Source organism: Equus asinus, chromosome 21, assembly GCF_041296235.1.
Source record: "Equus asinus isolate D_3611 breed Donkey chromosome 21, EquAss-T2T_v2, whole genome shotgun sequence".
NCBI lineage: Eukaryota > Metazoa > Chordata > Mammalia > Perissodactyla > Equidae > Equus > Equus asinus.
In genome coordinates this window covers 8,767,065-8,911,243 of record NC_091810.1, presented here as the reverse complement: position 1 = coordinate 8,911,243, position 144,179 = coordinate 8,767,065, and the positions used below count along the sequence as shown (strand labels likewise).

Genomic DNA, 144,179 nt, shown 5'->3' with positions numbered 1-144,179 from the left:
CTGTTGTGTGACTCTTATCTTGATAACCCTCTGGAAGAGGCCATGAGGATGAGGTCTGATCTCATCTCTTCTTTTCTTTGTCTGTTTTGCTCATCATCTCTTCTGTTGTCACCAAGTCGAGGTTAAGTTCAGGCTGGACCTGACCAGAACCTGGACCTCCTGTAAATCGAAAACTTGGGTTTGTCTGTGCCTTTGTGATGCAGTTGGACAGGTAGATCAACCTGGAATGTAATTTGAGTTAAAACCCAGTTTCTGAGAAATCAAGAGTTTTGGCATAAAGTAAGTGCTTACATAAATTCTAAATGTAGTAGAAATTAACCCAGTATCTTTCAAAGTTAACATCTTGTGAATTAACCTTTGGTAAATGAAAGCTTGTTTAAGTTTGTTGGTTTGATTGAAAATAGTCTTGTTGTTAGAGTTGTCGGTATTTGCATAACGATGCAGGCATGCAGCCTGGGTTTACTAGTCAAATAAGTTCATGTTGTCTGTTAGAAATTCGTTAGCAAAATAATAGCTTTAAATGAGGACCAGTTTTGTCTCATGTCTTATGAGGTTTTCATAGGTAATCTGAACATAAGTGTTGGAAACAAACGGTTTAAATAGATAAAAGTGGGTACAATAACTGTTTTATGGTCTGTATACTTGGAAAAAAAAAAACACCTTTGAAATTCTTTTTGGTTTTGCCAAGTCAAGTTAAATGATAAAAATCTGAGTATCTGGGTAATTTTTGGATTGGATAGAACAAAAGTTGCTAAACATCTAAGTTTATCTGCTTTTGGTTTTTATTGCAGAGATGCTAAAGTCTATGGGTTTTTAACTGTAAAGTGATGTGTTCCTAGAAATTATGAAGTGTTTAGAATGCTGATATAAAGGACAATTCATAATTGCTTACCTTTTGTCTGTTAATGGTTAAAAGTTCTAATTAACATATGTAATTAAAGCCATTGGAAATTAATAAGGAAAACAGCTCTGCATTCAAGGAAAGTTAAAATGTAAGTTTTCAGTAAAGAAGGTATAAAGAATGGAAATATTTTTGTTTGGTTGGTTAAGAAAGATAAATTTGTCCTAATGTACTAGAAGAGAAGAAAGAAAGCATGGGACAAATTCTGAAGGCAAAAAGAAAGTTGTAGAAGGTTTGTGAAGGAGAAATTCTGAAAGGAGTTTTATGCTTGGTCACATAGACTGAGATTAAAGTAAATCCAATTAAGCAAATGAGTTTTAATGTTAAAAAACAAAACTGCTAACAGATTAAGATCAAGAACCAGTTATACAGGACTGAATGAACTGAGGATGATTATAATTTTTTTTACAACTTTTGTTTGGAATATTGTTTTTGATGTGTTGTTTTGTTTTCTCAGATTTAAGGAAATCTTTTCTCTTATGCTAACCATGTCTTATAGCAATCAGTGAAATTATACCTTTGTGAGCAAAACTGAAACATTTGTCTTTTTCTCCCTACCTGATCCCTCCAGAATTTGGAAACTCTTTGTGAGTGAGTATGGCTATTTCTTGGCAATATAGTTATTTGCATAAGTTCAATAAGAATCTGTTCTCCTTGTAACAGGACACATTTGTTATCTTACCAAAACTTTGACTGGAATGTCATGTTTGAGAGAAAGATACAGACTCAGATATGACAATACTGCCTTTGAGGAATAAGGTTGACTTTCTGGAAATAAAGCCACTTGGAAATATGGGCCTGGTACCTTGCTTTACAGAGAGAGATTCCAGCAATCTTACCTGGTAAGTAAGGAAGCTTGCTTACTGGCAGGTGCAATGAACTTCAAATATTCTGGGGAATCTCAAGAAAGGAGAGAAGTCACCCAAATCTAAGGTATTGCAGGCAAGGCCTCATGGCACAAATCCTTGGCTTGGCTTTTCTGGCCTCAAGAAGTCTTTAAAGTTCAATCTGAGATTCCTCATGAAAAATTCCAGCAAAGCAGATTTAAGAACCTATATGATCAATTGCTATTCTTGCTGCACTTATGTAAATAATTGGGCCAAGTTTCTTGAAACTAAACTTATTTTGGCAAACCAATTAGTCTTAACTTGACTATCTTTGGTAAAAATGAGGGTGATTTTAGAGAGAAGAATTGTTTCAGTGAAAAATTATAATACGCATTTGTGGATATTAGATCCTAGTTCTGTTAATTGTCTTTGAGCCTTTTTCTACCTGTGAACTGAACTGCATCCTGAATTCTTCTACTGAAATATCTGGTTATAAACTTCCAAACTAATGTTTTCAATTTTTCCCTAATTTTCATTTGGAATCATTGAGAATTGATCATGCTCTTTTTCCTGAAACCTTGCAAACTGAAGCTGAACAACTTGATAGAAACTTAAGAGAGATTCCTGTCTGTTGCTGTGTAAGCTGTAAGCCACTCAAAAAGATACCTGAATGCCCGATGACATCATCAGACATTTCAAGCTGCAAAAAGATGCTTTGACTCTGACATCTAGAAGTCTTCTTGACTGCCTGCCCCCTGGACGCAGGAACAAATTTATAATTTGCTCCAACCATTAACCTTGTTACCTTCCAACATCACAAGGGAGAGAAGACCACGACTGCATTCTATTGTTTAATTTGGTTTACAAATGAGTCTTACTTAAGTGTAGGTGAGGATGTTCCACTGTCTAGCCTCAAGAATGCCTGCTACTTTCTGTTAACTCTGCTAACCCATAAAAGATTTCCTTCTACAGGCTCAAGAAATTGCCACAGAACAAGAGAAACAGATGTGGCAGTCAAAAGGGGGAATTTTTGACACCCCCTCGCAGATGTGGTTCGGTCCCAATAAGCAACCCACTCCATGGGTCACAAGGCCACTTTCCCTTCCTAAGGGACCCTTTGAGGTATGACAATTGGACTTTGTCCAAATGCCACCATCTCAAGGATAAACATATCTTGTAATGATCTGTATGTTCTCACATTGTTTTGAGGCCTTTCCTAGCAGAAGAGCGATGGCTTTAGGTAAATTATTATCAAAAAGAATAAATTCCTGTTTGAGGAATTCCTCCCGAGTTACACAGTGACTGGGGAAACTCAAATCTATTTGTAACGTTTGGCCAATATTGCAGCATTTCTACTGTGCCTACCATCCTCAATCCTCAGTATTGGTAAAAGGAACTAATGGCACAACCAAAAGTTAATTGGCAAGCTTTCAGAAACATTTACTCTCTCACGGCCAAAAGCTCTTATGCTAGAGCTCTTTAATCTTAGATCTATACTTTTTGTAAACATCGGCTGTCTCCTTTTTAAATAATACAACAGCCTATGCAATTAAATGAAGAAATATATAAACCAGGTTTGCTTAAGGGATGTATTACATTGTTTTCATGGTCTTATTGTGGTGCTTAAAAGAAATGAAAGATTTGTAGCTGATTCTTTCACAGAGAAGTCCCAGAACTTTAGGATCATGGACTGTAACCTGAAGAATTTATTTATTGAAAGAGACATCAAATAAGACTCTTTGCAGCCCTGTTGAAAAGGACAATACCAGGAGGAGAAGAAGATGACATCTGTTGTAGACAGCTGTCCCAAGACTCCAGACCAGACCTGTATTCCCAACCTTATATCTCCTCATTTAAACCTTTGTTATGCTTAAACTGTATACCTATTTTATAATTGTTTGGAATCCTATCATACTTAAAGTGATTAATTTGGAACAGACTGGTCTTGAAGGCCAGGAATTTATCGAGTGACTCCTAATGGAACTCAATGATTATGTGGAACAAATCTTTGGCCTTGGCTACTGCCTGGATGGCTAAAACATTGCACCCCGAGTTTCCTTTAAAAGCAAGGAAGGAGTCAGGCTGAGTTAAAACCTGTTGCCAATCTCCCTCTCTTTAAGGCCGGATGGGCTTGTTCAGTGCTCCACTGGTATGGCTGTATTTGCAGCCATATTTGCTCCTTTGGAGCTAAAAGATGTCATTATTACATATGGAAGATCTGACTAAATTTACTCAAGAAGCCCTTAACGATAGTCAAGCAGGAATAGTCTCATTAAATACTGAAATGCCTTTAATGAGAAGGGCTGTCATTCAAAACAGAATGGCTTTAGATATTCTTACTGCATCCCAAGGTGGTACATAGACAATCATTCAGACTGAATGCTGTGCTTTTATACGTCATGAATCTTCCAATGTGTCATCTCTGAAGAAGCAAGTGGATGCCTTATGCGATCCAACACCCAGTCTTGAGTTGTTTGGTTAGCTCCCTTCCGGTATCAGTTCCCTTTTCCAATCCAGATTGGAATTCCTATTTCTACTACTTCTTGGAATTCTTGTACTAGCATAATATTCAAACTAATTGTTATTTTCTTTACTCAGTGTTGTAAGAGTAGCATACAAACTAGAGTAATGATTGCTCGACGGCTTGAGATGGTTGATCTGTCTTATAACCCTGGACAAATTGCCTTTTCTGCTAGAGACTATGACTAAGAATGCATTTCAGACTAATCCTTTCAAAAATGCTGTTATTATCGTTACTGTACTTGATCTATAATCATATACAATGTAAATGCAAGGTGTCATAGAAAAGCGCATATGCAATGTTTGTGCAACAATCTAAATTAATTACATAACATATGAAATGCTTCCTCTGTTAATAAATATACTTCCATGCTTGTCCACTATTTCCCCCCAACGTGGACAACTAGGCAAATAAATGAAATAAAAGCCTAGCACCGAGGGACATGATGGACCCAGGGCAGGCAGCAACCACCCTGGCGCCGAGGGACAATATTTTGATCATCAATGCTTTCTATCGAAAGATTAGAGATCAAAAGGGGGAAATGACAAATAAAAATGGCAAGCAATAGGATATATTGGAGTATATGAGGAAGCCATTTGGTATAAACCTAATTTGGCCTGACTTTTTTTTTTTTTCAAAAGGGCCTGACTGTGGCTATTGAGCACGCATTGCATATCTACTTAGACATTTCCTATGGCCAGAACAAAGACCCTTGAGATAAAGGTGCAACTTTCCCCCACATTAGCATTTCCTTAGGGATAAGCATTTTTCCTTAGGCTAGGAACTGATTGCTGCACTCACCTCCCAGCTCACCTGTGACCACCCAGCTGGAGACAACAGATTGCCACCCTGCTGTGTTCACAGAGACAGAAGACCTACCTGCTATTTCCATCAATCGCTGTGGCGACAGAGCAGTCTCGCGACTATTGTAAAAGGGACATTTCAATCCTATGTGAAACATCCTCTTTGAGGGTATATAACCACCCTTATACCCCCACTTCTTTGGAGTGCTCTGTTCCTTTGTGGAAAGACTCTCCCGGGTTATAATCCTCAGATTTAAGCTCAGAATAAACTCACCCAAATTTTCATTTATAGATTGGTTATGGATTATTTTTGTCGACACCACCTATGCTGGTGGAGGGCTGTGACGCTGAGACGACACTCTGCCCCCGAGCCTGGAGGAGTCACAGCACAGGAGGAGCACAACTCGAAAAGCAAATGAAAGCCCAGCAGCGAAGAGCTCCACTGACCACCCACTGCACGTGTTTGTCAAGTAACTTAAACTCCCCAAGCCTCAGTTTCCTCACCTGTAAATTGGAGGTGAGAGCAGGACATACCACTCAGGGACGCCATGATTCACATAAACTCTTCCAAGAGTGTCCACACTAGAGTACACACCTAGGAAACTGGGCCCTTCAAGGGTTCAGAGTGGAGAGACAGTGTATTTCCAGCATCCACAGTCACATGGCTGGTGAGAGAAGTCAGAAAGCCTTCATGGATGCCTGAGCCTTCAGCTGAGTCATTTCCTGGCTCTGGGACTCAGTCTCCTCATGTTTTCGGTGAGGAAGTTGGACTCGAGTTGATCCCACCCAGCTCTTGCTTCCTGTTTGATTTGGGCCAAGAAAAATGAGCCAGATTTGGACTTGCAGAGATAAAGGAAGTAAGGACGTCCCCAGTGGGGACTGGAAGAGAGTGTTCTTTAATGAGGAAAATCACCTTTTCTGAGCACTATCCATAGAACTTCTAATTCAGCAATTGCTTCCAGGGGACCTACTGTGTTCAAAATACTTAACAGCCAGGCTTGGCGTCACACTGACCTACAGGAGTGGATGCTGGCCAAGGGGCTTGGGCAGGGTCCAGAGGCCCCTCTGGGCCAGCATTACCTAAGAGTGGATTTTGGAGAAGTTCTGGGGAGGAGCAGGTATAGGTTGGACGATAAGCAGGGGTGGTCCTTTGGCAGCTCAGGGTAACAGTTGCCAATCAACATGGAGGAATTCCAACGGCCCCTCCTATGGGTCAGAGTTGAAGAAGATCCAGCCCCTGTCCTCAAGGGACTCTGAAGGAAGTAATGCTCCCATGAGCTGGTAAGTTCAGCAGTGGGAATTGTGACCAGGCCCAGTGGAGCCAGCCAGCCCTCAGGAGACAGGGGTCAGCTCTCTCGAAGCTGTCAAGGAAGCGGGATCTGACACGTTCTTCACCTCCAGGTCCACTCCTGACCTAAACACAGTCACTGCTATGATCTGGGGGAAAGGGACAGAAATTTCCCTCTGTGTGGAGCCAAGTGGCAGACTGAGGGTGAGGTCTAGCCTCACAAACACAAATGCAGGATGGCAAATGAAGGCAAGGCCAAGGGTGTGAGCCCGCATGTCTGGGGTGGGGAACGTTCCATGTCAGTATACCCTGTCTCAGTCTGTTTGGGCTCCTGCAACAAAATGTCATAAAGTGGGCAGCTGATCAACAACAGAAATTTATTTCTTACGGTTCTAGAAGCTGGAAGTCAGAGATCGGAGTGCCAGCATGGTCAGGTTCTGACAAGGTCCCACTTCCAGGCTGCAAACTACAGACTTCTCATTGCACTCTCATGTGGTGGAGAGAGAGCAGAGAGAGAAACAAGCTTTCTCCTATCTCTTCTTATAAGGGTACTAATCCCATTCATGAGGGCTCCACTCTCATGACCTAAGTACCTGATTACCTCCGAAAGGCCCCACCTTTAACACCACCACATTGGGGGCTGGGATTTCAGCATATGAATTTTGGGGAGACACAAACACTCAATCAATAGCATACCCCTACCTCTATTAACAGCAATATCAGAAGAGACATTGGCCATAGACAACCAGGACAACAGACCAGCTGAAAATGGGCCCTTACATCCGATGGTGACAACATATCTACTGCGGGCCTGATGCTGTGTCAATGCATTATCCTGCTGGGCTAGCTCGTTTGATCTTCAGAATAACTCTGTGAGGAAGGTACTTGATCATCCTCCAGTTAGAGAGGAGAACTGGGGCCTTAGGGGATTGCGTGCCTCTCCCACGTTCACAAAGCAAGTTAGTAGCCAAGCCAGGCCTTGCACTAAGGCCCGACTGGCCTGAGCCTGGTTCTTCATTTGTTTATTGAAGTATGATTAACATACAGTATATTAGTTTCAGGCGAACTCATAGTGATTGAACACTTGTATACATTGAGAAATGATCATTACAGTAAGGCTGGTTACCGTCTCTCACCTCTCAAAGTTAGTGCAATATTATTGACTATAGTCCGCAAGCTGTACATTACATCTCCATGACTTATTTAATTTATAACTCCAAGTTTGTAACTCTTAATCCCCTTTACTCATTTCACCTCCCCCTCAGGCTCCCCCCCACCTCCCCCTCCACCCACCCGCCCAGCGACCATCGACCTGCTGTCTGTGTCCATGAGTCTGGCTTTGTTTTGTTTTGCTTGTTTGTCTAGCTCTTAACCGCTGTGCTGAGCCAGCTCCGAAAACTTGAAAGGTTACCATGTAAGGCTGCCGTTAGCTGAGAACACATCGCCCGTGTGCCGGCTGACAAGTCCTCAGTCCTGGAGGCATCGTGAACACTTGGCCACTTTGAGATTTGTCTAGACCCTAAAATCAGACAAATGGAAACACCGCTTCTGCTCATGGAAGACGTCATTAGTCTTCCCAATAGGTAACATTACTGAGAGTTTTTCCCACTTTATTGTAGCTCTTGCCTTTCCCCCTTTTCAATCAGTAGGTCCTTTCCTGTCAACTTCCTGAGGGAAAGAATGGTCAGGGGAAGGAGACAGAGCAAGGCTGTGGGGCGGCATCCATGTCCCTTTGGGGCCTTACCATTTTCCCCTCTTGCCATATAGCATTTCTTTACCTGAGAGCTCTCTACCAGTGAAGGCCTGGAGTGCTGGGGAAATGACAACTTCTCACCCAGAAGCTACGGGAGCTGGTGGGCACATGCCCCCTGCCCGTCCTCAGGTGGGATCACTCAGGTCGTCTCCTGCACTCGCTCCAACACTCCCCAGCAGGAGGAAACCCCACTTGTCCACAGTGGTTCCTGGCTTGTGGACTTCCCCATCTTGCTTTTCCACTTCTCCATGGTGCTTCCTACAATCACCTCCCAATTGAGCTACTTGCACTTAAATCTTGGTCTCAGATTCTGGGCCTAGAGGAAGACAGCCCAAGGCAGGAGCCAGTTCTTCATTTTTGAATCTTAAAGTTTAGGCCCCATGGAAGTCAAGGCATAGAATATTAGGCTCAGAAAAGGCAGGTTTTTTACCCCCAGAACTTAGAAAATATCCTTTTATTTTGAAGAAAGAAAACACCAGGAGCTTGGGGAGGCTGAGAAAGTGACGCCCAGCTCCATCACCACCTCCCCACCCCTTGCTCTGATCCAACTAGAGGGAAAAATAGAAACTCCAGAGATGTGGGCGTTCACGAGAGCAAGGGCTCCCTCCTCTGATTAGGAGCAGGGAGGCCCAGGATGCTAGAAAGGAAACACATGTGCCAGGGAGGTCCAGACCGACACACCAAGCAGCCTCAGAGAGCACGCAGGAACACAGCTCTTCCATGACCCAGGGCCCAGAGCAGAGCGTCTGCTGCCCACCATGGGAGAAGGGCAACCAGGTGGCAGGGACTTGGCACAAGACATCTGATACCCTGAGACTGAGGCTCAGACAGGGCACACATGTCATATACACTGAATAGGACACCCTACACACCTGCCTGTCTGTCTCACACCCTCTTGGCCACACCCCTGGTTTCACTGCGGCTGCAAGTGCAGCTTTGACAAACTTCAGGCTGACACTGTCTTGGACCAAGTGCACATGGTACTTCTGTAACTTTCTTTGCTGGGGCTTCTCCAACACTTCCAGCAGGGGGAGGAGGGGGCAGGAAGGAGCCCAGCTCAGCCATGGGAACATGGAACTCCTAGAAGTTTAAAGGAGTTTACCCCCGCCCTTGAGACAAGCCTCAACCAAGGTGGAAAGCAAGCGATGGAGAAATAGTCAGTGCTCAGATGGACAAGTCTGAGATGCTGTCCTCGTATTCCTCAAAGCGTCCTGGTGAGACTGAGTGCCACTACCCACAGTGTGACCGCTCGGTAACACACCATGCTCTGATCATTCCCTGGGTTACTCACTGTGTTGGCTCCCAAATAAACCACCTGCATACAAGTCCTTATCGCAGGTCCACTCCCAGGGGGACTCGGGCTAGGACATATGCTCAGAGAGGCCGAGAGGACAATGACCACACTGAGGGCCTGACCCTTGACACTATGGAAGCCCCTCAGAGCTAGATTAACCCCTGAACGTGCAAAACCCCAACTGATTAGAATTTCCATCCCTGCCAAGAATGGGGACTCACAAACGAAATTAAGTTTAGTTGTAGAAAGAACAGACAGAGTTGCATTTATTGTACACAGGAAAAAAATGATCTGCAGCCCAGAGACGAAATGAGAGGCCAAGGCGCTCCTGTTCATCTGTCCATGCAGGGCCCGGGGGACAGCCAGCCTGCAGTGCAGCCTGGACTGGCCCTAGCTCTTCATCCACAATTGACCGTGATGAGCTGGACAGCCTGTGTCTGCACATGTTCAGTCAAGAGGGCGTTTGAGGACGTTCTCCAGGTAAATCTGGACGGAAGAGATTTTGGAGAAGCAGGCATGTCACAGGGCATCACTGCTTCCACAGCGTGAAAGCTGACCTGGTTTTTCATTTCTCTTTACTTGTGTCCAGAGCCCACACTGGAGCCAGTGTCCAGAAGTCTCCCCTTCCACAGACAAGGGGTTCCAGGGCCTGGGTTTTCCATCTGGCTCTGTCACTAGTTGAAACAGGATCTGTAGACTAATGGGGGCTCTGATGGTTTCCAGGCTCTATCAGTAATGGGGTGGCCTGGCTGTCCTGCATTTCCATGTGAAAAATGGAGGAGATACAGGAAGAAATGACGAATGACAAGTGACTCCTATTATGCATAGCCAAATCTCTAGGTAATTAAACCAAAAATGGGAGGAAAATGTTCTTAAAGATGTTATTAACAGACCAACATTTTGAGTTTCCCAACTTCTGTTGCATTTTTCCTTAATCCTGGAGACAACGGACAGGTCGTGGCAGACGCTGAGGCTGGCCTCCCAACAGCTGTTTCACATTTCTGTCTTTTCTTACAGGATATTGACTTGTTTAGGTGTTGAGCTACAACTCTGTTTAAGAAAGGGGTAAAGTGACTCTGCAGCTCCAGAGGGCTCATTCTGATTGGTCCCAGCCGATCATCATTATTTCATTCACCTCTGCAGGGATTGGCCAGATGCCCACTCTTAAACAAATAAATGATGCAGAAGCACGTGACCCAGCTCTTATAAATAAGTTGTGAGAGTTCTGCTAGGTTGCTTCTAAGGAAAATGTTCTTTTCTGATACAAAGAAGTACATTTAAAAATCCCTCTTTGCAGCTGAAAAGTATTGTGCCTATGTGTGACGCCTGTAACGGTAGCAGCCATCTTGTGTCCATGAGGGGGAAAACCTATGGAATAAGCCAGTATGCTCTGCATGGCATAACAGAAAGATGAAGGAGCCTGTTTCCTTGAAGTCATTGCAAAGCCACTGAATTAACTCTGTCACTGCCGTGTTTTTGACTTGTTAAGATAAGAAGTCTTGTATTGTTTAAAGTATTTTTAGTTGACGTTTCAGTCTCATCTGTGATCAAATAAATTTGAAAAATGGTGGTTTAAATAGAATTGAACAAGTTACGACTACTGGCGTTTCAGAACCTAAGTGTTAAACACAAATGTTCACCATGAATTTTCAAGGAGGAAATCTTGCACATATGTCTGGGATGGAACTGGATCACTGGGGTTTCCAGGCCAGTGGAAATTACTGTATTGATTTCCCAGAACATTTTAATTTCACAGTAACAATTTAAAAAGGAAAGCCTAGAGGCCAGCCAAGTGGCGCAGCAGTTAAGTGCACACGTTCTGCTTTGGCAGCCTGGGGTTTGCAGGTTCGGATCCCAGGTGCGGACATGGCACCTCTTGACACACCATGCTGTGGTAGGCGTCCCACAAATAAAGTAGAGGAAGATGGGCATGGATGTTAGCTCAGGGCCACTCTTCCTCAGCAAAAAGAGGAGGATTGGTGGTAGATGTTAGCTCAGGGCTAATCTTCCTCAGCAAAAAGAGGAGGATTGGTGGTAGATGTTAGCTCAGGGCTAATCTTCCTCAAAAAAAATAAATAAATAAATAAATAAAAATAAAATAAAAAGTCAAACCTACAGCATAACTTAAACAGAAATTCTAAATTTTCATGGAAATTTTTCTATAGTGGAATAATTATAACAAATTGTAATATTTATTTTAAAACTTTAAAAGTTTAATTCACTTTTTTAATGTGAAAAACAATATTATAATATAAAAACACTGAATCACTAAAAAACGTTAATTTAAAATAATTGTCAAGCCTGTGGCTAAACCATTCATTTGAGTTGCTCTTGCTGCACGTCCTCAGCCAAGAGCCAGGATCATTACGGTTGTTGTCAACAAAACCTTGAATCAAGCCTTGTTGCAGGAGAAGCTGAGAGTGAAGCAGTAGGTGATGTTTAGACCACTGGTTTTGGCTCTGCTATTTCTGTGTGGGCGGCCTTAATGTCTCCGAGCCTAGGCCCCCATTTGTAAAATGAGAGTCTCATTAGTACCCACCCCGTACAGCTGCAGAGGACAGAAACCGAGAGAATGCACAGAAAGATGCAAAGTGCTCAGCATGCCAGGCACAAGACTGATACCAGATGGAGTGGGACCCGGGTCCCGAGTCAGACCCGGCCCTTAGTGTGAGTTCTTGACCTAGAGCAGGAAAGAATTCAAGAGCGGGTCAGGAGACAATAGGCAAGTTTATTGAGAGACAAAAGCCAGGCAGATCAGAGAAAAAGTAAACTAATCTACCTAAGGAAGGCGAGCAGGCCAGACTGATGGGGCGGAAACTGACCAGCCAGCCCTGGGTGAGGTCGGGGGTACTCGTTATAGTGGTTGAAGTGGGGAGTGAGGTTGGCAGCTGGGGATGGTCAGTCTCTGGGCAAGGTAGTCACTTCCTGGAGGTCAGGCACTGGGCTCGTGCTCAGGTCACCGGTTGGCCACCTGGAGTCAGGCATCTGTTTGTGTGGTTCAGGCGCCCACCTCATGCATTCTCATAATAGAGGAGGATGTGGTCCCTCTTGTTGGTTCGGGAAATGGCTCAGAGGAAGCTGAATCCACGTAGAGGAACTGTTTCCCCTCCTGTATCACAGGGAGAATGCAATCATGGTAAATGTCATGGCTTTCAACCATCTCTCAGCCCTCCTCGTGGGGTCTTCCTCTGCACCCCGAGTAAACTTGCTTCCTCCCTTCCTTGAACCCGCAGCACCCTTTGCAAACTGCATACTCAATTACCTCTAATGTGTCTCTGATGGTCTCTAGCTTTTTCCTGTGTTGAAGTTTCATCTCTAATAACATTAGAATCCCCCTGGGGCAAGGCCCACTGCTCCCCCACCCATACCATCCCCCAGCCCCTTACTCCATGCCCGGTGTACGTCTGCTGGAATCAGTTTGCCTCGGCCCCTTCTCAGGTGGACAGGGCACTTGGGAGAGGTGTCACGTGAAGGGATTTGTTCCTCCTGAATGCCAGTTACTGGGTCCATATGGATTCTACTAGAAATTATTTCCAGTGTGCACTTCAGCAGATTACAGAATGAATAGTAGAGTTTTAAAAAAAAGCTTTCCTGCAATTCAACATCACAGATGACAGCCTTTCCTCTTCCTCTCATCACAGCTCATAGTTCTGGCTATGTGGCTGCAGCTGCTGCGAGAAGGTCTCCAAAGGCTTTCCTAAAGAACCATGAGCCCTGAGTTCAAGGGGATTAATAGCTAAATTGTCAAGAAGTGCTGTGTGTTAGGCCCCACGCCGAGGCTGCTAGAGTGGCTGTCCATCTTTTCAGAGTTCTGGACTCAAGAAGGAAGGTAGAAGAATACTTTCACCTTCTGTGGTGGACATCCACTGGTTTTGGTCATCCAGCCTGGTTACAGCTCTTCAGTTTTCTTTTGGGGAGCCACCTCTCCCCATAAGAACGGGATCTCCTCCACTCATATGTCCAGGGATAAACACGTAGACCCAGCTAAGCCAAGTAGCACCGAGTGTAAGCAGATGCAGGGCCTCAGTGCCAAGAAGCATGCCCGGTCCTGACGCTGAGACGGCAGAGGCTCCCATGCAGAGGGAAGCTGCCCGCGAAGGAAACACAGGTGAGGTAGAGCCAAGAGCAGCCCTGAGCCCCTGGAGTTTCTGCTTATATGTGCAATCAAATTTCCTTCCACACTTTCTCTTAAATGTTTTTATAGTGTTTTTAAGACAAGTTGAAAATGTTCCCTGCAACTTAAAGAGTGTTAGGGAAGAAAATAATTTTCCCTCTACCTTTCATGATTTTTTGGCTGAGATACCCCCAGTGATAAAGGACAGGTTAACAGGAAAAAAACAAACACAAGTTTGCTAACATGTATACACAGGAGAAACCCAGGAAAACTGAGTATCCAAAACAGCTGAAGCCCTCACCTTAAATACCATCCTCAGCTAAAGACAAAAGAGATGTTGGGCTTGAGGAGAGTCAGCCACTTCAAAGAGGAGGAGGGCAATTCACAGGTAGGTGAAAAAGGACAAATGCTTGGTAAACAAGTGTTTGCTCAGCCACACAGAAGCAAGGAGCACAGAGGGGGCCCCACAGGAAGGCTTCGCATGTTCCCCGTCCACCACTGGCTTCATGTTATGATGGTAGCTCTCTTCCTGAAACAGGTTCTCATCTGAATTAGTCTAGGTAGTTAAGGAGAAGGTAACACGGAAAACTTTCTGAGTATTTTGTTTCTTAAAAATAATCAGCCTAAAATAACCCTCATGTTAGACACTTTTGGAGTGGCGAATTTTATTCTCCTTCAAGAGTCTGAGTAACTAAACTTTCAAACAAACCAAATAGAAATTTCAGCTAGTAACAATTCATTACAAAAGCAGCCTTTCTTTTTTAAAGCAATCTCATATGTGTAGTCTCATTTTGTCCTGAAGCAGTAGGTCAGGAATTAGAGTTTTATCTTACAGATGAGGGAGCTGAGGCCCAGAAGGTGCTATGAATTGCGCCAGATCTGTCGGTGTTGGTAAAGGGCCAGCCCCACTGCAAGGCTGCCTGTACCGGGTGACGCTCTCCTTTGTAACTTCTACAAAGCATCACCTTCAAGCTTTGTAAGGTCAGGATGAATTTATTCCTTATCAGTAACCCAACTCAAAGCGCCATTTTTGTAATATGGCAACTGTGTTGAGATAAAGCACAGGTGAAATCTTTCTGCAAGCCAGCTTCTTTCCCAGCATATTGCTCTCGTAAACCGTGTGTGCTCTGCAATGCTTAACTCACTGATTTCCTGGACTCGCTGGGAGAATAAGAGGATTAGTAAGAGATTAGATTATACATCTTAAATCTGTGGGGGAAAAATACCAGTCATTCTGTCAGCTCCCGAAGATTCCGCGTCTGGGGAGGGCGGAGGGGCGAAGACCTGGCCAAGGCTTTGCTTCACTAACCATCTTGGCTGCAAACATGCAAGAGAAAAGATTTTACAAATCTTGGGTGATGGCTAGATGTGTTTTGAACTGTGCAGTTCAAAACTAATCTTTAGGGAATTATGTTTTCTAGGTTTTCAGGGACTTCTGGGCCTCAGTAACTCTAGAAATGAGGAACAAGTTTCATGGGCAATGTTAACTGTCATCACACACACTGCACTAGTTAGGATAGACTAGGTTTTGCTGTAATAACAGATGACTTTGATAGCTCAGGGCTTAACACAACAAACTTTGGTTTCTTGATTATGCTCCAGGACAGTCTGACTATGCCAGAGTCTCTGCTCGTAGTGGTCCCTCTCAGACCCGAGCGAACCAGGGTCTAATTTTGACATGTGCTTCCATCATCACTGCAGCAAGGGGGAAGGAAGCTGGTGAATTGTGTGTTGGCTCTTACAGCCTCCACCCAGAAATGACACTGGTCACTTCCAGGGGCATCACTAGCTCGTCAATCACATGGCTGTGTCCAGCTTCAAAACAGGCAGGGACATCAGCCCACCAAGTGCTTGGAAAGAGAAAAGGAGAGCACAGACATGGCTTAACATTTTGTGACCCTCACAACAACTCTACAAGTTTGGAGAATCAGAGACAGTTCTTTCCAATTTAGATGGAGAAACTAACAGAGAGGCCATGTGAAATCGGAAGAAGGAGCCCAGGTGTCCTGTCTCTAAACCCAGCTTTCTTTGCACTATATCATGAACCCTTTACCATCAGAAATGGGATTCCCAGAGAGCAGTCACTTGTGGGCGAGTTAGCAAAGTGACATGAAAATAAGTTTAAAATATATCCTGGGAAGTCTGAGTTATTACAGTTGGCAGAATATCAAAGCTACGTGGGGTAGTGGAGCCCTGCTTGAAAACCACTGGGTCATCTCGCAGTGTGTGTGTGAGTCCACTCATCATGCTGTACGCCTTAACCTCACAGTGCCGGCGGTCAATTGCATCTCAATAAACTGGGGGAGAAATCCTTGGATGAGATGATGTCTAAGTGTCTCAGTGAAGCCTTGGAATGTCCTATGGAAAGTCAGAGAGGGAGGAGGGGCCCTCACAGCCAGTCCCCTTGCCAGTCAACTCAGAGGAACTTTGCTTTAGCAGTTTCATATATTAAGTTTCAGCACAAGATTCATTTAAAGAAAATCATCAACTTAATTATATTTTAAAATGAAAACTGCTGATTCCGGTCCACGTGCTTCATTTTGCAGACAGAGAGTGAGGCTCGAGGAAAGGAGAAGACTTCCCCAGGGAGACGGTGGCCGAGCCGGGACTAATCCTCAGACCCGGCCTGGGTGGAGAATCAGAGCCTCGGATCCACACTCAACATGCCACTCACTGGCTGTGTCACCACAGGCAAGACACAACTTCTCTGAACCTGTTTCCTCATTTGTACAATGAGCATAAAAATGTCTGTCCCGTCAAATATAACTGGAAAGTAAACATGGAAAGATGATCAACTTCATAGTAGTAAGACTGAAAATGAGAATATCAATGAAAAATTGTTTTTCACATATTAAATTAGTAATTTAAAAATTCCTATTTCCTATTTCTGGCAAGCATGTAGAGACTTAGTACTTATGAACCAGTATATTTGCTGCTTGCACAACCCTTTGAAAAACAATTTGGTAGTAAAAGTCAATAATGCTATAAATGTTCACGTCCTTTGCCCCAATAATTCTACATCTAGGAATTTAGTCTTAAGGGAAAAAAAATCCTCAATACCAAAAATTATGTGAACTGAAATGTTCCTCTCAGTTTTATTTAGAATAACAAAAAAATTGAAAATGAATGAAATATAGAGTAAAATATGATAAATCCATTAAAAGTCATGACTATAAAGAATATAGAAAAACACAGGCAAATGCTTGGGTGAAGAGATTCAAACTGATTAAGCAATATAATAAGAAAAGGACACCTTTTTAAAGACTAAACAGAAATAATGGAATATTGCTTTATTTTCCCCTCCTTTTCTCTATTTCATAAATTTTGAAGTATGCCAATATATTGCTTTTATAATGAAAAATAAACATACTAAAAATATTCCCAATATCTGTCCTTCTGTAAAGGTTACTGGCAGGAATAAATTATATAATTGGTGTAAAAGTACTTTGTTCTCCTTAAAATATGGTCTGCGGGTAAGAGATCATTATGATCGATGTTAAATTATGTTTGGTTCCAACCCACTCACTTTCAGTTGAACACTGCTGTCTCCTTTTTTCTTATCTGGAATTAAAGTGAAAGCATAAGAGAGCAAAGTCTCACCCATTCCATATTTAATTAAGCTTTTAGGATACATTCTTCTCTTGTAGATTTGATTAACTGCAATTCACCGGAGGCTTATCCTTCTATAGAACAGAATACAGAAGATGATTCTTTATGGCTCCAACATGTGTGATTAAAAGGATTTGAGTAAGTAACCTTTGTACTCACAGAGCCACGAAGAAGCTCCTCCAAGCACTTCCCTAGTCAGGGCCAGCACATAGATCAATGCTGCAAAGTCACTTCCTGAAGCTCAGAACAAGTCAAAATGCTCAGAATGGCTTCCACACCATGGGAGCAAATAGATGGGGACTGGAAGAGCGAGCCCGTTAAAACCCAGCAGGTGCCAGCCCGGGACTGTCCACCTGTCTCCGGAGACTCTCACTCCAGGCACGCGCTTCACTCTCCCCCATTACTCACCAGTCACTCTTCCTTTTGCCTCCCAGCATCTGAACAGCTTTATTTATGTTTCTCATAACAGTTTCACTTTCATATAAATGAGGTCTCTTCAAAAATTATCCAAATATTTAGATTTTATCATAAGAGCAGGTAAATCCAGGAATGAGGAAATACGTTAACCATCGTCCCCTTAACGTTCCCACCCACGTACAGTTCACACTGTTTCAAACATTTCATACCAAACGCAGTCTGTGAAATTGTAGTACTACTTTTTATACATGCATGTAGGATTTTAGAAACAAATAGCATACCGACAAATGACTTAGCTACTGAGTGAGCAAACACGCTCCAAAGTGCACTTCTGGCACTGTGCTGCGTGCTGTGTGGGCTACAAAAGAAGGGTGCATTGGCTTTACCTGCCAAGAGTGTAGTTCAGTAAAAAGAGAAACATTCACATATAGACGAAAGGAGATAATACACCAGGGTTTTGCCCACACAATGTGGCACTGCAGGAAATACCAAAGTGTTAGAAAAGATCAGACTGAGGGAAGAACATTTGAGGCTGAAGGGGTCATGGAAGGCTTTCTGGAAGAGGTGGAAGTGGAGCTGGGCATAGATGGGTGCAGAGGGTTTGGCTGGACAGAGAAGATGAAGAACGGCTGGAACACAAGGACCAGCCTACAGGAACAGGGGTGAGTGGGAGCACGGGGGCTGGGGAAGCTTCCGGGGGAAGTTCAAGAGATTGGACTGAATATGAAACAGAGGCCAAAATACTCCTGAGAATTCTTTTCTTAAGTGAAATCCCTCATCTCAGCTTGCATGTGATGCTAGGAGCAGACTGGCCATCCCAAAGAGTAGTGGGAGGGTAGATGTGGTCCACCTTCCAGGTGAAAGCAACGTGCAAGGGCACCCAAGACAAAGAGAAGCATCGCAGCCACCAGACTGCTGGCAGGTGCAGTGAAAAGCCTGGCCTTCCCCAGAGCTAGCTCTAATTATCTGGAAACAATGAGCAAAGGGAGGGACAACTTTCCGCAGCCTTCATCCTCAGCAGCCTGCCGGACCCCCACCTTCCCGAGAGGAAAGCAAGCTTTCCAGACTCAGTAGCATTAGGGAAGTTTTAGGGAAGTGAGGTCTCTGAACAGAAAGATGCCCTCTATGCTGGAGGCTTTTTCAGATGGAGAGCAAGCAGCATCATACATAAGCTACGGCCAGGGGCCTCCTCTTACACAGAAATTCCCGGGAGTACTTTGGCCTGCATTTCCATTAAGCCCAGTCTCCTTAACTTTTTCATTCAAATCTACACAGCCAGACAAATCCATTGATTTTCCGAGTGATAACCAAGGGATGCTGGAGAAGAAAAATGTCTCCTATAGACATTTTAGAGAGAATTTCTGTAACACGGTTTAAGCAGCAGGGTTAAACCTCAGTTGTCTAGACCTCCAGGAAAGCCCATTTCTTCACCTGACCCTGAGTGGAAAAGTGTGAGCCCTTCGTGCCAAGCGTGGTGTTTGCTGCAAGGAGGAACACGCACAAGCTGCAGAAGCTCAGGGATGAGAGGAGTGTGAGTAATCGTGATAGACAAGAGACAGCTTGACTCCTGTCTTTCTTGTAAGCTACATGGCCAGCAGAAAATAATTTATCATAAATGTCCCCAATGGAAAAATGACTATTTATGGTTAAGAGAAGAAACAAAGGGTGTTGAGGCACCTAGACACTAGAAAGAGCTGGAAGCTGTTCCCAACCCTAGGACTGAAGAGGCAAAGGGGAGACAGTGGTGTCACCTGAGAGCAGGAGTCATGGGGAGAGCTGCCTGGAAGGAGCTGCAGACATGGAGGGACACAGCTGCTGCCAGGTCACAGCAATGAGCCAGGAGGAAGCAGTGCCCTTATATGTCTCCTCTCTCTCTTCTACCCTCTGATTCTTTGCTGGCACCTCCCCTTGGCCAAATTTAACCAGAAGCCAAAGGGAAGGGGAATCCCAGACGATGACGTTGGCAGGGCCAGCCTCCCAGGGCACAGAGCAGGGCAGAGAACGGAGGGGAATCGATCTGGGGATGCTAATGGAGAAGAAGCAGATTATTATTAGGAGAGCCCTTTTCAGATCAGATGCTACTGAGAGTATTATCCTTATCACTAAGGAGGAAGCAAGACAAAACTCCTCCCCTTTCCTCCAGAAACAGAAAGCAGAAGACAAGACACAGGCCCAATGTTCTTGACACAAAGCAAGCACATGCAAACACACACACCATTTCAAGTTGGTTTTCCATAATAGAAACAGGAGAAATACGTAAATGTTAACATTCTAAATATTGAGGATCTTGGTGTTCCTTGTTTACTCTGCCCCCAGAAAAGTGGCTACCAAGATTTATTCCTAGAAGCTAAGAAGAACTTTCTCTGGGGCATCTGACTACCCAAGAGAAGCAGCCTGAAGATCCAGACACAGACCCCAAGTGAAACGGTCCAGCCTTAATTGGAGCCTTTCACTAAAGTCCAAATATGAGGGCATCTGCATCCATATAGGCTTACAGCTTCCAATCACCATTTTAGTCTTCCCGCCATTGAGCATGAGCAGATAGCCAAGGATGACCAGACTTCTAAGGAAACACTCCAGTATTAATGACAGAGGCCAAGAAAAGAAAAAGACAGCTAAGATGAAATAGAGAGTGTGCAAAGAGAAGGAACTTTCAAAAAACTATTATTAACATCATCAGATAAGAGAAGGCAAACACTTAGAGAGCAAAAGAGGTATCTTTGGAAATAGAAAATATGGTAGCAGAAAAAAAGCCCTCAAAAGTCAGGAGGGAGGATAAACTTGAGAAGATATCCCGGGAAATAGAACACAACGAGATGGAAAGCAAACAGAAAAGAAAATGAGAAGACTAGTCCAAGAAGTTCAGATAATGGGAATCCTAGAAAGAGAAAAAAGATAATATTATAGGGAAAAAACATAAAGAAAATCTCACAGATCTAAAGGATGCAAGATTCTAATTTGAAAGGGTCCCACCAAGTGCCAAGCACAAGAGATAAAAATAGACTCACATAGTGCACGTCATTACAACATTTCAGAACAATGGAGTAAAACAGAAGATGCAGAAATTCTCCAGATGAACTGATGACTCAGCAAGGTGGAGGAGCAAGAGCTCCCTGGTTCTGGTTCCCCTCACAAAGATAGTAACTATCCACAGAGCAGAAGGCCTTTGTGAGAATCTCAGAGCCCAGAGACGAGGCAGAAACACCTGCTGGGAGGACAAATTGAGAAAGTTAATTCAAAGGGTAAGCGGAGTAACTTCACTTTGATGGTGTCCCCTCCCCCAGGCCAGCACAGCAGACACTAAGAGGCCCCTGGGCCTGTGGTGTCCCCACTGGAGAAAAGAGAGCCCAAGACAAACATCCAACTCCCCCAGCATTCCAGGGCAATCACTGGGAGGACCACTCTGTCTTGCCTCACAGGGAATACTGGAGGAACTGGCAGGGCTAGATGACCTGGGGTCAGACATATGGAACAAAGAAAGAAAGGAAGGCTCACAGTGACCAGCACATGCAGTACATGACAGCATCGCTACCTGTGACCTTGTCCAACCAGAGAGCCTAACTGGCAGTTCAGCCTACCCATGGAGCCAAAATGGCAGCCCCATCTGGTCAGGGAACACAGTCAGCAGTTCTGTCCAGCTGGGATCTCCAGCCAGTGGTACAGCTCAGCCACAGAATCTAGCCAGCAGCCCTACCCAGCTATGGAGCACAGGCTTCAGCCACACAAACCAGAAGGAACAGCCAGTGAACCTGCCCAAACATGGCGCCCAGCTGGTAAACCCCCAGGGCAGTTGCAGAGCCCAGCCTGAAGCCCTGACCAACAGAATGGTATAGTCTGTGGCCCCACCTACTCTCAGAGTCCAGCCTGTGATCCCACTCAACTGTATAGCACAGCTTGCAGCCTGCCCATCAGCAGAGCCCAGCCTGTGGCCCTGCCTTAACACAAAGTCCAGCCAGCAACACCACCAGGCCATGGCATACAGCCTATGGTTCCACCTGACCAGAGGCAATTGTGGAGCCTAGCCTGTGCCTGCCCCCAGTCAGAGTGTCCAGTCAGCAGCACCACTCACCTGCACCCCGACCTGACCAGAGGTGATTGTGAAACCCAGCCAGTGGACCCACTGAACTACAGAGCCCAGCCTGTGGCTCTACCTGTCTAGAGAGCATAGCCAGCAGCCCCATCAGATCATGGAGCACAGCCTGCAGTCCCATCCAATTCCAGAGTCCAATCAGCAACACTATCAAGCAAGGGAGCCCAGCCAGTGGCCCCACTTGACTGTGGCATCCAGCCAATGACCCCACCTGACCATTAAGTCCAGTTAGTAGCCACACCTAAATGCAGAACCCAGATAATGCACCCTTCCAAGGAGTGAGCTTAGCCAGTGGTGCTAGCAGAACTCAGAGCACAGGCAGTGGCCCCCATCTACTAAGGGACCCTGGCGGCAAGCCCCATCCATGCATGGATGCTACCAGTTGGGCCATCCAGACCCCCAGAGCTGACTGGTTAAGGATTTCCCTGAAGAAGCAAACCTGTAAAGACTGGAAGAGGTGACCATTTCCACAACTGTACAGACACCAGCACAAGGATACAAGGATCATGAAGAATCTGGGAAACACCAAAGGAAACTATCCAAGCTCCAATAACTGACCCTAAAGAAATCTATGAATTGGCTGACAAAGAATACAAAGTAATCCTCTTAAAGAAGTTCAGTGAACTACAAGAATACACAAATAGACAACTAAATGAAATTAAGCAAACACGAACAAAATGAGAAGTTCGACAAAGAAAGAGTAACCAATAAAAGAAACACAACAGGGGCTGGCGTGATGGTGTAGCGGTTATATTTGTGGCTCCGCTATGGCAGCCTGGGGTTCACCTGCTTCGGATCCCAGGTGCAGACCTAGCACTGCTTATGAAGCCATGCTGTGTCAGGTGTCCCACATATAAAGTGGAGGAGGATGGGCACAGATGTTAGCTCAGGGCCAGTCTTCCTCAGCAAAAAGAAGGAGGATTGGCAGTGGATGTTAGCTCAGGGCTAATCTTCCTCAAAAACAAACAAACAAACAACAACCAGAATTCCTAGAGCTGAAGAATACCATGACTAAACTGAAAAATTAAAAACAGAGCTTCAACAGCAGATACAACAAAGCAAGAAAAAAAGAATCAGTGAACTCAAAGACAAGTCATTTGAAAGTATCCATTCGGGGAGAAAACAGAAAGAAGAATGAAAAGGAGTGAAGAAACACAACAAGACTTAAGAGATATGATCAAAAGAAACAACATACACATTATAGGAATCTCAGAAAGAGAAGAGACAAAGAAAGGGGAAGAAAGACTGTTTAAAGAACTTACAGAGGTTCTGGTTCAAGATGGTGACATAAGAGGATCCTGAACTCACCTTCTCTGATGGACACACTGAATCTACAACCACATATGGAACAACTTTCTCTGGAAAAAAAAACAAAAAAAAACCTAAGAACTGGCTGAGCAGCTACAATGCATCAAGCAAATAAGAAAAGGTCCACATTGAAGTGAGAAGAGAGGCTGGGATGTGATGTCACCGTAAGCCACCCCCCAGCGCAGCAAACCACAGTCAGAGGGAGCTCAGAACCTGGAGCTTCTCCCTGAGGATGCAGGATTTGAACCTCACATCTGGAACACCCAACTTTTAAGGCCTGCACCTGAGAGATCAGCCCCCAAAACATCTAGCTTTGAAAACCAATGGGGTTCACATCTGGAAGGCCCACAGGGCTTTAGTGATCTGAGAAATGGCTCTTAAGGGCTTGTGTGCTTGGACTCAGCCTCCCCAGGGCCCAGCAAGGAAGCAGCCAATCAAGGGGCACCCAGACTTTGTGTAGAAAAGGCTCATGTGCTTGTCTTGGAGCATCAGCCTGAAGAGCAGGCATCTGATTTGACACACATTTGGGGGCCTGCTGGGTTGTTCTACGGGGATGAAGACTGGTGGGCACCATCTTTGCACTCTCCTTATGCCTTGCTCTAGCTGGTAGGCGCCATCATTTTTTTAAACTCTAGGCATTTTTTTCTTTCCTGGTGGCCACCATCTCTATGCTGTCCTCCTACCTCATACCCCCTGGTGGACACCATCTTTGTCCTCACCCTCCACCTTGCTCAAGCTGGAAGATGTCATCATTTTTTCTTTTCTCTCTTATTTATTCAAAATTCTTGCTCCATGGATGCCATTTCCACACCCTGCCTCTGCCTCGCTTGAGGCGTTGGATATCAGTTTCATGCTCTCTGCCTTGCTCCAGCTGGCAGCCACCATCTTTTTCTTTTTCCTCTCTCTTTTATTTCTCTTTCACCACTGGCACCATCTCCACACTCTCCCCTTGCCTCCCTCCATCAGGTGGGTGCCATCTTCACACTCTCCTTATTCCATGCTCCAGAGAACTAGTATCTCCAGGAGCGAAGTGTCGTTTTTACCCCAGTTTTATGTTTGGTGCTCTGGTTTTTGTGGTTGTCACTCAGGGGATACCTCTAGATATCCTGGCACTGGTGACCAGCAGGGTACACACTTGCAGTCCCATAGGACTGTATATACTTGCATACTTTAAAAACTATTGCCCTGGGGCCTGGTTTCCAATTAGCCTGAATCCAGGTGCCGACTGAGATCTTCCCCTTTGGGACACTGACGTGTTTTGGCACATGTTCAATTTCTGGAAGCCATAAAAAATAAAATAGGATGTTTGAAAAATCACAAAAGCTTGAGAAACAATCAAGAGCTAGGGCAGGGTTGAGAGATAAGTTTCATGTCCGATGCAAGGCCACTCCTTTAAGACTGGGAGAGGTGGATGTCTTATCTATTACATAGAAACCAACAGAGTCAAGCAAAATGAAGAAACAAAAGAATATCTTCCAAATGAAAGAAAAGATAAAACCTCAGACAAAAACTCTTAATGAAATGAAGATAAGTAATTTACCTGTTGAAATGACCAAAGTAATGATTATAAATATGCTCACCAAACTCAAGAGAAGAATGGATGAACACACTGAGAACTTTAACAAAGAGATAAAAAATATAATAAAGGACCAAATAGAAGTCACAGAGCTGAAGAATACAATAATTGAAGTGAAAAATACACTGGAGGGGTTTAACAGCAGACCAGATGAAACAGAAGGAAGGGTCAGTGAATTCCAAGACAGGGAGTGGAACTGACCCAATCAGAGCAACAAAAAGGAAAAAGAATGAAAAAAAGTGAAGCCAGCTGAAGAACTTATGTGACACCATCAAGCAGACTAACATTCACATTAAAGGGTTCCCAGAAGGAGAAGAGAGAGAGAAAGGAGCAGAAAACTTGCCTGAAGAAATAATGGCTGAAAACTTCTCTAATTTGGGGAAGGAAACAGACATCCACATCCAGGAAGCCCACAGAGTCTCAAATGGGATGAACCCAAAGAGACTCACACCAAGACACATAATTAAATTGTCAATAGTTAAAGACAATGAAAGAATCGTAAAAGTTGCAAAAGAAAAAAAGCCATTACATCAAGGAAAACTCATGAGATAATCAGCAGACTTTTCAGCAAAAAATCTACAGGGTAAAAGGGGATGGCATGATATATTCAAAGTTCTGAAAGAAAAAAACTTTGAACCAATAATACTCTACCCAGCAAGTTACCATTGACAAACAGAAATGGCAAGCAATAGGATATATTGGAGCATTTGAGGAAGCCATTTGGTGTAAACCTAATTCAGCCCGACTTTGTTTTTCCAAAAGGACCTGACATGGCCATTGAGCATGAATTGTACATCTGCTTTAAACATTTCCTAAGGCAAGAACAAAGGCCCTTAAGAGAAGGGTACAACTTCCCCCCACATTGGCATTTCCTTAAGGATAAGCATCTTTCCTTAGGCTAGGAATTGATTGCTGCACTCGCCTTTGACCACCCAGCTCACCTGTGACCACCCAGCTCAAGACAACAGACCTGCCACCCTGCTGTGTCCACCAAGACAGCGACCTACCTGCTGTGTCCATCAATCGCTGTGCCAACAGAGCAGTCTCCCGTCTATTGTAAAAGCGACATTTCAATCCTATGTGAAACGTCCTCTTTGGGGGTATATAATGGCTCTGTACACCCCACTTCTTTGGTGCCCCTTCTTCCTTCGCAAAGAAAGGCCCTGGGCCATAATCCTCACATTTTAGCTCAGAATAAACTCACCTAAATTTTCATTTATAGATTGGCTATGGATTATTTTTGTGGACACCATTCAGAATTGAGGAAAAGATAAAGGATTTTCTGGACAAGCAAAAGCTAAAGACGTTCATCAGCAATAAACTGGCCTTACAAGAAATATTAAAGGAAGTTCCTCAAGCTGAAAAGTAAAAAGTAAAGATAGTAAATGAATCACTTATAAAGCTAGTATGAAGGTTAAATGACAAAAGAGGTATAAATAACTATAACTACAATAATTAAGAGATACACAAGATAAAGAGATGTAAAATGTGATATCAAGAACATAAAATGTGGGAGGGGAGACTAGAAATGTCGAGCTTTAGAATTCATTCACATTTAAGTTGTTATCAACTTAAAATAGACTGCTACAGATACAAGTTGTTATATGCAAGCCTCATGGTAACCACAGAGGAAAAACCTATGGTGGATACACAAAAGACAAAGAGAAAGGAATCTAAGCATACTACTACAGAAAGTCATCAAATCACAAAGGAAGAGAGCAAGAAAAGAAGAAAAGAACAGACATGAACTATAAAAAGACAGAAAACAATTAACAAAATGGCAATAAGTACATACCTATCAATAATTACTTTAAATGTAAATGGATTAAATTCTCCAATCAAAAGACATAAAGTGGCTGAAAAGATAAAAATTAGGACCCATCTGTATGCTATCTACAAGAGTCTCACTTCAGATGTAAGGACACACACAGACTAAAGATGAAGGGATGGGAAAAGATGTGCCAATCAAATGGAAACCAAAAGAAAGCTCAAGTAGCTATACTTAGATCAGTCAAAATAGACCTTACAACAAAGAGTGTAATAAGAGACAAGGAAGGGCATTACATAATAATAAAAGAGTCAACTCAACAAAAAGATATAACATTTGTAAATATTTATGTACCCAACATAGGAGCACCTAAATATATAAAGCAAATATTAATGAACTTAAAGGGAGAAATAGACAATAGTGCAATAGCAGTTGGGGATTTTGATACCACACTTACATCAATGGATAGATCATCCGAACAGAAAATCAATACAGAAACATCAGCCTTAAATGACATGTTAGACCAGATTAACTTAACAGATATATACAGAACATTCCATGCAAAAGCAACAGAATACATCTTCTTCTCAGGTGCACATGAAGTCTTCTCTAAGATAGATATGTTAGGCAAAAATTGTCTTAAGAAATTTAAGAATATTGAAATGATATCAAGCATTTTTTCCACAGACCACAATGATATGAAACTAGAAATCAATTACAAGAAAAAAAACTGGAGAATTCATAAACACATAGAGATTGAACAACATGCTACTGAACAACCAATGGGTCCAAGAGAAAACAAAAGAGAAATCAAAAAACAGCTTGAGACAAATGAAAATGGAAATAGAATGAACCAAAACTTATGGGATGCAGCAAAAGCAGTTCTAAGAGGGAAGTACATAGCAAGAAAGAAGCCCAGAAATGAAGGATGGGGCAGGCAGAATTAGAGGAAGGCAATCCAAAGGTACAAACTTCCAATTATAAGATAAATAAGGTTTTAATGTACAACATGATGACTGTAGCTAACACTGCTGTATGATGTAGAGCAAAGTTGTTAAAAGAGCTAACCCTAGGAGTTCTCATCACAAGGAGAAAACTTTTTACCTTTTTTTTTTATCTCTTTTTGCGTGTGTGTGTGCGAGGAAGATTGACCCTGAGCTAACATCTGTTGCCAATCTTCCTGTTTTTGCTTGAAGGAGATTGCTGCTGAGCTAACATCTGTGCCAATCTTCTTCTATTTTATGTGAGATGCTGCCACAGTGTGCTTGATGAGCAGTGCCCAGGATCCAAACCTGAGAACCCTGGCCCACTGAAGTGGAGTGTGAGAACTGAACCACTACACCACAAGGCCAGCCCCTCTCTTTTCTTTTTATTGCATCCTTTTATTGCATGAGAAGATGGATGCTGGCTGAACTTATTGTGGTGATTATTTAATGATATATGTAAATCAAATCATCATTCTGTACACCTAAACTTATATACAGTGATATACGCCAATTATTTCTTAGTAAAACTGGGGGTGGCACAAGAAAAATCTAAAAGAAACAACCCAAATTTACACGTCAAGAAACTAGGAAAAGACTAACTAAGGAAGCCCAGAGTTAGTAGAAGGAAAGAAATACAAAGATCAGAAGAGAAATAAATGAAATAGAGACTAAAAAGATCAACGAGACCAAGAGCTGGGCCTTTGAAAAGATAAAAAAAAATTGACAGGCTTCTAGCTAGACTCACAAAGAAAAAAGAGAGAGGACTCAAATAAATAAAATTATAAATGAAAGAGGGGGCAATATAACTGATAACACAGAAATTCAAAGGATTATAAGAGACTACTATGAACAATTATACTCCAACAAATTGTAGAACCTAGAGGAAATGGATAAATACCCAGAAATATACAACCTCCAAAGACTGAATCATAAAGAAATAGAAAATCTGAACTGACTAATAATAAGTAAGGAGATTGAATAAGTAATAGAAGTTTTCCAACAGAGAAAAGCCTAAGACCAGATAGCTTCATGGGTGAATTCTACAAAACATTTAAAGAATTAATGCCAGTCCTTCTCAAGCTCTTCCAAAAAACTGAAGAGGAGGGAATGCTTCCAAACTCATTTTACAAGGCCAGCATTACCCAGATACCAAATCCACACAAGGACACTACTAGAAAAGAAAATTATAAGTCAATATCTGTGATGGACAGAAATGAAGAGTCTTCAACAAAGTACTAGCAAACTAAGTTCAACACCACATTAAAAGGATCATACACCACAATCAAGCGGGATTTATCCCTGGGATGCAGGGATGGTTCAACATATGCCAGGGCATGGGGAAAAGGATAGTTGTTAGTGTAAGGGTACAAACTTTCAGTTATAAGATGAATAAGTTATGAGGATCCACACACAGTATGATGACTATAGTTAATAATGCTGTATTGTATACTTGAAATTTGCTAAGAGAATAGATCTGAATTGTTCTCAACACACCAAAAAAAAAGTGAGGCGATCGATGTGTTAAATAATACAATTGTGGTAATCATTTAATGATGTTTATGTATATCAAATAATTACATTTGCACCTTAAATGTATATAATTTTACTTGTCAATTTTACCTCAATAAAACTGGAGGGAGAAATAAAATAAAAAATATTTTTTCCAGAAAGTGGTAAAATACAGGGGTCATAGAAAAATCAATATTCAGAATATTAATGAACTTCTCCAAAGCCACATTGAAAAAAGGAGACAATGGATAAAATGCCTTCAAAATACTGAGTATAAATTGTTCTCAAACTAGAATCCTATATTTAGCGAAATTACTATTCAAGAATAGAACAGGGCTATTTTAATACATGCAAAGTTTCAAAAAGCTTACTTTGATGGGCCCATTCTCAGGACACACTCTGATAAAATGAAGTAAATCCAAACAAAGATATAAACACATGTAAACACAAGACGCAATGCAAAAGTGAACAGGGGAAATCCTCCAGATGTCAGATCCATTACAAGAGAGCACTAGCAATAGAGAGCAACCAATGCAGATCAGAGCAGATCAAAAGCCTCAGGAAGATATTTCTTTAAAAAAAAAAAAAAAAAGGAAATGAGAGGCTGGTGCAGTGGTGTAGTGCTTAAGTTTGCATGCCCCACTTCAGCGGCCTGGTGTTCACGTGTTCAGATCCTAAGTGCAGACCTACACACTACCCATTAAGCCATGCTGTGGCAGCATCCCACATACAAAATAGAGGAAGATGGGCACAGATGTTAGCTCAGGGCCAATCTTCCTCACCAATAAATAAATAAAGGAATTGGTAGACTATCTGTTGCGCTTAAATATAACAAGTAGAGATTACACAACTAGGGCGACCTTAGGGATAACTTGGTGATAACTACACAGAAAGCTAAGAAACTGGGAGGGAAAGGAATAAATCCAGAAAATACAAAAAGTTATGTACAAAAAGAAAAATGAGATGCCACACAGCTCAGCTGTGAATAGTGCTTAATAGTCCTAGTAATGTAAACATTGAATATTGATGCAACCAAAATTATCTCCATATTGACACAATGAAAGATGACATGCATGCAAATCCATGATGATAGCAAGGGGACAGGTAAAAGAGAGCCAAATCTTCATCTTTGATAGTGAGAATTAAATAGATAACAGAAAATCTGGGAAATAAATATATACGTGTTATTTAGAGATATGGAGTTAAATGTTCAAAGAGTCCATGGAAAGAGTTAACAGAGGTCACCTCCAAGGGACAGGAATAAAAATAGGGGTCTGGGGCTGCTTTTTGTCTTCCTAAAAATTCTTTTAGAACTGTTTGACTTTAAACGTTATGTAGGAACATCTTGGATAAAAATTTAATCTAAATTTTTAAAAGATTAAGGAAATAATTAGACGAACCCAAATTAAGGGATAGTTTACAAAAAACTTAGTTTCAACTCTTCAAGAGCATCAATTAATAAAAATCAAATAAAGGCTGAGGAACCGCCCCAGAGTAAAGTAGACTAAAGAGATTTGGCAACTAAATGTATTAAATGACCTGGGACTAGATTCTGGAATAGAAAAAAAGGTGATTTAAAAGACATAATTGAGATAATTCAATTGTAAATTTTATGAATTTGATAGCTGTATAAGGATTAGGTAAAAGATAGTTCTCTCTTAAAAAATGCACACTAAATTATTTAGAATGAAAAGTAATGCTATGCTATTTGAATTTAGTCTCCAATGGTGCATCAAAAATATATGGTATATGTCAGGCACTATATTGTTTATATTCCATCCATTGTCTTATTAAATACTTATAGTAACTGAATCAAATAAGTTGTACAGCCACTTCTATTTCATGGTTAAAGCAAACGAATCCCAGAGAGGCTCATATATCCAGTAAGTGGCAGAGCCAAGAATTGAATGCAAGTCTGTTCATTTTCCCACTTTCTCATTTTCTCCATTGTTCATTTTCTTTCTTTAATAGACTTTTATTTTGAGAACAATTTTAGATTTACAGAAAAACTTGAGAAGATATTGCAGAGAATTTCCATGTACTCTTCACCCGTTTTTCTTTATTATTAACATCTTACATCACCATGGTACATATATTACAATTAATGAACCAAGACATTAAGTAAACTCCATACTTTATTCACATTTCCTTAATTTTTACCTAAGGTCCCTTTTCTGGTGCATGACACGATCCAGGATACCGTATTACATTTCGTCATCATGTCTCTTAGTCACCTCTTCACTGCACAGCTTTCAAGATTTTCCTTGTTTTTGATGACCCTGACATTTCTGAGGGCTACTGATGAGACATTTTGTAGGATACTCCTCTGTCTTCTGATGTTCTTCTCATAAATAAACTGGGGTTATGGAGTTGGGGAGGAAGGCCACAGAGATAAAGTGCCATTTTATAAAATTATGTCAAAGTTAGATACTATCAGCATGGTTTATCTGTTGATGCTGACTTTAATCACCTGGTTGAGGTAATGTTTGCCAGGTTATACACTATATAGTTATTCTTTTCTCCTTTCCTTTTCATACTGTACTATTTCAAAGGAATCTACTATTTGCGATCCATGTTAAGCAATGAGGAGTTATGCTTCCTTACCTTGAGAGTGGAATATCTACATAAACTGTTTGGAATTCTTCAGTCTCTTATTCCCCATTTACTTATTCAATCATTCACTCATGTCACTGTAGACTGGTGGATATTTATTTATATTTTTGGTTATAATCCAATATGATTTTGTTGCTTATGTTGTCCAGTTTTGACCATTGGGAGTTTCACCTACTCAACCCTTCTTTCTCCTTCCAAACACCTGGCAATTTTTTTTACTGTTTCTATAGCTTTGTGTTCTTTACAGAATGTCATATAATTGGAACCATACAATATGTAGTCGTATCAGACTGGCTTCTTTCACTTAGAAATATGCAATTGAGGTTCACCCATGTCTTTTCGTGTTTTGCTAGTTAATTTATTTTTGTCACTGAAAAATACTCCACTGTATAGATGTATCATAGTTTGTCTATCCATCTCCTATTGAAGAATAGCTTGGTAGTTTCCAGTTTGGGTGCTCATGAATAAAGCTGCTATAAACACTCATATGTGAGTTTTTGTATGTATATAACTTTTTAACTCATTTGGATAAATACCTATTAGCATGCTTCCTGGATTGCATGGTAAAACTGTTTATTGTTGTAAGAAACTATCTTACTGTATTGCATAGCGGCTGTACCATTTTGCATTCCCACCAGCAATGAACGAAGTTCCTGTTACTCTGCATCTCTGCCAGCATTTAGTATTGTCAGTTTTTTGGATATTAGCCATTCTAATAGGTGTTACTCATATCTCATTGTTGTTTTAATTTGCAGTCCCCTAACAACAAATTGTGTTCAGTATATTTTATGTTATTAATTGCAAGTATGCATTTACATATGCAAATTTAAAAATTATTTAGGAGGTTTGGGGAACCCAGGAAGCAATCCTCTTTTATGAGATGTCTTTTTCCCATTTTTTAATTGGCTTCTCTATTATAGTTGAGTTTTAAGATTTCTTTGTATATTTTGGGTAAAAGTCCTTTATCAATAGGTTTCCTCTCTATAATGATACTACTTCTCTACCAAAAATTGAGAGAAAACAAGTAACAGGTTCCAGTCCAGGCAGCCATAGAATTAGAGTCAACACAAGACTGAGAAGTTAAAAAGCAATTATCAGGATGACATCAGAAAAAGTGATGGATTAGGCACCTCCAGAAAGCCTGTCTCTCCAGAAAAGCAGTGAATAAACTGGTAAAACCTGTCAGAATGAACTTTATCAGAACATTGAAAACAAATCATAATTTTATAGCAAACAGGTAAACACTTAAGGAAAAAACACCTGAATCCCAGTAAGAGAGCTTCGTGCCATTGTAACTCAACCCAGCCCATTCACTGCCCCCTGGTTGGTGGAAGACTTGGAGACAATAGCCTGCATTCTCAATGTAGATTCCCAGATTCCTAGCAGCAGAGGGAGAAGAATGGACTTCAGTTTCAAAGAATTGTGGTTGTTTCTTGTGACTTGCTTGGTGGTTCCCAGAAAGACCAAATCAAAGAGTTTGCTTTTATTTAATCTACTTCAGACTCTCCCAGAGATGAGACAGCTACCCAGGGGCATTTATTAAAAATATTTGAAGGCAAATGTATTAGCTTCCACTGCCAGGGACAAGGGATAACAGTTGAGGAAAACAATAGACAAATCAAAAAGCTTAGAAGGAAAGCCTGGAGCATGAGACACTTTGGAAAATAAGGGCTTTGAAAAGCACTCACTTACTCCTGGGAATTGAGGAGGCCATACACATGCCATGGGCTGGCATATTCTCAGAAAAAACTTGAGAAAGACCTAAGTTCTCCCCTCTGGATGACTTTCAGGCTCTGGAAGGAAGTGAAGGCTATAGTCGAGGTGTAAATGGCCAGGCTCACTGTTAACAGCATCAGCATAACACAAACAGAGCTGTAATAAATGACAAGGGATTTATTTCACCCCGTTTCTAGGGTTTAAGGACATCTCCGTTGAATTGGTAGCTGCCTTCAGTTGCTACACATGACAAAGAATACAGACTTTACAAAATTAGGTCCAAAATTAACTAAACAAACAACAACTACAACAGGGAGCAAAAGCAAACCCTGGGGAGGGGAGATAACCTCATTTTCAGACTTGCAACTTTATAGTATCCACAAGGTCCAGTTTGCAACAAAGTAAGTTATGAGGCATGCAAAGAAACAAGAGATGATTGCCCACACCATGGAAAAAATCAAATTGACAGAAATTATCACTGATGAAGCTAAACTGTTGCTTTTATTACACTAAGACTTCAAATCAACATTTTTAAATATGTTCAAACTGTTAAAGAAAATCAAGTACAAAAAACTAAAGGAAACCATGAGAATTATGTCTCACCAAATAGAGAATATTAAAAAAAGAAAGTAACTATACAAATGAACCACATAAACAGTCTGGGGTTGAAAATTACAATAATGGAAATGCAAACTTTACTAGATGTGTTCAACAGAATATTCGAGTAGGCATAAGAAAGAACCAGATAGGTCAATTGAAATTACCCAATTTAAGGCACACAATGAAAAAAATGAACAGAGCCCAAGAGAGCTGAAGTCCAACATCAAGCATACCAACTTATGCATAGTGGAAGTTACACAAAGAGAGGAGAGAGAAAAATGGCAGAGATAATATTTGAAGAGATAATTTCTAAGCTTTTTGATTTGTCTATTGTTTTCCTCAACTGTTATCCCTTGTCCCTGGTAGTGGAAGCTAGTACATTTGCCTTCAAATATTTTTGATAAATGCCCCTGGGTAGCTGTCTCATCTCTGGGAGAGTCTGAAGTAGATTAAATAAAAGCAAACTCTTTGATTTGGTCTTTCTGGGAACCACCAAGAAAAATTTTCCCAAATTTGATGAAAAACATTAACCCTCATTTCCAAGAAGCTCAATGAATCCCAGGTAAGACTAACTCAAAGAGATCCACAGCAAAATCTTAAAACTCAAAGACGAAGGGAGAACTGTGAAAGCAGCAGAAGAGATGTGACGTCCACACAAGTGATTCTCAATAAGACTGACTGCCGCTTTCTCATCAGAAACCATAAAGGCCAGAAGGCAGTAGGATGACACATTCAAAGTGCTGAAAGAAAGACTGTCAGTCAAAAATTCTATATCTGGCAAAACTATCATTCAAAAACAAAGAAGAAATTAAGGCTTTCCAGTAAACAAAAACAGAGAGTTTGTATGTAGCAGATCTATCCTATAAAAAATGCTAAAAGGAGTCTTCAGGATGAAAAAAAGGACATTAGACAATAACTGAATATGCTGAAATATACATGAAGAAATAAAGAACACTAATAAAGTCAATTATACAGATAATTATAAAAGTCAATATGAATTTTTGTTTTATTTGTAACTTATTTTTTCTATATAATTTAAAAGACAACTAGATAAAACAGTAATTATAAATCCATGTTCATGGGCACATAATGTACAAATGTATAAAGATGAAATTTGTGACAACATAAAGAGGGGAATGAAGCTATATAGCAAAATTTTACATATTATTGAAACTAAGTTGGTATTAATTAGAAGAAGAGTGTTATAAATTAATTGTTACAAATGTTACCTGCGATTCCCAGGGTAACCACTAAGAAAATAACTTAAGAGAAGAGAATCAAAATGGTACACTAAAAATTATCTAACAGAAAAGGCATTAATAGAAGAAATGATGGCCCCCCAAAAAAATATATGAAACATACAGAAAATAAATAGCAAAATAGAAGCAAGTCTTTCTTATAAGTAATTACATTACATGTAAATAGATTAAATCCTCCAGTTAAAAGGCAGACATTGGCAGGATGAATAAACAAAAATGATCCAATTAGATGCTATCTACAAGAAACTCACTTTAGATCCAAAGACACAAGTAACTTGAAAGTGAAAGGATCCAAAAGATATTTCACAAAAACAGTAAACTAAGAAAGCTTGAGTGTCTATATTAATATCAGAAGACAAAAACTTTGTTACAAGAGAAAAAGAAGGACATTATATAATGATAAAAGGGTCAACCATCAGGAAGAAACAATTATGAACATATATGCACCTAACAACAGAGCCCCACATACATGAAGCAGAAAGTGGCAGAATTGAAAGGGGAAATACACAGTTCAACAATAACAATTGAAGATATCAGTTCCCCATTACTTTTAATAATTGACAGAACAATACACAGAAGATCACAAGCATATAGACAACTTGAACAATATATATGCCAACTACATCCAACAGACAAACCATGCAAAAATAGAAGAACACACATTTTTCTCAAGTGCACATGGAATATTCTCCAGGATAGACCATATGTTAGCCTATTTAAAAAGTCTGAAATTTAAAATGATTGAAATCAAACAAAGTATCTTCTCTAACTACAATGGAATAATATTAGAAATAAATAACAGAAGGAAATCTGGAAAATTCACAAATATGTGGAAATTAAACAACATTCTCTTAAACAACAAAGTCGGAAAAACTCACAAGGGAAATTGGAAAATACTTTCAGTCAAATGACAATTAAAATACAACATACCAAAATTTAGGGGATGCAGCAATAGCAGTGCTCAGGGGAACATTTATAACTATAAAAGCCTACATTTAAAGACAAAAGAATCTCAAATAAATAAGCAAACATTCTACCTTAAAGAACTAGAAAAAGAAGATAAAACTAAACTCAAAGCAAATAGAAGAAGGAAATAATAAGGATTATAATGGAGATAAGTGAAAATAGAGAATTAAAAAACAATAGAGAGAAGCAACGAAACCAAAAGTTGATTCACAAAGAACAGTAAAATTAATATACCTTTAGCTAGACTGACAAAGAATAAAAGAGAGAAAACTCAAATTGCTAAAATCGAGTGAAAATGAGGACATTACAACTGACTGACTCTACAGAAATGAAAAGGATTAAAATAGAATTTGATGAACAACTGTAGGCAACAGACAGAAAGGGCAAGTTTCCAGTAATATACAAACTATCCAAATGTACTCAAATAGAAATACAAAATCTAAAGAGACCTATAGAAATAAAGAGATTAAATTAGTAATCAGGAAAACTTTCCACAAAGCCCTGTTTCAGATAGCTGCACTGCTGAATTCTACCAAACACTTAAAGAAATATTAATACAAATTCTTCACAAACCCTCCCAAAAAATAGTAGAGTGGGAAACATTTCCCAACTCATTCTATGAAGCCAGTATTACCCTGAAATCAAAGACAGACAAAGAAATCACAAGAAAATAAAACTACAGAGCAATATGCATTATAAATATAGAAACAAAAATCCCCCCAAAATACTAGCAAACCAAACCCAGCAGCATATTAAAAGGTTAGACACAATGAGCAAGTGAGATTTATCCCAGGAAAGCAAAGGTAGTTGAAAATATGAAAATCTCAATATAATACATTGTATTAATAGGGTGAAAGAACAAAACCACATGATCGTTACAACTGATGCATGTCTTCATCTGCTCCGGCTGCCATAACTGAGTACCACAGACTGGGGGGCTTAAACAGCAGAAATTTACTTCCTCACAGTTCTGGAGGCTGGAAGCTCAAGATCAAGGTACCAGTGGAGTTGGGTTCCTCTGAGACCTTTTTCCTGCCTGGCAGATGGTCACCTTCTCACTGTGTCTTCAGATGGCCTTATACCTCTGTGTGCACACTTTTCGTGTTGCTTCCTCTTCTTATAAACACGTCAGCACTACTGGATCAGGGCCCAATCCTGAAGACCTCAGTTAACTTCAATCACCTCCTAAAGGCTTTCTCCAAATACTGTCACATCATGGGTTAGGGCTGCAACATAGGAATTTGGTGGGGACATATTTTAGTCCATAACAATGCAGACAAATAGTTGACAAAATCCAATACTATTCATGATAAAAATATTCAAACTAGAAACAAAAGTGAACTTCTTCAATCCTGAAAAATGTATCTATGCAAAACCCACAATTAACATCATACTTAATGGTGAAAGACTTAAAGATTTCTCACTTAAAATCAGGAATAAGAACAGGATGTCTGCTCTCATCACTTCTATTCAACATTGTACTGGAAGTTCTAGCCAAGGCAAGCAGGAAAGAAAAAGAAAGGAAAGGTATCCAAATTGGAAAGAATGAAGTAAACTCTCTCTATCCACAGATTACATGATCTTATATATAGAAAATCCTAAAGAAACCACACAAAAAAATATTAAAGTTAATAAACAAGTTTGTCAATCCATAACAATACAGAAAAGTGGCAAAATACAAAGTCAATATACTAAATTCAGTTGCATTTCCATACACTAGCAATGAATAATCCAAAATTGGAATTAAAAAACAATTCTATTTACAATAGCATCTGAAAGAGTAAAAACTAGGAATAAATTTGACCAAGGAGGTGCAAAACTTGTACAATGAAAAATACAAGACATCAGTGAATGAATTAGGATGAATCTTAAACAAAGGAAATCCATGGATTGGAAGAATTAATATTAGGATGGCAATATTACCCAAGGTCGTCTACAGATTCAACGACATCTGTATCAAAATTTCAGCTACCTTGTTGCAAAAACGGACAAGCTGATCCTAAAATTCATATGGAATTGCCAGTGATCCTGAATAGCCAAAATAATGTTAGAAAAGGAAGAACAAAGTTGGAGGACTCACATTCCCAATTTCAGAACTGACTACAAAGCTACTGTAATCAAAAAGTGTGGTACTGGCCTAAGGATAGACATATGGGTCAATAGGATAGAATTGGCAGTCCAGAAACAAACCCTTATATCCCCGGCCAAGTGATTTTCAAAAGACTGCCAAAGCCATTCAATGGGGAAAGAATAGTCTATTCAACAAATAGTGCTGGCACAACAGGATATCCACATGCAAAAGAATGAAGTCGTACCCCTACCACATACCACACGCAAAAATTACCTCAAAACAGATCAAAGACCTAAATGTAGGAGCTAAAGCTATAAAACTTAGAATAAAACATTGCAGTAAATCTTCATGACTTTGGATTGGTCAATGGATTCTTAGATATGATACCAAAAGTAAAAGCAACAAAAGAAAAATAGATAAATTAGACTTCATCAAAATTTAAAACTTTGGTTCATCAAAGGACAACATCGAGATAGGGAAAAAAGTACCTACAGAATTGAATAAAATATTTACAAATCATTTATTTGACAAGTTATTAATATCCAAAGTAGATAAAGAACTCTTACAATTCAACAACAAAGAGGAAAACAACCTTACTTTTTCAATGGGCAATGAGAGTGATGTCAGCATCACAGAAGAATGAGTTGTTCCCTTTGTTTCTCTCCTCTAAGTTACAACCAATCAGACATCCATTGACCAACAGAAGGTTCCCTACATAGCACAACAGGACACCTAAGAGATCCACACTTCTATGCATCTGAAAGTAAATGGACTGGACCTGCAGGAGGCAGTAGAACTAGAGGAGGAGCTCCCCTCCCTGTCCTCCAACAGCAGAGATCCAGGGTGAAGAGACTTATACTGGCGAACATGCCTGCAAGTGGCCACAGTGGGGGCAGAAAACAAAGAGAAAAAAAGCAGGCAAGGCTTTCTCCCTGCCCATCTCCTAGCAGATCCTGACCCCACAACTGCAAACAGTTGTGGCAGGGGTGGAGAAAATGGATGCAGCTTGCTCTCTGCCCACATCTCAGTAGATTCAGCCCATGCAACTATGAGCAGCTGTGGTGGGGGCAGAGAAAGTGGGCATGGCTTGCTCTTGCCCATCTTCCAGTGGATCCAGAAAACATGTCCCCTCAGCCTCCCATAGGAGCAGCCGGGTCTTCCAATACTAAGGAATATATACAAAACTCAGATTTTCCCAGGTGAAGCAGGGCCCCCTGACCTGACTTCTCAAAACAGAACAGCTAGCACCAGAGACCAGAGGCAGCACAGAAAGCAGTAACCAAAATGTCTACCTGCTTAGTCCCTAATACACTGTAGCAGTGGCAAGTGGAACCTGTGTCAGAGGCTTCAGGAACCACAGAAGAACCAGTGACCCAGCCCCCAGTGCTGGGATCCCTGACACCAGCTCCACCAGCAGCAGGGGCTGCAAACAAGTCCCTGGATCCCTGGGATCCCAGCAGCAACAGCAACACCCATGAACCCAGCACCCCTAGAAGTAGTACAAACAGCACCCACGGACAACCCAGGATCAGAAGCACAGGCAGTGCACAGGGCAGCAGCACCCAAGCCAGCAGAGAGCCCACAGAGAGCCAGCAGAGGAACATGAAACCCAGGTGACCCTGGAAGCAGAAGTGCTCAATGCCTGGTGACCCCGGTGGCATCACCTGAGATTGCAGCAACATCAGAAGCAGCAAGACACCAACAACGTCAGAGTCACAAGTAGCACAAGGAGGGTACTGACAATACCTCTAGTAGAGGCAGTGGAGGGTGGGAAGTGCAGGCTCTCAGGTACAACCAGAAGAAGCTCAGAACAAATGTAACCAAAGCCTTACCCAAATAAGAAAGGTGTTTACTACCACAAAGGTGCCAGCAGAGGATCAATTCATCAAACACCATGAGGAACTACAGTAACACAGCAGAACAGAAGGAGAATGACAACTCTCTAGAAATCAAACATGAAGTCACAGAAGATTACATTCTGACAGCAAATTCAAAATAGCTGTCATGAAGGAACTCAATAAGTTACAAGAAAATCCAGAAAGATAGTTCAATGAGCTCAGGAATAAAATTAATGAACAGAAGGAGTATGTCACCAAAGAGACTGAAACTCTAAAAGAAAAAAAAACAAACAATTTCTGGAGATGAGGAACACAATTAATGAGATTAAAAATAATGTAGAAAGTATTAAAAATAGAGCAGACCACACAGAGGAGAGAATTAGTGAGCTCAGAGATAGAAAGAAACCTAGAAATGATTCAAGTGGGGAAGGAGAGAGAACTAAGACCTAAAAAATTTAAGAAATTCTTCAAAAAATATCCAACTCAATTAGGAAAAGTAATACAAGGATTATAGGTATTCCACAAAGAGAAGAGAGGGAGCAAAGAGCAGAGAGCTTGTTCAAAGAAATAAGAGCTGAGAACTTCCAAAACCTGGAGAAGAAACTAGACATAGCAGTATAAGAAGCTAATAGAACTCCTAATTACCTCAACGCAAAAAGACCTTCTCCAAGGCATGTAATATCAAAACTGTCAAAAGTCAAGGACAAAGAAAAAATATTAAGGGTAGCAAGATGGAAGAAAAGAATCTACAAAGGAAACTCCATAAGGCTTTCGGTAGACTTCTCAGCAGAAACCATAAAGGCTAGGAGAGAGTGGAGTGACATATTCAAAATACTGAAGGACAAAAACTATCAGCCAAGAATACTCTATCCAGGAATTGGAAACTCTATCCAGCCAAGAAAACTCTATCCAGAAAAATTGACAGCAATCCAGTGAAACTGTCCTTCAGAAATGATGGAGAAATAAAACCTTTCCCAGAGAAACCAAAGCTGAGGGAGTTCACTACCACTAGGCCTGCCTTACAAGAAGTGTTGAAAGGAGCCCTCCTACCTAAAGCAAGAAAACAAAAGTTTACAAAACTTTGAGCAAAGAGATAAATGGACAGGCAAAATCAGAAAATTACTGCTCTATATCAGAATAGCTTAGTAAACAACAAAGGTTATAGGTTCTAAATGACAAAGGGAAACAAAGTGTCAAAAATAAATATAACCACTTCAACTTTGCCACAAACTCACAACACGAAAAAGAATGATTTGTGACAACAAACACATAGAAGGTGAAGAGGAAAGAGATGAAAGCTGCTTAGGCTGATGGAGATAAGAGGCTATCAGAAAAAGGACTATCTCATCTATGAGATCTTTTATACAAACTCCATGGTAACCACGAAACAAAAAATCAGAGCAGAGTCACCTATCATAAATAAAGAGGAAACTGAGAAAACAATCACACAAAGCCACCTAACTGAAATGACAGACAGAAACACCAGGGAAGGAAAACAATGGAAACATAGATCAACCGGAAAACAAAAGATAAAATAGCAGTATTAAACCCTCACATATCAAGAATCACTCTAAATGTAAATGGATTAAATTAATCAATCAAAAGACACAGGGTGGCTGGATGGATTAAAAAACAAGACCCAACAATATTCTGCCTCCAGGAAACACATGTCAGCTCTAAAGACAAATGTAGGCTCAGAGTGAAGGGATGGAGGATGATACTCCAAGAAAATGGCATCCAAAAGGAAGTGGATGTAGTGATACCTGTTTCAGACAAAACAGACTTCAAGATCAGAAAGATAACTAGATACAAAGATGGGTATTAGATAATGACAAAAGGGACATTCCACTAAGAAGACATAACATTAATATATATGCACCTAACACAGGAGCAGGAAAGTATATGAACCAACCATTAACAGTCTTAAAGGGAGAAATTGACAGCAACACAATAATAGTAGGGCACCTTAACACCCCACTTACATCAATGAATAGATCATCCAGATAGAAAGTCAACAAGGAAAGAGTGGCCCTAAATGAAGCACTAGAGCAGATAGACTTAGTAGATATATATAGAACTTTCCATCCAAAAGCAGTAGAATATACATTCTTCTCAAGTGCTCAGTCAACATTCTTAAAGATAGACCATGTGTTGGAAAACAAAGCACAACTAAAAAAATTTAAGAAGATTGAAATCACATCAACCATCTTTTCCATCCATGATGGTATGAAACTAGAAATCAACTACAAGAAAAAAACTGGGAAAGTCATAAATATGTGGAGACTAACTAACATGCTTCTGAACAACTATTGGATCAATGAAGAAATCAAAAAATACCTAGAGACAAATGAAAATGGAAATACAAAATACCAAAACTTATGGGATGCATCCAAAGCAGTACTAAGAGGGAAATTTACAGCAATACAGAACTACCTCAAAAAACAAGAACAATTTCAAACAAACAATCTTACACTATACCTAAATAACTAGAAAAAGAAGAGCAAACAAAGCCAAATGTCAGTAGAAGAAAGGGAACAATAAAAATCAGAGCAGAGATAAATGAAATAGAGATTGAAACACAATAGAAAGATCAATGAAACTAAGAGCTGATTCTTTGAGAAGATAATAAAAATGACAAACTCTTGGCAAGATTCACTAAGAAAAAAAGAGAAAATTCAAATAAATAGAATGAAAAACAAAGTAAGAGAAATTACAATGGACACCACAGAAATAAAAAAGATTATAAAAGAATACTTTGAAAAGCTATCCACCAAGCAATTGGATAGTCTAGAAGAAATGGATAAATTCTTAGAATCATACAACCTCCCAAAAATTAATCAAGAATAAATAGAGAACCTGAATAGATCAAGCACAAATAACAAGATTGAAACAGTAATCAAAAACCTCCCAAAAAACAAAAGTTCAGGACCAGATGGCCTCCCCAGTAAATTCTAACATTCAAAGATTTAATACCTATCCTTCTTAAACTATTCCAAAATAGAGAAGCGGACAGAATGCTTCCTAACTCCTTTTATGAGGTCAACATTACCCTGGTACCAAACCAGACAAGAACAACACAAAAAAGGAAAATTACAGGCTGATACCACTGATGAACAATGATGCAGAAATCCTCAACAAAACATTAGCAAATCAGATAAAACTATACATTAAAATGATTATACACTACAATCAAGTGGAATTTATTCCAGGGATGCAAGGATGGTTCAACATCCACAAGTCAATCAATGATTAATTAACAAAATTCATTATTAACAAAATTCATTAACAAAATGAAGAATAAAAATCACATGATCATTTCAACAGATGCAGAGAAAGGATTTGACAAGATTAATATCCATTTATGATTAAAAACTCTGAATAAAATGGGTATAGTAGGAAAGTACCTCAACATATTAAAGGTCATATATGACAAACCCACAGCGAATATCATACTCAATGGTGAAAAAGTGGAAAGTTGTTCCTCTGAGAATAGGAACAGGACAAGGATTGCCACTCTCACCACTTTTAATCAATATGGTGCTGGAAGTTTTAGCCAGAGCAATTAGGCAAGAAAAAGCAATAAAAGGGATTCAAATTGGAAAGGAAGAAGTAAAACTGTCACTATTTGCAGATGACATGATTCTATACATAGAAAACCCTAAAGAATCCACAAAAATCTGTTAGAAATAATCAATGAATACAGTACATTTGAAGAGTACAAAATAAACATACAAAAATCAGTTGCATTTCTATACGCTAACAACAAACTAGCAGAAAGAGAAATCAAGAATACAATCCCATTTACAACTGTAACAAAAAAAAAAATGAAATACCTAGGAATAAATTTAACCAAGGAGGTGAAAGACCTATACACTGAAAACTATAAGACGTTATTGAAAGAAATTGAAGAAGACATAAAGAAATTGAAAGACATTCCATGCTCCTGGATTAGAATAAACGTAGTTAAAATGCTCATATTATCTAAAGCAATCTACAGATTCGATGCAATCCCAATCAGAATCCCAATGACATTCTACACAGAAATAGAACAAAGAATCCTGAAATATACATGGAACAACAAAAGACTCTGAATATACAAAACAATCCTGAGGAAAAATGAACAAATGTGGAGGTATCACACTCCTTGAATTCAAAATATCCTACAAAGTTATAGTCATCAAAACAGTATGGTACTGGCACAAAAACAGACACACAGATCAATGGAACATAATCAAGAGTCCAGAAATAATTCCACACATCTGTGGACAGGTAGTCTTCCACAAGGGAGACAAAGAACATACAATGGAGAAAGGAAAGTCTCTTCAATAAATCGTGTTGGGAAAACTGGAGAGCCACATGCAAAAAAATGAAAGTAGGCTGTTATCTTACACCATACACAAAAATTAACTCAAAATGGATTAAAGACTTGAATGTAAGACCTGAAACCATAAAACTTCTAGATGAAAATATAGGCAATGCACTCTCTGACATTAGTTTTAACAGCAACTTTCTGAATACCATATCTACTCAGGCAAGGGAACCAAGAGGAAAAATAAATAAATGAGACTACATCAGACTAAAAAGCTTCTGCAAGGCAAAGAAAACCATCAACAAAATGAGAAAACAATCCACCAACTCTGAGAATATATTTGCAAATCATATATCTGACAAAGGGGGTTGATTTCCAAAATATATAAAGAACCCGTGCAACTCAACAACAAAACGGTGAACAACCTGATCAAAAAAAATGGGCAGAGGATATGAGCAGACATTTTTCCAAAGAACATATACAGAGGGCCAACAGGCACATGAAAAGATGTTCAACATCACTAATTGCTAGGGAAATGCAAATCAAAACTACAATGAGATATCTCACACCCATCAGAATGGCTATAATTAACAAGACAAGAAAAGACAAGTGCTGGAGATGACATGGAGAAAAGGCAACCCTTGTACAATGCTGGTGGGAATGTAAACTGGTGCAGGTGCTATGGAAAACAGTATGGAATTTTCTCAAAAATACAAATGATTCAGCTACTCACTACTGGGGGTATTTATCCAAAGAACATGAAATCAATAATCCAAAAAGATATATGCACCACTATGTTCACTGCAGCATTATTCACAATAGCCAAGATGTGGAAGCAACTCAAGCGCCCATCAATGGATGCATGGATAAAGAAGATGTGGTGTATATATATATGATGGAATCCTATGCAGCCATAAAAAGGGACAACATCATCTCATTCGCAACAACATGGATGAACCTTGAGGGTATTATGCTAAGTAAAATGTCAGCCAGAGAAAGACAAATACTGTATGATTTCATTCATATGTGGAAGATCAACAAGCGAACACATAGATAAGGAGAACAGAATAGCAGTTACCAGAGGACAAGGGAGTAGAGGGAGGGTGAAAAGGGGTAAAGGGACAAATATACATGGTGATGGATAAAAACTGGACTCTCGGTGATGCAACAGGGCAATCTATGCAGAAACTGAAATACAATAATGTACACCTGAAATATACACAATGTCATAAGAGAATATGACCTCAATAAAATAATTTTTTTAAATAATAAATAAATTAAATGGACAATGAACTTAAATATACATTTCTGTAAAAAAGATATACAAACGGCCGATAAACACCTGAAAAGATACCTAATTTAACGTCGTTAGTCGTTAAGGAATTGCAAATCAAAACCACAATGAGCTACTACTTCACATCCAGCAGGATAACTCTAATCCAAAAAAAAAGCAGAAAATAATAATTGTTGGTGCGAATGTGGAGAAACAAGAATCCTCATACACTGATAAGGGGAATGTAGAATGGTGCAGCTACTGTGGGAAACGGTTTGTCAATTTCTCACAAAGTTGAATTTAGAGTTACCACTGGGCTCAACAATTTCACTCTTAGATATATACCCAAGAGAACTGAAAGCGTATGTTTACACAATAACTTGTACACCAAGTTCATGTTAACATTATTCATATTATAAGGAAGAAGTGGAAGCAACCCAAATGTCCACTGATTGATGAATGGATAAACAAAATGTGGTATACTTATACAATGGAATATTATTCAGCCATAACATGGAATTAAATTTTGATGCATATTACATCATGAATGAACCTTGAAAACATTATACTAGGTGAAAGAAGCCAGATATAAAAAGCCACATATTTATGATTCCATATATTTGAAAGACCTAGAATGGGCAAATTCACAGAAACAGAATGAAGAGCAGTGTTCGCCAGGGCACGAGGGAGAGAGAAATGAGGAAGGACTGCTTAATGGGTCTGTGGTTTCTTATTGGAGTGATGAAAATATTGTAGAATTAGATAGTTGGGATGGTATCACAACATTGTGAGTGTTTTAAAAAGCATTGAACTTTATACTTAAAAATCATTAAAGTGGTGATTGGTTAAAATGGTTATGTGAATTTTAACTATTTTTTTAAAAAAGCAATAGTCATACAAGACATTCTCCCTTCCCGTTCACATCTCTTTAATTCTGACACTTACTTTCATGGAACATGACCGTGGGAGAAGAGACTAAGTCTTACACATTGTGATATGTCTCCTTTCCCATCAAGAACTAAATTTCTTTCTTATTACTTGCTAAGAAATCCAGAAGAAGGCATAAACTTGACAGGAAATCACATCTCAGCCTCTTGTCAATGTTTAAACAATTTCCTTGCTAATGAAACTAGAGGTCAAGTGTCCACAGGGTCAACAGCAGCCCAAGTGAGTGTCTGTGCCTCAATCCCCTACCCTTTCTCATAAATATTTCTTGACTCTTTGTTGTTTGAATAAATGACTACAAGGCAAATGCTCCTGAAAGGTTGCTGATCAAAGTGCGCTTTATTGTTACAGACATAATTAAGTAATGCTTCTATGTATCCTTTCTTTGGGGAGATGGAACACAAAAGATACTAGAATCTCAAACAACTTAGTCAGAAAGGCATCCAATTACTAATACTTTTTAATTATCACGGCTAGCTGCTCTGCAGTCACATCTGCAAGGTTTAGCTGTATTTACAGAAATTAAACCGCAAATCAAGTTGTGAAACTCTCCCCTCTTATGAGTTGTCCAAAGACTATTAAACAAAATAGAATTTAAAAACAGCATGGAGTTATAAATAGCCTGCTGTTTGGTATAGCTTGTCAATCTGTTACCACTTACGCATATTCTCTAACAGCTCTCTAATTAGCACTCACTTTTGATACTACTGCTCCTAAAATGTTTACGTTGGAAGTTACAAATTACTGTCTAATTATACTGGCTACTTTGTTTTGCATAAAGTTTTAAAAAAATCCCATTCGTGCTATAAAAAAAGTGTGCTGTCATCACTTTTTCTATAGAATGACTAATAAAGTTTGCCAGTTTTAAGCTGGATATCAGCAATGAGCAACTTTAATTAAATTTGGCAGTGTAAGAATTCAAGACTTTACTTCCTTTAGGAGCGAACCCCTTGCAAGCATGAAACGTTTGCATAAATGAAGTCAAAAGATATAATGCCAGTAGAGTGGCAAACTCAGCATTTGACTCGCAAATTCCAGGAAAAACTTTTCTTTCGAAAGTTTCCAGCTTCCCAAAGGTTGCTGTGCGCAAGGAACTTGAAACATTTGTGCTTCTACAAACCCAGTCTGGGAGAACCTTGGAAATCAGTGCTGCGAGGGGTCAAAGCAAGAGAAAAACTACTGTTTTGGCAGAAAAATATCAGGGCGATGTTCTTAATAAAACTGAACTTTGCCAGATCCATTTAAGTTCTTCACATTCTGTGAAGTCTCCCTGCTGTGAAACGAGCCAAACCATTCATCAAAACCAATCATCCTGTCACTGGGAACTCTTTATCCAGAGTCTCCTGGTGGTTACACTGATGTAAATTGTATCATTTGTTCAAAATATTCCTGCTTCTACTACCAGGGAGAGGGGATTCCAGAAGGACTGTAATCTCACTCCACTGACACCAGGGGGCGTTGTGACTTACTTTGACCAATGATGTGCGAGTGAGTGCTTCTGAACAGAGATTTGAGGGCCATCATGTTGTCCATCACAGCTCATGAAGCCAGCATGTATCAGATAAAGGCTGCTCCTTCTGCCTTGGTCCTGGAACGCAGATAACCTGGATGAGCCACAGCCAACCCATGATGGGCATGAATTTACAATGAACGGAACATGTAGCGGCCATTTGGTACTGCAGCATCACTCAGCCTATGCTGATTGCTACATACACTTAACTGCCATGTGCTATTTCAGTATTTAGTAAATATCCAATAAATATTGAAAAAAATGAATGAACTAATGGATGAAGGGAATAAAAACTGCAAAAATTGTTGTTATTATTATTATTATTAAGATTAAATCTGCATATTCAAATGCAAGTTGTCTGTGTTAAGAGGAAATTGTGTTACACTGTATTGAGACCAGCTTTATTTTCTAGGCACAAGGCCCACACCTCTCCATTTTACCCAAAAAGTCAGACGTGATCAACACACCACATGTTCTCTGATTACCAGGAAGTGTAGACCATGTGAGAGGCCAGCTTTCCTTCAGAACCTGATCAGTAGGGGCAGGCCTTCCTCATCACTGCGTTCCTGCCCATGCAACGTATCTCTAACACAACAGCACTGGTCCATCCCTTCAGTGTGTTTCACAAGCTCTTTTATGATGGAGACAGGGTCAAGTGGCAGCTCCAACGCATCTGCACAAGGGACATTTGGATTTGGAAAATAATCAGGGCACGACACAGGGTGAGCTGCCTTCCACATAAGCAATCTCCTGGCTAAGCCTCAACACACAGGATTTTGGATTGGCTTGTACGCTAATTATCAGCTGTTCTTGTCGGTATATAAATTATCAACACTCCATATAAAACCCCAGATTGAACTGCCCATAGTGATCCCCATTACGTGTCATACACTGTGGAAATTATTCTTCCTGGTCTGTAAGTGCTGGCCACCATAGCTTTCTGGTAGAGTTCTACTGGAAGATTATCTTCAGAACTGATACTGTTTCACATACTCCAAGTCCTCCACACAGCCATAATGAAGACCCACTTCTTGTGAAACCAAAAGCCCTGAGCAAAGCGAAGCATTTGTGGAACTGCTTTTCTGGTGGGAACAGTGTCACTTGGCACTCCCTGCCGCACTGGGCCTGGAACATTGTAAAAATGGAATTCCTTCTCGCTGGTGGCAGAACGGACTGAGACTGCTGCTCCCTGCCATTCCCCCCAAACAGCTTTCAACATTTCACAAGCTGAGTTTGAGACGCCCATAAAATATTTGAACAGCCAAATTACCCCTTGGGAAGAAAGGAAACTTCCCCTTCTCCTGTACAATGAGCTCCTGCGATGTTCCAGGCCTATGTCTGCTTTGCTCCTTGCTCAAGCTGGGTAAGAGTTAAGAGGCACATAAAAACCTTCATACTAGAGTACTCAGTGTGGTGGTAGAGAAATCACAGCGTGCTGTGGGAGTAAAAAGAGCAGCTCTCAGCCTTGTCCATAGGGCGGGGTCAGGAAAGAAAGATCTCCTTGAGGAGGGAATACTAAGCTGAGGCAAAAAAGATGCCAACAAGGCAGCCAGGTAAAGGGTGAGGAGAAAGGAAGCTCCCAGCAGGAGACACGGCAAGTGCAAAGGCCTGCAGGGGAGGGTGAACATGGCGCCAGGAGAAACTGGAAAAGACTGACTGTCAGAGTCCAGAGTCCAGAGAGAGAAACGTGGGAGATGAGGCTGGAGAGCTTCAGTCAGTCAAAAAGATCTTTGACCAAGTGTTTGGAACTTTGGGCTTTATCATGAGTCAATAGGAAATCAGATTTACATGTTAGTAAATGTGCAAATTTGGCTACAGTGTAGTTTAGCAACAGTGGGTATGGGAAGTCCCGTTAGGATGCTGTATTTAGTTATCTACTGCTATTTAACAAATTATTCCAAAACTTAGGGGTTTAAAACAACACTTATTATCTCGCAATTGCTGTGAATCAAGAATCTGGGTACAACTTAACTGGATATTTAGGTTCACAGTTGCTTCCAAAGCTGCAATCAAAATGCCATCCAGGATTGCAGTCATCTCAAGGCTCAGCTGGAAAAGGACTTTCTTCTAAGTTCAGTCATGGTGGTTTGCAGCTGTTAGACTGAGGGCCTCGATATCTCACTGTCTGCTGATCAGAAGCCCACAGGGAGACTCACAACATAGCCGTATGCCTCATCACAGCCAGCAAGTGCGACGAGCCAGAGAGAGAGCAGGCAAGCAAAGCTGAGGTCGCAGTCTTTGATAATCTAGTCTCAGAAGTGGCGTCCCATCACTTTTGCCATATTCCTCTCACTAGAAACAAGTCACTACACCCAAACCCACTCTCAAGGGGAAGATATTACACAGGGTCATGAACACCAGGACACCGGGATCAAAGGGAGCCATCTTAGATTCTACCTGCCACAAAAGCTGTTGCAATGATTCACGTTTGAGATGCTGGTAGACGTAGTAGAAACGAAGAAAAGTAGACAGATGCGATGACTATTTAGACAGTAGAATCAACAGGATTTAGGCATTGCAGTGAGGAAGAGGTAGAAGGCAAGAATGACTCTCAGGTTCTGGCTTCAGCAAAGGGGAGAATGATGATGCTACTTGCTGAAATGTAAACACTTAAGGAGAAATTAGATTTCTAGGCAGAAATTTTATGAGTTTTGTTTTGTACATGTTGAGCTTGAAGTGCGTGTGAAACATCAGAGCAGAGTTGTCCTTCCAGGTCTGATCTGGAACAAGAGATTTTTGGGTCCTCCCTCAGAGGCCCAACTTCTGGTGAGTTTTTTATGAACACGTATATTAAATTGGATTCTACCCACCTGTTAATCTGGTTATGCGAAGCCATGGATGGATGGCCCTTCTGGTCCGAATATGGAAAGAAGACCCTAGTAGTCACTACTCTAACTGAATAATTATCCTTCAGGAAAAATATAGACTAGTCCAGCAAAAGCCTTCTCTAGTTGCAGTATATTGAGACTGTACAAATCCTTCTATCTTCACATTGGATATAAAACAGAGTCGTCCAGCTGGTGATCAAGTCAAATTTTAAGTTGTAAAGAATCATCAGGCACCTGAAATGCAAAGGACTTGAAAGACAAAACTTCCATTTTCTGACGTCTCTAGGTAGTGGGAGGGAACAGAGGGGCCTCAGTGGATCAGAGATGCAGAAGCAGAGGCGTCTCCCTGCAGAGATCCACAGACACCCCGTGAGGCAAATCAATTTGGGGGTGAGAAGTCTGATGCTCATTAAGAAAATGCAAGCACATGGTGGGAATCAGTGAACTGTTTTAGTTTCCTTGTTCAATAACATCTCTTTATTATAGCCTTCCCTGAAACACGAGATAGCTCTGAAACTTTATTGTGTGCAAAGACAAAAGATGGCAAAGCTTTTCAGAAAAGTCTCATGAGAAAACAGGTAGAATTATCTTGATCACATAAATTAGACCCAAAAAATCCAGGTCTTACTCAAATTGATGATGAAAAAGGAAGGGGAATACAGTACTGAAAACAAATGTTCCTGTGTATTACTCCACTGGCTTATACATGGACCGAGATCCTGAGGTCCATCAGTGTTCAAGATGGTAACCGGAGAGGCAGGTTCTTTGACCGCACTGCTGCTTTTCAGGAGTGCTAGAAAGCAAGCCACGTCCTTGTATTCCACTCAGTAATACCAAGTCAACCACTTCCTTTTGTTTTTGCATTTCAAGGATGCCTACAAATCTTTGCTAAGGAGAATTCTGGCAAAACTGCCAACAAAGACACAACAGAAAATTACGATAATTAGTTCAATTAGTTAGTTAGGGAAAATCAGTTAGTAATGATGGAGTAACTACTAACTAACCCAGAATTTTGCTAAGTGCAATTATAAATCACAAGAAGCTATCATATGTGCTGAATGTCTCCTTGAATATATAAGAACCAGGTATTCTATAAATAATAGTACTATATTAATTATCATTAATAATTAGCTGATTTATAATTAATCTAATTAGCCCGCTGGTTATTAATAAATGTTAAATATTTATTGCATACTTACTATGTGCCAGGCATGGCTCTAAGCAGTTTATGTTGAACCTCACAGCCACCTCATGAGGTGGGTACTTTGTGCACGAGGAAGCAGATGCACCAAGGGATGAAGCAGCTTTCCCAAGGTCACTCAGCAGGGAGATGGTGAATTTACTATGAGATGCGGAGTCTCTGAATTCAGAGCGCTGCATTATGACCTTTAAGTTCATCACAAAACTCAGGCTATACAATTGCCCTAGGAGGCAGGCACTCGAATCAGGCCATTTTATAAATGCGAGACTGATACTCAGAGAGAAGATATAACTTTATACTTTATACTGCATGAAGGCCAAGATATTTGCTCTCCAATAAAAAGATATACATTCTGTATAAGGAGGATTCCACACATTCCACACACCTCAGCAGGACAGAATTAGTGAGACACAGGAAAGCCGAAGTCACTCCACATGAAGAAGAACTCCACCACCACCAAAGCCTCCTAGAAAGGTCACAGCAGTGCGAGGGCCCCTTCACTGATACATCAGGTCAAGGCTGACGGGGCTGATGAAGAGGGGATTTTTGCATCAGGAAAAGGTTCTACCACTGACCTCTGAGGTCCTCTCCAACCTCAGGATGCTATGATTCACATGACTAAAGCACCGGTTCCTTTCATTCCTGGGAACCTTGTTCTTTGTATTCTGCACTCCTTACCATAAAATCGAGAAACAATGCAGGCTGGCAGCATAAAACTAATTTTGTTTTTTTTTCTTTTTTTTCTATTTTTTCTATTTATAGAAACATAATTAGAGATCAGGTTAGGTGATCTGAAAAATATAAGAAACTAACTTCAGTGTTTGACTCTCCAAGGAATAAGACCAGTCTTAATATTAGTTGGAGTCATTTTCTAATTTAGCAGGGACATTTCATTTTTCAACTGCCAGTGAGGTGATTGGTGTGGCAGAGACAGACAGATCGAGCTGTGAGCAGCATGGATGGATGGTCCAGTGGGGACTGCATATGCTTGCCTTGGGTATTAGGTTTCGTACTTTCTATAGACGCATTCCTTTAAAGAGTTTTGCAAATTTGATGCAAGGTTAGAAACCTACCTCACTGCTTCTGACAAACAATGCAAACATCCCAAGTGCTGTCAGCCTGTTCAGCCCTATGACACGAGCATACTATTCTTCGAGCATCATGCTTCTTTCTTTGTCAAGAACAAGCTTCTTTTGTCTGCAAAACTCATGGAGAGGATTATTTCCAGCAAAGGACAAAAGCAGAGAATAAGAGTAGTGGCCAATTTGCGTGTGTTCAGCTCAGAGTCTCCCTCTGTTACCCTACACAGGCTGAAATCAATCCTTCCAGATATGTGGGCCCAGGAGAAATAACAGTGGACTCTAGAGAAATACGTAGTTGTCAGAAAAAATAGAAGCCAGTAGATGGAAATTCTCTTATCTTCCATCTACCAAATCTCTAAACTTTGCTGCATCGGTACCTCTCCTCTTTCTCTCCCCTTGCAGTTGAGGAAGAAGTCCTTTCCCACATATGTGGAAGCCTCCTTCCCCTGCTTGTGCTGTGAACCTCAACCCTTCCATCCGTCTAAGGAACCCCACTGACTCTGTTGTTCTCTGCCCCTCCTGTAACTTCATCACCCCCTTATTCTTCAGATACATCCCATAAACATTCAAAAATGTTCTACTCTCTCCCATCTTTAAAAAAGGAAACTATTTACACCCCACATGCCTCTTTAGCATGTCTTATTCCTGTCTTATTCCTCTCCTCCTCGTTATAGTCAGTCTTCAAAAGAATTTGAGTTGTCTGTATACACTGTCGCCACATCTTCTCACTTCCATTCGTTCTCTCTTAGATCCACTCTAAGCTGGCCTCATCATCATGACTCCACCAAAAGTGCTCTCACCAAAGGTACTAGGGGCCTCCATGTTTCTAAATCCAATGGCTACATTTTAATCCCCACTTCACATAGCCTTTTGGGAGGATGTGTCATTTCTCTTGAAATGTCCTCTGGTTTCTGTGACTGCATGCTCTGCTGGCTTTCCTATATCTCTCAATCCCTGTCTCTTGGGTGTACCACCTCCTCCACTCAGTTTCACATATCAAAGTTCCTCAGGGTTTAGCCCTAACTGTTCGCCTCTTCAAATTTCTTCCTAGGGATTTCTCTCATTCTCAAGGCATCAAACACAATCCATCTGCAGAATCATGTCTGTCTTGTTCAGCAGAATTTCTCAATGCCCAGGACAGTACCTCACACATGTAGTCTCTCCATTATCTTTGCTTTATTAATTGACTTGAAGCCAGAAATTCCAGGTTAATCATGGAGAAAGGCACAGCAAGTGACAGGGAGTTAAACACAAGGGTTAAAAGTGACTTTGAAGTCAGATCTTGGTTCATAGCCCAGGTCTTCTTCTTACTAGCTTTGTGATTTTGGACAAATTACTTATGCTTTCCCCTTATTTCTAAAATAGGGTTCAGACTAGATTGGGTGTATTCAGGGTGGTCTGGCCGTTAACCATATGACTTCACTCCTATGTGGAAGATAAACAAACAAACACAGGGTTATAGAGAACAGATTGGTGGTTACCAGAAGGGAAGGGGATGAGGGGAGGGCAAAAGGGGTAAAGGGATACATATGTATGGTGATTGATGGCAACTAGACTTTTGGTGGTGAACACGAGGCAGTCTACACAGAAGTCAAAATATAATGACATACACCTCAAATTTATATAATGTTATAAACCAATGTGACCTCAATAAAAAATTAGCATGCTAAATAAATAAATAATAGAATAAAATAAGGTTAAATATGGTATCTATGTTGGATTTCTCTGAGAATTAAATGTACACTAGAGTTAAAATTTCATAAGGTCAGATATTTTCACCTATTCTGTTCAGTGAATAATCCATTTCACCTAGAGTCCAGCTATGCTCAGTAAACTCTTCCTGCACACCAAATGCAGCCCACCACCTGTCCATATGGCCCAAGAGCTAAGAAGGGTCTTTACATTCTTTAAATATTTGAGGAAAAGGAACAAGAATATGTGATAGAGACAGTATGTGGCTTACAAAGTGTAAATTATTTACTATCTCATTACAGAAAAAATTTTCTGACCCCTAGAATAATGCCTGACACAGATTAGGTGTCCAAAATAAACTTTTATTAAATGACTAAATGAATGAGTGAAAGTATGCACGCATCTAAAGTGCCGAGAGGCTAATGCGTACTGAGTGCTACGTGAAGCACTGTGCTGCCATCGTCATCACTGTCTTGTGTGTGAAACCTCTCTAACAGAAGGCAATGTCAGGGCTCCCACCACCCGTCAAAATAACCTGCTGAAAAATGAAGCATTCAAAATGCCCCCATTTATCTACCATCACACTCTTCATTTGATGATGCTTTAAAACTACTTTATTAAATTGAAAAGTTGTTTTAATAATTTTATATCTATTATGAATGATTTATTCCATTGCTAGTGATGCCGGCATTGTGATCCCCTCACCCTTAAGGACAGTGTTTTCTAAGAACTGACAGTCTTCTGATGAGTTTTTCTAGGCAAAAAAACCATATTTACTGCAAGGACACACATTGTTTTGATACACAACATCCGTACAACAGACAGTCTCCCTTCTTTGGGTAATTCTGCCATTTCTTATAGGAAATCACCCCTCACTACTCTCAGTCCATGAACATCAGGCAGAATTGACATCCCCTTGGCTGAGGAGAGGGCATGACACACAGGACTGACCAGCCAATGCATCACAGTCCCCTGGCCATGGCAGGTAATTAAAGGACAGGTGCATGGCCCAGCCAGAACTCTCTTTTTCACCAGCTTTTAACCCGAAACATTAAGGAGTTTGAACCACTAGCAGCCATCTTGCTCTTAGTAGAGTTTGATCTTGCAGCCAAAACAGAAAAGAATAGCCAAGAAATGGAGAGAAACTGAGCTCAGCGACATCTTTCTGAGCCTCTCTCTCAAGAGCTCACTTGACTAGTCTGTTTGGTCACCACGTGGCTTAATAAATCCCCTCTTCCCTGCAAGCCGGATTGAGTTAGAGCTGTTTGGTTTAGAATGAATGGAAAATCGAACTGACACACTTGTCTAGGTCATTCCTTTTCATTCTATGCTTTAAACTAGCTACCTAAGGAAGTGAAATTGTGCCTTTAGATGAAACACTATCAAGAAGCAGTCATTCACTCCAGAAACACGTCATAGAAGCCACTGCATCAGAGATTACAAGCCTGCAAGAGGCCACTATAGGATCTTTAGAGACAGAGTTCCAGAATTTGAAAGACAGATGTGACTTTAGAGAAGACTATATATTAAGGGGGTCACAAATCCAAAAACATACAGAGCCAGAAAGAGAACGTAACTGAGTAGAGGCCAGGAGTGAGAATAGAAATAGCACAAGGACAATGAAAAATGGCCAACATCACTCAGCTGCAGGGACCAGGAGCAGGAAAGAGTGGTGGCCCCCATCTGCACTGGAGGCACCCCCTGCATAAGCAGCCTCCACTTGGCGTCAGTTGACCATTGCATGTGGGAACTAAGGTTCAAGATGCAAGAGTTTAGGTGAAATTTTTCTGTCTTTAAATGATGTCAAATAAATTGCTTTCTTAAAAACTGTGTGACTCAAATATAATATATATTGAGGCCACACTCAGCCCATAAGTTGCCAGAATATCCATTGTGCAGGTGCGGGGGGTGGTCGCAGGGAGTAAACTAAACCCCACAATGGGCAATGTCTTACCCAGTGCCACCAACCTGCTGGCAAGAGGCAAAGACCAGACTCAAATTCCGCTCTCCTGATCTGTGCCCCAACGCTGAACAGACCAAAGATCACACTGTAATAGAGTAATCCTTCATACCTGGACAGCAACGCCGATTTGTATAGCATTCTCCCATAAGGTGAGACTTAATCCTTAGAATAACTCCCTGGAATGTAGATACTATTCCTACTTCTACTTTACAGAGAAGCAAACTGACGTTCCTGTTGCTTGAGTAATTTTCCTGAAGTTGAGTACAAAAGGCAGAACTCATGTACTGCCAGGACTTAACTCATCCTCTTTCCTTCTAACCATAACCTCCTTTTCTTCCTTGGTCTCAGATCTCAGCAAAAGGTAGCACCAGTCCCCCTCCCAGCTCTCAAGCCACACACACACATATACTCACACACACACACATATACACACACACACACACTCACACACACACATGCACTCACACTCACCTCACACACCACACATACTCACACACACACACCACATACACACACTCACACACACACTCACACACTCTCACTCACACACACACCACACACACACACACACAGACAGCTGATTCTGCTCTAAATTTCTCTCTGATCTCTCTTTTTTTCCTCCACCTCCACTGCCAGTTGTCATCACCTCTCACCTGGATCAGGATCCAGACAAAAAGAGCCAAAGTGAGCTTCCTAAAATGCTATCCCCTCCTTGGCTTGTACTATCTTGCCCTTCTTTCACAGCACTTACACTGTGTTGTAATTGTCTTTTTTTATTGAAGTAACGTTGGTTTATAACATCATGCAGATTTCAGGTGTCCATCATTATAATTTGACTTCTGTATTCATTACCTCATTTTCACCACCAGAAGTCTTGTTTCCATCCATCATCAAACAACTGTCCCCCTTTATCCGTTTTACCTTCCCCACCTCTCCTCCCCTCTGGTAATTACTAATCAGTTCTCGGTACCTATGTGTTTATTTGTGTGTTGTGCTGTTGTTCTAACAGTTTTTGCACATAGCTCTCTCTCTCCCCCACTCAACTGAGAAGTCTTACAAAGAAGGGATTTGCCACTGTATTCCTAGGACCGAGTACCTGGCTCAGAGTAGATGCTCAGCGGATGAGGAGGAAAAGAGAAGGGAGGAAATGTGGAGGAAGAGAAAGAAGAGATAAAGCTTCCAGATTCTTAGGGGAAGTGAGTTCAGAGATCACCTAGTTTCACCCTAATATTTCACAGATGAAGAACCAAGGCCTAAAGATGAAAGTACTCTTTTAAAGTCTAAACAGGCTATTACTGGGGGAAACAATATCAAGTTTAGGTCTTCTCAAGCCCATTCCATGCACTGTTAAAAAATCATGCATCTGAATGAATGCTTCAACTTTTTAGAAGGTTGGGCATAATTTCCTGCTATTTCCAAAAAAAGCCATTGCAAATTAAGAGCATCTGATGCTAATTTCAAAGGCCTTAGTACTACCCTGGGTAAAAATGATGTTAGCCTTAAGAGAAAAGTTGGACACTCAGTAAACACTTGCTAATTTGCCTCTGATTTCAAAACAAGTCATACAGTATTAATCCAAGTAAGCTGGTATCTGTTCACAGACCAACGGGCATGAATGACCTTGGTCTCTTCAAGCTGCCCTTCCTAGGGGTTAAAACCTCTAATTAACTTTTAGCTGATCATTGTTTATCCAGGAAAAATGCAGAAGTATTCCCTTTATGTCCCTTAAGCCATTCAGTTTAGGGAAACATCTAAAACCAAATCTTTGCTGTCCTGAGATGTCCATGTCCAGAGAGGGATTTATTTTCACTATGAAACATGGCATGCCATTTGGTCCTAATTCTCTGTCACTATAACATTTTAGATGAGCTGTTACCGAATATTTTTGTTGCAAATGGTTATATAATAGCAACATTGGAGCCTGGTGCATAATCAGTCATGAAAAATTGTGTCCAGCTCATGAAATAAAAATCAGCAATCCTTGGAATTGTGGCCAGACACTTTTATTAGCTTCCTTGAAATTTGGAGGCTAGGAATCTGCTCTAAGAGTTAATGAAAAGGCAGGGAGGCAAAAAGGACAATTTCTTCTCTCTTAGAGGTACTCTGGCTCTTCTCCACCTCTTGGAATATGCAGTGGTGCTTTTCCAAAAAATACAACGACAGGAATCCAAGGATGGCAGGCTAGGTTTGCACACAGATGAAGGAAGGCTCTCCTTGGGGTACATCCACATTGTTATTTAATTCTCTCAGACGCAATTAGTTACCTGTTGTTTTCACTCTGCATATTGCCAAAAGAAAATGAGTTTATATGTGGCAAAAGCCTAAGGGGAGAAAAAAGTACAAGTTTCCAACTTAGGGCCCTGGCTTCAAGTCTTGGCTCTCTCTCTGACTGGCAAGTTATTCAATCTCATCAGTTTTAAAAGATCCAATAAGGGTTGGCCCATGGCCAAGTGGTTGAGTTTGCACACTCTGCTTTGGCAGCCCAGGGTTTCACCAGTTCAGATCCTGGGTGCAGACATGGCACCACTTATCAAGCTGTGTTGAGATGGCATCCCACATGCCACAACTAGAAGTACCTACAACTACAATATACAACTATGTACCGGGGGGCTTTGGAGAGAAGAAGAGGAAAAAAAAAGATTGGCAACAGATGTTAGCTCAAGGCTAATCTTAGAAAAAAAAGAAGACCCAATAAACTGCATATGTAAAGCTTTTGTTCAAATAAACCTGACCAAGACAAACCTCTACTAAATGCATCTGTCCTTAAGAAATCTTATCACAGTTGTCATTTTACGGGTTTTTCTGGGTTAATATTTAATTAATCTCTGTATCCATAGGAGATATTGTCAATGCCACACCCATTTCCCTCCAACACTATCATTTTAGGAGGCTCATCCAGTTTCTGTATCTCTGGTCCTGAGAGATTTTCTTGGAACCCTGGAAGGCTATTGTCCAGTGGGCTGAAGTACCAAGGAGTTAACAGCTTGTGGCAGCAGCACTCAAATCATGATCCTCTGGAGTTGGCATAGAAATACCATAACTCCCTTTCCCCTTGGGAGGGACAATTCTGAGGTGTGTATTTTACATGTTTCCTCAGTCTCCCATGGGTTTAAGCTTCAGTCGGTCACTGTGGTATCTGGCATAAACAGGACACCCTTTGCTGACTGCTTTCCCTTGCCTGTATCACTTTCCCCGTCTCACCTATTTCCTGTACCTCCCAAATAAACTACTGGCACTGGAATCTTTGTCTCAGGATCTGCTTCTGAGGCAGCCCAGACTAAGATAATCTCCTTCCTAAGACTGTAAGCCTATGATGACTATAGATGACTTATTTGTCGCTGCGTCTGGTAATAGATGCTCAGTCATTAAGTGAGGGAAAAAAGAGGAAAACATTTATTATCATTTTGTTGGTGTTGTCATTCTGCATAAAACACACAGCCCACCCTCCACTGAGAAGATTCAGCAACATATCTGATTCTTGGAACAAAATCAGGTTCTGGGACCCCTGTATTTCACTTCAGGAAAATGAGGAAAGATTTGGGATTTGGGATCTCTGAGGAAAGGCTGCCAGGTGAGAGGTAATGCCTGCCCTGTTCTTCTGTCTGAGTCATGGTTCCAAAGGCAGAGACTACTAGCTCTTCAGTGTGAAAATCTCCAAGACTGTCAGCTCTGTGATGGACATTTAACAAGACTTCAGAAAGTATTGACCTTAGCCAGCACAGTCTCAAGGAGCTAATTCAGCATTAAAGCCAAGTCGACAAGCCACTTGTATAATTGAGGCTGAAAGCGGGAGAAGTGGGAGATAGAGTTTGTGGCATAAAGGACGGGTATGTCACCTCTGGAAAAAATACGAGTCACGTCAGCATGTCACCTCCCACTGCTGGCTACACGGAGATTTTAATGAAACAGTCTTGGGATTAATCTGCACTAAAGGCCTTCCTCACCCAGCTCCAGACAGAGGGTAATTTATAGCTTTAAGAGATGTCATCAGGTTTAATAGGCTTCAAATCTCACCTGAAAATCACTGACTCCTTACAGGGTCCAGTTTTTCAGTACAGCTCTTACATGCCTACCCATTTCACCTCATTCAGGAATGGGAATGGAGAGCAAAAGAGTCAAAACAGCCTCAAGCTTAGGGCCTGGAGAGGACCTTACTAGCCAGGGAATCACAGAGTCAAATGCCTATCGTAGCCAGCAGGGAGCATGAGGGAATCAAGTGGCTGGTCAGGCTCCCTCAGGGAAAGAGAGGACCTGTAGGAGCAATGACTTTTCAATCACAAGTAATTGTTGCCAGGCAGGAATTCTGATCCATTGTGGCCAGATAGGTTTTTCAAGAGAAGATGTATATTGATGTTTATAAGTGAAAATGTCCCTGTTCTTAAATATTGATAATAAATTTAATATTTAAAAAGTAATAAAACCAAATAATAATATTAATAAAATCACTATACAGGTAAGAAAGATAGCCAGCAGGTACTCACCAGCTTTGCTGCAGGGTTTGTGAAATCGTTCTATTTAAATTGTCAAGTAGACATTATCCCAGGCCCTTCAAATGATCCCCACCATCACCCTGGCAGCCCAGCCTGCCCAGAACCTCTGTCAGACTGTACCATCATCCAGCGACTACAGGGTTAACACCTAACGACAGACCCCAAGGAGCCCGTTTCAGCACCACGGCCAGCGTCTGTGTGGCTTGGTGGGTGCCTGCACTATGCTTGTGAATTATTTTCACTACCATCTCTGTGTACAGTTCAAACAAAACACACGCCAGGAGCATTGGCCCTACAGGAAATCAGTTTGAGGCCTCTGATTTGTTCCAAATCTCCTTATTTATTAGTTATAGAAACAGAGGCCGAGACAGAAGAAGGTACTTGATTGAAGTCAAGATACAAGCCACTGACAGATCCCTGATAGGGACCCAGGACCCCAAGCTCATAGGCTGGGACTCTGTCCTCTTTGTCAGTAGCTACCAAACCTATGGAGGCTGTGGACTGTTAAAAACACATACTTCTTGGGGCTGGCCCCGTGGCTGAGTGGTTAAGTTCACGCGCTCTGCTGCAGGCGGCCCAGTGTTTCGTTGGTTCGAATCCTGGGCGTGGACATGGCACTGCTCATCAGACCACGCTGAGGCAGCGTCCCACATGCCACAACTAGAAGAACCCACAACGAAGAATGCACAACTATGTACCGGGGGGCTTTGGGGAGAAAAAGGAAAAAAATAAAATCTTTAAAAAAAAAAATAAAAAAAATAAAAAAAATAAAAAAAAAAAACACATACTTCTTTACTCTACCCACCCCTAGCAAAACTCCATAGTGGGCCCAGGCATGGTATTTTTTCAAAAGCTCCCCAAATAATTCTGATGAGCAGCAGATCTGCAAAACATCGCCACCAACTGTGCCATTGCACACCAACAAACTTTAGCCTGTGGAAGAAACTCAGAAAGAAGGGAGAAATCTCTGTGAACATATTATTTAAATAATTCTTATCAGAGACTCATGTAGAAGACGTGTGTATATATGTTAGGACCACAAAATGGTTTTTCCCAAGCCCCTTAGATCTGTCTTACTGTCATACTGAACGGAAGAAAATAAAAGGAGGAAATTTTCAAAGATTGATGGTGATTGAGCAGCAGAGGAATGAGGATAACACAAGCACCAGCATCAGAACAGGACAGACAAATTTCAGCCCTGTTGCTGACTAGTTGTACATCCTCAGACACCACACTTAAGGTTTCTGGGTCTCACATCCTCCGTCTGTCAAATGGGGAGAGCAATACTTACCAGGCAAAGTAATTACAGGTTTCAGAGATAAACCAGTCAATTCTGGATTATCTTGGCAGTGGATTCCTGAGAGACAGTAAGAGCCTCATCCAGAGAGCCAGGTGGATATACAGCTTCCACCCAGCCCACAGGGGTAGCAGCACAGCCTTATCAGCCCCTGCCCAATATCCAAGCCCAGTCACAAAGGGAAGGACAGCCAGGCCTCTGTGGTACCTTCACCACCTCTGATGAGCACACTGATGAGTCCAGTTCAGGTGTCAATAATTGACTCTGGAGGTTTGCTAGCAGTGATTTGCAATTACCCATGAATGACTACTGGTACACTCTGCAGGTAACTGTAGAACCACCCTTAGTCACTAGGTACTCTGCACAGTACCTGCCATATAAGGGCAGCCATTATGACCATGATTGTGATTGTAAGACATGGCATAGTGGTTCAGAATACCACTCTAGGAGCCGGAGGAGTCAGTCCGAGGGGCCAGCAGGAGCGATTCCGTAGGCAAACGGGTCAATTTGAGGAAAAATGACAACTGAGTCTTCCGATCCATGAACCAGTATCTCTGTCCATTTATTAAGATTTTTTTAAGATTTTTTTAAGATCTCCATGCGGAGGCACAAATCAACAACATCAAGCAATATGAAAAAATACATTAAATCTCCAGAACAGAAAGAAAGCAACAAATACACAGAAAACAATCCCAAAGAAAATGAGATATATAACCTAAATGACGATGACTTCAAAACAGCCATCATTAAGATTCTCAATGAGTTAAGAGAGAATTCTGACCAACAACTCAACGAGTTCAGGAGCTATGTCACAAAAGAGTTTGATACGATAAAGAAGAACCAAACAGAAATATTGGAAATGAAGAACACAATAGAGGAGATTAAGAAAAATCTAGATGCTCTGAACAGTAGGGCCGATAATATGGAGGAAAGAATTAGCAATTTGGAAGATGGCAATATAGAATTGTTGCAGGCAGAGGAGGAGAGAGAAGCAAGACTTAAAAGATATGAAGAAACTCTCCGAGAATTATCAGACACAATTAGGAGATGCAACGTAAGGATTATAGGTATACCAGAGGGAGAAGAGAAGGAGAAAGGGGCAGAAAACCTATTCAAAGAAATAATGGCTGAGAACTTCCCAAATCTGGTGAGGGAGATGGATCTTCAGGTGACAGAAGCCAATAGATCTCCAAACTTTATCAATGCAAGAAGACCAACTCCACGGCATATAGTAGTGAAGCTAGCAAAAGTCAACGACAAGGAGAAAATATTAAGGACAGCCAGGCAAAAGAAACTAACCTACAAAGGAACCCCCAACAGGCTATCAGCAGATTTCTCAGCAGAAACTTTACAGGCTAGAAGAGAGTGGAATGATATATTCAAAAATCTGAAGGACAAAAATCTACAGCCGAGAATTCTCTACCCAGCGAAAATATCCTTCAAATACGATGGAGAAATAAAAACTTTCCCAGATAAACAAAAATTAAGGGAGTTCATTGCCACAAAACCTCCTCTTCAGGAAATCCTCAGGAAAACCCTCATTCCTGAAAAATCCAAAAAAGGAAAGGGGCTACAAAACCAAGAGCAGAGGAGATAAGTAGAAGGACAACAACAGAGAGTAGCAGCTCTACATCAGAACAGATTAAACCATGGGACGAGAAACAAAGGAAACTGAAGAAAACCGGAAAACAAGACACAAAATGGGAGTGGTAGGCCCCCACGTCTCAATAATCACTCTAAATGTAAATGGACTGAACTCCCCAATCAAAAGACACAGAGTGGCAGGATGGATCAAAGAACAAGATCCAACAATATGCTGCCTCCAGGAAACACATCTCAGCCCCAAAGACAAACACAGACTCAGAGTGAAGGGATGGAGAACAATACTCCAAGCTAATAATGAACACAAAAGAAAGCAGGTGTCGCTATACTAATATCAGACAAGGTAGATTTCAAAGCAAAACAGATAAAGAAAGATAAAGAGGGACAGTATATAATGATAAAAGGGACTCTCCACCAAGAAGACATAACACTTATAAATATATACGCACCCAACACAGGAGCACAAAAATTTGTAAAGCAACTCTTAATAGAACTAAAAGAAGACATCAACAACAATACAATAATAGTAGGGGACATCAACACACCATTAACACCAATGGACAGAACATCCAGACAGAAAATCAACAAGGAAATAATAGAATTAAATGAAAAATTAGACCAGATGGACTTAATAGATATATATAGAACACTTCATCCAAAAACAGCAGGTTACACATTCTTCTCAAGTGCACATGGAACACTCTCAAGGATTGACCATATTTTGGGAACCAAAGAAAACATCAATAAATACAAGAGAGTTGAAATAATATCAAGCATCTTTTCTGATCATAACGCTATTAAACTAGAAATCAACTACAAGAAAAAAGCAGAGAAAGGTGCAAAAATGTGGAGACTAAACAACACGCTTCTCAACAAACAATGGATCATTGAAGAAATTAAAGAAGAAATCAAATATTATCTGGAGACAAATGAAAATGAGAACACGACATACCAAATCATTTGGGATGCAGCAAAAGCAGTCCTAAGAGGGAAATTCATCGCAATACAGGCTCACCTCACTAAACAAGAAAAAGCTCACGTAAGCAACCTCAAACGACACCTAACGGAACTAGAAAAAGAAGAACAAACAAAGCCCAGAGTCAGTAGAAGGAGGGAAATAATAAAAATAAGAGCAGAAATAAACGATATTGAAACAAAAAAGACAATAGAAAGGATCAATGAAACAAAGAGTTGGTTCTTCGAAAGAATTAACAAAATTGACAAACCCCTAGCCAGACTCACCAAGAAAAGAAGAGAGAAAGCACAAATTAATAAAATCAGGAATGACAGAGGAGAAATCACAACAGATACCAATGAAATACAAGAGATCATAAGAGAATACTATGAAAAACTATATGCCAACAAATTGAACAACTTGGAAGAAATGGACAAATTCCTAGACTCCTACAATCTCCCCAAACTGAATCAGGAAGAAATGGAGAATCTGAATAGACCAATCACAAGTAAGGAAATAGAAACGGTAATCAAAAACCTCCCCAAAAACAAGAGTCCAGGACCAGACGGCTTCTCTGGAGAATTCTACCAAACATTCAAAGAAGACTTAATACCTATTCTCCTCAAACTGTTCCAGAAAATTGAGAAAGATGGAGAACTCCCTAACACATTCTATGAAGCCAACATCACTCTGATCCCCAAACCTGACAAGGACAACACAAAGAAGGAGAACTACAGGCCGATATCACTGATGAACATAGATGCAAAAATCCTCAACAAAATTTTGGCAAACCGATTACAGCAATACATCAAAAAGATTATACACCAGGATCAAGTGGGATTTATACCAGGGACACAGGGATGGTTCAACACCCGCAAGTCAATCAACGTGATACACTACATCAACAAAATGAAAAACAAAAACCACATGATCATCTCAATAGACGCAGAGAAAGCATTCGACAAGATCCAACACCCATTTATGATAAAAACCCTCAGTAAAATGGGTATAGAAGGAAAGTACCTCAACATAATAAAGGCCATATATGATAGACCCACAGCCAACATCATACTCAATGGACAAAAGCTGAAAGCCATCCCTCTGAGGACAGGAACAAGACAAGGGTGCCCACTTTCACCACTCCTATTCAACATAGTACTGGAGGTGCTGGCCAGAGCAATTCGGCAGGAAAAAAAAATAAAAGGAATCCAAATAGGTAACGAAGAAGTAAAACTCGCGTTGTTTGCAGACGACATGATCTTATACATAGAAAACCCCAAAGAATCCACAGAAAAACTATTAGAAATAATCAACAACTACAGCAAAGTAGCAGGGTATAAAATTAACGTGCATAAATCAGTAGCATTTCTATACACTAACAATAAACTAACAGAAAAAGAACTCAAGAACTCTATCCCATTCACAGTCGCAACGAAAAGAATAAAATACCTTGGGATAAACTTAACCAAGGAAGTGAAGGATCTATACAATGAAAACTACAAGACTTTCTTGAAAGAAATAGGCGATGACATAAAGAGATGGAAAAACATTCCTTGCACATGGATTGGAAGAATAAACATAGTTAAAATGTCCATACTACCTAAAGCAATATACAGATTCAATGCTATCCCAATCAGAATCCCAAGAACATTCTTCACAGAAATTGAACAAACAATCCTAAAATTCATATGGGGGAACAAAAGACCACGAATTGCTAAAGCAATCCTGAGCAAGAAAAACAAAGCCGGCGGAATCACAATCCCCGATTTCAAAACATACTACAAAGCTACAGTGATCAAAACAGCATGGTACTGGTACAAAAACAGGTCCACAGATCAATGGAACAGAATTGAAAGCCCAGAGATAAAACCACACATCTATGGACAGCTAATCTTCGACAAAGGAGCAGAGGGCCTACAATGGAGAAAAGAAAGTCTCTTCAACAAATGGTGCTGGGAAAACTGGACAGCCACATGCAAAAGATTGAAAATTGACCATTCTTTTTCACCACACACCAAAATAAACTCAAAATGGATCAAAGACCTAAAGATTAGGCCTGAGACAATAAGTCTTTTGGAAGAGAATATAGGCAGTACACTCTTTGACATCAGTTTCAAAAGAATCTTTTCGGACACTGTAACTCCTCAGTTGAGGGAAACAATAGAAAGAATAAACAAATGGGACTTCATCAGACTAAAGAGCTTCTTCAAGGCAAGGGAAAACAGAATTGAAACAAAAAAACAGCTCACTAATTGGGAAAAAATATTTACAAGCCACTTATCCGACAAAGGGTTAATCTCCATAATATACAAAGAACTCACACTGCTTAACAACAAAAAAACAAACAACCCGATCAAAAAATGGGCAGAGGACATGAACAGACATTTCTCAAAAGAAGATATGAATATGGCCAATAGACACATGAAAAGATGTTCATCATCGCTAATCATCAGGGAAATGCAAATCAAAACTACACTAAGATATCACCTTACCCCCGTTAGATTGGCAAAAACATCCAAAACCAAGAACGACAAATGTTGGAGAGGTTGTGGAGAAAGAGGAACCCTCATACACTGTTGGTGGGAATGCAAACTGGTACAGCCACTATGGAAAACAGTATGGAGATTTCTCAAAAAGTTAAAAATAGAAATACCCTATGACCCAGCCATCCCATTACTGGGTATCTATCCTAAGAACCTGATGTCAGATATCTCAAGAGTCCGTTGCACCCCTATGTTCATCGCAGCATTATTTACAATAGCCAAGACGTGGAACCAGCCTACATGCCCAGAAACTGATGATTGGATAAAGAAGATGTGGTATATATACACAATGGAATACTACTCAGCCATAAAAAAAGACGAAATTGGCCCATTCACAACAATGTGGATGGACCTCGAGGGCATTATGTTAAGCGAAATAAGTCAGTCAGAGAAAGACGAACTCTATATGACTCCACTCATAGGTGGAAATTAGTATATTGAGAAGGAGATCTGATCGGTGGTTACCAGGGAAAAGGGGGGGTGGGGGGAGGGTACGGAGGGGGAAGTGGTGTACCCACAACATGACTAACAAAAATGTACAACTGAAATTTCACAAGCTTGTAATCCATCATAACATTAATAAAAAAAAAAAAAAAAAAAAGAATACCACTCTAGAGCCAGACACACCAAGGTGCAGCTATTGACTTTGGACGTTATTTCCAAATGTCTCTAAGTTTGAAATTCATCATCAGTGAAATGAAGGCAATAATGGTATCTCTGCAATGAATTATTGCAAGGATTATATGAACTAGCATAGAAAAGGGTTTAGCATAGTGCCTAGCATGTAATAGATGCTCAGTAAATGCTCCTCTTGGTGATAACACCATTAATGTTAGTATTAATTTCACCATTCAACCTTAAGTTTGAGGGAGCCCTGACAACAGCATGTAAGATTTAGAGGTAGGACTAGCAGCCTAACAGGCCACCAGGGCCTAAGCAGGGGCCAGGCCTAAGCCCACAACTTACCCCATATACAGCAGTGTCCCATCAGGCCCCATGTGGTGCACACAAGTACCAAGGAGTACAGGAACCTCCTTCAAGTCCCTGAGTCCAGCAGTGGGGTGTTGCATCACAGTCTCAGCCCATAACCACCAGCAGGCACCTCCCAGCCTCAAACCCGTCAGAGAACCTGCTGGAAACTCATCCAACCACAGTGAGCCCTGCTCCTGGGGCTTGACTGAGTGAGGCAAAGGACGAATGCTGAGAGATCTCAAGCTTCTGGTGGCTCAGGAGACTCCAGGAAATGCCATGTGTGGATCCCAGGTCTCCACCCACCTCTTCTGCACAGATCTACACAACAGGTTACCTAGGCAGGCAGGCAGCCAACCCAGGATTCCAAGACAGAAGGCTTTGTGTATTTGATCTACATGCGTAGCCTTCCCTGACTGCTCTGGGATGCAGCACAGAGCCCAGCGACAAGGAGACAGGCTTCCAGAGAGAGATCGCTTGTATTCAGGGCCCAGCTCTATCTCATGCTCAGTGTGTCATTGTAAGGATCAGACAGACATGATTACATAAAGTGCTATAGATATCAGGATAATTGTTATTAACATTCATTATCATTACACAGTCTATGAATTTTCAGTCACAACACTCAATGTGCAAAAATGTAGTTTGCTATAATTGAACTCAATTTTTGAGTTAAGCTCCCATTTTGCCTGGTAAATAAACTTAATCTAGTTAACCCCAGGTAAAGTCATTCTCTCCCAGCTAAATGCAGAAATGTCAGGCTTCAAAGCCAATGTTTTCTCCTCTCTGCCCTCTTCTCCTAGATAGGAGATCTCAGCTATCCCAAGGCGAAGGTGAGGGACAGGGCTGTATTTTCATTGAATCTTCGTGTGGGAGAGCATTGAGTCCACAGTCACTCCAACATCCACATGTCTCCTTCGGACCCAAAGACTTTCCTGCCCATTTCTAAACTCAGATGCAGAAAACTTTTGGCTTCTTTGCCTCGCCCTTTATGAGGGGCTGTCACAGGCCCTTTGGTATCTACACGCACATTCATTGTTCCCACTGCCAAGTATTACTGCACTGAATTAGGATAGGAATGCTTTGGGGCTCCCCCAGACACACTGGGCAGTGAGTTTAGCACCCCTCTGCAGCAGGTCCCTCCAAACTCATTGAGGGTCTCTACAGCCACTAGCTGTCCTCAGGGCTCATCCAGGGCACAGGGTCACAAACCAAATAGACTTTGTCTCTGCCCTTATGGAATCAGTGACAGAAAACAAACAGCACACAGTGAACAAGTAAATGAATATGAGATTACAAATTGAGAAAGTGCTGTAAGGAAACAAATAGAGGCGGTGGTAGCAGAAAATGGTGGGGGAGGGGCTACTTAGACACAGTGATCAGGATCAGGGAAGGCTGTCTGCGGAGGTGACGGATATACTGAGACCTGAAGCAAGGGCAGGAGCCCACCCTGTGAAAGACAGGATTAGGGAGAGGGGATGGATGGACATTCCAGGCAGAGAAAATGGCATGTGGGGAAAAGGCCCTTAGCAGAGCCTGAGCTTGATGTGTGTTGGAGCACAGGGTCAGGGTGGCTGGAACAGAATCAGAGAGGAGGTGAGCAGAGCCTGTGGGTCATGGTAAAGAGTTTGAATTTATCCTAAGCAAAATGTGAAGTCATAGAAACGTTCATTTTCAGTTATTTTGTTTCTATCATTAAAGGATTTTAAACAAGGATGAGATGGATTTCTTGCTCCTAAAATATGTTAACAATCATTCTCAACACAGACAGTACAGCCACCCCCAGGAGACATTTAATAACGTGTAGGAACATTTTTGGTTGTCACAATGATTTGAGTGCACTACTGGCATTTAGGAATGCCCGGGGATGCTAAATACTCTGCGACATACGTGACAGTCCTTCTCAATAAAGAATTGCCCCACCCCAAGCCCTGGTGTTCCTGGTAAGATTCACCAGGGATCTGGCAGCTTGTGGAGGCAAGAGCAAAGGGAGGACAAGAGTAGTCGTGGGGGCGCTGGCTCAGTGGCGTAGTGGTTAAGTTCACACGCTGCACTTCAGCAGCCCGGGGTTTGCAGGTTCAGATCCGGGGCACGGACCTAGCACCACTCATCAAGCCATGCAGTGGCAGCATCCCACACAAAGGAGAGGAAGATTGGCACAGATGTTAGCTCAGTGACAATCTTCCTCCAGCAAAAAGAGGGAGATTGGCAACAGATGTTAGCTCAGGCCCAATCTTCCTCGCAAAAAAACACTTTTAAAAAAGAGTGGTCATGGAGACATCATTTGGATGGCATTGGTGTTGTCCAGGTGGGAAAAGATGATACCGAGAATAAGACTGGGGCCTCAGAGATGGAGAAAAGTGAAAAACTGGGCGGGTATGAGAGGACATTGTAAACTGGCCACTCTGCATTTCTTGTTAAATGAGACACAGTCCCAGAGTCTTTATCCACACCACTCCTAGTGGCCATTAGCAATTGTTTCCAGTAAATGATTGGAGCGAACCTACTTGGAAAATACCAGATTTGGGTAGTCATTCAGAGATAGAGAAAGAGAGCACGAAAGGAAGAAATGGGAAGTAAGTCTGGAAGGGACCCTGTGGGCAGGTTGTGATGGAATGACATCTGCTCTTCCTTCTTTTACAGGCTTCCTCTTGGATGACTGCCACCTCTCTTCCTCACTCCCACCCCTACCAAAGCCTCACAGCTGTAATTTGCATGTTCTCCACAATTCTTTTTTTAAAAAGCCCTAAAGACTTGCCTATCATTCAGAAAATTAGCTGTCATACATAATTAGGTTAATTTGGCATAACAGTCATCTGAAATGTGAACGGGCTATTAACAACGAAAGCAAACAGATGGAGTGGGTGTCCTTCCTCTGCTGAGCAGGGTGGTTAAGTCACGAGCTCTGCACACAAACTCCCATCATGCCTCTCCCAGAAGAGAAGCCAGCATGCTTGGACAGCCTTCACAGAGCCCAGCATCTCAGGAGAGCCCCACTCAGAAGCACTTATGGTAACCGATAACCCTGCGGAAACAGAGCCAGCATTCACCCCAGGAAGTGACCCAACCTTGGGCAAATTCAGAAACAATCCCATTCAGAATCAGTAACACTTACTGTGTCTCCTGTCTGCCTCTTGATCAACCCCAACCTGTATCCTCTTGTGGACTGACAAAGATTACAGATGGATCCCTAGGATGAGGACAAGTCAAGTTTTCCATTCATGGGGAGAAAGGAAATATACCAGGTGGGAAACAGATGCACGTAAGTGAGTTTCTTGTTAAGAATGCCAGATTCATTAGAATCTTTACCAACTGCAGCTTCTTCACGTCACACAGATGCCTACACATCATCGACCCTTCCTGAAGACTGCCTGCCCTCTTGCTCAGGCAGTGTGGCACTTCGATGCACACTCACAGGCATAAGTGCTCATATGATCACTCAGACATCTAGGAAAGAGTTTAAAACATACCTACCTTAAGCCAAGACATTGAAACTAGATATCAAGATAGGCCACAGTGAGGAAGCAAACCATCTTCCCTCTCTTGGTCCCCTGATTAATTGGCTATGGCTATTAAGTCTACCTGTCACACTAAATCACCTGAGGAGGTGTTTTACCTGGTTTACCATAAACCAGACTTTCTCTTAAGGATGTTCTTATCAAGAAAGCTTGCCTAATTATGTTCAGTCAATCATAACAGAAAGTGGAATGGGGAATCCATGCATTAAAAGGCAGTCTTTCAATGGTGCTTGACTAGTAGGGGCTAAAGACATGAAGCTGGACACATTTCTGAGCCAAAGACAAGAGGCAGAAGCCCCAGGACTAGAGATGGGCTTAAGGTCCTGCTGGTTACAGATTGGCACCTAACCAAGCGTCCTTTTGACTCCGGAGGTAAAAGCATAGCATAAGAGGGCAAACTGCTCAAGTCCCCACATATTTCTGAGTGGTAACATCACACACCTAGTTAGTATTATGTCTGAAATTGACCTTCACCAATCCATATTATCCATGCCACTATCCAAGACTGGCTTGTGGAAAGTTACATAAATAATTTTCCTATTCTAAATATATCTGGAGACTTGAATCTTTCCAGAATCATTTATAAGGTTATAACAGACACTATTGATGGCTCCAATTCCCTCAGTTCGCTTTAGGTCACCTGAAACTGTGATAGATGGTTCCAAAATGGTGACGGCCTCCTGCCTCAAGCTTTCGCACTTCTCTTCTTCACTGCCTGAGGACTTTCTCCAGCAACACCAGAGTTTACTCCCCTAAATGGAAGTGTAAACTGGAACTTCTGGTGGCCAGGGCACCAGGGACCATCCTCAAGAGAGATGGAAGGAAGGAAGTAAATGCCTTAAATTCCCTGCCTTCTGGTGGACAACTCCAGATGTACTCCACACAGTTTCTTATAGGGTCCCCGGACAGATGAATTCCCAGTAACCCACTCATTTACATACCTTTTACGGACCTGTCTCCCTTCGCTGTCTTACTCTTCCCAATCCCTCACTTGAGCTTCCTGGGTGCATCTCCGAAATAAAACACCAGCAGAAGTCCTAGAATGATAACCTGCTTCTGCAGGAATCCAAACTAAGACAAAGACAAAGGTAGTTTTAATCATTCCCTAACTGATAAACTTTATAATATGGTATTTTCTTACATGCTCTTGGAAATGTATGCACGCATATCTTTCTATGCAGATACATACATAAACGTTTTTAATGAATGAGGTTAAGTTATTCAATAAATGCAAAGATACACCATCCAGATCTTTTTGCCCCAGATGCTGGGAGTGCTGTCAAGGTCATCCTCTAGCTATCAGCCCACTCAAAGAATGCTTACCAGCAGAATGTGCCTAGCCCCTCAGTGAGTCCAACCCCCATATTGGGTCCTTGGCACTTTGGATAGGGGAGATCACAGAGGGGAAGACCAAGTGAAAGCCACTGAAACCATGCCTCCACCACTGGCCAAAACAGAAACTCTACGATGTCACATTTCAGGGAGGTAGGGTAGGTGGGGAGCTGGATATTAGCCACTCTTAGAGATCTTAAGAATGAAGGGAGAATGGTCCCTATCAGCTATTTATTTAATTCACTAATCTAGTCCTTGAAGAAACCAGATGGATCCTGAAGAATGACTGTAGACTCCTGCAGACATAGCCAAGTAGTGACCCCATTTGTTCTTAGGAGTAAACTCATGAAGAAATGTGTGGACCCTTCATAAAGAAAGAAGCAAAATTTTACTAAAGAGCATGAAAGAAGACTTGAATAAATGATGAGCCATATCGTGTTCCTGAAATGGAAGATTTAATATTTCAGAGATGGCAATTCTTCCCATATTTATCCACATTTTCACAGTCTCAATCAAATACCAAAAGACTTATTTTTAGAATTTGAAGACATTATTCTAAAATTAATTTGAGGAATAAATGAACAAGAATGGTCAAAGATGTATTAAAGAGAAAATTATCAGTGGGGAGAGGAGTGGCAGGATGATTCTATCATGGGATATTTAATTCACTATAAACCAAAATAATTCAAATAGAGACATATCAAGTTTAAAAATAATAAAAAGAGAATTCAGAGTGAAGCTTTAAAATGTCAAAGTAAGGACCTCCAAAAATTTGTTCCTCCGTAAAAGCAATGAGGACACTGGAAAAAAAAAAAATCAAAATCTTTTTTCAAAAGATTTTTCAGAACTCTGGAAATTAACCAAAAATTGTCAACATCTTGAGAGCATTTATCAAGAAAAACAGCTGACTCTTGGTAAGAACAGTGAACTTAGTGGTGTTTCAACTTGTCCTGGTCCCCTCCCCTTCCCCTCAGATCCACAGCAGCCTTGAAAACCAGAAGCCTTGAAACCATGGTAGCTGCTAAAACCAGCAGCCTCAGAAACAATAGGAGATAATTGTTTAACCCCACAGATGTCTGAGGGAGTAATACTTGTTGGGTAATCATGAGGCTCCGCACAAAACTTAAAAAAAAAAATTGGGGAAAGAGCTATTCATAGGAGGTCTTAAAAGTAGATTCCCACATTCCAGGGAATCTAGTAGGCCATGTGCATGCGCAAGGCCCTGGCATGCCCAGAAAAGACATGAGAGGGCCCTAACTTCTCACCTACCACTGATCTTGAGGCCCTGACAAGCAGGAAGTGAAGGCTAAGGTAGAGCTGCCAACTTCCTGAGCATTGGAGGGCTGCCCCCAACACAGAGAGTGCCCCTTGGAAAAGTGTAGATGACTTATTGGTTCAAGGAATTTAAGGAAATCATTGTCCAGTCATGAGCTGACCACTAAAATAATCAAACTGAGAAGTCAGTGCTCTCACATGACACGTAACACAGGCTTTACAGAATTAGTCCAGAAAAGTCACTAAACAGCGATAAATTCTGAGAAGAGGGAATGTCTGATTTCCAGAATTGCAAAATTGTATTATTTTAAATGTCCCATTTTCAGAAAAAAGTTATGAGACATGCAAAGAAACAGGGAAGTATCACACACACACACACAAACACACATACACACAAAAGCAGTCAATAGAAACTGGTTTTTAAGGGAGTCCGCATGTTGTACTTGGAAGACAAAGACTTTAAATCAGGTTTTATAAATATTTTCAAAGATTTAAAGGACACCAGTTCTAAAGAATCAAAGGAAAGTTGTGAGCATGATGATCACCATATAGACAATACTAATAAAGAGACATAAAATATTAAAAAGAGCCAAACAGAAACTCTGGATATGAAAAAGAACAAACAGATTTTTTAAATAAATCACTAGAGAGATTCAACAGCAAATTTTAGTTGAAAGAAGAATCAGCAAGCTTGAAGATAGATCAGTTGAGATTACCCAGTCTGCGGAACAGAAAGAAAAAAGAATGATAAAAATGAACAGAGCTTCAGAAAACCTGTGGGACAATGTCAGATATACAACAACATAGGTATAATGGAAGTCACAAAAGGAGAGCAGAGAGACAGGCAAAAAGAATACTTGAAGAAATAATGACCAAAAACTTCCCAAATTTGATTAAAACCATTTCTCTACATAGGTATGACACTCAATAAATTCCTATAGGATAAGCTCAAAGAAGTTCACACCTAGCCATGTTGCAGTCAAGCTGTCAGAAACAGAGTACAGAAATAGTCCTACATAGATCTGGGAACTTAGTGTACAATACAGGTGGTATTTTGATTCACCGAGGAAACCTGGAGAGTTCAGTTAATAAAGCTGGGCCATCAGATTAGTGACTTTGGAAAAAAAAGGCAATCCTGATTCATTCCTTTTTCCAAAATAAACTCGCAACTGATGAAAGATTTGAATACAAACAACTGAAAGCATAAAAGCACTGAGAAGAGGTTGCAGTCCCACACGGTGATGCAGGAGGCTCCTGAAGCCCCCTGCCCTGGACACACCAAGCATACAGCTGCCTATGGAGCAATTCCTCTGAAAGAAATCCATAACCCGCCTGAAGGACACCTACCTGAAGGGCCAAGGAGAAAATACCCACATGGAAACAGGTAGGAAAGGCTAAGATACACTCTCACCATAAGCTCCATTCCTCACACAGCAACACACGATTGGGAGGGAACCCCCAACTCCAGCTTCCCCTTGAGGAGTGAAGGTTTGGGCCTGACATCCAGCACCCCAACTCTTAAGACCTCTACCTGAGGGAGGGGCCCCCAAAATGCCTAGCTCTGAAAGCCAATGTGGCTTGCACCCACAAGACCCATAAGACGGTAGTAAATTTAAAAAATAGTTCTTGAGAGGCTCAGTGGGACTAGCTGTGGCTATCTCTCCAGGGCTCAGCCCAGAAGGAGGCCTGTCTCCCAATCTTTGCCTGAAAGAGCCCTATTTGTGCCCTTCAAAAGCTGTTGCCTGAGGGTCAGGCTTATTTAGCACACTTCTAGGGGCTGACTGCAATCCTCGCCAGAGACTGGGGATGTCAGTGAGCACCATCTCAGCATCCTCCCTCTGGCCCAATTCAGGTCACTGGTGTCTCCCTGGAAGGAGTCTCTGCACACATCTGTCACCCAGCTTTTGCAGCCGCCACCCAGAGGATGCAATCCTCGATCACTTGCCTCTCGTGGCCAGCAGAGCTTGCTTTCACCAGTCCCACAGGACTGTAGCAAAGAAAGAAATAGTTCTTAACCAGCTATCCTCCAAGGGCTCTGAGCAGAGGGAGGAGACAGAACACTCATCTTCCGGTCATTCACTGAAAGAGGCCTATTTGCATACTTCAGAGTGCGGGCTGAGGGTCCAGCCTCCAATCAGCCTGCATCTAGTGCTGATAAGACTATTCTCTTTGGGAGACTGACAGGTCTTGGCAAACCCTCAACTACTGGAGGCCACTAAGAACAAAGAGGGTGGCTTGGATGATCCAAAGGTTTGAGTGACAACCAAGAGCTCGGGTGAGGCTGAATGGTAAGGTCAATCTCCTGCAGGAGACCATGCCATCGAGACCGGGAGTGGTGGCTGTTTTATCAAATGCACAGAAAACAACACAGAGCATCAAAGAAATCAAAGAAATAAAGGATCAGACAACAAAAGCAAAGATAAGCAAGTGGGACTATATCACACTAAAAAGCTTCTGCACAGCAAAGGAAACTATCCACAAAATGAAAAGACAACCAATGGAGAGGGAAAAATATTTGCAAATCATATGTCTGATAAAGAGTTAAAATAAAAAATATATAAAGAACTTGTACATCTCAATAGCAAACAAACAATCCAATTTAAAAGTGGGCAGAGAAACTGAATAGACATTTCCCCAAAGAAGACAGACAAATGGCCAACCGGTACATGAAAAGATGCTCAACATCACTAAAAATCATCAAGGAAATGCAAATCGAAACCACAATGAGATATCGCCTCACGCCTGTTAGAATGGCTATCAGAAAAAAGACAAGAATCTAAAGACACCATAAAAGACAGAAAAGACAAGAATAAAGACAAGTGTTGGCGAGAATGTGGAGAAAAGGGAAGTCATGCTGTGTTGGTAGGAATGTAAATTGGTTCAGCCACTATGGAAAATAGTATGGAGGTTCCCCCCAAAATAATAATAAAGCTTCCATATGTCCAGCAATCCCACTTCTGGGTACATAGCTAAAGGAAGTGAATACAGGATATCCCAAAGATATGTGAAACACATAAGACTTAACACACGTGTGTTTACAAATCAGAAAAGAAAGGCATTCACAGAAGAAAGAAAAAGCAAAATAGCTAATTAACAACAACTATGGTATATCACTCATATTTAAAGACAAAATTGAAATACAGTCCAATGTAATTTTCACATATCAGATTATATTTTATCTTCTTTAAATTTATGTCAGAGCAGACAAGGATGTGGTAAGTAATTATTGTGATAATAATTTTGCAATATACATGCATATCAAATTATCGCATTTTATACCTTAAACTTACTCAATGTTATATGTCAATTATATCTCAATAAAACTGGAAAATAAAAACTTAGAAAGATATGGTAACTAAGAATAGTCCTGGACAATGTGGGGGATCAAAATTTGCCACCTCAAAATGTGTCTCTTTGGTTTGATTATTTTTAAGGATAAAAGACTTCGAAAGAAACTTCAAACTTTCCCCTAGCTGCCTGAAAGAACTTAAGATAGAAGGCCTGTCCCAGGAAGGAGCTGTCGCCATAGAGAACTCTAGGTGTGGTAGACAGGAAGGCACCTGGCGAGGCCCATGTTTACCCAGCTTAGATGGCCCAGCAAACAACAAACATTCGTTTACCAAACATTTGCTTCTCCACCTCCGTGTGAATTGCCTTCTTCTCCTTTGGAGTCCCAAATCACTACCCCCAACATCCTCCTTTTGTCCTTAGCTGAAGGTGGTATTTAAGATAGCAGCTTTTGCCATTTTGGCAAGTTACTCAGTTTTCCTGCGTTTCTCCCATGTATGCATGTTATTAAACGTTGTTTGATTTTCTCCTGTTAATCTGTCTCATGTCAATTTAATTCCTAGACCAGCCAGAAGGACCTAGAGGGCAGAGAAATAATTCCTCCTCCCCTGTGACAGCAATTTGGTAATATTTACATTAACACTTTTGCTGTTTATATTCTGCTTCAGTGTTCCCACACACAGCTATTTTAGCCTGTAGAAACACTTATACCAAGTGCAAAAAAATATATCCAATAGAATGTTTATTACAGTGAAGTAACAGTAAAAAATTGGAAAAACCTAAATGCCCATCAACAGATTTTGATCAAATTATCTGTGATTGATGATGATGATATTTAATATGTTACCTACCTTTAAAACTATATAAACTTTAAATATGTTAATCACAATGGCTGTCTCATAGACTACAAATATGAAAACATTTCCTTTACTACTTTATTAACTCTATGCCAAGACTTCATCTCTGAAAGACAGAATACACAAGATGCTGCTGAGAGGCAGAGGGATTGGAAAACAAGAATCAGAGAATATCAGAGTTGGAAGAGCAATTAGAGACCATCCAGTCCCCTATTTCATTCTTCATTGGGAGAATTACGACCCAAAAAGGTGAAGTAACTTGCCCAAAGTCACACGCTGATAGAGAAGCTGTAAGACCTCAGGGCTTCTGACTGCCAGTTTGCTACCCAACATAAACACAGGTTCATTTACAGCCACACAAGAGGCACCAAAAGAAAAAAAAATGAAACTCTAGGCTTGTGGCAAGGAAAGGGGCCTTTATCGTTGAAAGGCAGGCAAACCAGGAGATGGGAGTTAAAACCCAAATCCACCTCCTGGCAGGGAAAAAGGTAGGGTTATTTTTGTTTGTTTGTATTTTGGTGAGGAAGATTCGCCCTGAGCTAACATCTGTGCCAATCTTCCTGTTATTTATTTTTCTTTTGCTTGAGGAAGGTTCACCCCGAGCTAAGGTCTGTGCCAATCTCCCTCTATTTTGTATCTGGGCTGCTGCCACAGCATGGCTGACTCGGTGTAGGTCCGCACGGGGATTGGAACCCAGGCGGCTGAGGCAGCATGCACTGAACTTAACCGCTTTGCCACAGGGAAGGTAGGGGTTTGACCTGGGGCTTTAGGTGGGGGAGAGGGAGCATGGGGCCGTGCTGATTGGTGCCTTCCCACCAGCCTGCATCTGGCCTGGTGAGGCTGAATCTTGGTGTCTGGACATGGACTTCCTGGGAAAGAGAGCTCACTCTTACACTCAGAAGGGACAGAAAGACCTGGTTAGTTTTGAACAACCGTTGATTATGCTGAGTACCCGTAGCTGCATTTAGCAAAGCTGATCTCAGAGTCTTTTGTTCTGGGGAAGACTTTTTAACTTCTTTGTTCTCAGCTTAAAGTTTAGTCTTTTGCTCCCAGAAAAATTGTAAGCCACTTGGGGGCAGCTCTTTTCTCTCTCCCTGGCTTCTCCTCCTCCACGATTTACACAGCAGAGTCTTGATGCATAGGTTACAGAAGGAAGACCAAATGGTTCAATTAAATGATTGACTGATTCTCATCCAGGCAAACTGCTTGTGCTGTCGAGACATAGGACTTCCCGTTATGACCTGTCTGCCCTGGTCATTTTAACAATCAGATCCACTGAACGGCCAGGCATACATCGCTTTCAAAGCAGTGACTAGAGTCAAATAGCTAAGTGCCTCCAGGCCAAAGATCTCTCCACATCATAATGGAAATTTCTTAAGGGGTCCTAGGAAGACTTTACATATAATTCACTGAACCTTAAGGCCAACATTTGAACTATTTTCTACCAAGTCCTGTCTGTTACAAGACTGGTATAAAGCATTACCCTGGAACTCAGAAAGTTTATCCCCAATCCTGTGCTTTCTTACTGTAGCAAGACACAGACTGGATGTTCTGTTCCTCTTGATGGCACTTTTCTGTCTGCTTCTTCCAGAAACAAATCCTGAGACAAGATTCAAGAGTAAGACATTTATTTGGAAGGTGATCCCAAGAAACACAGGCAGGGGAGTAGCAAAGTAAGACAGAGCAGGAAGTAACCAATAAAGGGTAGGTGACTGAGCTGATGACTGCAGCAGGCAACTGGGGCTCGACCCTTGTGGGGAACTCTTGAGATCCAGCCTAGCAACAAGAGTTATCTCCACAGAGGGTAAGGGAGGGGGCATCCGCACACCAACTCAAGCTAGCTGCCCGTTGTAAGCTGTTCGTGGGGGTGTATTATGAGAGAGCTCTCAGGCAGTTGGAAGTCTGCACTACAATGTTAAGACCCAAGGGTGTAGGGTGGGCCACAGGCGTTATCTCCCACAGATATTTTATCAGCAAAGGAACAGCTAAATTTCAACTAAAAGGAGGGACTGAGTGAGAAAGAATTTAAATCTTGAGATAGGGCTTTAAGCCCCACCCCAAATCCCCACCCCCAGATTGTACTTATTGCCCAAAAGGCCCACCTACCCATTCACTAACTTCTCCAGGTCCCCCAAGCAAAGAGAGACATAAAAACCGTTTCAGGTTAATCAGAAGTAAAATATTTTGCATAATAAGATCACTGTGGATAGTAATTGGAGCTACTCCATGGCAGAGAGTGTGTGCCTGAGTGCAGAGCTGCCATATGCATTTTATTGGTACTGAGAAGAGGTAATTGAAGCAGAGCAGTTTCTCTCTATGGTGGGTAAATGGGCTTTAGCAGCAACAGCAGGAACCTCATTATCACCTGGGGACTCTGGGCATGCTCCATGAGAGAGACCATCTGTGGCCATTTTTGAGGATGTGCCCCCAGCACTGGGCAGGCTCCACAAAGAGGGTCGTGGCACCACTTCTGAGTTCTTCCATCCCTCGCTGACCCCATTGCGCCTTGTGCCAAGAGGTTCTCTCCCTCATCATCATTCAGCCACAGGGCAGTCATGGACAATCCCATTTCTCAAGGTGGGCCCTCTACCTCCAGGGTCTCTTGGTCTGGGAGAGCAATCACAGGAAAATGGGGCCCTGGAGGAAGGGGATGAGTACCTCGTAGTTCCAAGTTAAGAGCAAGGAGAAAATAAAAAATTCATGAACCAAATCATTGGTTCATAACTCACCTTATGATGCCAGCTTTGTTCCAAGTGCAGGAGATGAAAGGAGAGGAATGCTAACAGGGCAGCTGTTACTGCTCCAAATGGGCAGGCAGGCAGTTCTGGCTACAGGGCTGCTGGGGGCAACAGTCTCTGGCTGATTGATTCGCCACTGCCTTCCATTAAGTTGCTGCGCATTGCGAGGCTCCCTTTTGGACACTGGTCATGCACTTTATTTGAAAGGAAATCTTCTTGGTGGGGAGGAGGAGACAGGCATGTGATTTATTGACTGCTCAGGCAGCAGCGGCTCTGTGCTTCAGACTCCCTGCACGTCTTTCCTGCTGTCTGTGCCTCGTGTACCTTATAAGACAGGACTCAGGAGTCGGGGAGCAGGAGAAGGCAGAGTGGGCAGATTCTGCATTTTATGGAACTTCTGAACCCTCCCATACCCACCCAGCGATATTTTCACAAGATACAGAGGTCATTAGGAGATGAGGGAGGAACTAAAAGAAAAAAAAACAAGGAAACATGAAACTTTGCTCTTCAAAGAGTAGAAAAGTCAACTCCATGTGCCACACGCATCCACAACTTCCAGGCACAGTTAGAGGCTTTTGCCCAAGTGCTTTTCAAAGGCAAATTAACCTGCCTTTTCATGGGTCCTGTGTTTTTGTAAAGTCCAGGAGTCCCATGGGGCATAACTCTCCAAAGTGTGCCACCCGCAACTCCGCAATCTGCCCGCAGGGCCCCTCCTTTTCCCACCCCTCCAGGGGAAGCTCTGGGTGCCTGCCCTGAGTGAATTGTGGCCCACCACCTTCACAGTGGTCTCTGCTGCTCTCCTTTCCCACCAATGACACTGCAGTCAAGATGCATTCTTTTTAGTCTCGTGAAGTTACCGTGCACGCCCTTGCCGTCTGCTCTAACTGGGCTGGGTATCTCCTGGCTCTCCACTTGCGGAAGAGGAGCTCTTTGACACTCAGCTCGACTGCCTCCTCCCCACAAGGCCATAACAAGCCCTCTTCTTGTGCTCTCCTTGTGCTTGCCGGTCCCTCTGGTGCAGCTGTCAGCGGCCTCTGCTTTGTGTCCTACCTACTGGAGCAACACAGGTCTCCTCTACCAGGATCTGCAGATCCCAGATGCAAGGATCACACTGGTCAAACGTGTGTGTGCGTGTTTGTCATGTACAGGTGTATGCACATGCACACATATACATATATACAGTAGGCACTCAACAAATTCTTGTTGAATGAATAGATAAATGAATAAATATTTGCCTGAGCTTTCTATGATGTAACATTCTTACCTTCACTAAGATTTGAAACATCAAGGGTGAACGGCACTGGCTGAGCAACTATTTTCCAGACACTGCTATTGTAATCTACACATATGTTTCCTCATTCTGATACTTAATCACATTGTGGTCAGCGTGAGGTATAATCCCGATGTCATCTAGGTGTACCAGTCTGTGAATAAGAAGGCAAGTACCAGTAACATTTAAGTTTGAACCACCTGCTGAGTGAGGAACATGGTTTTCCAGGAACATGGGGCCTCCCAATATCACCTCCGGGTATTTCTAAGAGTTCCCCTGAGGATAGTCTCAGGAGCCACAAACCTGGCCCAGCTACGTCTTCACTGGCCCAGCACTGGACTGACTCCCAGCCTGCCCGTGGCCAGACGCCCATCAACGTGTTTGCAAAGTGTACACTGCTTCCCAACATCTCAAAGCCACCAGACACACTGGGGCCCGTGCTGGACGAAGAGAATCCTGCCTCCAGCCACGGCACTCTTCATGGTCTGTGGACATGAGCAGAGTGGCTTCGGGGCCCAGTTCATAAGACTTTTGTCACACCACTTCTGTGGCTTCTGGTCCCGACTCGTGTGGCCATTGGACTCACATCTGACCCGGAGGCTGAGCAAGACATCCAAGATGCAGCCCCTCATTATCCTTATCAGCATGTTCCAACACCAACAGCAATCTCCTCCCAGCCTCCCAGTCATGAAACAAAATCCCCTATACATTCAACCCATGTGGTGGAAAGCAGAGGTACAGAGCAGGGGCACGTGGGCAACCCCAGCAGCCTGAGCCCTGGCCCGCTTGCCGACGTGCTCTGCCAAGCAACCGTCTCTAATAGGTGCAATTACACTTGCCAAGCTCTGGGCTCCGTGCTCTACATTCATTTTCTCATGTTAACTCTTGCCTCAATTCTGTGAAGATACCTATTATTTCCTCCCATTTCCAGATGAGAAAAGCAACAAGCAGGAGTTAAATAAGTTGCCTGAATTCTCAAAACTAACATCAGGGTTGGAATCTGAATCCAAGCCCATCTTACTCCAAAGCTGTGCTTTTAACAATAGGATCCACTACTTCTCATGTTAGCCTTTTCCCTCTAATTAACCTGTAAGTTTCTCCCAAGCTGTTCGGATATTTGCAGTTCTGTTGTTCATGGGGCGGATCCTTGTGCTGAGCAGGAAGTTGCTGAAGTTACAATCCCGAGGTCATTCTAAATTGCAAAGGGAAGTTCCCCTCCCCAGAAGCCCATTACTTCTCTTGGGAGCTCCCTATCTCCTTCCTTTAAGCAGGAAATATACATCAAACAAGACCTTTAATTAGCCCTCACCATTCGCTCCTACATCCTGTAATAATTATCGTTGGCGATGTCATTCTGAGTCCCCTGGGTAGCATGGATATTATGGACTATTAGAGGCTGTTCTGAAAGCTGGCCGGCAGTCTGATTCATATTAGGCCAATTGCTTTAACTGAAATTAAAATCTGTCAAGGATAGTTGGACGATGGGTCTTGGCAGCTGACAGGAGCCCTCACCGAGCCGAGCAGAACTCCCTCGGGGAGCGCAGCCGTCTCGTCTCAAGGTGAAGCCTGGCTATTAGTGAGAGACCAGACTTCGAAGGGACACATTCTCTGGATTTGTAGCCCTGGACAGACCCCCTGGCTCTGGTAACTACCTCCACTGGAATCCACCCGGGCAGTAAGTGTTCCGTTCTTTTGCACGGCCTTTGGGGGTTCTCAATGACGACCGACGTTGAAAACACGGAGCCAGTGGTCATGGATTTTACAGTTTAGTTGTTATAACAAGTCTATTAGTTGCCTGCCTAACATCTATTTCCCTCATTTTTAACAAAACGCTGGGTTTGTGGGAGCAGCAATATGATCTGCTAAAAAGAACCTTTCACCCAGTCTCGTTTTAGCGAAAGCCAGTCGGGTGACACAGTTATGGGGAATGAGATCAAAAGGAACTCTGCTTCAAGATTTCTGGGAAAACTCTTTTCTAACAGAAGGAAATGGATATGGTTATGCTTCCTTCGTCTCTGCCTCTCCTGCTTGGAGGAAGCCTGCATTTCTGGCAGCGCCCAGTTACCTCGCAAACATGAGGAAACGAGCGCAAGGGTGGAATCAGACCTGCTGCAAATGGCAGAACAGCACCGTCCAAAGCGCACAGCTCCTTGAGGGCACAATCTCTCAGCTGGCCACTTCTAAATTAAGTGACTGTGGTGAAGGGTTTCTGTAACTTGCTGCTGAAAGCGTTCCCAACAGGGACAGTTGGAGAGACAAGAGGAGAAGGACACAGGATGAAGCCCGTTGAGCAGGCAAATGACATAGTGTGGTTGGTGGTCCTATCTGAGGACCATGGAAGGCTGTGGCTGAGGGTGGAAAGCAGACGAGATCAGTGTGGGCTGTGAATCCCCCTCTGCACGGACCTTCATACCAATATTCACTCATTATTCATTCTCATGTATGGAGCACCTGCTATGCTAATGAGCTAGACATTGGCCGTGGGATGCTACAGGTGCAATACAATTGTTCTGTAGTTGTTTAAAAACATGCGTATTTGTAGCTTCAACATTTCCAAAGCATACAGTGCTCCACTCCAGCCACCAAACCACACAAGCCCCTGAGAAGATTCTTCTCTGCTGTGTGGGACTCACCCATGGCGTGTGCTCATCATCGTATGGAGTACCAAAGCAGAACATTCTAGAATAGAGGAGCTTGCCAAGACTGCCCCTGAGGTCATCGTGTCCTGAAGCATGAGGGCCGCGGTTTGCACCCTATGTTGCTTGGCCTCATCTTCACTTTCTTTGGTTGACTTTTATGCAATAAATATGTTTCTGAAAATTTATGTTAAACTGATTCACATTTTATGTATACTATGAGGGTCTACTCTTTTTACTATTAAAATCAATTCTAGGTCTGAACTTTTTTGAAAAGGGAATACCTTTTCCCTTAATCTTTCTGATTTTTGAAACTAGATAATTGGGTATCAAATTTTTATGTAAAAAAAATCAAGACAATGTCAATAAAGTATTATGCAGACTTCACCTGTGATGGAAAGAAAGACAAAAAAGGGTGTATTACAGTCAGGTTACCCTTGTGGGCAACTGGGGCTCATCCCATGGGGGACCCCAATGACTCTGTAACTGGGGCTAGTGCCACTGGGGACCCTGATGACTCTGTAGAATATACCTCATATATCTCAGAATTGTTCCCCAAAGAGGTGAAGAAGCCAAAGTATTTATCTGTCATCCGTCGTTGGTTAACTCTTTGGCATTTCTGGGCTTCCTTTTGTGAGAGCAGCACAAACTCCAGTGGCCAGAGACATTCTGGGGCAGAGAGACCTAGGGAGCCACCAGCATGAACTGGACGTGTTTGTAAACATCCTCCTGGTTAGGCTGGGAGGATACAAGTGTGGCACCCACAGGATTTGTTACAGGCTCCTTCTCTGGCTGCTCTTCTTCCAATTATCCCCTCAACATGGGGCCTGGACAGAACTCTACTCTTGTCTTATGACCTCCCTGGTACACTTCGCTTGTGGAGGCTCTAGACTTGCTCATCTGTAAAACGAGGTGATGATAGTTTCTTATAGGAGAGATCTATTGATTTGTCTGTCCATTTCTTTATTTTTTCTTGGAACTGTCCCATCTCCATCCCTTAATCTGGGAAACATTGTTTTATCTTCCTTCTAATCACATGATTTCTCTGCGTGTCCTTGCCCCCTGGCTACAGGTGATTGGCTCAGAGATGGGTACCACCCAAGCTGGGCCAATCAGATCACTCCCTGGGAATTTGTACTTTGGATTGAGAAAGAGTGCTGACACATATCAAGCTTGGGAGCTGTCGGTGGCCATGTTCCATTTAATGAGCTGAGGCCCAGGGCAAGCTGCTCTGCCGCTATGGAGAAGTGTGAGCTGACCTTTAGAGAGGAGGACAGACCAGACACGGGAAACAGTCCTTCCTCATCTCACTCTCCAACTCCCTCATCCTGCTTCCTTGGAAACTACCTGAACACGAATCATTGTGTCACGGTCTGCATGTGAGGGAACTCCAAGACAAAGACTGTGAGCGAGTTTCAAGGACCGTGCAGACAGAGAGCCCAGATTAGAACTCAGCAGAGAGGGCCGAGAACAGGAGACCAGAGGCCAAGACCTTCTGCCTCCAGGGGATGCCCACTCCTCAGAGTGGGCCCCAAGGCAGGACCCTAGGCATCTTGGACCAAGGGCCCTGAGGCATCTTGGCAGCCACCCTCCACAGCCATCCCCTGCCTCAGCAATGCTCCAACAGGCAACCTGAAGGGAGTCTTTTCATTATTCTCCAGATCAGTCGATGGATCAAATGCACAACCAGCAGCTCACTCCTTCCTTGTCATCGCTGCCTCGGCTCTACTCCAGCCTGTGATCCCTGGCCCACATCCAGGGCTTTGCTTTGTTTGGAAAACAGCAGAAGAAACAACATGATTTTTCCGTTGTCAAAATAGTAAAGGTCCTCTACAAAGCTATTTTTTATTTCCTGGCTGGCAGTCCTTTCATAAACTCCAGTGGGTAGGAAATTAATTGGGGGCTTGAAAATACAATTTTCCGTAGGTGATTATTATAAACCATCGGGTACCTGGCAGAGAGGGGATTGGTTCCAATCTCAGGCTAGGAAAATTCAGTGCATTTGTGCATTGTCTCTAAAACATCATTTGCCAATTACCTTTGAAATGCTTCACTGGCAGCTCTCCAGAACAACCCCCTCCTTGCTCACAGGGTGCATGGGGGAGTTCTAGCCACATCACTTAGACAGCTTTCTGTGCACAATCTCCCCCAACACAAGCAATCCCTGAAGGATTGGAGAGCAGCTAACAATTCCCCAATATCACAGGTGAATAATTACCAGCTCTTCTTCTCTGAAGAAGGAAAGATAGAAGTGGAAGGGCAGAAGGACCTGGAAGAAGAAAGAGAGGAGACAGGACATTTCCATTCCATTCAGAGAGCAGTAGGTTACAAACTCTCTGTCTCATTCTATCTCTATCTCTCTCAGATAACGTTCCCAGTTTCTCACCTCTGTGACAATAAGTTGGCTGGGCTCACAGAGTTTACAGGAAAAGCACGCATGTAAGCCTTGCCAAATATGGCTGGGAGTCCAGATTCACACAGAGACAGTGATTAGAGCAGAGACAGCAGAAGGAGCAGGAACTGTCTCAGGAAAGGAAGAGATGGAGGAGGGGGAGGACGATGAGCACCCTGGAGACTCCCACACCCCACGCAGGTTGTGACAGCTTGCTGTACCCTGCCCGTGCAGGTCTTTGTTTGGTGATGCTCACTCCTAAAAAGCTCCTCTATGTTGGGCTGAAGACTGGCTCCAGACAGCTCTGATCATCCTTCCCTCTGAAGCCTCAGGAGTGCTAAGTTCATTTCTTCTTCCCTAAGATGTGAGAAGGAGTTATGGACTAGTTACCCTGAGGAACTCAAGGATGGGCTTGCATATTTTAACTGGTTTTCCAAATTGCTCTTTTCCCTTTTGTTATGTTAAACAGATGCAATGACCAACCTCCCTGAACCAGACCAAGCCTCACCAGGAGAGCAATGCCTGTGACCTTTGCCTTATTCTTAATGCCGAGATCTCTCCAGGAGGAGCTTAGGCCTTGTCACCATCAGCTGCAGTGTATGTGGAAGCGTATTTTCCAACTGAACCTGTGCAAGCAAATACCCGCCTCTCCCTTTTGAATATTCATTCCTCATCCGAAATAAATGTCCCTGCTTCCTGTCATTCGGGGATGCCGTGACTCTGGAAATGATTCCTCATGGTCTCCTGTTTGCCACAAATACACTTTACTTTGTGAGACAACTACTTCTCGTGGAGAGTCTGATTTAACTTGCCAGGAGGGAACCCACTTTGGTTTCCGTAACAGAGGTGGTCCCCAGGAACTCACAAGTATTTTCTTACTTATGTCAAATTCCCTAACACTAAAGAAAGATTTTGTTTAAACAAACAAATTAATCTCACTCTACATCCAACTTTTTTAAAGATGTTTTCAAATTAGAGAAGTCAGACGTATTTTAGGATTAAAGCTTGACAAAACCAAGCCCAGCTCAAAAGAGTTGAAACCAGAGATTTGAATATATATTTGTATACTAACGTTCCCAGCAGCATTATTCACAATATCCAAGAGGTGGAAACAACCCAAACACCCATCGGTGAGTGAATGTATAAACAGAAGGTGGTACTTACACACATATATATTCTATATACATATTATATATAATGGAATATTATTCAGCCTTAAAAAGGAAGGAAATGTTGACACATGCTACACCATGGATGACCCTTGAAGACATTATGCTAAGTGAAATATTGTCATACAAAAGGGCAAATATTATATGATTCCACTTATATAAGGTTCCTAGAGTAGTCAAATTCATAGAGACAGGAAGTAGAACGGTGGGTGCCAGGAGCTGGGGGAGGGGAGACGGGGACAGAGGTTCAGTCTGGGGTGATGAAAAAGTTCTAGAAATGGATGGATGGTGGTGACGGTTACACAACAATGTGGAGGTATTTACTGTGACAGAACCGTATGCTTAAAACTGGAAAAATGATTAAAATGGTAAATTTTTTGTTATGCATTTTTTACCAAAATAAAAAAAAAGACAAAACCTGACCAAAACTCACTGAAATCCTCTTGACCCTCCCAATCTGGTTTTCTGAGTTGATTGTGGTCTGCTTAGACCACACTGGACAAAGAAGGCTTGAAGTTCCCCTTGAGCCCTTGCTGAAGCAAACACCCGGAACGCTCACCTCACAGCTGCCCCTGGAGACCTGTGGCCAAGTAGTACATTCTCATGAGTCCTGTCCGCTACGGCAACACTCTCCTTTGGCCCACGTTCTTGACCTGGCATCTCAGACACTGTGGCCTGGGCAAGAGCTGGCAGCCTATGGGGGAGTGGCTAGACAGCCGAGAACCAGTTTCTACATGGCGGTGATGGAGGAACTGGATGGCAGAGCTGGACTGAAATTAGAGTGTTACACACAAAGCCAGAGAGAGGAAGGGGTTTGCCCAGTGTCGCAGGAGAATGCAGATTATTTTAATTAGCACTCAGGAGTGTGTTGATTCTGACATCACCCTTGATGACATTCCTGGCCCCAACATCCCCATCTGGTGCAGCTCAGACTGAGTGCAGAGGGCATATGCTCCTGAGTGTTTGTTGTCTGACTCCATGTGGTTACAAGATTCCAAATGGAAACAACTGATGTATTCTTCAATAACCTGACCACTTTTAAAACAGGTCCAACTAGAAGCTCACATCCACACGTTGGCCACACCAGTCATGGACTTCTTGTAGAAGCTCCTGGATTATTAGATGTGGCAGGTGCCTGCCAACACAACACAAATGCAATGCAAATCAATTGCCGATGAAATTGAGAAATTCTGCATCTTCTGCAAGATTTGCAAAGTGAATGAAAGTGACAATGGCAACTGGCTTGAATCCCACTTAAATCACTGACAAGTGAGGGTAAGGCAGAGCAGAGGCAGTTAATGTAAAGGAAAGGCCTACAGAGTGGCGATTTGACCAGATGTATGCTTCGGAGGAGAAAACTGCCTTCAGAAGCTCTTATGAAAATTGAAACTTCTTCCCACTTTTCAGCAGAGCAGATCTTAGGATGTTTACCAGAGTGAGTGAGTTAGGTTTTCAGCAAAGTTAATTTGTTCTTTTGTGCATGATTGCAACTAACATAAATATAAGATATATATAAATATAAGATAATATAAACTGGCTTTCAATTTTTAATTTTATTTCTCAAGGTAAAGTTTCAATTAAATCTTTTTGTGACATTTAGTGTGGAATGTTGGTCACACGTTAAGTGGCTTCACTTTTAGAGGAACTTTCCCAGTGCCACCAGCCTGAGAGCATGAGCCTGCTGAGCCTGGACTCAGCAGAGACCCTGCCTCCCAGAACACACCATCCGACAGGCGCCGAGATTACCAGCTCCATGTTGAACAAATTGGTAAATGGAGACTTTGTCCACACCATGTCATTTCTCAGCCACCATCCCAGAATAGTCTTTTCGCTATGATTGCAGGAACGGGGAGTATGTTTGCAAGGAGCACCTTCCCTCCGCCGGGCCTCTCGTGATGGTCATGCTCTACATTTGAACCTTCGCTTTCAGCTTTGTGAAAGGGCTTTCACATGGTGTCTGTCTTGAACTGCACAGCCAGCTTGTGAGAGTTTGGAGTAGGAGTTCTCGGGTCCATCGCACAGGCTGAGCAGGCCCTGATTCCCACCTGGGGGCTCCTCCCCAGACCAGGCAGCAGACCCCGGCCCGTAGCCCTGCTCTGACTCTCTCTGAGGGCAGCTTGCGCCCCCTGTCTCCTCGTCTCCATAGCCCAGCCCCATAATGTGATACTCAGCATCCAACAACCCCAGGAAAGGGGCAAAGAGAGCCCAGACACATGAGAACTCTGCCTCCAATGAACAAGAGGACATTGGGTTTCAGCGCTGAACCAGAAGCCGGAAACCAGGGGTTGGAATTCCAGCCTTCTCCACACTAGCTGCTTGACTCCCAAGGGCAGGTTATTGAACCATCTGAACTGCAGTTGAGTTTAAATTGAAAATAATGGTTTTTTTGAAATGTATAATCTTACTTAGTTCCAGAAAGGGCCTAAGGGGTCAAATGTCTGCCCTGCCCTGAACCTTACGGGAGTGTCTGAGGGGCAAATGAGCTCATGGAAACTTTCTAAACTATGACGTACAAAAAATGGCATTATGGATCATTATTATCCCACATGACCCTCAATACCTCATTTAGGCCAAAATAACCAACATTTCTTTAAGCAAAAGTATATTTAAAACCCAATCATTTTAATAGCAATAATGAAAAGAAAATCTCCGTCGTCCCACCAACCCAACAAATCAATTTTTTCTTTTTCATGTGTGCTCTACTTCAGGCCTTGTCCATAAGCTAATCTGTCTTAATATAATTGTAATTGCAGTATATCCTATATTGTAATTTCTACATTTATCCATGTTGCTATATCATCCACCACCAAAAATTTAAAAAGTAAAAATACGTAATCAGTCATTTCTCCTTTTTCACATTCTGTGCCCCACTCTCTCCATAGGCAAACAAGAGTAAAATACCCTTGGAGTTGATGTCATATAAGATGAAGATAGGGAGAAAGGTCTGTGTCACTCACCAAAACCTCTAATGCTTTCTTTTTTTTTCTTTTGCAGAGGAAGATTTGCCCTAAGCTAACATCTGTTGCCAATCTTCCTCCTTTTTTCCTTCTTCATTTGCCCCCCCCCAAAAGCCCCAGTATGTGGGTGTGTATAGTTGCAACTTCTTCTGATTCTTCTATGTGACCCGTTGCCAAAGCATGGCTACTGAGAGATGAGCTATGGTCAGCACCCAGGAACTGAACCTCAGGCCAAAGTGGAGTGACCTGGACCTTAACCACTAGACCATCAAGGCTGGCTCAAAATTTCTAATGCTTTCCAGTAATACGTTCTGAAATTACAGAAGTGCTCTGTATCTGTACTGAGCAATGTGGTAGCAACTTACCATCTGCAGCTCTACAGCAGTCAAAATGTGGCAAATGCATCTGGGGAACCAAACTTTAATTTTATTTTCTTTTAATTAATTTAAATTTAAATAGCCACATGTGGCTAGTGACTACCGTATGTGGACAGCACAGGAATGCTTAGGCTGAGCAGAGAGCTGGCTGAATTTCAATAAGAAATCCTAGCAAGGACCAGGCTCCCATTCAGTGCCAAGGCCCCTGAGGAGCAGGAGTCTGTCCCTAACCAGCCGTATTGGTCCTTTGTCACTTTTTGGCTGCCTAGTGTCCATTCTCCCTCCTAAAAGCATCCTGATTCCTTTGGTGACCTACTCTTACACATAGTCTCCATGAGGCAGTAAACCCAGGATCTTGTCTCGCACCAGAGAAAGTAAAAGGGCACAGCTAGGAAAAGGGCGTGTGGCCCAAGCCCACCTAGTCAGATGCCTCCTCCTAAGACTTGGAATATACAGAATCCAGAATGATTCCAGTTATCTATTGTAGTGGCAGCAGCTCATCAGATGTTGCTGGCTGCATGGTAAGGACCACAATATCTATCCTTTGGACGCTCAAACTCCACCAGTCCTGCTCATTCCCAAACTTGGTTCTTCGAGCCCTATCAGACTTCCCATAAACTCCTTTTTGCATAAATTATTCAGACACCACTGTCTGCAAAGTAGGACTCCTGCTGGGTCACAAGATGAGCTAGCAGTGGGGCTGAGAGTACCTCTCCCTGTGTAAGGCGAACCCATGCTGTGGTCCACGTACTCCTTCAGTTCCATTCTCCCCTTAGTACAGTCCAGCCACCCAGAAACTAACATCATGACTATGTATGTTTGCAGCCTGTAGCGTATCAAAGGCAAACAGTGCTACAGATTTTGCTCCCTTTCTATGAAGTAGGGGTGTCAACTTCTAATCTTCGCATACCCAAGGTCTGTCAGGGGCCTGCTGCTCACGATGGATGTGTTCATTCAGAACCAGTCAAAGAAACCCCCTTTGACCTCCAAAATGCTCATCTAGAGCCCCAGTACTGGCCCAAAAAAATCTTTTCTTTTTTTTTTTTTTTTGAGGAAGATTAGCCCTGAGCTAACATCTGCTGCCAATCCTCCTCTTTTTGCTGAGGAAGGTTGGCCCTGAGCTAACATCCGTGCTCATCTGCCTCTACTTTATATGTGGGACACCTACCACAGCATGGCTTGCCAAGCAGTGCCATGTCCGCACCCGGGATCCCAACCGGCAAACCCCAGGCCAGTGAAGCAGAACGTGAACACTTCACTGGGGCACTGGGCCCCAAAAACGTCTTTGCTAGGCAAAGAAACTCTATATCGGGGGTTGGAGGGAGCTCTTAAAAAGCTTTTATGCCCACTCAAATGCTCAAAGGATCAGCCAGAACCAAAGTAGTAGCCTCAAAGTACCCCTTCAAAGGACTCGAGCGATAATAGCGGCACAGCATTTCCAGTACTCCACTTAACTCATTTCATTAGTGTGACAGAACCCAGTAAAGCAGGTAGCTTTGCTTTCGAGATTCTGACACTTGGAAGACAAGTGCTGATTACCAACAGCACAACCATGAAACGGCACTGTGGGGAACACTTTTTAACATATTTTCCTAATTAGCCGTTATAAAGTGTAATGTGATTTCTTGCCTTATCCTGCCATTAGTTTTATGAGAATCTTTAAGAAATGATAGATTCAAAGGGAAAAGGAACAGGCAGATGCTGCCCGACTCCACGTGCTTCCCAATGGCCACACCGTCCTGGAATTGAACAAGCTGCACATGAAGCGCCCCAGAACTCGGCACAGGGCTCGACTGCCGTACCGGAACACTGGGAGAGGCTCCCTCCAACAGTTCACATGCTCCTGAAGATGAGGTATAGACCCTAATCACTGCATATTCCATTCCAAAATAGCTTTGGAGAGATGAGCACTGATGGATCTGTAAGGAAAATTCAGTTCCGATCTCAGCTGTGCCTTTGACTAGTGAAATGAGCCACCACCTCACTCTACCACTTACCCACTGGAGCCTCAGAGGAGTCCTCAGCTGTACGGTGGGAATAGCAGTAACCACCAGAGTGGGCCGCCAGCATTGGGACCAGCCCACGAGGTAATGGATATGAAAGTGTTTATTATAGTCATTGCTAATACATATTGAGTGTTTACCACATGCAAGACATTTGGGACAATTTCTCAACAGCACAATTAAAATGGTCAGAAACTTCTAGTCATTCTGGTTTCAATTTCAGAGACAACTTCTTAAAATCAACATTCTCAGAGAGGTCATCCCTGATCCCCCCAAAAATAGGTGTCTTCTGCTTCTTTCTCATAGCATTTGTTCTTTCTCTTCTTAGCCCTCAAAACACTTATATTCATAGCTTGTGTTAAGGATTTGACTTGTTTAATCCCCGTCTCTCCCATAATACTATAAATTCCTTGAGGGTAGAGACTATGTCTGTTTGCTCACCCAATTCCTTAACATAAAGCATGCCACAGGGGGGCTGGCCCGGTGGCACAGTGGTTAAGTTCACACATCCCGCTTTGACAGCTTGGGGTTTGCCGGTTCAGATCCCGGGTGTGGACCTATGCAACGCTTGTCAAGCCATTCCGTGGTAGGCATCCCACACATAAAGTAGAGGAAGATGGGCATGGATGTTAGCTCAGGGCCAGCCTTCCTTAGCAAAAAGAGGAGGATTGGCAGCAGATGTTAGCTCAGGGCTAACCATCCCACCAAAAGAAGCCTGCTACATAGACAGTGCTCGATAAACCCCGGCATGGCTGCTGCCTGCTTTTCGGGAGAGGGTACGTTCAGAGGGCCTGTGCTGCTGCAGACGGATGCACTATTTATGAACAGAGCTGCAAAGCTAAGACGGCCTAAATACTGCCTCTCATCCCAAAGATTCCACACAGCGAGGACAGAGCCCCGGGGCCAGTCTACCAACTGAGGACTACACTAGTGGGAGGATAAACTCCTGTTTTTAGACTGTTACTCACGTTATTTACTACTACCCCATCTCACTGCTATTGCAACCTTTCATATTAGGCATTTTAGAGTCGACACTGGGTATGTACAGCCCAGCACTGTCCTCCTTTCATTCCCTCAACACGGATCCATCAAGTGCCTCAGATGTAGCAGGCACCAAGCGCTCCCTGAATAATGTTTACAGAAAGAATGACTAACTGTATTCTTAGAGTTTTGGACGATAATCTGAGTGCCAATATTATACATCTCATACCATCCGCCCCCCGCATTTTCACTTTCAAGGGCCTGACAAGAGCAGCGAGTTTGACGTCACTCTGTAGCCAGGTTACCGTGAAACCAGGAAAGCAGCTCTGCTCTGCATGGGGGCTGGTGGGCTGGGGTTGGACCTGCTTCCAATGCTGGCTCCCTGAGTGACTTACCTACTCGAGTCCATTCTCTTCTCCTGGCCTCAAATTGCTCAGCCAACAATAAAGAACTGGGACCAGACTTTTTCTAACACTCTCCCAGCTCTAGCGTCTATGGCCCTCCCTCTGTGCCCTGCGCTCAGTGTTGCCAGCTTGCTGCAAGGCACCTGTCGTAACGGAAAGTCTGATCCACCAACAGATGGGCAAGACGAGGCACAGCATCTGCACCCCAACAGGCTGTTAACACTGGCTACCTGAGGGGAGGAGGAAGAGGATTAAAATGCTAATAATTATTATTATCATTATAATAGAAAAATAAAAGATTATGCCAAACTGAAAAATACACAGAGGATAAATATTAAAGTGTAGAATATAAAATTATAGGGGCCGGCCTGGTGGCGTAGCAGTTAAGTTTGCGTGCTCTGCTTCAACGGCCCAGATTTCACCAGTTTGGATCCCGGGTGTGGACCAAAGTACCACTCTTCAAGCCATGTTGTGGTGGCGTCCCACATATAAAGCAGAGGAAGATGGGCACAGATGTTAGCACAGGGCCAGTCTTCCTCAGCAAAAAGAAAAGAGGAGGCTTGGTGGCAGATCTTAGCACAGGGCTAATCTTCCTCAAAAAAAAGATAATTAATTAATTTAAAAAAGAATATAAAATCATATCAATTCCATACTACAAAATAGTGAAAATTATGAATAGGTATATCAGTCAGGGATGCCATTGTTGCAAGCAGCAGGAACCAGGCTAATTTAAACAGGAAAACAACTTAATAAGAGAATACTGGGAAATTCACTTAAACGTTCAGGGGCTTGGAGAACTAAGATTGGCGGCAGACTAAATGTTGTCCAAATCACACCACAGAATGGCTTGCTCTGCCCACTGATCCTGGACCTCGGACACTGGACATCATTGCAATCCCTGCTGCCATGGTGGCCCCAGGGCCCTCCCTGCACAGGAAGGGTGCCCTGACCCGCCTCGCGTAGGGTGGGAGGTCGGAGGGATGGCGCAAGGGAGGGAGGAGAGGCAGGGGCTGCCTTGTCTCACGGGTGGGGGAGCCCGGGCGGGAAGGGAGCCCAGACACCAGGCGGCCAGCGAGAGCCCCCAGTGTGGACTGCCCAGGCTTGTGGACAAGGCTGGGGGTCACAGGGACAAAGAGCAGCTTTCGTTTGATTAGTTGATGGGAATAGGGGAAACTTTTGCTTTATATTCCTATCGTTATTGTAATATTGTTTCTGCAAAACCACCTTTTAAAATAAGGGCTTAAAATTAGAGAAAAAGAAGAAAAAAATACCCTCTCCAAAGAAAACGAGCTGCGTGTCGCCTGCCCCTGAGGCCAGCGGCCAGCGCCAGAGTGCCCTGAGCAAGGCGCTGGCACCGCGCGGGGATCCCGGGCCATGGGCTCACGCAGGCGCTGCAGCGCTGGGGTCAGAGCCAGGCCACAAGGCAGGGGGAACTGCAACCAGGAGCCCTGGCACACAGGGAGTTGGGGAAACACGGCAAATCTGTTTTCCATGCTCTCAAATACCAGAAAGTTCACTAAAATGGATCACTTTCTCTACTTCCTCATGAAAACCACAGGGAATGAGCCCCCGAGGGTGTGGCAGCTCACTCGTGTGTTTGTAGTGGCCTTTCCTGGAGCCGGCTGGGCCTCAGGCCACCAGCGCCGGCTCCGCCTCCGGCCCGCGTTCTTGGGCCCGAACTCCATTAACTCTCTGGGCCCCGTGCAGCCAAACAGAACTTCCGGTCACCTCCTCTGAGTTCCAGCAAGCTCAAGGCCTAGGCGGCCTGGGAGACAGCACTGACTCTTCCAGCAGCTTCCCGGTTGGGAAATGCTCCTTAGAATCATGTGAAGGAAACTGCTTTATTAAGCATGTGCACAGCGAGAGTCCCTGAGACTCAGTCCCAAACTCAGCTGGAAGGTGCATTTGCAGAAATGTTTGTTCTTCGGAGCACAGGGATAACGGGAGCAGCTACCTAGTCTCAGGCCCTTTTGTCGACACAGGACAGTAAGCCATGAACTAGATAGACTGGGGACTCAGGAGGCGGGGCTCCACCTGCTACTCAGATCAGTGCAGATGTGATGGGGGAGCTGAGGAAGAAGCCTGCTGGACAGCTTGACCATTCTTCCTCCTGCCAGCAGCAGAGAAGGGAGAGGCAGCACAGAATTGCAAGGACAGAATGGTCTTCCTCAGATCCCCTGACCACCTGAGGGGCTTTCCTAAAGAAGCCCAGGCCTCTTTCTGCAGGGAGGGCGTCATGCACTCCTCCCCATGTTGCGCAGGCTAGGGCGGCACACCAATTCCAGCCGCAGCGGCGGCCACGAGTCCCCACTTGGGTTTCTGGGAACAGCTCAGAAGAGCAGAGGTGAGATTCTACAGGGCCTTGGGGATTTGCAGGCCCGTCATCCATCTACCAGCCGCTGCAGAGCCTGCAAGGCTGAGTACAGTTGGTGTTTCATTACCGCAGATGCTTCGTGCCTCCCTAATGATTCTGTACACCCGGAGGGCCTCAGGTGAAACCACAGAATGCATCAGGACAGAGCCAGCAGCTCCAGCCCGCCTAGGCCTGGGTGAGCACCCGTGTGGGAGGGACTTAAAGCTCTGGGTGCCAGCTGAGGCTTCTTCTCTCTTAACCATGACCCCTGAAACTCGACTGTTGCATTCCCTTTGTGTCCGGTGTCTCTAAGCCTTCCCCACTGAGGTACAGGTATCATTGGAGGGGCACACTGTGGAGTCATCGTGAGCACAGCCTCACAGCTGGGAGATAATGGAAAGAGGATTGGCCTGCAGGCCCAAGACCTGGGCTCCACTCCCGGTGTTCTCACCAGCTAAGTGTGGGGCCTGGCCCTCTTTGGACCTTCATTTCCTCGTTTATAAATGAAGGAAAGGGTGACCACAATGGTCTGCAAAAGTCAGTGCCTCCTGGCCAGGCCCTGTGCTGTAAGTGGTGACGCTGACATTCTAGCTGGCTAACTGGAGTTAGCTGCACCTGAAGGCGCCTGAATTCTACTTTCAGTTTGCACAGGCAAATAAAATGTTTCTGTGGTGAAATTCAGCTGGCAGCCATGAGTTTATAATCCCTGGACTAAGAAGCTTTCCTCTTCTGACCACCTTTTCAATGGGAACCTTCCTCAAACAACAGCAATTTCAATGCTGACTTGATCTGCTGCCACAGACAGGGAGGGGCCTCCCACCACGTGACGGGAAGTCCCATGTAGGAGGAGGGGTGTATACACAGCAGGCTGAGTGTTCTAGAGTTCATGGGACCTGGCTTTTTCGCAAATAAACTGTAAACAGACCCCAGGATTGCCAAAGCAATGTTCCCATCTTGTAGTACCCAAAGAGAAGTTGGGGACCCAATTAGGGAACTCAAGTGGGAGCTTGGGGTAAAGAGAAAGGAAGAACACACGTGGGATCCATCCCCTCCTTTCCAAGGCCCTCCTCTGAAAGGTCCTCACCTGAATAACACAAGGAAATGCCTTAGGTCACGTCAGGGCTCCTGCTTCTCCAGGCAAGCATTTATTCTGAGATGGCCTGATCCTTCCTTTATATTCGTCTGCCACCAGAATAGAAGATTCTCTGTTTGGTCTGGGGCAGACTATCCAGGCAAAAAGACTGAAGAAGACAGTAAGAGTTCTCAATCACTTTGTGGGGGCTCCTGCAGAGACAGGAATGGGGGCCAACAATCTACCCTCAGCCTCCCACCTTGGATTACTAAGTGAAACCCCCTGTGGCTATCAGGAAGACCTGCGGTGGCACATGCATGCACGCACACACGCAGGCACCACCAGTGAAGAGACAAGAGGGAGGGAATTTCCTAGTTACCTTGTGGGTTATCAGGAGACACCCTGAAACAGGAAAGGAGGGGCTGTGCACTGTGAGTGAAGAGAGCGGTGCTTGTCCACTAAAAGAGGGCATGCTGGGGAGGGCAGAGGGAAACCGACTGACAAAAGTCTCCCAGAGTGTGGAAGACTGAGACCTCACAAGTACATCACAAACACCTTGGGACTTTTCAGGGATTTGGCCTGAGTTTGAAGGACCAGCTGATGCAGTTGATGAGGATTATTTTGGGCTGGTTACTTTTAAAAACTGCAGATGGGAAGGAAACTCTGAAGGGTGGCATTTGCTTGCCCTTTGTTGAGAGATATTTGCATTTGTGAAGGAAGTCTCCATCTGTGGGGGTGTCTCCCTCTCTGCACCAGGAGGAAGGGGGGACGACCTTATCTCTAGAAACTCATAATGGGGATGGCAAGGACTTAAGACTTGTTTACCGTGCTTGTGTGGTAACCTCATGTAACTGATCCCCCCACCACCAACATCCTCCTTTGTCTTTAGCTGAAGATAATATCTAAGGTGGTGGCTTCAGCCATTTACTTAATCCGATCTGATTCTTATCTAAAGTTATAGGAACACCCAATAACCAGACCCCACTTGCACTGATACCATTTTAATGACATTTTTTACATATTCTACCTTTTGTCTTGAAAAGAGATAACTCACATACCTATACCTTAAATTTAGCCCCACCCTCAACACTTGTTTGCAGCCCTTCACTGCCCATGGGTCCTGTCCCCATGCCTGCAGCTCTTCCTGCCCATGGGTCCTGTCCCCATGCCTGCAGCCCTTCACTGCACATGGGTCCTGTCCCCATGCCTGCAGCTCTTACTGCCCATGGGTCCTGTCCCCATGCCTGCAGCCCTTCGCTGCCCATGGGTCCTGTCCCCATGACAGCAGCTCTTTGCTGCCCATGGGTCCTGTCCCCGTGCTATTCCATATTATTCTCTGAATAAAAGAGCACTACTGCCAGATCTTGAGAGTCCAAGAAATCTTTCTTTCAACTCCTCGACTCACTGAGCCTGCATCACAGTCACTCACCTCTCCAGCCTCTCTCTCCTTAAGTTTCACTGAGCAAGTGACAGAAGTCTGCTAATAGGATCCCTTTACATATTCGCCTCATTCCTGTGCTCTCAAGCTGAGGATGATCATCACTGGGGCCATCCCCCAGGTACACCCAACCTGTGACTCAAACCTCAGGACAAATTACGCCACCTCACTTCCACTCAAATACAGAGCACCAGGTTCCTGGGCCAACACAAAAGAAAGCAAGCAGGATAGGAAACTCGCACCCTGGTTCCCGTGGGCTCAGTCTCTCAGGCAACCGAGTCAGGGCAAAGGGCAACTCCACCATTTCCCCAGGGCATTTGATGATTTTTCACCAGCCAGCAGTCATTTGCCTTTCTTCCTGGAGGAAGAAATTTGCTAGGCATGGCTGCCTCTCCACCACACTCCATCCATTCAGAAGGCTCCATCCCAAGTTCTGAAGTGGAGCTTGCCATCTGGGAATGAATCCCCCATCGCTCTAGGGCTGGCCCAGGGAAGGGGTGGGACCTGACAATCCAGCGACCAATCCCAGGAATTGTGAATAGCAACCAGTGGCAAGAGAGGGTCTTCCTTTTTTCTTCTGAGGCTGGGAGCAAAATGGTGGTGCTAAGACTAGAACCTTTGTTTTCTGGCTGCCAGGATTCCCTTCTTCTCACCCTGCAAACTGGATAACTACCTGGGATTCCAGAACTCAACATCCAGAGGACAAAGACCAAGCTGGGTGTGTAGGTTCTTGAGTGACTTCGGTGAGTGATCTCTCAGCTTTCAGATCTAGACAGGAGAATGAGAATGGGAGTAACACTCATTCACACACACACACACACACAACCCTACCATAGCTCCAATCCTGGGAAACTGAAATTTCATGTTTTATTTACAAATATAAGCCCACCCCCCCCAAAAAAAGAAAAGAAACACGAATACTGTGCCACTGAGAATTTAAAGTAGCACATTGTGGTTTCTAGTGTCAGGAGAAAGAACCATTAATATGATGGGGAGAGAGAGGAAATGAAAGGAACAGATTAATAGCACCTTAAAAATTAGTTCTCACCCTGAAAGGCGAACGGAAGTGTGAACTCTGTGCTGTCCTGCATGGGGGACAGGAAAGCGTGCGTCTCGGGTGGCCTCCTGCAGTTGTTTGGCTGTGGCTGTTGTCCTGTTGTCCCTCCCCCATTACAGTCAGGTCACACAATGTTTTCCAGGGGTGCAGACTTGGAGTGTTGCCATTAACACACTGTCTCAGCCCTTCGCTGTTCCCTAACATCCAATTTCCTTTCACAGGGAGAGATAACAAAGCTGAGGTTCTGCAGCTGGTGACTGATGACGGTAATAAAGAGAGTGGAGGGAGAAGAACGGGGTACAGGGACTGACGGGGGCTCCCTTGCTCTGAAATCTGCTTCTCTAGAAATCTGGATCCTGAAAGAATAATGGGATGGCTAGGGAGATGACTAGTGTCATGAGTTGAATTGTGTCCCCCCACAAAAGGTATGTTGAAGTCTTAACTATACCTCAGACTGTGACCTTATTTGGAAATAAGGTCATTGCAGATGTAGTTTGTTAAGGTGAGGTTGTACTGGAATAGGGTTGGCCCCCCCCATGCAGGATGCTTGGTGTTCTTGTCAGAAGATGACCATGTAAATTCAGAGACATGGGGAGAAATGCCCTGTGATGACAAAGACAGAGATTGGAGTTATGCAGCTAAGCCAAGAAATTCCAAAGATTGCAGCCAACCACCAGAAGCTAGGAAGAGATGAGGAAAGATCCCTGCAGGTCTCAGAGGAGCCTGGCCCTGCAAACACCTGGATTTCAGACTGCCGGCCTCAAGACTGTGAGACAGTGTGTCTCTGATGTTTGAAGTCTGTGGTGCTTTGGGCTGGAGCCCCAGCAAACTAACAGAACACAGTTATCTTTTCACCTCTGACAAACCCTCTGTCCACCCCCCAGGCCTGCTCACACTCACACCCCACTCGCCACCCATGGAAATGCTGGTCTCAGGGAAGTGAGGAATGGTACAAGAGAGTGAGGTGAAGTCCAGCTGACCCTTGCCTCCCGTGAGGGCTCTCAGGGAGGACGCTGTGGTGGGCCTGGCGAGAGCGCCACCTCCAACCCAGCCGGGTAGTGTGGGCAGAGGAGGGCAGGCTCAAAGCCGTCCTACCTGCGGTGGCCCGTGAACCAGAGCACTGCTCTGAAAGGCTGGCAGAGCCTGGGACACAGGAACTGGAGGCCTGCGCTTGGCTTTGAACCAGAATGGGCCACCCCAGTGGCACAGGGCCCTTCACCATGTGCCCAGCTTGCAAAGGAACAGATCACGGAGGCCACTCAAGCACTGAAAGGACTGGGGGGTCATGAGGGGTCATGAGGGGTCCTGGGGCAGTGAACCCCAGCGGGAGAGTCCTGCAATGGTATGAGGGCTGCACAAGTGGATGCCAAGGGCCCATCCTTCTCTGAGATTCCCCATTTCTACCAGGTGACAGCCTCCCATGCCTTCATGTTCCTATGAAAGCACTGAAATGCTGGTGTCGCCTGCGGTGAAGACAGTTGTAAACCACACCCACAACCCTGGGAGGTCAGAACTCAGTTCCACGTGGCTTATCAACCCGTCACCTGTCATCACCATCTGTCCCACGGTCTGGGCTGCTCCAGAGATAACCAGTTCATACACTCGCACTCGGGGAACAAACACAAACCCCGACACTCGTGCTGTCCACCAAACGTGACACGCAGCCATACCCTCACAACAACCAGATACACTCAGCATCAGCATCACAAATATCCGTACACATGCTGCCACTCACACTCCAATCAGAGCCTCTCACCGTCACAGAGACACACGGGCAGTCACAGGCACCCAGCACAAATTCACAGAGAAACAGCCACGAACACGTGCACACCTACCTCTGCTCTCCACAATCCAGAGGCACGTGTTCTCTCTCTCACACGCACACATACACACACAGAGTACTCAGGAAATCCCACAGGCCTTTACAGCAGAGCCCGGAGCTTTTCTCAGTCAAGGTCCTCAGTCTCCAAACGCCCAATTCATGCCACAAATAAAATCGTTACGAACATACCTATTCAGTGTGGAGTTTTACTCAGTGCTGATTTTCTGAGAGAAGGGAGCTATGGTTCACCCTCCTCAGGTGCCTCCTCCGGAGAAGGCCTTGGGCAGGGCCTGCTCCAGGGCCAAGCAGGACCTGCCTGCGTCCTCTGACTCCTGTTGCATTAGTGTCTGCTTCATTCATGAGGAGCTTAAAGGTGGAGCAGAAATCCAGGCCCAGCCTCAAGGAATGCCAAAGCAAGATGGAGAGGGGCCAAGGGGAAGTGGGCAGGAGGGAGACCAGAGGAGAATGCACCGGGACCCAGAGCCAGGATGGAGGGTCGGACGGCAGAAGCAGGACAAGAGGGAGGCCAGGGCCCCCCACCATGACAGCCAGGCTGGAGGAAGCGCACAGAGTCCCGACACGCAGTCACCCACTGGAGGGAAACAGGCCCTCGGACACACGCTCACAGGCCACACTGGAGTGCAGAACAGAGGAACAGACCTAGGGGCTGCCACCAGGCAGGTGAGAAGAAAAGGGACTTGGCTGTCCCTCCTCCAGCCCCAAAGTGTTGTTTTCTTGAGGCCATGCTGCCCTCTCGTGAACGCGCTTGGTCAAGGAACCGGAGTGCACGGCCTGAGCCCCCCAGAGCCTGCACCCTGACGCAGACATGAGGACTGACAATGACTGCTTCTCCGCTAAAACCATGTTTCAAGGTGCTGAAACAGATGGAGTATACGAACGTGCATGTCAAATTAAGTGAGGAAGATTGAGATGGGCTCTTGGTAGACTTGATATTTTATTTCTTGGAGAAGAGGAAAGAGAGCACAGAGCAGAGACCAACCTGTGGACAGAATGCTGGGTGCACGTGGATATGCTACACTTTTCTATTCTATTCTATTCTATTCTATTCATCTGTCTATCTTTGTAATATTTTGTAATTAAAGATAAAAATTACAATGTAAAAGGGGGAGAGAACTCTGTGGTTAATCCCAATTAGAAAAAATTACTTTAAAAAATGAATGCCCATCACTTTTGCCCCTTCAGTGATGGACTGTGTTGCTCCTGATCCTGTATCTTTCCTGCATTCAAGGAACATGGAGACTTTTCAGTTCTTCCCGCTGGAAGCATAATGCACTTCCTTTCCCTTTGACTTTGGGCTTGCCCAATGACTTGCCAATGGGGTATCAGCAGGTGTGACAGAAGCAGGGACTTGAAACGTGTTGCATGGTTGGGCTTGTGTGCTTATAATTCTTTTTTCACCATGGGAAGAACATTCTCCAGCTAGCTCACTGGTTCAAGGAAGATGAGAGACCCATGGAACAGGCCTGGACCCGACCTGACACCAACTGGATCAGCCAATTCACAGTCAACCTGCAGAGGAGTCAGAATAAATTATTGTTGTTTAAAGTCACTGGGTTTTGGGGTGGTTGTCACACAGCATTATTGTGGCAATAGCTAATTGATACTCCACCTTTCTTCCTTCCCATTATCACCACCTAATCCATCCCTAGTCTTCCTGACTCTTGTCTCTCCTTCTCACATCCAGCCCACTCGCTGCTAAATTCATCTCCTTAAACACCAACCCCCACTATGCCACTTTTCTGCTAAAAATTCCTTAGAAATCCACTCTTCTCCTGACCCCCTAGGGCTTTGCATGCCCTGGATCCAACCAATTGACCGAGCTGCCAATGACGTCTCACCAACATGCCACCCTAGCCAGACCATTCTCCTTTCTGTGATCCAAATACATCACTCACATCCCCATGTCACATCTTTGGTCATTCTAGACCCCTGGCCTGAAATGCCTTCTCCGTTCTAGATGAATCCTAGACATCCTCCAAGACACTCCTCAAGTCCCACGCTTCTCAGGAAGCTTCCCTCTAAAGTGCACAGCTCTTATTTTCCTTCACCCAGCACCATTCCCTCTCTTTCTTGTTCAGCATCTGATTTTTCTTGGGGACCCATTTTTCCTCCAGCTTCCATCCCTGCAGTCTGGGTGTGGCTCAGTCCACCTTCTTGGCTCCAAGGGTAGGCTATGATGAAAGGTTGGCCTGTCTGGGAGGGAGTTGTACCTCCCTGGCCAGCAGTCGGTTCATGTCTGGGCATACGACCAGATCAGAGCCAATGAGAGCCTGGGACTTCTGCTGGAACTGTTGGGAAAGAAAAGTCCTCTTGTCAGAAAAACAAAGTCTGGAGCTGCTGGTGGCCATGTGTGCCACCCCGTAGGGAGGTTTGTCTGAAAATGAGGCCAACACCCAGGAAAGCAGACCCAAGACGAGAAAAGGCAGATTCCTAATGGGAACTTGGAGGCCCACATCTAACCTTGCCTGAAGCAAACCCTCCCTCTGGTCTTTCCAGTTCACGAGCCGATTAACACCCGTTTATCACTGGGTCTCTGTCACAGCAAACACAGGCCGATCCGATGCCTCCTGAGGGAGGCATCTCTCAACTCTCAGCCTTGAGCACCTCAGCGTCCAAACTGCCGAGTCTGTACAGCCTGGAAAGGAAAGTCGCTTCAGAGAGGACTGTTCACCGTCTCCCAAGGAGTGTGTCTGTCACCCCCCAGCCAGGGCACTGCAGGAGCCTGCCCCCTCCATCGTCTCTGTGACCGTCCCCACCTCACCAGCCTGACAGAGAGCCTCGCACAGGACATGTGCTCAAAACATGATTTGCTAATTGGCTGGGTTTCCTAGGACAGGTCTGTTTTGTTTTCTTTTGTTTTTGTAAATGAGGCAGATTATGCTGCTTTTCAAAATATTTGGAGGTGACCCTGATGCGGTATAAGTCCCCCAGCAGATCTGCACTGCTACTTACGTCTCCCTTTGCTGCCGCAGACCGTGCTTCCTACACACACACGCGCGCACACACACACTGGCTTTTTTCCAAGGATCTCTTTTTCATCTGTGTCAACAGCAACTGAGAGGTTGCACAGGAATTCCTACCCAAGGAGAAGAAGGAAAGGAAATAACCAGCTGGTAATTATAACCCTCTCTGCTCCCTTTCCAAGACGTTATTTAAATGATTTAGTTGTTTTCTTCCAACACAGTTACTGCTGGTGTCACATGGCTCCACTTTGGCATAGGGAATTATTGCAGGTGTAGCTGTTTTTAACTGCCTCCCAGCAGGGACTACCTCATTCCCTCTTCCCTGACACCGTGTGGCAGTGCAGGCCTGGCTGTGTTGGGCAAGCTGCTGACCACTAGGATTTGGGCTTGTCATGGCTCCTGAGGGGTGAGGAAGAACCAGAGGCCTCTGCCCCGATCCTTTCTGCCCTGAGGCCCCCCCGCCAGGCGGCTCGAGGCAGCGGAGCTGAGGAAAAGGCTCATGAAGAATGCGAGCTTCCCTCAGGTACTGCATCCAGTCTGTCCTTGTCCTTCAGCTCAAGGAATCAAGAAACTAACGGCCTGCCCTGCCATCCTCCCAGGAACGGTGAAGAAAGCCAGTGCTCAGTTTCCCCTGGACTCCAGTTCTGTCTTTGAACTGAGCAAGGAGCAAACGACTGGCTCTTCTTCTGGACCTTTGGGTTTCGTTAGCACCCCAGCCTTCGCTGGCTTCTGTCCCAAGGTCTGCAGCAGTTCTGCTCCAAGCGCTTCAGACCTGTGACTGCATCCTAAAACTGAGACAGACGAGCGAAGACTAGCCAGGGGCTGGCTCCCGAGACAGGGGCACACACTGAGTGCCCCAGGCTACATGGCTGGGCAAACTCAGGGAGAAACCCTCCCAGGGAAGGCATGTGGCCAGGGTGATGCGCAAGAATGTTCTCAAACACAAGAAAGAGGGAGAAAGAAGAAAGGGAGAAGGGGAAGGAAGAGGAAACACAGGGGGAAAAAAAGAAACTTGAATTGCCAGTGAATAGTCCTTGAATAATTTACATTTCCAACTAACTCAAATGTTCTTGACACAGTGTCTGAAAAATACTTTTTATATAAAAAGAAAAGGGCCCCTAAGCGCGTATTTCTACCATAGGTTTCGGCAGCGATGCGAGATGCATTTCAGAGCTGGGCAGCCCTGGGAGGCGTTCGAGTCCTCTCAGTTTTGCACCAGGAATGATGAGTGGAATTGGAAGTCATCTATCGGGCTTCTCCTTATTTCCAACCCATTTATTCAACCCAAACAAACAAACCAAAATTTACTTTAAGGTCATTTAGCTATCTTCTATCAAAGAGGAGCCTTTTTTTGCCAGAATCCACTGGGCCTCCTTGATGAGAAAGAGTCTGTGCCCTAGAGAGTCCTGCTCCCGAGGCCACCGCTCATGCAGATGTCTTGCTTACAGGACTGGGGACGAGGACAAGTAAGACATTTGGCAGAAAACAAGACCCCACAGAGTTCTGAGTGGGAATAACAATAACTCACCACACCATGGCTTGACGAGTGGTGTAGGTCTGCACCCAGGAACCGAACCTGGGCCACCGGAGTGCCCTGAACTGAACCGCTAGGTCCCAGGGCTAGCCCCTGAAACTCCACATTTTATACGGGAAACAACCTCCATAGCCCATGACAGGAAATGGTTAACTAAACACAGACACTTAGACTCAAAGGAATAGTGGATGGTGACTAAAGAACAGAAAAAATGTGATTAAATTATGCCTGTGATCAAAGTAAAACCCAATGCTCTGGACTCCACGTGCAGTGCTCTTTCTGCCTCAGCATCAAAGGCAGGTCGCTGGCTGAGGGCAGACGTCCTTGGTGTCAGGGCTGCCTGGAGCTGGGTCCCCGGGTCTGGCCCTCCCCTGGCCTACAGACAGCATTATAGAACCTGAGGCTTTCCAGGCATCCTGTCTATACAGGAGGCATCCCCTATGGAACGATTTTTGTCCTGCATACTATACTGATTTTGTCGAGATGCCCTAAATGTCTGCATTCAGCTTTCCTTTTTCAACAAATCACAAAAATTCAGCAATGAGAGCTATTTTTCAAATTTACTTGGGCATCCTATGTTTTTATTTGCTAAGTCTGGCAATAATTGCACACTATTTATCCCATTTAATCTATCATTTAATCCATCCCATTTAATTTTCACAACAGTCCTATAAGATAGTTGCAACTATTCTCATGTTACCAGTGAGAAAACCAGGCATAGAGAGAGTCAAGAGCTTGCACAAGACCGTACAGCAGAGTACCCGAGGTCAGCCACACAGCCAGGGGGCAGAGCCCTGCCTAGGAGGTCACACCGCCTCCCATGGGTGGGTGCTTAATCCAGGGCAAGGAACAAATGAGGAGAAATTTTGAAATGATAAAAAGGCAGGACCATCTCTCCTGGCTTTGCCTTAATCCTTTTGCAGGCCCTGGAGCATCTGGAGCCACTCTTAGGGTGTTGGTGAAGGGGTGCTGGCCAGGTGATGTGGCGGGAATGGGGTCAGGTGTGAAGCCCGCTGGAGATGGGGGACAAGGGTAGGAAAAAGAGCGAGAAGGGGTAAACCAACAGGTGTTGGAGCACAGATGAGCACTGGGGAAGGAGGAAGAGAACCGCAGGCTGGAGGGACCTGGGTTGTGTGCAGCTCTCCCCTGTAGGCTGCCTCTCCATAGGCATGGCGGGCACATTGCCTAGGGCCCAGGGGGCTTTCTCAGGCCTACAAGATTATTTTAATTTTCTTTTAAAATCAGAATGAAGGGGCCAGCCCAGTGGTGCAGCTGTTAAATTCGCACGTTCTGCTTCTCAGCAGCCCGGGGTTGGCTGGTTTGGATCCCAGGTGTGGACATGGCACTGCTTGGCACGCCATGCTGTGGTAGGCATCCCATGTATAAAGTAGAGGAAGATGGGCACGATGTTAGCTCAGGGCCAGGCTTCCTCAGCAAAAAAGAGGAGGACTGGCAGTAGTTAGCTCAGGGCTAATCTTCCTAAAAAAGAAATAAATCAGAATGAAAAAATGTAGTAATAATGAATACATAATAATGAATCCAGCCTAGATTATATTCATCTTTATTCAAACTCTCTCGTAAAGTATAATTTGTAATATTTTTTATGGAAGGGCCCTAAGAAGGTGAAAGTGTGTCAGGCTCACAGAAGTCATCACGCAGCCCTGCCCGGGGTGGGGCATGTGCCAGCTCTCGAACGCAGCAACGGGGGGCAGACTGCCTTCCTTAGTGCCATCTTCTGCACGTGGTGAGGAGCATTCTCGTGCTCCTTCGTGCTCCCCAGAGCTCCCCAGTTCTTCACCCAGCCCTTCTCTAAAAGCTGAGAATTGCACCAGCCTTCTCCGAGCTCACCTCTGTGGCGCGCCGCTGCAGTAGGAAGTGGCCAAAGCTGAGGAAGAGGAGGGGAGAAGAAGCATGTGCTGGCAGAGGGCCAAAGGTGCGCTGACGTGTAGGATCTCTGCCGGACGGATGTCTCATCCCAATCAGCAACCCACACCTGGCCTGGCCCCACCCCTTCCCCCAAACACCTGGGGTTACTGATGGGCTGGAGGGAAGGGAAAGTCAGCTCAGGAAGAATAAACACACACACACATGTACACACGCACACCCCCCACATTCACACAGGCACACACACTTGCACACATACATACATCACACATATACCCACAGACTGACACACACACATCCGCACACATAAATACACACAGAGAAAAGGATGGAAAATAATTATACGTAGAAATCAGCGAACATTTAAGAGAAGAACCCTCCACTGGGGCGAGGCCATTTTTATAGGTTCCTTAGACTAACAGTTAGCGAAATCAATCACAGCACGTCAGAGCACAAAGGCATCAGAGAGCTCATCGAGTCTGCCTTCCTCATTTGACAGACAAGTAAATGAGACTGGGAAGGGAGAAGGGGTTAGCCCAAGGTCACCCATTGTCAGTGGAAGGGAGGGCATTCAATGGGGAAACTGCTGGCACTGGTCATCAGAGAAGAGACGTTTTCTCAAAGACAATGAACACAGAATATTTGTGTCTATTCCCCCAGGCAGGGTGAAGAGCCTGTCCCAGATCACTCAAGCGTGTGAGGGTCCCTCCCCACCCCCACGGGCCCCAGTGCACTGTTACTTATAAAGTATACACCCAAGATGTGAGGCAGGAACCTTCCCAAGAATGCAAGGGACATCCGAAAGGAGACCAGTTGCCCTCGCCCAAGGCTCTGAGCGAAAGATAACAATTCTATTTCAAATTCACTGACTCCTGCAGGGAGGCAACTGCAGCATTCAGAAAAGGCTTGGAGACGTGCCCAGGGACCTCCACCTGCTTCCCTGTGGGTGGGCAGGATGCCCCCTTCCTGATACAATTTGAGGGACACCAACAGGACCCCCACGTTCCCCAAAGGTACCTGAGCACCCACCATCAGCGTGGCTCGTTCAGATTACTTTTCGCTCCTAGAAACAACCCTTCCAGAGATCCTCCCGAAACTAAGCGTTTCTAAGGGGAGAAACCCTGCAGTGCCGGGAGGCACCTTGCGGAGGGCGTGCAGGTTCACACTGGGGACCAGGGTGCGGAGGGGGCCAAGCCGCGGCTCTGCATCTTGGGAATGATTGACAGAGCTCGGGATGCCGACCCTGCGGGGGAGAAGCCTCACAGCGAACAGAACCTACAGCAGCATTTCTCAACCAAGAAAACAACCCCCTCTGCATAAAGGGGTCGTGTACCTCACTCAGAGAAGAACCCCCAGCTAAAGGGACAACTTGTGATTAATGGGCCAGACTTCTAGTAGTTACCAGAGGCAGGTTTCAGGTCAGGGTAAGCAAGAACTCATTAACAGCTGATGGGTAGAGTTGACCAGAAGAGAAACACGCTGTATCAGAGAAGCAGAGGGATTTGCCTACATTCTGGATTTAGAATATAAAGTACTCCTCAGAGGGCTGGTGGAGATTTCATTCGGTGGTGATGTGGGCTTGGGAATGGTCCATGTATAGATATCAGAAGTGGAACCTTCCAAGTTTCCAAGAATGTTTGGGAGTCCCTTTGTGGTGATCGTGCTCAGGGGAGGGGAGGTGCACAGGAGGCATCTGCAGAGAGTCTGCAGTCTTGCCACCTCAAGAACATAACTGAACTTCAAGCAAGGGGACCAGAGGATAAGTAATCAACTACAACGGGCTACTCTCCTGGCTTCTCCATGCTAATGCTAATGACGTAATAATGAAGAACACCAGTTCCAACTGAAGTCAACAGTCATCAGGGCAGCGTAGCACATGGTCCTGAGAAGCCCAGCCTGGAGCAAGGATTTGAGTGGGGTCTGGGAGATGGGAGGGCAAAAAGAGTAAGATCACCTGGAAGGTCTTGGGAGGCAGTGAGAGGGGTATAGGAGTCCCTTTGCTCAAGTGCAAGGGTTTGTGAATCCATGTTTCCTCCTGTGTCCCCACCGAAGCATGGAACCAGGGGAATGGACAAGATCAAGCTCTGTGAAGAATAGACTTCAAAGTCAGCCATGGTCAGATAATCCTATGGTGAGCATGTTGACCAGAGAAGATACTAGTTATAACTAACAATTATTGAGCACTTATTATGTGCCAAGCACTATTCTAAACACTTTGCGTCAAGCCTATAAGGGGAAACTTCGTGATGCTATGCTACAGATGAGGGTGTCCCAGGGCTCTAGCTAGTAAGCAGTGGAGTCAGGAGGTGACCCCAGGAAGTCTGACCCAGAGCCTGGATCCCTTTCCACTCTACCTTTTAATCGAGCACTCATGTGGGGCCTGCATGGTCCTCAGCATTTTACAGGGACAAGCATTTTGACACAGTCTGAGCCAGAGTTGAGACTCTGACAGGCCGGGGAGACTACACAGGCCCTATGGGGCCCACTGTGAGCTGTGGGCTGAGCAACTAGCAACATTCCCGGGATGTTCCCAGGCTTGTTCCCTGATTCACTAGGACCCAGGAGCCCATGGGAATGACCTAAACCAAGTCATGATTGGCTTTCATAAATATGCAGACATAACTGACATACCAGGGCTCCCCAAAGCAGGCCAGTTTAAGGACAGACAACAGAACCCCTCAGGGAAGAAGGCATTTCTCCACTTGGCCCGATGGAGCGGTGGGCCCAGGCAAAGGTAAAGAATGTGCCCGGCTGTCTCTAACTCTGTCCTCATTGCCTGCCCCAGATGCTTCGAATAGAGACGGCTATTGTACGAAGGTCTGTCCATCGCCAGGTGTCCACTGCAGAGCTAAGGGGACTGTGTCCCTTAGAGACAATGTGAGAATCAAGACAATTGGAGGAGGTGCTCAGAGGAGTGGGCAGTAGCCTGTGGCAGGGGTCATGGTGGTCTGGGAGGGGGCGGGCAGTTGCCAGACAGCCACCCATCCTGGGCAGCAGAGTCATGAGGATGAGTGAGGCTGCAAGAGGGGGATCTCAGGACAGCCATGATTAGGTATGTGGCCACTGCCTGCTCCAGGCTTCCTGTTGGGCATCGCTGGGAAGGGGTCCTGGGCTGCCAGCTGGTGAGGGAAGGGGTGGCTGACAGCCAGGCTCTTATAAGTTGTTCATACTTGCATTCATCATTGGTGAGCTGAGACCACTGGCTACACTTCCCAAACCCTATAAGCAGATGCGATTATTAGGCCCAAATTATGAAAGAGGAACCTGAGACACACAGAGGGCAAGTAAATGTTTCCAGATCACACAGCCACTAAGTGGTGGGACCAGGAACCAGCCCCGGCCAGGTCTCACTCACGTCACGTTCTTCTTGAGAAGTTCAGTGGGATGATCTCTCAGGGCCCTTCCAGCCTGAGTACGCATCCTAGAAGTCATTAAGACCGTAATATAAGGATAACAGTAACAGAAAATACTTATGGGTGCTTCACAGTAAGTACATAAAGTACTTCCTATTATTAATATTCCTGTTTCATAGATAAAAATGAGTATGGTAAGCATTATTAAGATTCACTAATATCCAACTCTCCTCTACTTCCTGGTCCCTGAAGAATTGCAATTCCCAGCCCCTTGAGTTTAGGCACTGCCACTGGCTGGTTGTGACCAGTGAAAGACGAGCAGAGGTGACTCATGCCACATCCAGGCCAAAGCACCTACATGCTGATGCCAGGCCGCCAGCCCTCTCCCTCTGCCTCTGTGATGCTGCCGCAAACCCCGGCACCTCGTGCTGAGATGACAGTAGCTTCTGTCAATCTGGGTCCCTTCGTGACCGACAACTTATAGAGCAGTCCCACACCCCCAGCAGCCCCACCCTGGACTTGTAGCAAGCTTGAAAAAGAAATCTAGGCTGTTTTAAATGGAGATTTGGGGTCGTTTATTGTCTAGTCTGTCCCTGACTGATAACAGTGAGACCCAGAAGGTTAAGCAACTTTCTCAAGCCTACCCAGCTATCAAGATGGGGAGTGGGATTGGAACTCTCAGAATCAAGAATTTCATCAGGGTCTTGCCTCCTAATCCAGCAGGATGAGGCTGATAGAAGCATCGGGTGTGAAAGCAAAGGGGAAGGATTCCCAAGGGAGAGGATCAGGTGCGTCCATGAGCTCCAGACTGCTGGGGACAGGAGTCACAGTGAGAAACGGGGTGGCATTGGCTGTGCACCAGGAGACAGGGCTTACTGCAGTGGCAACGTCCCTGCCCAGGATGCTCCAGTGGGAGAGTGACGCCAACACGGGCTCACCTGGAACACGAGTCAGGTAACCAGAGATGGGGAGGTGACTGAGGGTGAGGGGACCTTCAGTAACGCGGCAGGAACCATGCCAAAGCTGGAGCACTGACTCCAGTCACTTCTGCTGCTGGGTGGCCCAACAATGAGCCTGGGACAAGCTGTCCTCCCCAGACAGGGCACACAGGGCTGCCTCCAAAGATCACACCACACGGTGCACATGGAGGGCTGGGCACAGCCCAGAGATGAAGGAAAAGTTTTCCCAGGAGACCAGGATGGCCAGCTCTTCGCTGCCTGCTCCATTGTCCTCATTAGCCATGTCCTTTGAAAGGCACCATCTCTCAGCCCACACCGAAGGCCAGAGCCCAGCTGCCAGGCACAGGGAGGCCAAGAAGCTCTGGGAGGACACGGGGGGAGACAGCAGGCGGACATCAGCAGCAGGACAGCTCCATCTTGGGCTCCTCGCTTTCGTAGGAAGCCGTCTCTGGCACATCCTTGTAATGGCAGCACACGAGTCCTGACACCAGTGTCACGCAGGCATCATCACCATCTCACATCCACAACACCTTACAAAGCTGTTTGAAGGGTCTCCTGTTGACATCTCCCAGTAACTCGGTGACACTGGCCAGCTGGACAATGGTGTATCCCCACTTACAGATGAGATAGGGCTGGCTATCGTTGTTAACAACAGCCACAGCCAGTGCTGGATCCGTACACTGACCCCCGCACCTGCCCCTCAGCCCAGCAGTCAGTTTTCTTGACCCTCAGAAGCAGCTGGGCAGAGGTGACCTGCAAGGAAAATCTCAGGCTGGGCTCAAGCCAGTCATGACTGCTGCTGCTCCTGTCATTCCTGGTCTAGGACAACCAGCCCCTTCATTCCTGAGCCAGGCATGAGGCTTAGAGCTCACAGTCCCATGGGCGAAGGAGCAGGGACACTTCAAGGCCACTCCTCGGGGAAGGGAGATCCCCGTCCCTCGCGCAGACGGGCGTGCAGTGGCGAGCTGCCATCCGTGGCCTCCTCTGCAGGTCTGAGGCTCAGCAGCCGCAGGTCTACGTGGGGCAGGGGAGACACGCAGGAAGCTCTGTACACTCACACCTGGCCGGCCTTAGGGCCTCGGTGAGGAAGCCTGAGGCAGATAACAGCCCCCGCTGTGACCCTCGATGGGCACCATCGAGGCCTTCAGAGAGCCCTGCAGAAACAGGTGGAGGCACCCGCTCCTCAGACCCAGGTCCTCCCGTCCTTGCTGCTTCGGGAGCCCCAGAGCTGAGGCTTTCCCAAGGGACTTCCGGGCCCCTGGCTGGAGCAGCACATTTGTAAACAGGCCACAGCTGGCCCAGAGGGAACCCGCATTCAGGTAGACTGAGGTGAGGGGCCCTCTGAGCAGGAAAGAGGCCTTGCAACGGCCCACCCTCTGCTTCAAGTCCTGTCGCCTCCAGAGACTTCCTGGGTTTTCCAGCCAAGGGCTCCCCTGGGCCTCCTCCTGGAAGCCCTTGTTTTCTGGCCGAGATGTCTGGCATGCTGGATGCTCCTTCCACCCATGCTTGGTTCTATGTAACTGGGGATGTTCCCTGTTTCACATGGTGGGTGGAGTCAGAGCTTGTGGCCTGGGCACCCAGCAGGCACAAATAAACACCCAGCTAGTTGAAATAAGTGTCATTTGATAAATGGACCCAGTGTATCATGTGCCATGCCAGCCTGTTTCCTGGGATTCCTTTCCTAAATTTCTGCACCCCTTAAGGCACAGCCACATGTGACTAGAAAGCAAGGATTCCAAACTCTGATCAGCCCTCCTCAGGGGCCATCAGTGCCTGCTCTTGCCTGGCTATGTACAAACAGCAGGCCAGTCTCAGCCTCCATTTCCTTACAGATAGATGCACTCTCTCAATTTTCTTGAAATAACAGGACCCATTATGATCTGTATGTTATTTTTCTGATTCTTATAGGGATACATACTAGAAATCATTTCATTTGTTTCCTAATAGTAAAATAAACAAAAACACACAAGCATAATGATATTTGGCACTTGATAGTCAGTGTGAGTGAGTGAGGGGCAAAGGGGAGCGGTGGAGAGTGTGGCGAACTCCAGAGCACACAGCCTGTTAAAGGGGCAGCCACTCTCAGCTCTCATTGTCCAGGAAGACAGGCCCAGGGATGTCAGACCTTCAGACATTTTTCAGATGCTATAAATCCAGATTTCTATGTGAAACCTCCTTTTAAATGTTAGCCAATAATTATTTCATCTAAAAAACTAGTGTGTGAGCTAACTGTGTGCATTCAAACAAAACCCCATCGGAACACCAGATATGGTCTCCTATAAACGCCAGTGTACAATGGCTGCAACAACATCGTGGGTCCCCCGTGCCCTCCATCAGCCTCTGCGAAAGGGACACTTAGTTCAAGAAACCCCAGCTCGGGCCCTGGGTGCCGACTGTGAAATTGCAGGGTGAGAGCTCGTATCTGACATGCACTGAGTTTCCAGCTGCAAATGGCAACACTTTGTCAAAGCCCGCCTGGTACTTCTCCATCCCACCATCAGTCTCTTTAATGACAAAAATAATTAACACATTCATATAAAAGCACAGAACGAAAGAGAGCTTTAATTTGCCCATCTATTTCAGGGTCATCCCTGTTATCAATATATGACAAGCTAATGGGTCTTAATTAAAGCAGCAGCAGTAAAGCCATTTAGGAAACTAAGGGATTATTCTGAGTCCCAGCGGTGACAATGCGCTCTGTGCACCGGGGAAGATGACAGATTTGCTTTCTGCAGTGTCTCAGATGTATCATCCTGAAACCACCTGCTCTTGGTGGTAGAGAGACGTGTTCTTGTCTTTGTAGAAAGTGCTTTGGTCTGGTGGCTGCTCCAGAATGGCAGCAACAATGAATTATGGGAACTAGGTAAGGGCATGAGAACCAGGCAGGATAAGAGGGTATTAGCAGGCCAGATTGCAGGCCAATGGTCACGACCCCAAAGCATTCATGAGCCAAAGGTCAAGACAGTACTGTACCTCAGAGTCATTCTCATCCTGTCCCTCTTTGCCATTCTCCAAACCCAATAAGTTTCTGAGCACTGTGGACTCTATTTCAGGAATCTCTCTCAAATCCGGGCCCTCGCTGTCACCATCTCTTTCCCGGAACCCTGCAGAACCCACTTCACCGCCAGTCTCCCTCAGGGCCGAGGCTGTGACCGTTAGGTAACGTCCTCCTTCCTAAAGCACTCAATGGCTTTGATTTCCAGAGTAGAAATTAAAAATTGACCATCTGACAAACAAAACAAACTTTGGCTCACTGAGTATTTATAACATTGAATTCATTTTATGTGTAATTGGGAGGTTTTGCATAAAAATATGGATTTCTTGCAAGACTGGGCCCACATTCCCGGGTGGCAACACTGGGATGGAGCGATCTCATTGAGGCAGCCCCAGTGTGTGCGGCTCACCAGGTGGCCATCCTCCCACCACACCCTATTCCCACTTACAGCCTCGGTGCTCCCTCACATTACTGCCCGGGCCTGCGGGTATCGGAGTTTGCAGGCCATGACACATAGAGGCAGAAAACAGAAACCCAGGACACAGAGGGTTCTAACAAAATGTTCAGATGTCTCTTGCTAGGAAGGAAAATAATCTCTGGACATGAGCGGTTCAGCACTCACCAGTGAGCAGAGGTGCATGGTGTAGCCAGAGAGAAGGGCAAAGGTTATGGGAAAAAGACACAGGCCCACAGACCTCAGTGCTCTGCATTTTGTCACAAGCAATCACACCTACTTACAAAAGAAAGAAGAACAGCAAGTCCCTCAAGACTAGGACATCTTTAACCTTGACCCAGATGGCATCAGCTCAGGGTGGCCCCTTGGAGATCCATGAAAGCCAGAAAAGAGGGACACGGAGAAGCCGGCATGCCTCGCTGGCCCTGCTGGGCTTTGAGTGTTGAACGTCTGGCTAGGAGCCCTTTGTCTGAATTAGAGTGAATTTACAAACCAAGTTTCTACCTCGTCCTTAAATACTTTCAGCCCAACTCTTATTTTGAGATTCAGGGACACACGTAACAGAATAAATTCTCGGGCCAGGAGCCGTGTGTCCCCTGCTGATGGGAAACCTCAGTGGTATCTCCCAGGCCTGACTCTAAGGACTCTGCTGCTCAGCTGAGCTGGCCTCTGAAACACAAGAATTTGCTGTCCCAGCCAGGAGCCTCACACCCTGTCCGCTGTCCTGCTTCGTCGGGCCCCAAACTGTCCGCCAACAGACCGTGGCCCATCTAGCCTTCTGTAGGGCACATTTTTGGCTCCGTGTAAAACAGAAGGAGGGTAAGACTGGGGCCCACATAATACGCAGCTCCTTGGGATAGTAGCCAAGAAGTGCCCTGAGCTCCTTGAGGGGTTTCTCACCCTCATTTGCCTCTCAGGACTCAGGTGTGCCCAGGCCCGGAAGCCAGAGCCCAGGAGTCCCTATTCCACGGAACAGCTGTGGAGCTGGCCTTCGTCCAAGTGAGAAGAACTTTACGCATGATTCCCTGAGATCAGCCCCTCCCCCAGTGCCCCTGTCCTCCCAGAATCCCTCAGCCAGCTCGTAAAGCACCAGAGCAAGAGGAAACAGAGATTTGCCCAGAATCAAAAGCCATTTTGTACAAAAGCAAGACACATCTTGGGTAGAAATCACAGCTACAAAAACTACATCCTCTCTCCAGCCTTAACCTTGGTACAACTGTGGCCACAAATGTTGTCTGTCTAAATTCAGATTCTGTTCCATTTTAGATCAATGGTTTACTCAAAAACTTCACGCTTACGTGGCATGGTCTGTGCAGGTGGCTTAAACTTGTCTTCCAGCATCAGCAATAACCATCCTCTACGTTTTCCTTTCCAGTCACTAATTTGATACCTTCACGAAAAGAAATGTCAATAATTTGAGGGTTTTCAGAATAAAGTGCTGTGAGCTCCTCCAGATAGTGAGGAAGTGAGTGTCACAGTTATTATCCTGAGCTGAGAGGAAACACACTCGTGTCCCAGAGGCCTGGGCCCCGTCACTGCCTGCCTGAGGCTCAGGAAGAGCAGGTGTTGGTTATAATTGCATCCAGACTTCCTGCCATGGTCAGCTGAAAGTCAAACCTGTGAATGCCGCCTGACTACAATAAAGTCAGAGCACACAGACGTTTTTGCATCACTGCCTGGTGCAAATATCCTGACTGGGGTGGGATGAAGTGCTGTGAATGCATAAGGGGGAGACACTGCTGGAATAGCAACCAACAAACCGTCAGCTGCTGCTGCATTTTCTTATCTTCCTTTTTTTTTCCTAGGACCGAAAGCGATGACAGCTCTGTAAGGAAGGGGATTTGCCCATTTCCAGAAGCAGGTTTTTCTTTGATCCTTCTGAGAGCAAGTCCATAGAAGCCCTTTTTTTAACCGAGGTCTTCACTGAGGATGCTTCCTGAGCTTTCCCATGGGAGTTCCATGCTTTCAAGTCTCCTTGGGCATCCAGACAGGGATCCCTAAGACACAGCCAGCCCTCATATCCCGGAGAGGGACTTGAACTCAGGAAGGTTCTCTTTGTCCCCAGGGCCCAGAATGTAGGCTCACACAGCTTACATTCTGGCCCCAGGGCTCAAACAGTCTCAGTCCTTACTTACAGATCCTACCAGAGTCCCGAGGAGACCACAATGCAGGATGGCTGCCCTGTTGCAACCACAGCCTGATCCTGGGTAGAAGAGGGTAATAATAATCAGAGGTGAGAGTGACTGAGTGCTGACAACGTGCCAGGCACGGTCCTAAGTGGTTTGTAAACAATAATTCATGTCTTCCTCTCAAGAAACTTGATGGATTCTATCTCAGCCTCATTTCACAGATGAGAAATATGGCACAGGAAGATAAGGTAACTAGCCTGAGGTCACACAACAGGGAAGCAGACAGGCAGGGATTCGAACAAGGGCGACCTTGCTGCCGAGCTCGACTCTTGGCCGTGGTGCTGCACTGCCTCCAGCCTCCAGGTAGGACACAAAGTGTGAGCGGGTCCGGTGTGAAACAGCAGAGAGCGCGGGGACTGCTGTAAATTGGCATGGACATGCTCTGACTTGAAGAAAGCAGTTCCTACTCAGATCCAGAGTGGAATACAGGCCTAGTATTACCAACTTGTTTTTCCAAGACACATTGGAAATCTAGATGCTATATGAGACCCTAACTTATAAAAGTTGGCAGCTAATTTAAAATCTTCCAAATGATGCAGGAGCCAAACCAAGCCAAGCTCAGGTGGGGCTGCTCTGCGAGCCACTACTTCATCACCAATGCATTGGGGAAAGCCTGGCTGCCGGACATTCCCCAGAAGGCTTCCTATGACCCCCCCCACCCACAGGTGTACGTCCAAGACCACATTCACAGGTGAGTCCTGAACACTGATGCGGCCCCAAGGGTGGCCCTCCTACTGAGCTCTAACCATGTTACCCAGCGCCTGGCACACAGTACTGCTTTTAGGAGTGAAAGAAGAAGATAAAAATGAGCTTAGTGCCCTTGGTGCTATAGCTTAAGGAAAGCTAATGTTAGGAATTTAAGTACATACATAAATAGAAACAGGACTGTGGCAATAGCCATGGTTTGAGATTTGGGAGACATGGGCCTCTCAATCCAGACACAAATTTGGGTGCGACCTTGAGCACACCCTCAAGGTCCTTCCCCATCCCATTTGTGGGCTTGAGTCTGACAATGTCCAGATTGTCCTTAATCGTCCAGATGAAGAATGGATTTTTATCTTTCCAAAGGGCTCACCGCAGGTTCCTTTAAAGAGTGAGCGCGCCCATGTTTGTTTCCCAGCTGGAGCAGTGAAGCCGAGGCACTGAAGTGCTGTGTCCGCAGCCTCTCACATCCATCCTGTGAGCCCAGGAGAGTGAAGTATGCCCATTCCTCAGGAGGCGCTGAGGCGGACAGGGCTGGGCCAAGGGAGGGAGGGCAGGACCAGGGGCCGGAAATGCTCACAGAGGGGAAACACCACCGCCACCACGGCCCCTGCTCTCTGAGAGAGCCGCTCGGAGATAGGACTTCAGGCTCAACAGGCTCTAAGCAAAAGCTGAGGGAGGCTCAGGGTGGGCGCACATCTTTTGGATTCCTTTTTTTTCTAATCTTATTTATTTATTTTTAATTGCAGTAACGTTGGATTATAACATTGTATAGCTTTCGGATGTACATCACAATATATTTTGAATTCTGTGTACATTACATCATGGTCATCACCCAAAAACTAACTATAGTCCATCCCCTCACATGTGAGCCTAATCACCCCTTTTGCACTTGCCCCTCTTCCCCCATGGTAACCACCAATCCAATCTCTGTTGCTAGGTGTTTGTTTGTTGTTGTTGTTATTTTCTACTTACAAGTGAGATCATACAGTATTTGACTTTCTCCCTCTGACTTACTTCACTCAGCATAATACCCTCAAGGACCATCCATGTTGTCACAAATGGCCGGATTTCATCATTTCTTATGGCTGAGTCCATCGTGTATATATACCACATCTTCTTTATCCATTTGTCCCTTGATGGGCACCTAGGTTGCTTCCAAGTCTTGGCTATTGTGAATAATGCTGCAATGAACATTGGGGTGCAGGTATCTTTACGCCTTTGCGTTTTCAAGTTCTTTTGGTAAATACCCAGCGCTGGGATAGCTGGATCATATGGTAGATCTATTCTTAATTTTCTGAGGATACTCCATACTGCTTTCCATAGTGGCTGCACCAGTTTGCACTCCCAACAGCAGTGTACAAGGGTTTCCTTCTCTCCACATCCTCTCCAACACTTGTTGTTTCTGGTCTTGTTAATTATAGCCATTCTGACTGGAGTTAGGTGATAACCTCATCGTAGTTTTGATTTGCACTTCCCTGATAGCTAATGATGTTGAGCATCTTTTCATATACCTGTGGGCATCCATATATCTTCTTTGGAGAAATCTTTGTTCCCATCTTGTGCCCATTTTTTAATTGGGTTGTTGGGTTTTTTGTTGTTGAGCTGTATGAGTTCTTTGTATATTTTGGATATTAACCCCTCATCTGATATATGGTTTGCAAATATCTTCTCCCAATTGTTAGGTTGTCTTTTCGTTTTGTTGATGGTTTCCTTTGCTGTGCAGAAGCTTTTTAGTTTGATGTAGTCCCATTTGTTCATTTTTTCTTTTGTTTCCTTTGCCTGGTCAGACACGGTACTTGAAAATATGCTGCTAAGACCAATGTCAAAGAGCATACTGCCTATGTTTCCTTCTAGACGTTTCATGGTTTCAGGTCTTACATCCAAGTCTTTAATCCATTTTGAGTTGATTTTTGTGCATGGTGTAAGGGAATGGTCTACTTTCATTCTTTTGCATATGGCTGTCCAGTTTTCCCAACACCATTTATTGAAGAGACTCTCCTTTCTCCATCGTATGCTCTTGGCTCCCTTGTTGAATATTAGCTGTCCATAAACATGTGCGTTTACTTCTGGGCTCTCAATTTTGTTCCATTGATCTGTGTGTCTGTTTTTGTGCCAGTACCATGCTGATTTGGTTACTATGGCTTTGTAGTATATTTGGAAATCAGGGAGTGTGATACCTCCAGCTTTGTTCTTCTTTCTCAGGAATCCTTTGGCTATTCAGGGTCTTTTGTTGTTCCATATAAATTTTACGATTGTTTGTTCTATTTCTGTGAAAAATGTTGTTGGAACTTTGATAGGGATTGTGTTGAATCTATAGGTTGCTTTAGGGAGTATGGGCATTTTAACGATGTTAATTCTTCCAATCCAAGAGCATGGAATATCTTTCTTTCCATTTCTTTGTATTTTCTTCAATTTCTTTCAACAATGTTTTATAGTTTTCGGTGTACAGATCTTTCACAGTTTGATTAAGTTTATTCCTAGGTATTTTAGTCTTTTTGTTGCAATTGTAAATGTGATTGTATTCTTAATTTCTCTTTCTGCTACTTCATTGTTAGTGTATAGAAACGCAACTGATTTTTGTCTGTTGATTTTGTATCCCGCGATTTCACTGTATTCCTTTCTTGTTTCTAAAAGTTTTTTAGTGGAATATTTAGGGTTTTCTAGATATAAAATCATATCGTCTGCAAAGAGTGACAGTTTCACTTCTTCTTTTCCAGTGTGGATCCCTTTTATTTCTTTTTCTTGCTTGACTGCTCTGGCTAGGACTTCCAATGCTATGTTAAATAAGAGTGGTGACAGTGGGCATCCTTGTCTGGTTCCTGTTCTTAGAGGGATAGCTTTCAGTTTTTCTCCATTGAAAATGATATTTGCTGTGAGTTTGTCATATATGGCCTTAATTATGTTGAAGTACTTTCCTTCTATACCCATTTTATTTAGAGTTTTTATCATAAATGGATGCTGTATCTTGTCAAATGCTGTCTCTGCATCTATGGAGATCATCATGTGATTTTTATTCTTCATTTTGTTAATGTGGTGTATCACGTTGATAGATTTGTGGATGTTGAACCATCCCTGCATCCCTGGAATGACACTCACTTGATCATGATGTGTGATCTTTTTAATGTATTGTTGTGTTCAATTTGCTAGTATTTTGTTGAGAATTTTTGCATTGCTGCTCATCAGTGATATTGGCCTGTAATTTTCTTTTTATGTGTTGTCCTTGTCTGGTTTTGGTATCAGGATAATGTTGGCTTTGTAGAATGAGTTAGGAAGCCTCCCCTCCTCTTCAATTTTCTGGAAGAGTTTGAGAAGGATAGGTATTAAGTCTTCTTTGAATGTTTGGTGGAATTCACCAGGGAAGCCATCTGGTCCTGGACTTTTATTTTTTGGGTTTTTGATTGCTGTTTCGCTCTCCTTACTGGTGATCGGTCTATTCAAATCTCCTACTTCTTCTTGGTCCAGTTTTGGAAGGTTGTATCTTTCTAAGAATTTATCCATTTCTTCTAGATTATCCAATTTGTTGCCGTGTAGCTTTTCATAGTATTCTCTTATTATCTTTTGTATTTCTGAGGTGTCTGTTGTAATCTCTCGTCTTTCATTTCTGATTTTATTTATTTATTTATTTTTAAAGATTTTGGTTTTTTTCCTTTTTCTCCACAAAGCCCTGTGGTACATAGTTGTATATTTTTAGTTGTGGGTCCTTCTAGTTGCAGCATGTGGGATGCTGCTTCAGCATGGCTCGATGAGTGGTGCCATGTCCTCACCCAGGATTCAAACCAATGTAACACTGGGCCATCCGCAGCGGAGCGTGGGAACTTAACCACTTGGCCACAGGGCAGGCCTCTGATTTTACTTATTTGAGCCTTCTCTCTTTTTTTCTTGGTGAGTCTAGCTAAGGGTTTGTCAATCTTGTTTATCTTTTCAAAGAACCACCTCTTGGTTTGATTAATTTTTTCTATTGTCTTTTTCGTTTATTTCTGCTCTGATTTTTATTATTTCCTTTCTTCTGCTGATTTGGGGATTTGTTTGTTGTTCTTTTTTCAGGACCTTTGGATGCAGTTTTAGATTGTCTATTTTGGATTTTTCTTCTTTGTTGAGGTGGGCCTGAATTGCTATAAACTTCCCTCATAGAACCGCTTTTGCTGTTTCCCACAGATTTTGGCATGTTGTGTTTTCATTTTCATTTGTCTCCAGGAATTTTTTTATTTCTTCATTGACCCAATCGTTGTTCAATAGCATTTTGTTTAATCTCCACATTTTTGTGGCTTTTCTGGTTTTCTTCCTGTAGCTGATTTCTAGTTTCATACCTTTGTGGTCAGAAAAGATGTATGGTTTTATTTCGATCTTCTTAAAGTTATTGAGACTTGTTTTGTGGCCTAATATGTGATCAACCCTGGAGAATATTCCATGTGCATTTGAAAAGGATGTGCATTCTGTGGTGATTGGATGGAATGTTCTGTATATATCTACTAGGTCCATATGGTCTAATGTGTCCTTTAAGGCCAGTGTTTCCTTATTGATCTTCTGTTTGGATGCTCTATCCATTGGTGTAAGTGGAGTGTTAAAGTCCCCTACTATTATTGTGTTACTGTCTATTTCTCCTTTTATGTCTGTTAATAATTGCTTTATATATTTAGGTACTCATATGTTGCGTGCATAGATATTTACAAGTGTTATATTTTCTTGTTGGATTGTTCCCTTTATCATTATGTAGTGCCCATCTTCGTCTCTTGTTACAGTTTTTGTTTTGAAGTCTATTTTGTCTGATATAAGTATTGCTACTCCTGCTTTCTTTTCTTTGACATTTGCATGGAATATCCTTTTCCATCCTTTCACTTTCAGTTTGTGAGTGTCTTTAGGTCTGAAGTGTGTCTCTTGTATGCAGTATATACATGGGTCTTCTTTTCTTATCTAATTGGCCACCCTATGGCACTTGATTGGAGCATTTAGTCCATTGACGTTTAAAGTCCGTATTTATAAATATGTATTTATTGCCATTTTGTTACTTTTTTTTCTGGGTGTTTTAGTCCTTGCCTGTTCCTTTCTTTTTCTCTTGCTCTCTTCCCTTGTGGTTTGATGGCTATCTTTAGTAATATGTTTGATTTCTTTTGTCTTATTTTTTTGCTTGCTTATTATAGGTTTTTGATTTGTGATTACCATGAGGATCCTATTTAATATTCATGTATATAACAGTCTATATCGAGTTGATAGACTCTTTAGCTTGACCTCTTTCTAAAAGCTCCACTCTTTCACTCCCCTCCTCCCACATTTTATGTTTTTCAAATCATATATAGTCTCTTGTTTAGTGTGTGTCCATCCATTACACTCGTATCATTGAAAAAAGTGATTTTGGTACATTTGTCTTTTAACCTTCATATTATCTACACAGGTAGTCTGCTACCTTTACTATAGTTTTACCTTACAAGTGATTTTATTGCCTGTTTTTATTGTTGTTGTTGTCTTGTTTTTTGATAATAAGCTTTCTTATCCCTATTTGTGGTCATTCCTTTCCCACTTAAATAATTCCCTTCAGCATTTCTTGTAGAACTGGTTTCTTGGTGGTAAACTCCTTTAATTTTTGCTTGTCTGGGAAGCTCTTTCTCTCTCCTTCCGTTCTGAATGACAACCTTGATGGATAGAGTATTCTTGGCTGTAGGAATCTTCCTTTTAGCACTTTAAATACGTCATGACATTCTCTTCTGACCTGTAGGATTTCAGCTGAGAAGTCTCCTGATAGCTTGATGGGCTTCCCTTTATATGTCACTTGTGGCCTTTCTCTTGCTGCCTTTAGGATTCTCTCTTTATCTTTAATTTTGGACATTTTAATTATAATATGTCTTGGTGTAGGCCTCTTTGGGCTTATCTTGTTTGGACCTCTCTGTGTTTCCTGAACTTGGATGTCTGTTTCCTTCCTCAGATTAGGAAAATTTTCATCTATTATTTCTTCCAATAAATTTTCTGCCCCTTTGTCTCTCTCTTCTCCTTCTCGGACGCCTATAATACGAATGTTAGCACACTTGATATTGTCCCAGAGTTCCCTTAGACTGTTCTCATTCTGTCCAATTCTTTTTTTTTTTTTCTGTTCAGCTTGGGTGATTTCCTCTAGTTTTTCGTTAGCTCGCTGATCCATTCTTCTGTATCCTCTACTCTGCTATTGAGTCCCTCTAGTGAATCTCTCATTTCCTGCATTTTATTCTTCATTTCTGATTTTTTTTTATATCTTCCAGTTCTTTGCTGATGTGCTCACTGTGTTCATCCATTCTTCTCCTAATATTTTGAACATCCTCATGATATTTTGTTTGAACTCTTTGTTGAGCAGGTTGCTTGTTTCCATTTCATTTAGTCCTTTTTCTCGGGTTCTGTCCTGTTCCCTTGCTTGGAAAGTCTTCCTTTGTCTCCTCATTATGCCTCTTTCTCTGTGCTTATTTCTATGTGTTAGATGAGTCAGCTAGGTCTCCTGATCTTGGAGAAGTGGCCTTATGTATGAGATGCCTTATAAGGCCCGGCAGTGCGCTTCCCTCTCATCACCAGTCCAGAAGATCCAGGAGTGACCCCTTTGTGGGCTACTTGTGTCTTTCTGCTGTCGCAGGGATGTTCCCAAGGCAGGTACCCAGGGAGTCTAGTCTTTCCTTCCCTGGCCAGCTGTTTGTAAATCCGGTTTGGGGAGCCTCAGCACTACTGGCTACAAAGTCTATCAGCACACTCCTGTTGCAGTTTTCCTCTTAATTGGGTTGCTACCCAGTGTAGCTGGTTGCTAGGCTCAGGGGCTTACAGTTATGATAGGCCTCAGTCCTACAAGGCTGTTGTCAGTTCTCTTAGGAGTGCAGCTGAGTGGGGCTGGCCCTAGGCAGGGAGCACTCAGTTGTTTCAGGCTTTGGAAGGTGGGGCTGATCCTTTTTATGGCTATTTGTGAAGCACAGGTCTTCTGCCACTGATAAGCCTCACCCTCCACAGTACCACACACACCATCAACACAGTCCTGGTCTGTGCACACTTCTCAACCCCCTGGAGCATACCCCGACGCCATCCTACAGAGGCCCCCACCTCTCCACCAATGCCCCCCACAGTTCATCTGGTCCTCACAAGGCCCTGCCCCACAGAGGCAGACACCCTTGCCTGCCTGTAGAGGATCAAGGCACCCAGTCAATGCAGGCTGAAAAGTACCCTGAGGGCTTGCCATTAGGTGGCGCCAGTCCCTGGGGCAGAATGCCTGCCCTGGCTGAACTGGATTAAATCTGTGCTCTAGCAGGCATGGCAGACCCCTGGGCTAACAGGCCAAGGGATGAACCTCAATGGCGCCCACCAGGGTCTGTGTCAGCACACCTGGACCAGGTCAGAACAATGGCCCCCACCAATGTCTCAGTCTCTGGAGAGGTCCCCCCTCTCACCAAGATGCCCCAAGAGCCCACCAGAGGAGTCTCTTTTCACAAAAAGACTGTCAGCCTTCTCTCTGGTGATTTTAGGTTGCTATAATGAGTGGGTTTGTGCATGGGCCCTTCAAGACCCGGGTCTTTTTGGCTTTCGGCCAATAGCTTTTCTAGGGGTATCCTCGCTGCAGTTAATAGCCAGCAAAGCCAGACAGTAAGACCCCTGTCTCAGTCGTGCTGAGTCCGACGGATGCTTATAGCAGTATCACCCCCGCTCCAGACCTCACTCCTCCAGGGAGGGCTGAGTCCCTTAGGGTGGCTCCCACGTGGCCAGCTGAGAAGCTCCACTGCTCTCAAAGGTAGCTTTTTTCCTCTCCAGCAGGAATTTCTGCCTCTCCCACCTTAGTCAGGACTGTCCCTTGTTGTGGGGGTTCTTTTTATCCAGTTTTCAGTTTTCTCTCCAGGGTAATTTTTCTAAAAATAGTTGTAACCTGGTTGTGTTCCTGGGAGGAGATGAGTTCAGAGTCTGCTTCCGCCGCCACCTTGATGAGATCTCTACCTTTTGGATTTCTGCATCAGCACAGCTCACAGGCCCCCAGAGGCTCCTGGCTCAGAGCAGGAGATCCTTTCAGTGGCCTCTGCCTGGCGCCCCAACCCCCTGACAAATAGAAATGGCAAGCAATAGGATATATTGGAGTATATGAGGAAGCCATTTGGTGTAAACCTAATTTGGCTTGACCTTGTTTTTCCAAAAGGGCCTGACCGAGGCCATTGAGCATGCATTGTCTATCTGCTTTAGAGATTCCCTATGGCAAGAACAAAGGCCCTTGAGATAAAAGTGCCACTTCCCTCCCCCTCCCAAATTTGGCATTTCCTTAAGGATTAAGCATCTTTCCTTAGGTTAGGAACTGATTGCTGTGCTCACCTGTGACCACCCAGCTAGAGACAACAGATTTGCTTCCTGCTGTGCCCACCATGATAGCAGACCCACTACCTGCTGTGTCCATCAAGCACTGTGCCGACAAGGCAATCTTATGACTATTGTGGGAGGGACATTTCAATCATATGTAAAGCATCCTCTCTGGGGGTATATAACCACTCTGTATACCTCACTTCTTTGGTGCCCTTTCTTCCTTCGGGAAGAAAGGCCCCGGGCCATGGTCCTCACATTTTAGCTCAGAATAAACTCTCCCAAATTTTCATTTATAGATTGGTTACAGATTATTTTCGTCGACACCCTGCAACCCTCAGACCCAGCCCCACAGATCTCATGTCCTCCAGCACACCTTCCCCCACCAGCCTGGTCCCAAACACCCCCTGCCTCTAGACACCATGGTGCTGGAAGCCTCACCCACACTTGAGGACTCTCTTCTTCAGGTGGATCCTGCTTGTTGAAGATTCGCCTAGAGAGCAGCCTCAACAAATGAATTAAGTGTATGAATCAGGGAGAGTGGGGAAGGGGCCCCTCTGCTCACGGCCTCCCTCTGAACCTGGGGCCTGTCTGAGATCGAGGTCCCCCAAAGCAAGATATGTGTAGAAGGACTTTGTTACGGAAGTGCTCCCAGGAGACCCAGGAGGGGAGCGAGGGAAGAAGGACAGAGTGGGGAGAAACCAGTAAAAGCAGGACTTCAGGATCAGTGCCGCTCTCTGCCAGATCCCGCCCGACAACCCTGGACCGTGACTGAGAGTTTCTCTGGACTTGAATTGAAGCATCTGAAGTTTCGTGCCCCAATCAATACAAGTGACATTGTGATAGACAAAGGGTGGGGGGCCGGGGGCTCCCAGGAAGGTCACTGCCAGCAGCGTGTACTGTAAGCCAAGCCCAAAGGTGGGTCACTGAGGGAAGACCCGGGCACGGCCGTTAGAAGTGGAAGAAGGAGATGCTGAGGAGGATGCAGGCCCCAGAAGGACATGGGAGAGGCTCCCACCCTCCGCACCACCACCACCACAGGGCCTGCCTCCCGCCAGCTCACTAGATGCTCCAAGTAGCCGGAAACCAGGTCTTTTATTCTCTTTCTGACTCCACCAGGTACTAGGAGAACCAGGAATAGAGAGGCCCTCGTTGCATGTTTTAATAAATGCTTAGGTAGCACTTACCATATGCCAGGTATTGTTCTCAGCATTTTACAAACATTAATTCACTTAACCTCTCCGTTTCTCAATTTCTTCATAAGTAAAATCAAGCTAATAATAGAGACTTCATGGGGGGGTGTGAAGCTAACTAGCAGGTTGCAGAGCTGACCTGCCAGGGTTTGAGCCCAGGCACTTTGGCTTCTGACTCCAGGCCCTTAAAGACGCCCCTGTTAAAGTGGGCGAGGGTCTGCAGAGACAGCCAGATGCAGGCCCGAGTCCCAGGTTACGTCAATAACACTGCATATCTCCTCTGAGTCTTTGTGTTCCTATCTTTAAAATGGCAATTTAAAAACCCCCAAAAGATGAATACCCACGTCTATATAAGACGTTCCCAGCAGGTGCCAAGGACGTGGTAGGTACTCCATAACTGTCAGCTACCCTTATAAAAATGCTCAGCAAAATGGGCTGCCTGACAATCTTTGAAACACCCGTTGTCTATCTCCAGTAACGCTCAGAGGCAGATTTGTACAAAAATAAAACTCCAGGTTGCCCAGTGCATTGGCGCGGCACTGTCTAGAGCAGAGGGGCTCCTGGGGCACGGGGCAATGTCTGGAGACGTGTTTGTTGTCACTGCGGGAGGAGGGAGCGCTACTGGCATCTGGTGGGTAGAGGCCAGGGAGGCTGCTGAACAGCCTACCGTGAACAGCACGGCCCCTCAGCCAAGCATTGCCCAGGCCAGAAACAGCACTAGTCCAGCCCTGACCTGACAGCTGTGGAAACCGAGGCACGGAGCAGGAAGTGACTCACTGTGGTCACATGCTCCAGCTGCAAGTGCAGCCCTCCACACAAAGCACTCCTGACAGCCACAGACGTGGCGCAGCTGCCAGGAGCCCGCTGGGTCTGTGTGAGGGTCCTGCGTGCAAGGCGCTCGCAGGAAAGCCCTTTCCCAATGGCGCGTGCTACACAAATGCGAGCGTTGCCTCTGCAGGCTCTTTTAAAGTGGGTAGATAGGTCTGTGTTCCGTCACCCCGTTCCCAGCAACAGCCTCTGAGGCTTCAGGCCGGGCCGAGCACCCTGAGGAAGCCCTCGCGGCGGAAGAGCAGCGCTGGGAACCCTCCGCTGGCCGCGCCACCTACACGGGCCCACGCGTCCCCCTCCCGCCGGCCGTCAGCCCGCCTGCACCCCGCCCTGTGCGCCCGCGGAGCCGCAGAGTCTAGCGCGCAAGAAAAGGCGTCCCTGCCCAACTCCCCGCGACACGGCAAACACCCCGCCCGCCCGGTTTGCACGCTCCTGCCGCCTGGCCCGGGGCTGCCATGCGCTTTGCCTCCAGGCCCTGCAAGCCGCGTGCCGGCATCGCAGCACAGCATGAGGCTGCGGTCGCGATCATCCTTCCGCGCAGCCCCCGCAGGTCCAGGCCGAGCCCCCACCAGACGGCCAACCCACACGGTCCACTCCCCGCAAGGACTAGAAATGAGATCTGAGCAGCTTCTTCTCAAGGGGTAGACCTCGGCTTGCTGCCTCCCAGAGTGCCAAGGCGCGTGCAACTGACAAGGAAGGAGCCCTTTCCTGTCCCCTGATCCCCAGCTTGCCTCGCACCAGCTGGAGGCCTTTCCCCTTCTTACAATGACGGAGGTGCCTGCTGTCCCTCCACCCATACCGGCCGGGTCATCTAAACAGGAGGCAGATGATCAGATCTTACCGGCCGCCCCCTCCCTCCACCCCGGGACTCCTGGAGAGATAATCACTGCCTCTTACTCCAGCAGCAGCCTTCAGAGCCACGGAGAAAGACCGGCTCCTCCCCGCCACAGCCAGGCTCTGCAGAGCGCCCTTTGTGTGTACGCGCATGCACACGCGCACACACGCAGAGCGGGGGGCTTCTCACACTTTTGTCTTCAATATTACAAATCCGAGTGTGAAGGACTAATGACAAATGAATGGGGGCGGGCACCTTTTACTTCCTCATTTTTCTCGTAACAACCAACCATAAACCATCTATACTCTTTTTATCTTCCTTTCCAAAATAATAATAATGATAAAAGCAGCTGTCACTTCCTCCATGTTTAGGGCACAGGTCTGAGTCTATTATAAAGATGATGTGTAAAGGGCATCTCTCTGAGGAGGGCTCTCTTATCAGCTCCCTTTAACAGTTGGAGAGCGGAGATGCAAAGAGGTTGAGTTACATGGCCAAGATCATGCAGCAAAAATAGGGGGGACCAGATTTGAACCCATGTCACCCAGACCCAGGGCTGGCACTGTTCACCATCACACTTTGTTTACTGAATTCTTGTAAGTTTGGTTACTAACAACAGGGCAGAATAATTAAAAAGGATGTAACAGAGTTTTAGCACTATTTTACTTTCAAAAGGAATCATTTGGTTCTGGAACACTCTATGTCTGTATTAATGATAGCAATATATTAAATTATGAGCTAAGCCTCGCAAAAATTTTAAAATAACTTATGAAAATAAACTTTAATTTTTCTCCTAGTTACTAACAGCTGAAGTCTGACTCCCTGTAAGTCTCTCCACTGGAAGGAAGGTTGAAAGGATGCATATTCACATAGGACTTGGACCAAACACATGTAGATTCAAAGAGAAGGCAAATATATTGTGTTCTGCTCCCCAGAGGGGAAGTCAAACAGTTTTTCTGTTCCTCTCTGCGAAGGGTATTGAACAGAATTGTTTAGACGTGAAAAGAAAGTCGTCTGGGAGAGAATTCGTTGGAAGGGGCCTTTGGTTGGAACAAGTGCCCATGTGGCCTTTCCAGGATGGGCGGTGTCGGGGGTAGTGCAACCCGGGGCCCGGCACCCCATCGCAGTTCTCTCGCCTCTGAACTCTGGCGGCCTTGAGGGCAGTGACGGAGGCAACGACGAAGCCACCAGCACCTCTTGCTGCAGATGCACACGCCACAGCTAAGGAGTGTTGCTCATGCCGGAGCAGGCCGCCTATCCAAGGCAGGGGCGCCATGAATGTCTTCCATTAAAAGAAACACAGGGTGGGCTGATGCTCCTGGAAGTAGCCGTCTGGACTCGCTGCAGGAATCATTAAGTGGATATTTTGCTTGACTGTGCAGGCCCAGTGACCCTTCAGTAAGAGCAATGCTTTCTTCACAAGAAGACTACAAAGCATCGTCCAAGAGGACTTTGGGCTCCGTCAGTTCCTCTCAGCACCCTTATGATGAGATTGTCAGTCAGGATAGCCTCAGCATTCTGAGGTAACACATTAACCCTGAAATCTCAGTGGCTTAAAAATCTAGAAGTGGATTTCCTGGTGGTGCAAATGGTGATGCTGACCAGACAGCCCTGCAGGATTGCGTCCTCCAGTCAGTGACTCAGCCATCCAGGCTCCTGCACACTGGGGGCGCCACCATTTGGAACCCTGGCTTCCAGGTCACCACAGCAGGGGAGTGGAGAGCTGGGAGTGTAAGTCAGCTCTTAAATGCTTTGGTATTTCTGCTGATAGCCTGCTGGTCAGAACCAGTCGCACCCCTCCCGCCATTGCGAGGAGGCTGGGCATTGAGAGAGCACCGAGAGGCGTCTGCAGCTGTGGCCTGCACCGAAGGTCCCTTCCTGCCAACCCAAACTTAAATGCAGAAACTAGTGCTAATTATGAGAGAATTTTAGATAATACTTAATTTGGTATGTTATACGTTAATGAAACTATACTTCTCCCAATCACATTATGTCATTTTCTATAATCTTGTTACCCCAACATCAAATTTAAGAAATATATTTAAGCCCCATATCCATGAGCAATGATTATTAAATCTCTTTGGACATTATTACTTAAAAAAAGAAAAAATATATCTGTCCAATTATTTTCAGCAGGGAAAATTTACCAGAGCTTACAGCCTAGCTTTTAATTGCTTTCTTTTTTCTTTTTTACATCGGTGAATCATTTTGAGCTTATGATAATTTCAAAATAAATATTTTCCAAAGCCTCAGGGTATTCATTGTATAATGATCATTTGAAAGATTTCTTGGTTATAGAGTTCTCAAAATAATAAAAAGGCTATCTGCTGGCACTGGTTATTTCTATATTAAAAAGAGGAAATTGCTCATTAAGTAGTAAGAGTCAGTTTCTTTCATCAGCGTAACTGCCCATTTTAGCAAAGATTCAATCTGTGAATTAAGCAAATGGCTATACTCTATTTCCTTTAACATGAACATCTTACACATCTAGAAAAGTTGTCAGCCTATTTACTGTGCCTTTTCCTGAAGAGACTGAAGATGGAATTTTGTTGTTGTGTAGTTTGCTTTTTTGTCTTTTTAAAGCAATATATTTGTGTGTTTTAGCTAGGGTCCTGCTAGTCATGACATGCTCATTTTTGAAAGAGCCAGGTATTTTTGAAAACTGTATCTTTAAAAGTATTTTGATACTGAGTAGTCCATTTAACAACAAAATATAAAGTGCTCATATTTCTGTTTGTCTATTTGTAATTTCCCTAAGGAGAATTATTTCTTTCTGTAATAAAACCCAAAGTCCAGTGTAATGAGCCATGTCTGGTCTATGGGGGTTTGTGGCCAATCTGAGGCTGGAAAAGCCCAAGGACTTTCCTCCGATTTCCTTTTTCCAACCAACCTCTTGGAGCTGGAGGCTGGAAGGAAGGGGAAGACTTGAGGGGGTGCGGAGCGGGCAGCAAGAGGTGACCTTGCAGATCATTTCAAATTCTATAATGAATGCAAAAATTCATCATCAGTGAGATAGCCGGAGATTCTATTCTTTAGAGAGAGACTCAAATTCATTTGTCCCTTAAAGGCACCAAAGAAAAAAGCCACTATTAATTTAGGCAATTAGAGAACTTTGAAAGCAACATCCAGTACATTTAAAAAGAAAAAAAAGAAAAAAACCCTGTCCCAAGGGTGCAGCCCACAGCCCAGGAAAACTTAATTTTTATAGCATTTAGAATGAAGAAAGGTCATTTCCTAGATGTGCTCGACAGAAGATTGTAATTTTAAACTGGTAATTTTAATGAGAAATGGAGTTTTCATAAAAAGGGAGTAAACGCTTGAGTGAGTTTGAAATGAAATTAGAGGTACATGTCCTGCCCATTATGGCATTTCCAAGTGAAATGTGTGCCCCATACTGCTTCCTGCTCTGCCAGACTCCCATTGGAAAATTCCAGTGTCTACATCTGCTTCTCCTGCTTTCTCAACGACATTAAAACAGAAATTTTACCTGTTTCCTATAAGGCAGGCCTCAGCTGCCTGCGATGTCTGGTCTGTGGGCTGTTTCTCTTCTCTGGCTGATAACAGAGAAAGCATCACAAGGGGACCCTTGCCCAAATTAGGGCAGAGATAGACAGCGAACTGAGGAAGGGTCCTCATGCAGATCCCACTGTGTGGAGTCATGGGGTGCTTGTGATGAATCTTGCCCCATCTGCATTCCACATGGACAGGTCCAAGAGGTCACGTGAGTTTTGTGAGGAGCTTTGGAACATCTGTACCATGATGTCCAGGGGGTAGTTCTCAGCCTTATCTGAACATTGGAATGACCAGAGAGCTTTTGAAAAGATGTCTCAGTCCCATTCCCATAGAATCTGATTTCATTGGCCTAGGGTACAACTTGGGTTTTGGGGTTTTTTAAGCTTCCCGGATGATTCTAACGCTCAGCCAGGGCTGAGAACCACGGTGTGACTTTCTGAGAGGGAACTTCAGCAGAGACATACAGGAAAGGCCCTCAGCGGGAGGCTGGTGCATAGAGGGGTGCAGAAGCACACGGTGAGCCTGGAGGATGGGCAGAGTGAGGACCTGCAGAAGCTGTCGACTGTGTGGGGTAAACACCACATCCTTGAGAGCCATGGGAAGACAAAGGAGGGTGTAAGCAGAGAGCAATTGCCCAGCTCTTTGTTGCCACATTGCCGGTGCTAAAGTAAGTTTCCCGCACACGTGCATTTAGGCAGGAACATCAGAGGTTCAGGAGAAAACCTAACGTCACTTGGAAAGTAAGACTTCTCTGGCCAAACTTACTGAGTCTCCCTACAGGTAACGGAGGAGTCAGGTGCAGCTCCTCTCTGTTTGGGGAGCTGTCACTCGCTTTCGCTCGTAGCCATTGCTGCAAGTGCGCTTCCTCCCCTGGCGCCCTCCCTCCCGCCACGGTGAGTCTTCCCAGACTGCCACGGTTCACCCAAAAACACACGCCGTCTGTCTCCATCCTGGCACAGCGTCAGCTTGGTTAGCTTTATAACACACGTCCCCTGTTTCCCTAAACGATCTAACATGGGCATAGCACAAAGGGGTCAGATCTGGGCAGATGAGAAGCAGCCTTCTGTCAGCATGGCCCTGATACATTTGATTTGCTGTCGGTAGATACTACGTGTGCTCTCTCTCTTCTTGCTCGTGGGAAATAAAACAGAAAAAGACTGCAAACTTTCCATGGAGGAGAACAGATTAAGGGGCACAGCAAATTAGATGGCAGCTCACAGGAGGAACAGGAGGAAAACCTCTAAGGCAGGGTGTGGCCGATCACGACTTCAGGCACCCATCCACTCGCAAAGGAAAAGCTTCAGCAGATTGGACCAGAAGAGGTTCCCGCTGCTCTCACTAGGTCCACGATTCCTGTGTGTCCCACGCAGACCAAGGATGCTCACAAAGAGCTTTCTAAGTCCTGGGGTAATTTCCTTACAGGGGTGGCATTCTCTGCGGTTGAAAGGGAGACATCAAAGGGAGCCCAAGCAGCCTTTTGTACAACGTGCATCCGGGCACTCAGCCCTTTGTTCCAAGAGGGGCTCAGCTGAAGCCACAGCCCAGGCTTTCAGGGAACGACGCAATGCAGCATGGTCACTGTGCGACCACGGGATCCAGAGAGACTCAGACTCCCAGCACCACCTGAAGCACAGACCTGTTTGAATCTATTCACTCCTTTGTTCACTGGGTCCATCCTTCAACAGGAATTTACTCAGCCATTGCTGCTTGCTGGGCACGGAGTAAGACCAACACATAGGACCAGCATTTGGGCTTAGGAACTGCCAGTTGAACAGCAGAGGATTGTGCAACGGGCATGGGAGCACAGAGGTGCTGAAAGGGGCCCTGGGGATGTTTCCCAGAGATGAAAGATGGGACTTGGAGCTGCACACATCTCTTCTAGAGAGCCCCCAAGGCCCCCAGACCCTTGGCCAGGCTTATATCTGCAGACCTTCAGTAAGAAGGAAGAAGCAAGCAAAGCTACTGTGCCATGGGCTCCACGCCTGACTCCGGCTGCCACGGGGGTCCAGGCTTGGCCAGGACCCTAATTCTGAGAATCACTAGAAGAGAGCTCAGGAAGAGCAGGGCACTCAAGCTGCTGGTCCTGTCTAATGCCTCTTCCTGGCTCTAGGTCCATTCATTCATTCATTCCTGTGAACACCGTTCACCACAGTGCCTCAAATTTCTTTATGGGCCTAGGGCCCCTTCATGCTCACTGAACACATAATGATTTTTCCCAGTCTCTCAGGAAAAAAGATGAGCATAAAGATTGTCACTGTTAACTATTATCCCCAAGTCCCACATTCTCAGAAAGATAAATTTTACATTACAATCACAAATGGGACGCACAATGCTTGCAACATTCTAATGAGAAGCTTGTCCTGAAATGGTGCTGGCTCTCTGCTACATGTCACCACTCTTGGATGGAGAAGGAACTGGAAGATATGCAGGAACAGACCCAGGCAGATGCCACTGTCCAGGATGATCAGAGGGGTAGGTGGGGTCTGAGGAAAAACCACTCACTCTTCACGCCCCACTCTTCTCCTCCCTTTCCTAATACTGAGTCTCCTTCAGGAGTAGTAAGAGGCCCAGAGGAATAAAAGTGGGATAATGAATGTGGACCACAAGTCCCTAGCCCCAAAACTAGAAAGAGTTGACAATACAAGGTAGTGATCTCCTTGTCCCTAGAGGCATGCAGGCAGATGATAGACAATAAACAATTAATCAAACTACAGAAGGAATTTAAGAAAGAGAAGGACTTTAAGGGAGAGAAGGAAAATCATATTGCCAAGGCATCAGTTTCGTGCCAAGCCCTCTGCTTGGCCTTTATCCAACGTCCCACAACAATGCTGAGGAAAATAGTGTTGCCTGCATCTTGCCTGTTGAGCAGCTATGGCTCAGACAGGAAAGAGTATATTCCAAAGCAACAAACTGGCCAGTGGGTGTGACTCCAAAGCTCGTTCTCTTCCCATCACAACATGTTGCCTCCCTAGAGGGTCAGGACAGCGGATGGGGTCCATCTGTTCACTTGACAGATATTTGTTGAGTGCAGCCTACTGTGCTAGTGCTGGGGATACAAGGATGAATAAAAGCCTGGATCAGTGTGTGCATTCCAAGATTCTGGAAGGAGGCCCCAGTGACTATTGAACTGATTACACGGGTATGGGACGCACGGCCAACTCTCCCTCCTCCTGCTCCTGCCCACTCCCCAGTCTGCTGCCTCCCTGGCTAGCCTCCATCGGCACAGGGGCACCCAAAGGGCAGGCCCTGGCTGGTGTTCCCCAAAGCACAGCTCTCGGGATGGCAGGGCCACAGGCTGCTCCTTGGATGAAGGGGGCTCTTGGGTCCAGGCATCCAGGAAACCTGCAGGAGGCACTCACCGACGGAGGGTCGCAGTGCACGTGGAGCACAGAAGTGGGCTCTGCTCCTGCTGAGGCTGAGCCTCATGGCTCACGTAGGGATTGGGAGGGCTTTGCTGCTCTCTTTAGTACAAGGGCTTTCAAATTCTCTGGACAGTGGCCCAGAGTAAGAGATACATTTTAAATTGCAACTCTATACAAATACCACACACACACAAACAAACATAACCAAAGCCATAGTTTAGTAAAACAATACTCACCTTTACTATGTGGGATGCACTCTCTTTCTCTTCTATTTTCTCTTAATTCTAGGTCATGACCCTCTAAATCAGTTTCATGACTCCAGATTGAAAAACACCAGTCTGGAATAAAAGAAGCCACTCGAGCTGATTACGGGATAAGCTAGGCTCCCTCTGAATCGGAGGGTCAGAGAGGAATTCGTGAGACTGGAATCAGGAGGCTGAGGCTCCCATCCCAGCTTCCCTGCTTCCGGGCTCTGTGGCCTGGGCCAGTGGCTTCTCCCCCTGAGCTAACGTGAAGGCTTGATTGTGTTGGTCCTTACTGAGACCAAGGAGAAACAGGAAACAGCTGGCATGCAAATGGAATTCTCAGGAGAATTTAACCAATGGGTTGATTGCAGGGATAGTGCAGGGTTAAGGCAAGGGCAAGGAGAAGGACTGTCCACTAGAACCTGGAGAGAGAGCTGTGAGGGGCCACCCCTCAGGACACAACCACTGCCAGCTGTGGCCAGCCCTGGACAATAAATTCCCCAACCCCTCCTGTTCCCTCCTCCAGTCTCCTACTGGTGCTTCCCATTGGCCAAAACCAACCAAAAGCTAGAGCACAGGAAACCCCTTTCATGAAATCTTTCCAGGTCAGCTTCCTGAGACCCCAGCAGAATGAAGAGCAGAAAGTGGATCAGTTGTGAGAGGCAAACAGAGACGATCCATTAGCCCCATCCATGTCAAGATGGGAAGGGGCAATAATGGTTCACTGTGTCACTCGTCCCAGGTGCCATATGCAATTCAAGGGGTGGTGAGACTCTCACTCCTTCAGCCCTCAAAGCTTTCCCACCCATTTTCTAATTCAATGCTCACTGGTGTCTGCTTGTGCAGAGGAAGTGCCTCAGGCTTGGCACTGCAAAGGGACGGACATGGATCAGGCTGACCTCTGGCCTCAGGGAGCTCATGGAATCAGGTGAATAAAAAAGCCATGGCATAGGGGCTGGCCTGGTGGTCCAGCAGTTAAGTGCACACGTTCCGCTTTGGAGGCCCGGGTTTCGCTGGTTCGGATCCCGGGTGCGGACACGGCACTGCTTGGCATGCCATGCTGTGGTAGGCGTCCCACATATAAAGTAGAGGAAGATGGGCATGAATGTCAGCTCAGGGCCAGGCTTCCTCAGCAAAAAGAGGAGGATTGGCAGCAGTTAGCTCAGTGCTAATCTTCCTCAAAAAAAAAAAAAAACCCTGCTAGAACTAATAAATTCAGCAAAAAAGAAAAAAAGCCATGGCATAGAAGACTGTGGCATAAAACATGAGGTGAAGGGTGCAAAAGGAAAGAGTTGGCTGAGTGCTCTGGGGGAAACGAGAAAGAAACAAAGCAGATCCTGGCATCTGAGAACTGGTCTGTCATTCATAGCTAGACCATGTTAGTCTCCTGTTGGATGTGAACAATCTCACAGGACACCAGCATCAGACAAAGTCACTCTGAGATGATAAAATTAGACAAAAACAGGGTCGATGTGCAGCCCACACAACACCTAACACGCCCCTCTCTTGGCTGAGACGAGTGACTGCTACTTCTTAGCAGTCACAAAGCGAGCGTTGCCCCAGCTCCAGTCTGCCCTCCCTATCAATAAGAATTATTAAGATGCCCGATCCTAAAAGCGTTCCTGCTTTCTGACAGCACCCAATCCAGAACATCCACTTCCTTATGTCCTTCCCCAAAACTGCCCAACCAAAGGCCGGACTCTAATATGCTCTTACTGTGACACCCCTTTTCCATGGTGGGCATTGTTCCTCACTGAATCAAGTAAGAAACCCAGCTTGTCAGACACACGTGTGTTCCCCCGTGGCTTCTGACTGGAGAACATGCTGCTAAGGAGGGGAAACATATTCCGTAGCGAGGATCTGGGGCAGGTTCCTGGAAGGCTGGGGCCCGGGGCTGTGCGGAAGTGAAAGCCCTCCACTTCTGGACAGTGGGGGATCCAAGCAAAGCCCCTGAGGGCGAAGGTCTCTGGCCTGTTTCTACACAGGAAGCAGAGGCTTGGCCAGAGCACCAGAGAGAAGAGGACGGGGACTTTGGAGAGTGAGACTTTACTCCTGGAAGAGAAAAAACAAAAGCGCACTTAAAAAATGCCCATCTAGTAGGTCTAGGTAGGATGAATCGAAGGGAGAGAAATACTGGAACCAGGAAGCCCAGTGAGGAGGAGGCTGTGATAAAGCGGTGCACTGGGCGCCCAGGGGCCACTCCAGGCCCCCACTGAGAGCTCAGAGCCCCTCCTCTGTCTCGCTTCTCTGTACTCAACACATTCTGTGGCAGCAAAGGTGAAAACTGGGAGCAACAAAGTGCTCAGACCTGTCGGTGAGCCGGAGTGGGATCTACAGACCTCCTCGCCTGCAGCCAAAAGCACTTGAAGGAAAGCATTTGGAAGCAGGTGAGAGAGCTCCTCTAAAGAAGCATTACACACAGATGTCTGAAGAGGAAATTAATCCAGAGTTTGTGGATTAAATTCTCCTTGAGTCATACGAGACGTATTTAATTAATGGAAAAGACTTGGGTAGAATGCATTTGGTTTCACGAGGGGAAAACGTTTGAGGGGGGGACTTGTTCAAACGTATTTCCTTGGTGTTTCCCCCAAAGGACCTGGAATACAAAGGGGAGCATAAATGCCAGCCCAATGCAAGTGGCAACCAGTTTCTGGTTCGTAGTGCTTTATTTAACAATATCCAGTTCATTTCATTTGGGAGAAAAACTTTTAATTCCAATAGGTACCTAATCAGCCCTCCACAGTCCCTCTGAATAACCTAATTAGCACTTAGAAAAGGGGCTCAAACTAGAGCTACAATAAGCTAAATAATAATTTGGGTATTTGCATTACTTCAAAGTAAAGCCCTTCCCTGTCCCTGGCTGGTGAGGGAATCTGCTGGTCTCTGGAGTGCTGCACACCACGCGTGACTGTCAGAGCGTCACAGCTCACCGGACCCACACCCGATGAAGAACGGGCTGTCGCAGGCTCTCTGCCACATCTTCATGTGGAATTATTCAGCAGCTAGACTTTATTTCACTTCTGTTGGGCCCGTAAACATACATATTTATCAAAACCCTTTGCAATTCTGACACCATATACTTTAAGACACTATCCTATTTGTGGGTAATCAGCATTTCATGAATATTAGATTTCTGCCTTAATTTCACTGGCATGTCTTTTTTCTTAGCAGGGAAAGATCAGGACTCAATCATGTGCATGCTGCTAAGAAGAAGACAAACTCCCGCCCTAGTCAAGAAGACACTGTGACGGAGACGGAGCACTGGGCCTGCATGCCCACTCCTCTCCCTGGCTCTCTTCTGGGTTCTCTCCCCCTGCTGTCACCACTCCACCCAGCCTCCCTGTCTCATTGCCCAGAGATAGCTAGCTGACTCAGTCACTGAGCAGCAGCAAGGAATTGTCAGAGGCAATGTGAATCAAAAGAACTCAGAAATAAACCATGAGCAGGTCGCCAGGGGATGGCTGAGTCCGGCACTGAGATCCCGAGCGGAGACAGAGCTCGCTGCTCCAGCAGACTCAGCCTCACATCACAGTCCGGCCCCAGCTCCTCAAGAAACCAAACCTCGCAAGAGATGGGTCTAACGGTGAGACAGCCCACGGGATGGTTTTGACGGTGATAGGCAGAGTGCTCAAAACTCTTCCCCTAGACCAGCCACTTTGAAGCCAGAAAGAGGGGGACAGAATAAAAAATAAAGGAATATCTAGTAAGTTAAACATCTGGAGCCTGGGAGGCAGTGTCCTGGCTTGGGGGCTGGGCTGGGCCCCGACACATCTGTGAGGCCTCACCGCCAGCCCCCCAACCTTCTACCCGGCCAGCTAGCCTTTAATTCATTCAGCTATCACTGAATGCATACGTACCAGGTGCCAGGCGTGGGGCCAAGCACCGAAGGTACAGAAACAAACGAGGCAGCGTCCCAGCCCTTCATTCATTCGCTCACTCATTCATCCCTTCTCCAGCTGTTGACTGGTCTCTTGCTAGGTCACACACATTGCCAGTGCTGGGTTTATATCAAAGAGCAAACCAGATGTGGTCACTATCCCATGGAGCTTAGGGTCTTCATGGACAGTATAAGTTTATTTGTGTGTTTGTTGGTTTGATGATCAACTGTAACTTGTGATAAGTACTACAGAAGCAAGGCACTGAGTTCTGTAGCAAGAAAAACAGGAAAGATCAAATCCAGCCTGGGACGTTAGGGAAGGCTGCTCTGAGGAAGAGAAGTGAGATGTGGGAGGAGTGAGGAGGCCAAGGGCTGCAGGGGTCTTCCGGGCAGCAGGGGCAGCAAGTGTGGGGATCCTGGCTTAGGAAGAGTTTGACGGAGTCAAAGAGGCACGGCCAGAGGCTAGGGGGCTGGGGCACAGTGAGCCGGGGAGAGGGCAGCAAGTGATGGGGTGGGAAGGCAGGGAGGCGGACCGGGAGCTTAACTTGGGGAACAAAGACCCCCACCAAGGGGTCCATTGGTAGAATCCAGTGAGTTTGTGAACAAGGGTGAGGAAAGGACTCTTGTGTTCACTAACCTCTAACTGAAATTTAGGATTTCCTTAATAGTAGAGACTGCAACTTGGTCATCCACACACACCCCAGAGGGTTCCACATCCCCTCACAGAGTGGCGGACATCAGGCTGTGTCATTGACACCGAGCACTACTTTGAAACTGTGATTCCTGTCAGACCCACTGCTACAGCCTGTTCTTTAAGACAGTAACAGAGAAGCATATCTGTTACATTGCATTTTACTATGTTGATAATGATATTTCAAAGTAATTTATTTTCTTTGTAGATCCTGTGTGTATTACTTCGTGCATTTAAAAGAGTTGTTCAGGGGCTGGCCCCATGGCCGAGTGGTTAAGTTCGCGCGCTCCGGGCAGGCGACCCAGTGTTTCGTTGTTTCGAATCCTGGGCGCGGACATGGCACTGCTCATCAAACCACGCTGAGGCAGCGTCCCACATGCCACAACTAGAAGGACCCACAACAAAGAATATACAACTATGTACTGGAGGGCTTTGGGGAGAAAAAGGAAAAAGAAAATCTTTAAAAAAAAGTCAATTAAAAAAAAAGTACTCATTTAAAAAAAAAAAAGAGTCATTCAGAGAAGGGGTCCACTAACTTCACGCAAAGAGGTCCATGGTACAACAGAGTTAAGGACCCCTGGTCTAGCTAAATCTCCCTCAAGGACTTTGCAATCCAGAGAGGAAGGCAGCAGGAGCCAGAATGAACTGGATGATGAAAGCGCTAGTCCCAGGAGCTCTGGGAAGACAGAAGCAGCAAATCATTCATGTTTACTTCCCCTCTCTGTATTGTGCATCTGCTCGCTCTCTCTCTCTGATTGTTCTCACTGTCTCTCCCCTTCTGTCCCTCTCTCTTGGCCCCTCCTTCTTCCTCCCATCTCAGTTCATGTCTGCATTATTCCTCTTCACTTATTCTATCATCTTTGACTTCAAGCCTGTCCA

The 144,179-nt window shown here is 44.4% G+C and overlaps 1 long non-coding RNA gene across 2 annotated transcripts; it reads right to left on the bottom strand.

The window, feature by feature from the left end:
* Positions 1–35,629: 35,629 nt before the first annotated feature.
* LOC139041442 (uncharacterized) lies at positions 35,630–81,871 on the bottom strand. Of its 2 annotated transcripts, none has more exons than XR_011496609.1 (3): positions 81,486–81,871; positions 47,824–47,942; positions 35,630–37,144 (listed from the first exon to the last, which is right to left on the bottom strand). It is a non-coding gene; the product is annotated as an uncharacterized lncRNA (long non-coding RNA). The 2 variants fall into 2 exon arrangements; XR_011496608.1 differs by lacking the exon at positions 81,486–81,871 and adding an exon at positions 48,350–48,528.
* Between the last annotated feature and the right edge of the window lie 62,308 nt (positions 81,872–144,179).